Genomic DNA, 144179 nt, shown 5'->3' with positions numbered 1-144179 from the left:
CTCAGCACTTTGGCAGGCCAAATAGAGGAATTGCTTGAGGCCAGGAGTTCAAGACCAGCCCAGAGAACATAGCAAGACCTTGTCTCTACAAAAAAATTAAAACTTAGCTGGGCATGGTGGCATATGCCTGTAGTCCTGGCTACTCAGGAAGCTGAGGTGAGAAGATCACTCGAGTCCAGGAATTTGAGAGTTCAAGGTTATAGTGAGCTGTGATTGCACTGCTGCATTCCAGCCTGGGTGACAGAGGGAGACCCTGTCTTTAAGAAAAAACAAAAACAAGCAAATAAACCCGTGTGTATAGATATATACATATATATAAATTTGATAGAATTCAATATCCATTTATGATTAAAAATAAAACTCTTAGCAAATAAGTAATATAGAAAAACCTTCTAAATCTAACTTCTATTTTTTTTAAAAAAAACCTATAGAAAACATCTTACTAAATTCTGAAACATAAAAGTATTCCTTGTAAAATCAAGAATAAGACAAGTATGCCTACTATTGCTATTTCTATTCAACTTTGTTCTAGATGTTCTGGAAAAAAATTAAGATAAGAAATAAAATAATAAGTATTGAAAAGAAAGAAATAAACTGTCATTTTTCATAGATGATATACTTTTCTAAGTAGAAAAGCAAAATAATCTAAAGATTATTAGACTGAAGAGAATTTAGCAATGTCTGACATCAAATCAATATGCGAAAGTCAATTGCACTTCTATATATTACCACTTCTTCAGTTTAAAAAATGCATTTAAAAAAGGATATAGTTGGTACTAGCAATAAACATACAAAATATCTGGGAATAAATCTAGTAAAAGATATACAAAATCTTGAATAAAATTTTATTGAAAGACAATAAAGGAGACCTAAATAAACAGAGATATATACCATGTTCATGAACAGGAAGGCTCACTATCTCAAAGATGTCAGTTTTCTCCAAATTGACCTGTAGAGTCAATGTAATCCCAAACAAAATTCCCAATGTTCTTTTTGCTATGAAAAACTCAGTGTGGATTTGTTTCCTCATGATCAGATTCATATGTAAAACTTCAAAACAAGTTCCCACTGGCCAAAGTTGGGACAATTTGAACATCAATAAAAATAATGACAAATAGATTGACATACTTAAAAATGAATAAGTTTATTATACTACTAAAAAATACTTTACAGATTACCTTTGGAGAAGGCTAGAAAACTAACTCATTATTTTTACAACTGGTAAGTAGTGAGAAACACTCAAACATTTATCCTGACTTGCTATTTAAACTGCACTCAAGGAAATGAACTAACATAGTTGATAAAAGGAAGTTGTTTTTTTAAATAAAAGAATTCTGGCTAATAAATAAAAAATATAATTAGAATATTACCATTTTGCATTTCCTTAGAGAATGCCTAATTACAGGATTGGAACAGGAAAAGTACAAAATCAGCCCGGAACATCTTGTAATGCCAGAAAGTAAGGGTGTGCCCAAAGAATTATGGGGATTTCTCAAAAGGATGCAGGAGCCAGCTTAAAGAGACTCCCACTGGCCAAACTGGGGACATTTTGAGCTTAAAAATAAATAATGATAGTAAGAGATTATGACCCATTTAATAAAATAGAAAATCATAAATCCATGCTGATGTAAACTAAAGAATAAATTGAAAACTTGATGAGGAATGAGATATTTGCATCATTTCGAAGTATCTATAAAAATCACAAAGGAGAAAAGAGTAACTTTACAGTGAAAAGACTGGTAGACATCACCTAAATCATCAGTTATGGGACCAATTAAAAATCACACACCACCTGATAAAAAGCAATGAGAAAAAACACAGTATCACTTCCATGATATTCCTACTGAAGATGCATAGTATTCACATACTATGCAAAGATGCACAATTATAGACCTTGCAAAGATGTACAATCATGAGAAAACATCAGCAAATTCAAACTGAGGGATAGACTACAAAATAACTTCAAAAATTTCGAGGAAAGTTGAGTAACATTTCCAGGCTGAAGGATACTGAAGGAACAAGACAACTAAAATACAATATGGTGAGTGCATCTGAACTAGGTCCTTTGACAATAAAAGCCGTTGTTGAGATGAGTGGCAAGACTTGAATGGGATCTAAGGAGTAGATGATAGTAATGAGTCCATGTTAATCTCCTGGGTTTGATGGTTGTATTATAATTATAGAGAAGACGGTCCTTGTTTGTAGGAAGCATTAAAGATTTGGGGAGGTTGGGCATGGTAGCTCACTCATATAATCCCAGCACTTTGGGAGGCTGAGGCAGGAGGATTGCTTGAGGCCAGAAGTTTGAGACCAGCCTAGGCAATATAGTAAGACCACATCTCTACAAAAAAAAAAAAGAGAGAGAGAGAGAGATTTGGGGAGTGATGGGGAACAAGGTCTGCAACTCACTTCTCAAAAGATTCAGAAGAAGAAAAGCTCTTTGTAATGCACTTGCAACTTTTCTGTAAGTTTGTGATTGTTACAAAATTTAAAAAAATAAACTTAAGAGTCACAACGACAATGTCTGGATTTTATTCTGAATACTTATTCAAGCAAATGAATTATATTTTAATTGACAATACTTATTTAAGCAAAAATTTTTAATTGACAAAAATTATGTATATTTATGCTCTACAACATGATGTTTTGATCTATGTATACATTGTGGGATGGTTAAATCAAGCTATTTAACATATGCATTACTTCACATACTTATTTTTTGTTGTGAGTACATTTAAAATCTACTCTCTTAGCAATTTGCAATGTACAATGTATCATTACTAACAATGGTCACCACGGTGTACCATAGATCTTAGAAACTCTTCCTATTGCCTAAATGAAATTCTGTGTCCTTGGACCAACATTTTCCCAATCTTGCAAACAAATTATTATTTTTTTTAAAGACAACCAAGGGAATTTGACATATTTGGATATCCGATTATATTAGAAAATATTTGATTGTTTAAAGTATAAGAGAGTCTTTATCTTTTGGCGAGGCTTCCTGAAGTATTTATAGATGAAATTATATGATGTCTGGCATCTGCATCAAAACAATTTGGGGCTGGGAATGTAGATGGACGCAGCTATGAACTCATCATTGTTGAAGTTGGGTGATGGGTTCATGATACCATTTACTCTACTTTTGTGTATGTTTGAAATTTCCTTAATTTAAAAAAAAAAATTCCAAAGCAAATTTAATAAAAAGCTAATATAGTAAATGTGTGGCAAACATGTAGTAAATGTGTGGCAAACATGTAGTAAATGTGTGGGCAGCAGATACACAATGCCTACTGTGTTCTTTCCTTTATCTTTACTGTATCTGTTTATTTTCTTTAAAATATCCTGTGTTTTAAACATGTGGTGCCCATGTGATCCAAAAGGCAGTGTGATACAGTGCTAGTGGGTACAATCTCTCTGGAGGGTAATTTATTACTGGAAGCAGCATTAGTTTAAAAAACTGAACCATTGGAATCAACACCAATGTACCTCAATAAGGGATTGGTTGACTATATTTGAGTACTTCTCTAAAATGGGATACTGTGCAGGCTTTTTTTTTTTTTTTTTTTTAATGAGGCTGTTCTATTTTTCCACCATGAAAATATATTTAGACCTATTTCTAAGTGAAAAAGTTAATGTCAGAACAGTACATGAGGAATGATTCTGTCATAATGTGTATATAAATACATTATATGTGTGTGCGTGTGTGTTGGTCTATCCACTGAAAATTTTTTATAAGAATATATACCAGGTCGGGCGCAGTGGTTCACATCTGTAATCCCAGCACTTTGGGGGGCCAAGGTGGGTGGATCACCTGAGGTCAAGAATTTGAGACCAGCCTGGCCAATGTCGTGAAACCCCATCTCTACTAAAAATACAAAAAGTTAGCCAGGCATTTTGGTGGGCACCTGTAATCCCAGCTAATCAGGAGGCTGAGGCAAGAGAATCGCTTGAACCCGGGAGGCGGAGGTTGCAGTGAGCTGAGATTGCACCATTGCACTCCAGCCTGGATGACAAGAGCCAAACTCTGTCTCAAAAAAAAAAAAAAAAAGAAAAGAATATATACCGAACTATCAAGCTCTCACTTTCTCTGTTATACAAATCTTAAAGTAAATTATTCAAATTGATAGTAATATTAGAATTATTTTATTTTAAGACAACTTTTATATAAATAACAGCGTTAAGAATTTTTAAAGGAACCATTAAAAGATACAAAAACTATAACAGAAGAAAAACAAGATGCAAATAGTGAGTTTTGCTACACCAGACATCAAGACTTACTGAAACTAAGTACAGTAAAATAACTAAACCTCTAGCAATTAAGACTGTGAGGTGTTGATACAGGGACAGATATAAGACAGAGATGGCACTGCTGGTCAATAAAGATGCTGAGATAGTTACTTATCTCTCTCAAAATAAAAACCTGATCTCATACCCCACACAAAAATAAATTGCAGTTGAATTAAAAAATGCTTGAGAAAAGTAATATTTTGAATTTTTAGAAAAATACAGGGGCTTCTCTTTTGACCTTCGGATAAAAATTGATTTTTAAAAGCAGACAACAAAAGCACAGGGTATAAAGAAAAACGGTGGACAAATTTGATAACATTAAGATGAAGAACCTGTGTTGATCAAAAGACACCATAAGCCTGGGCAGCAAAGTGAGACATCTCTACAAAAAAACTGCATACAATTAGCCAGCACAGTAACATGCACCTGTGGACCTAGCTACTTGGGAGACAGAGGCGAGAGGATCACTTGAGCCCGGGAGATCAAGGTTGCAGTGAGCTATGATCGTGCCACTGCACTCCAGCCTGGGTGGCAGGGAGACACCTTGTCTCTTAAAAAACAACCAACCAACCAACCATAAAGAATATGAAAAGCAAGCCCCAAACTAGGAAACATATTTGTAACACACATATTTGCAACAAACTCATTACCCAGTAAGCCAACCTTTCTATAGATATATCTATATAAACTAATTCTCAAAAATCAATAAGAGAGAGACAATCAACCCAACACCTTCATCAAACGGCCATCCTGTCCTCCATACACACTCCCGCCACGTGGCCCTCGGCACCTCAGAAGGCCCTTCCTCTGGGACTGCTGCAACTGGGAGAAAGCTCTTCCCCTCACAGAGCTGAGGACTGAGCCCTGGCCCCTGTGCCTCTCCCACAAGTTCCAGGTTGTCTTTTTGCCTAAGGAGGCTGAGGGACTCCCAGGCAGACCCCAGCTGTATAGATGGCCTGAGGCTGCCATAACAAAGTACCCCACACTGGGAGGATGAAAACGAAACAATTTGTCCTTCCCTCTTTGTATAGGGACACCAGTCATCTTGGCTGAGGCCCTTCCTAATGACCTCATTTTAACTCGATTACATCTGCAAAGAACTTACTTCCAAATAGGGTTACTTTCACAGGTATGTCGGGGGTGATAAGACTCAACATACCTTTTCGGGGAACACAATTCAATCCACAACAGCAGCCTCATTTCTGACTTCCCAATCAAGTCCTGGGACACTAGGAACTGGGTTTACCACAACCCAAGGGAAGAACGGGAGCTCTGTGCGCAAGCGACCTCCGGCTCATTTCACCACCCACCAGCTTCCAAGTGGGCCCTACCAATGCCAGCATGATGCCAAGTGCGGCCTTAAAGCCACCTGTGTAAAATGAAGTCCTCGGTCTACCATTCCCTGGTTCTGAAACCTTGCACAGATCATGCTTGCCCCGAGTCTCAGTTTCTTCATCTGTAAAGTCGGAAGTGATAATAGATGCCTCAAAGGCTTATGGTGAGGGTCAAATGAGATGGTGTCTTTGGAAGAGACTGGTGTGTACCAGGCACACAGTTGGCTCTCAGGAAATATTAGTCTTCTCTTCCCCAGTGTCCAAGAGCTCCTCAGGAAGAGAGGAAACCCAGCCATGCCTCCCAGTGGCGTGTAAGCCCGTCAAGGGAAGAGCTGTGTCATATGCTTCTTAATCCTTCCATGTATGGTCCCTGCAGCTGTCCCATCCGCATCACAATGTCTGAGGTGCATGACCCCTGGGAAAGGGCAGCCTGACACCAAGGGAAAGCCAGTCCCCACTGGGAAAGCAGTGGGAGTCTCCACGCTCATATCAGGAAGCAAAGTCTTGACCCCAAGAAAGGAACTAAAAGGACAAAAACCGGACTTCTCAGTGGGCAACCAGCCATGTTCTTGTTCCCCTTCCCCCTCTTCGGAGTCTGGCCCCATTGAGATTTGGGGATGTTTATTTTTTGTGTGTGGGAAAACAGAGTGGGATAAAATATTTCCTTGTGTCTGGAAAGTTATTTTGAGCCAGGCCAGCCGGGCAATGCTCGGGTGATGGGTGCTCGCTGACCCGGGCTGGGCCCTGGCCTTCCGGCCTGTTCCCTCCCAGGACCCAGAGTCCTGGCAGCAGACCGCCTACAGAGTCTGGATTCCAATCCCGGCCTAGTGACTCATCCTGGAGTGGTCTTGGGGAAGCCTGCGGTGTTCCCTGGACCTCTCTCCCGAAGGGGAGACTGAGGCCTGTGCTGCCCCTCCTGGGGATTTTACAGGGAATCCAGATCGTGGTGAGAACGTGCTGTAGAGATACTTCTAGTGTAGACAAACGACAGGGCTGCCACACAGCCTGTCCAGCTCAAGGTCCCACGAGGGGAAGGAGCCTCACTGGAAGTCCCTCTGACCCCCCTCTCCACTCAACGGCCACATAGTCCTCCTGAAGAGTTCATTTGATCCTGTCTCAAACTCGCCTGGTCCTTTAACCTGCTTCCCGCTGTCCCAGAAAGAAGTCAAACTCCACCCCTGATCTGTAGGCCCTCTCCAAACTGGACGCTCCCTGCCCCCAGCCTCCTCTTTCTTTGTGCTGGGAAACCAGGCTGGCCTCTGTCCCCTCCTCACACTGCTGACTTGTCCCTCAGGAGTCTCCCGGGCTGCACCATATTTCATCCCCACAATGACGGCTCAATGCAAGTGCACCTCACAGGGACAAGGGCTGGCCGGAAGCGATGCTTGAGAATGTGCCTGTCACACAATAGGACCTTAATAAATGTTGGCTCCTTCCTTCCTTACCAACACACACCCTCTTTTCTTTACAAAATCCTGATGGCATACAAATGTCCTCCAGCAGCTACTGAGGTTGGGCGGGCATGGCAGGAGGGGCAGGAAAGCCACTAAGTCAGCAAGACCCCTGGGATGAGAGACCTCCTAGGAGCCCTGCTCTCTAATCCTCCAGTGGTCTGAGCTCTTCACATCTTCAATAGGGATGGGGTTCTGTCTCCCACTAAGGGCTCGGAGAAGGGCAGGTCCCAGGGGGAGGGAGGAGGAGCTGGAGACTTCTTGATTCTGAAGGTGAGGCAGGTGCAGATGAAGCGGAGGGTCGCGAGGAAGGGAGGAAGTGCTCCCATCTAGGAGTTTCAGGACAGCCCCGTGGGGGCTGGGATGACGGGAAGGAGGTATCCAGAGCCCTGGAAGTTTAGGAATGTCTGACCTGAAAGCCCATATGGCTCCTCCAGGCCCTAGCTCTTAAATGTGGCCCCAGGGCCAGCAGCATCAGACCCTGGAAGCTGGTTAGAAATGCGGACTCTCAGGCCCCACCCCAGACCTGCTGAATCAGAATCTGGATTAACAAGGGCCCAGTGCTACATGAGTACATCTAAGTCTGAGAAGCACTGTCTTGGCAATTCCTCCGTTTTACAAGAAGCCAAGGCTCTGAGAAGAGAGACCTACCCAGGGTCCGACACTGAGTCAGTGAGAACTGAGCCTGGAGGCCCGGATTCCTGGCCTGACCCTATTACCAACCCGAGGTATCATCTGCCTCAGTTTCCCCTGTAGGTCTTTGAGATGGGTTGAGGTAGGCAATATAATCAGGTGATGCAATCAATCACATTTATTTTCTCACAGCTGCCTAGTGAAACAAGAGACATCATCCACAGTCTACAGATGGGGAAACATGCCTATCAGGCAGTGGCTTTCCCAACTTTGCCGGCTTCAGCTACTTTGCATTGCCATGCACAGCTCAGGTGACTCGAAATCTGCCCCCTCAATCCAGCCTTCCTGTCTAATGGTTCTTTCAGCTCCTGTCACTTTTCAGGGGCCCTGGCTCGGCTGACAGCCAGCGAGCATGTCTGCTGCTAATGCTTGGATGCCCACATTCCTGGACTGTGACTGGGAGCAGCACACCCAGAGCTCAGGCTGGGGGCACCCAGAGAGGTTCCGCTTGGCTGCATGCCCTGGGGCCTGGCTGTCTGGGGAGTGTCAGGAAGGCTGTCTCTAGAGGCTGATATGGTGGGGCTGGATAGGGTGTAGACTCAGCCAGGCCCCGAGGGAAGGCCTACCCTTGCATACTGGCGCAGGAAGGATGAGCAGGCAGGAATGAGCCAGGGATCAGTGGCTTCCCAGGGAAGAGCTGTCTGAAAGACCTCAAGCTAGAACATCAGACCTGGCTAGATTTTTGTCCAAATTCTGTTACTTATTAGCTGTGACTGGGGACAAGTCACCCATCATCTCTGACCCTCAGTTTCTTTATCTGTAAAGTACTTAACACAGTTCTGGCACATACCTCGGGAGCCTCTAGTGTAACCCTTATGGAAGCTGAGACACTCCTGGTTCAGTCTCAGAGTTGCATCGTGTTTAAGAAGTACCCATACACGGAAAAGGCCAGGAAGACACCATTCTTTGCTTGATTCTCTCAAAGAGAAAAATGAATCTAAATATGCAGTCCAGGCTGGGTGCAGTGTCTCTCACCTATAATCCCAGCACTTTGGGAGCTGAAGTGGACAGATCACTCCTGAGGTCAGGAGTTCAAGATCAGCTTGGCCATCATGGTGAAACCCTGTCTTTACCAAAACTTAGCCAGGTGTGACGGTGGGTGCCTGTAATCCCAGCTACTTGGGAGGCTGAGGCAGGAGAATCACTTGAACCCAGGAGGCAGAGGTTGCAGTGAGCTGAGATCACGCCACTGCACTCCAGCCTGGACAACAGAGCAAGACTCTATCTCAAAATAATAATAATAATAAATAAATAAAATACATATGCAGTCCATGCAGCAGAGTCCACTTTCTCCTCCTGTTCACTTCTATCCTAGGCCTGGTTTGGCTCCTTTCTTCTCAGACTCCCTGAAAACCCCACCCCCAAGCTATTCAGTAACTTATCATCTCCCCTACTCTGCTCCTCTCACTTCCAATACTTTATCCTGTGGATCCACTTGGCCTCTCATCCAGCAATAGAGAAATCAAAGGGGAAGACTGCAGGGTCCCTCATAGGACTGGCTGGGGGAGAACTAGCCTGTGTTAGTGACCTGTGTCTCATTCCAGTTACCGATATTATTTATAGGTGTGACAGGACAAGACTTATTAACATATGAGAATTCAAGTCTTCTCCTAACTAACCCCTACCAACTTGCACATCTCTGCCCTATTTCTTCTCTCCCTTTCCCATCCTTGCCATTTATGGAGGGCCTTACAATGCCAGATAGGATCTTTTTGGGAATAAAGAATTGAGGATTGAGTTGGTGAGCAGAGAGGAACCAGATCAGAGGGCAATAGGGAGGGAGAAGGACTTGGCAAAAGAGGTGAAGCCTGTTTGCTTTCTTAAGAATACAGGAGGGGCCAGGCATGGTGGCTCATGCCTGTAATCCCAGCACTTTGAGAGGCCGAGGCAGGCAGATCATGTGAGGTCAGAAGTTTGAGACCAGCCTGGCCAACATGGCGAAACCCTGTCTCTACTAAAAATACAAAAACTAGCTGGGCGTGGTGGCAGGTGCCTATAATCCCAGCTACTCAGGAGGCTGAGGCAGGAGAGTCACTTGAACCTGGGAGGCAGAGGTTGCAGTGAGCCAAGATCACACCACCGCACTCCAGCCTGGGTGACAGAGCAAGACTCCATCTCAAAAAAGATAATAATACAGGAGGGAGAGTCAGGCATGGTGGCACACATCTGTAGTCTTAGCTACTCTGGAGGCTGAAGCCGGAGGATTGCTTGAGCCCAGGAGTTGAAGACCAGCCTGGGCAAAATAGTGAGATCCCCATCTCTTAAAAAAATAATAAAATAAAATAAAAATAAATGAAAGAATGCAGGAGGAAGGTTTTACTACACCCAAGATATAGAAAGCTAAAAAAAAAAAAAAAACCATTGCTCCCATCCCAGCAAGAAAAAGCCAGATAAACTACGAATCATAACTTTTCTTGAATCCATCAGAGATCTGAGGTCAGAGGACAACCACATACCCTGAATTCCAGAGGAGGACAGGCACCTCCAAGGAGAGATGAGATCCAGGGATTGGGTCACCTGTGACAGAGCATAGGAAGAGGCACTGACCACCATACAGCTAGAGAATAAAATAGCTTGAAATTTAACAAAGGCTAAAAGCCAAGTGTTGGCTAGTTTGGCAGTCTAGAGCCCCAGAGGAAAATTTTAGTGTACTCTCAGGCCCTTTTCATTGGGCTTCCATCAGGTACTGATGAGCAAGACTGGGGAAAGGCTGAGCGACTGTAGAGAGCAGCTTTGGGTAGTGCACATGTGCAGGGAGAGTTCAGAGATGACTACAGCAAAGATACACTGCCCTGTCTTCCTGCCCAAACCCTGCTCTCATATGGAAAAAACCCGCAACATACGAGGGGAGAGGTAGCAAACCCTGTTACCCTCAAGGGCATGGACACAGGCAAGATTCCACTGCTGATAGGTGAAGGATAGAAGAAAAGGAAACTGTTCCAGGCCCAGAATCCTAACAAATGCCACTAGAGACTTCTTACGAATGGAAGAGGGCCGGAAACCCTATCCAGTACAGACTGCACAGATATGAGGCAAACTGTGGCTTCCACTGGGATGAGGGGCAGGAATCCTGAGCAAACCTCCCTCTTCCCACCGAGGCCCAAGGACACAGGGCCTGCCTAACACTGAGACTGGGACATAGCAAAGAGAACGCCTCCCTGTCCCCACGATGAGCCTGGAAAGCATTTGTAACAAGCAAGATCAGTCTGCTAACTGGGAGAAGAGCAAGAATGTGGAGAGGAAGCCCCTATGTGGTACAGGAGTACAGAGATGGCTGAAGCCTGAGATCACTGAGAAAAATCCTTCAGCATCCCAGTTCCAGTCCTAAACCTGAGGCAATTCTAGAAGAATTCGCAGACTGTAACACACTGAAGATAACCCTACTAACAACAAAACCCAAACCCAACTCAACTCCTGACTAGATTGACTCAATTCCACACACCAATGAGCTGACAGAACAGGAGACATGCCTTTTTCCAGGTGTAATAACTGTTTATCTCAGTGTCTACTGCTCGACAATGTCTGACATTCAATCAAAAATAAAAACACGCCAAAAAAAAGGCAAGAAACAAACAACCCATTGTCCAGAGACAAGGTAATCAATAAATCCAGATGCAGACATGATCCACATGTTGGAACTATCATAAGAGAACTTTAAACCAAATAGGAGTAATATGTTACAGAATCTAATAGAAAAAGTGGACAATATAATCACTGTACTGGAGATGAAAAATTCCTTCTGTGGCTTGTCAGAAGACTCAAAACAACTGAGGAATGAGTCAATGGACTTGAAGATGGGTCAGTAGATATTACCCAACCTAAAAGAAAACAAGAGTAAAAACAAAATAAAACAACAACAACAATAAAACAGAACAGAGAATGCACGAGCTGTGAGACAATATTTAACAGTCTAAATAAGTGGAATTGGATCTCAAGAAGGAGGAGAAAGAGAATGGGACACAAGACATATTAAGTAGATAATGGCTAGGAATTTTCCAAAAATAATGAAAAACATACACAGCAAACCACAGATCCAAGAAGCTAAGAGAACCGCAAGAAGAATAAATAACCAAACAAAAGCAAAAACCAACCAGAAAATTGAGATATTTCATCCTCAGAAACAAAATAGATAAACAAAAGAGAGAAGAGCTTGAAGACCCCCGAGGAAAAAAAAGAAGGTACATTGCTTAGAGAGGAACAAAGATCAGAGCTATAGAAGAATTCTCATAAGTAATTACATAAACCAGAAGACAGTTAGGTGACATCTTCAAAGTACTGAAAGAGAAAACAATAACAAGAACTGTTACCCAAAAATGTATTTCCAGTAAAAGCTATCTTTCCAAAGCGAAGGCAAAATGAAGACTTTTTCAGATAAACAAAAGCTGAGAGACATCATTGCCAGAAGACCTGAGCTGCAAGAAGTGTCAGGAGTTCAGGGAGAAAGAATACTACACTAGACAAAATTTAGATATACACAAAAAAATGAGTAGCTCTAGAAATTTTTTTTAATGAAGGTAAGTGGAAAGATTTTTTTTTTTTACTTCAAATTACTCCAAAAGAAAATTGATTGTCTAAAGCAAAAATAGTAACATTGTATTTTGCGGTTTGTAGTTTATATAGAGGTAAAATGTGGACAACAATAACAGAAAAAAATGGTCAGGAGGAATTGAAAGTATATTGTTGTTGTAAAATGTTTGCACCTATGTGAAGGCATGTAATATTATGCACGTATATTATTTGAAAGTAGACTGTGACAAAGATGCATATTTTAAACCCTAGGAACCTCCCCCTGCCACCAATTTAAAAATTGGTATGAGTAACAAGACAATACTGGAGTGAAAATGGAATTTAAGAAATACTGCATCCAAATGCAGGCAGAAGAAAGAAAAGTGCAACAAAGAAAAGATGGAACAAACCGAAAAATACTAGCAAAGTGGTTGATTTAAATTCAGCCCTATTAATAATTACATGAAATGTAGATAGTCTAAACACATCAGTTAAAAAAGACTGTCAGATTAGAGAAAAAAGCAAGACACACTACTTGTCATCTACAAGAAACCCATTTTAATGTAAAGATATAGACAGGTTAAAAGTAAACAAATGGGGCTCGCACCTGTAATCTCAGCACTTTGGGAGGCTAAGGTGGGCAGATCACTTGAGGTCAGGTGTTCAAGCCCAGCCTGGCCAACATGGTGAAACCGCATCTCTACTAAACCAGTGCCTGTAATCCCAGCCACTCGGGAGGCTGAGGCAGGAGAATCGCTTGAACCTGGGACATGGATGTTGCAGTGAGCCGGGATCATGTCACTGCACTCCAGCCTGGGTGACAGAGTGAGACTTCGTCTCAAAAAAAAAAAAAGTAAATGAATGGGCTGGACAGGGTGGCACACTCACACCTGTAATCCCAGCACTTTGGGAGGATGAGCTAGAAGGGTTGCTTGAGCCCAGGAGTTTAAGACCAGCTTGAGAAACGTGGTGAAACCCTGTCTCTACTAAAACAATACGGGCATGATGACGCATGCTGGTAGTCCCAGCTAGTCAGGAGGCTGAGATGGGAGGATCATCTGAGCCTGGGGAGGTTGAGGCTGCAGTGAGCTATGATTACGCCACTGCACTCCAACCTGGGTGACAGAGTGAGACCCTGTCTCAAAAAAAAAAAAAAAAAAAAAAAGGGAAAAGAATGGGAAATAATATACTATTAAAACATTAGTCAAAAGAAAGCTGAATCCTGAATCAAAGACCAGAGAAAGAAAATTCAAAAAAAGAAGAAAAAATTAAAAGAAGACAGCTGAAGTGGCCATATTAATGTCAAACTAGACTTTGATCAAAGCAGTAACAAAAATCACAATGATAGTAACCATCTGTGTAAACCTCACAAACATAATGTTGAGCAAAAGAAGCCAGGCACAAGTAAATACATATTGTATGATTTCTTTTTTATAAGGTACAAAAGCAGGCAAAACTACTTAGGTTGTTAGAGGACATCATAGTAGTTACCATTTGGCAGGTCATAGTAATGACTGAAAAGGAGCTTTCAGGGTGCTGATAATGTTATCTTTCTTGATCTGAGTGCTGATAACATGGATGTGTTCAGTTTGGAAAGTTCATCGGGTCAGCATTTTTCTATGTGAAAACTTCTGCAGTATATTATACTGTGAGAGAAAGTTTTTTTAAAAGACAGTGTTAAAATACACAATAACGATAGCATGCAATTTAGGAGTGGGAAAAAAATGTGTTTGAAGATCCTTTTATTGCTCAAGAGGAGGGTAAAGATATTCACTACATTAGATTTTGGTAAATTAAGGATGATCTTTTAATTTCTAAGGAAAACACTAAGAAGATTAAAACAGAGTGTATGTCTTTCAAAGCAGTAGAGGGAAAGACTGAATGATAGCAAATAAGTCAATGAAGGGGAGAAAGGGGAGAAAAATAAATAAAACAGATGGAAAAAAGAGAAAGCACAAAATAAGTGATAGATACAAATCCAGTATGTCTGTATTTAAATTAAATGTAAATAGAGCAAATGCTCTAGTTCAAAGGCAAGTTTTTTGTTCATCAAAAAGCCTTATAAAGAGAAAAGCAAACCATAAAGTAAGGGAAAATATTTGTGATACATACCATCAGAAAAAACCTATACCCAGAATGCATAAAGAAGTGCTAAGAAATAATAAGAAAAAGATAAGAAATAGGCAAAATCTTGAACAGACACTTCATGAAAAGACAAATCAGTTGGCCAGTAAATCCAGAAAAATAAATTCAACCTTAATAATAATTAGAAAAAGGGAAATTAAAAATACAATTACCCTCAAAATTATTTGTTATTAGGGGAATGCAAATCAAAACCACCATGAGATTCCACTTATTAGAGTGGCTGAAATACAAAAACCTGAGAATAACAAATACCAGTGAGGACGCAGAGGAACAGGACCTCTCATTCATTGCTGGTGGGAATGCAAAATAGTATAGTATAGCTACTTTAAAGACACTTTGGCAGTTTTTTATAAAGGTAAACATAGATTTACCATACAACCCAGGTATTTATTAAAATGAACTGAATTTATAGGTATTTATACACCCCAGGTATTTATTCAAGTGAACTGAAAAGTTAACTAAACACAAAATCCTGCACGTGAATGTTTATAGCAGCTTTATTCATTATTGCCCCAAACAGAAAACAACCAAGATGGCCTGCTCCTTCAATAGGTGAATGGATAAACGGTGTGTATCAGTCAGGGTTCTCCAGAGAAACCAGAGGATCTACATCCTATTGGCTCTGTCTATCTGTTGAACTAGGAAAGGAATTGGCTCACATGACTGTAGGGGCTGGCAAGTCTGAAATTTGTAGGGCAGGACAACAGGCTGGAAATTCAGGAAGGAGCTGATACTATGGTCTGGAGGCCAAATTTCTTCCTCTCTGGGAAATCTGTTTTTGTTCTTAAGGCCTTCAACTGATTAGATGAGGTTACCCACATGATCAAAGGTAATCACCTTTAAAGTGAACCGAGTATAGATGTTAATCACATCTACAAAATACCTTCACAGAGACACCTAAATTAGTGTTTGATTGAATAACTGGGCATATAGCCTAGCCAAGCTGACACATAAAATTAACCGTCACACTGTGGTACAATGGAATACTATGCAGTGATAAAGATGAACTAACTATTAATTCACAGAAAAATTATCAATGAATCTGAAATGCATTTTGCTAAGTGAAAGAAGCCAGACTTCGGAGGCCATATATTGTATGATTTCATATATATGAAAATTCTGGAAAAAGAAAAACTAGAGAGATAAAATATATGCAACCATGTGGTTTTTCATCTCTGGAAAAAGAAAAACTAAAGGGATGAATATGCAGTCGGTGCTTGCCAGGGGTTTGGGGAAGGGGAGTTGACTACAAAATTTAGGAAACTTCTTGGGTGATAGAATTAATCTGTATGGTTCTGGATGATACATGATACAATAAAATGCAATGGTCAAAACCTTAGGAATTTACAGCACAAAAAGTGAACTTTAATGAATGTAAAAATATTTTTTTGATACAGGGTCTCACTCTGCTGCCCAGGCTGGAGTACAGTGGTGCAATTACACTACAGCCTCCACCTCCTGGACTCAGATGATCCTCCCACCTCAGCCTTCCAAGTAGCTGGGACTACAGGTATGCACCACCACGCTGGCTAATTTTTGTATTTTCTGTAGAGACAGTGTTTCATCATGTTGCCCAGGCTGTTCTCAAACTCCTGAGCTCAAGAGATCTGCCCACCTCCACTTTCCAAAGTGCTGGGATTACAGGCATGAACCACCATGCCTGGCCCAATGTTCATATATTTTAAAAATCAATCAACCAGGAAGTCAGGGGCTCCTAGGATGGATTCAGACTGTGACAAAAGAATCTAACTGTGTTACAAATGTATAATATAACATTTGAAGGGGATAGAGAAGAAAGGAGCAGGCCTAAGTAACTTTGAAAAAACAGTGTTTGGCCAGAAACTGTAAGGCTAAACACAAAGGAATTGTATATAGGCACTGTATTCTAGTTGGTAAAGTTATTTCTCACAGGGATATGGCTTAACAATTCTGAAGCTACTGCGCATGTATACTGAGGTTGAACAAATAAATAAATGGATGCTGGATGATTGGAGCTAGATTTATCACTGTTGGGGAAAGAAGTTACATATGCACGAGAGGGGAAGGCTAGAGCGAACAGTGTAATATTGGATACAGCAAGACATATCAGTATGGCTAACTTAATATAGATACAGAAGGATAGATACAGAAATAATTATAGATATATATGTGTATCTATGGATTTGATGTGCATATTTATTTCCTAGCAGTTTCCACTAAGAGGGCCTAGGATCAACAACAGCCCAGCAGCAGTGAGCACACTCAAGACTCAGATCTTGGTTTTTAACACCATTCTCCAATAAAAAGAACGAGGGCTACTTGGGGAAATGGCTGGTTCTAGAGCTGGGGCAGAAAAAAATACAAGATAAACCTTGAGAATATTATAGATGTAGAAAATAAGGAAGTGCCAAAGATATAGGAGCCAATCTGAAAGAGTCTCCAATGGTCCAAGCTGGAACAATTTGAGCAACAAAATAAATAATGTAGTGTTATATTATAACCCAAAGTACAAAATAAATATTCCTAAGTCACATTAATATAAATAAGTGATAGAGTAAATAAATGGAGAGAAGAGACAAATCTCCCATACAGAAGAACTGCAAATATTTTACATAGATATTTCCCTCCCCCAGAAGGTGGGGCATAATCTTTTTCCACATCAAGTGTGGAGTACGTTTAGTAAGTTTCTTCCAAAGAGTAGAGTGTGGAAAGGATGGAGGGAGAGTAACTTCACAGTGGAAAAACCTGGCAAGCACTAGCTTGGCCAGATGATGAAGATTAACACCATCATTGATAAGTCGTGTGGATAGTATGTCCCCTTGATATGATATGATGAGAAGAGAACTTCACTTCTGTGGTTTTCTTCCCCTAAACCCATTACCCAAGTCTAACCACAAGGAAAATGTCAGACAACCCAAATTGAGAGACAACCTTCAAAATACTTGACAAGTATTCCCCAAAACTGTCAAGGTCATGAAAAACTAGAAAAGACTGAGAAACTGTCACAGACAAGAGAAGATTAAGGAGACATGATGACTAAATGGAATGTGGCTTAGTGGGTGGGTTCCTGGACTAGAAGAAAGAACATTCATGGAAAAATTAGTAAAGTCCAAATAAAGGGTGCAGTTTGGTTAATAGTAATGTACCAAAGTTGCTTTCTCGGTTGTGACAAATATATCATAATAATGTAAAGATTTTAACAATAGGAGAAACTGGCTGAGGCATATACAGGACTTCCCATACCATTCTGGCAATTTTTCTCTAAATTTAAAACTATGCTAAAATTTCACATTTTTTTTTGAAAATATGGTTACCTATATATCATATTGCAAACATTATGTAGTGTAAAATTATCTATTGTTAACCAAGGTGGGGAGCACACAGTGCTAATGGGACTGTAAATTAATCAATTACTTAAGAAAATTATTTGGTATTATCTAGTAAAGCTGAATGACTCAGCAATTCATATATATACACACACATATATTCATGCAAGTTTATATATAAATACATATGTACATGTATGTCAACTAATTTTGATGAAGTTGGTTTGACTTCATCAAAATTAAGAAACATATATATATTACATATTATATATCATACTATATATATATAATGCTGAGCCTGGAGAAACTTACATATGTACAAAATATTTTTAGCATCATTTTCATAATAGTCAAAAAAACCTAGAAACCATCCACCTACAGTAGTAGACTGGAAAATAAATTGTGGTGTATCTACTCAACAGAATACTACACAACAGCAGTGATAAACAGCTGCATCCATCAACACAAAAGTATCTTGTGAACATAGTATTAAGAGGAAAAAAAGCAAATCATGGAAGAATGTATTCATTATATCTCCATTTATATAAAGTTTAAAAACTGAATAAGATATTATCTAGGTGTACAGAAGTAGATGATAAACTATTTTTTGAAGCAAGGGATGATTATAACAAAAATCAAGAGAGTTGTTTTGTCTTAGAAGACAGGAGGAATGTCATCAGGGAGTGCTCACTGCAACCCCCACCTCTAGGGTTCAAGCAGTTGTCCTGCCTCGGCCTCCTGAGTAGCTGAGACTACAGGCATGCCCCACCATGCCTGGCTAATTTTTGTATTTTTAGTGGAGATGGGGTTCACCATATTGGCCAGGCTGGTCTCAAACTCCTGACCTCAGGAGATCTGCCCGTCTTGGCCTCCCAAAGTGCTGGGATTACAGATGTGAGTCACTGTGCCCAGCCTAATGTCCTGTTTCTTAACTTGGGTGGTGGTTACATGGATGTTTGATTTATAGTCGTTCTTTAAAGTGCACATATATGTTTTATGCATTCTTCTGTATATATTAATTTCTAAATTTAAAAAATTATTAAATAAGAGTGCAGAAGCATCCATTCCTACCAACCGAGCCTCTTTCTAAGCATTTTATTTAGCCTGCTGACCTTCAGAGAGCAGCCAGCCCTGCCCTCCTCCAGTCCCACTGCTGCTGGAGGTAATGTTGGTTTCATTTAGGCATGACTTTCACCCACTCTTGCTACCTTCATCCCTAGCTCCCTGCTGCTACTATTTCTACCCTCAATGCATACCTCTGGTAATTCTCTCTGGCCTGGATGGCTCTGTTTTAGTCACCAATCACGTGCCAGGAAATGTTCTATGAACTGTGGATACAGCAAGGGAAAGAAAAGAAACCCGGTCTTCAGCAAGTTTACATCATGATGATGATGATGACGATGACAAGGATTGCCATCCTTATGTTTTGTGTCATTGTAGCTTTGAATTGCATTTCTCGGATGGTTAATGATGGTACACATTTTCGTTTTCTTTTTCTTTTTTTTTTTTTAGTATACTTTAAGTTCTAGGGTACATGTGCACAATGTGCAGGTTTGTTACATATGTATACATGTGCCGTGTTAGTTTGCTGCACCCATTAACTCGTCATTTACATTAGATATTTCTTCTAATGTTATCCCTCCCCCATCCCCCTACCCCCTGACAGGCCCCACTGTGTGATGTCCCCCCACCCTGTGTCCAGGTGTTCTCATTGTTCAATTCCCACCTATGAGTAAGAACATGCAGTGTTTGGTTTTCTGTCCTTGCGATAGCTTGCTCAGAATGATGGTTTCCAGCTTCATCCATGTTGCTACAAAGGACACGAACTCATGCTTTTTAATGGCTGCATAGTATTCCATGGTGTATGTGTACCACATTTTCTTAATCCAATCTATCATTGATGGACATTTGGGTTGTTTCCAAGGCTTTGCTATTGTGAATAGTGCCGCAGTAAACATATGTGTGCATGTGTCTTTACAGTAGCATGATTTATAATCCTTTGGGTATATACCCAGTAATGGAATCTCTGGGTCAAATGGTATTTCTAGTTCTAGATCCTTGAGGAATCACCACACTGTCTTCCACAATGGTTGAACTAGTTGATGCTCCCACCAACAGTGTAAAAGTGTTCCTGTTTCTCCACATCCTCTCCAGCACCTGTTGTGTCCTGACATTTTAATGATCACCATTCTAACTGGTGTGAGATGGTATCTCATTGTAGTTTCAATTTGCATTTCTCTGATGACCAGTGATGATGAGCATTTTTTCATGTGTCTATTGGCTGCATAAATATCTTCTTTTGAAAAGTATATGTTCATATCCTTTGACCACTTTTTGATGGGGTTGATTTTTTTCTTGTAAATTTGTTTAAGTTCTTTGTAGATTCTGGATATTAGCTCTTTGTTAGATGGGTAGATTGCAAAATTTTTCTCCCATTCTGTAGGTTGCCTGTTCACTCTGATGGTAGTTTCTTTTGCTGTGCAGAAGCTCTTTAGTTTAATTAGATCCCATTTGTCTATTTTGGCTTTTGTTGCCATTGCTTTTGGCATTTTAGTCATGAAGTCCTTGCCCATGCCTATGTCCTGAGTGGTATTGCCTAGGTTTTCTTCTAGGGTTTTTATGGTTTTAGGTCTAACATTTAAGTCTTTAATCCATCTTGAATTAATTTTTGTATAAGGTGTAAGGAAGGGATCCATTTTCAGCTTTCTACATATGGCTAGCCAATTTTCCTAGCACCATTTATTAAATAGGGAATCCTTTCCCCATTTCTTGTTTTTGTCAGGTTTGTCAAAGATTAGATGGTTGTAGATGTGTGGTGTTATTTCTGAAGCCTCTGTTCTGTTCCATTTGTCTATATCTCTGTTTTGGTGCCAGTACCATGCTGTTTTGGTTACTGTAGCCTTGTAGTATAGTTTGAAGTCAGGTAGCATGATGCCTCCAGCTTTGTTCTTTTTCCTTAGGATGGTCTTGGCAATGCAGGCTCTTTTTTTGGTTCCATATGAACTTTACTTTTTTCCAATTCTGTGAAGAAAGTCATTGGTAGCTTGATGGGGATGGCATTGAATCTATAAATTACCTTGGGCACTGTGGCCATTTTCACGATATTGATTCTTCCTATCCATGAGCAGGGAATGTTCTTCCATTTGTTTGTGTCCTCTTTTATTTCATTGAACAGTGGTTTGTAGTTCTTGAAAAGGTCCTTCACATCCCTTATCCCTTGTAAGTTGGATTCCTAGGTATTTTATTCTGTTTGTAGCAATTGTGAATGGGAGCTCAATCATGATTTGGCTGTCTGTTATTGGTGTATAGGAATGCTTGTGATTTTTGCACATTGATTTTGTATCCTGAGACTTTGCTGAAGTTGCTTATCAGCTTAAGGAGATTTTGGGCTGAGACGATGGGGTTTTCTAAATATACAATCATGTCATCTGCAAACAGGGACAATCTGACTTCCTCTTTTCCTAATTGAATATCCTTTATTTCTTTCTCTTGCCTGATTGCCCTGGCGCGTGCTCAGAAATGTTACATCTCTGTCACATTTTGATAACTCTCCCAATGTTTCATACTTTTTCATTATTATTATATGTGGTATGTTAATCTGTGAACAGTGATCTTTGATACTACCACTGTAATTGTTTTAGATTGCCACAGGGCACACCCATAGGACAGCTAATTTAATCAGTAAATGTATGTGTTCTGACTGCTCCACCAACTGGCCATTTCCCTATCTCTCTCCTTCTCCTCCAGCCTCTTTGTTCCCAGAGACACAACAATATTGAAGTTAGGCCAATTAATAACTTCAGTGACCTCTAAGTGTTCAAGTGAAAGGAGGAGTTGCACATCTTTCAATTTAAGTCAAAAGCTATAAATGATTAAGCTTAGTGAGGAAAGCATGCTGAAAGCTGATACAGGCTGAAAGCTAGGCCTCTTGCACCAGTTAGCCAAGTAGTGACTGCAAAGGAAAAGTTCTGGAAGGAAATTAAACATGCTACTCCAGTGAACACACAAATAATAAGAAAGCAAAACAACCTCATTGCTAATGTGGAGAAAGTTTCAGCAGTCTGGATAAAAGATCAAACCAGCCACAACATTCCTTCATCCAAAACCTAATCCAGATCAAGGCCTAACTCTCTTCAATTCAATGAAGGTTGAGAGAGGTAAGGAAGCTACAGAAGAAAAGTTTGAAGCTAGCAGAGGCTGGTTCATGAGGTTTAAGGAATGAAGCCATCTATGGGACATAAAAGTACAAGGTGAAGGAGCAAGTGCCGTTGGAGAAGCTGCAGCAAGTTATCCAGTATATCTGGCTAAGATCGCTGTTGAAGGTGGCTACACTAAACACCAGATTTTCAGTGTAGACAAAACAGCCTTCTGTCAGAAGAGGATGTAATTTAGGACTTTCATAGCTAAGAAAGATAAGTCAATATGTGGCTTCAAAGCTTCAAAGGACAGGCTGACTCTCTTGTTAGGGACTAATGCAGTTGCTGATTTTAAGTTGAAGCCAATGCCCATTTGCAATTCTGAAAACTCTAAGGCTCTTAATAATGATGCTAAATCTACTCTACCTGTGCTCTATCGATGGAATAACAAAGTCTGGATGACAGCACATCTGTTTACAGCATGGCTCACTGAATGTTTCAAGCCACTATTGATACCTACTGCTGAGAAAAAAAAGATTTCTTTCAAAATATTACTGTTCATCAACAACGCACCTAGTCACCCAAGAGCTCTGATGACCATGTACAAGACTGTTTTCATGCCTGCTAACGCACCATCCATTCTACAGTCCATAAAGCAAGCAGTAATTTCAACTTTCAAGTCTTATTATTTAAGAAATACATTTTGTAAGGGTATATTAGCTACCACAGATAGTGAATCCTCTGATGGATCTGGGCAAAGTCAATTAAAAACCTTCCTGAAAGAATCACTATTCTAGATGCCATTTAGAACATTCATGATCCACGGGAGGAGGTCAAAATTCAACATTAACATGAGTTTGGAAGGATTGGGTTCCAGTCCTCATGGATGACTTTGAGGAGTTCATGACTTCAGTGGAAGAAGTCCACTTCAGTAAATGAAGTCTAGAGATTTCATCTCTAGAAATTTGATCTGAGTCTTTAATATCTTCCATGTCTCCACTTAACTTTTGAACATATATAATGTAGCTATAACAAATGTGTTAATGTTCTTGTCTGCTAGTTTTTACATCTGTGTCAATCTGGGTCCAGTTTTGATTGATTTGCAAGCCTGTTAATTTTTTATCTGATGATAGCAATTGTGAATATTACCTTGCTCAGTGTTGGACATTTTTGTATTCCTATATTCTTGAACTTTGTTCTGAGATGCAGTTAAGTTACTTGGAAACAGTTTGATCATTTTGGTATTTCTTTTAAGATTTGTTAGGAAGGACTAGAGCAGCAGTTAGTCCAGGGCTTACTATTACCCACTACTGAGGCAAAACCCTCCTGAGTACTGTACTCAGTGTCTTGTGAAGCATGAGGTTTTCCAGACTGACCGGTGGGAACAGGCACTATTCCGGCCCTGTGTGAGTGCTAGCTATGATTTCCTCCAGTTCCGGTGATGCTTCCCTTAGCTTTGGATATTTCTTCACAAGCATGCGTGGATCACTGTAAATCTCAGGAGTTCTCTCTCTGTGAAGCTCTCTCCTTTACTACTTTTCCCTGGACATTCTAACTACCTTGGTCTCTCTGGACTCTTAGTCCAGTTTTCTCAATTTACGGAGCCCACCAGGCTCTACCTGGGTTCTCTTCCCTATGCTATGGCCTAGAAACTCCCTCTTGTGCTAGGGCAATCATAGACTTCTTCACCCTGTTTCTTTCCCATCTTCTGGCTGCTGTTGCTTGAGGCCCAGTGTCTTGACAACCACGGTGTCATATAGTGTTGTTGTTGTTGTTATTGCTATGGCTGTTTCAGGCACATGAGAAAATCCAGTCACTATTGCTCCATGTTGGCTAGAATCAGAAGACCATGGCCTGAGGGGTCATCTCGGGGCCTGTTTCTAGGTTGACATATTCTAGGAGAGAGGGAGACAGAGGAGGAGAAAAGTGAGACAAGAGGAAGCGAGAGAGAGAAGGAAAGATGATGCCACAGAGAAGGGAAATAGTATCAAGAGGGAAACCTTGAGAAGGCTGTAAGGATGCGATCCAGGCCCCTCATGGAGGGTCTGACCTCACCAGGAACTGGAATACTTCTCCACTGTGACGAGAGGAAAATCAGGCATATGGGTTTAGATGTAAGTCAGTAGAAAGAGTGGTTGGGAGAAGTGTCTTAATTTGGGTTCCTCCAGCAGACCCTAAGACAAGGAGTTGAGTGCAAGTCATTCCTTTAGGAAGGGATCCCAAAGGAAGGGATCCCAGGAACTATTATGGCAGTGGGGAAGTGAGACATTATCAAGCAAGTCACCACAGTAACTGAGGCTTGATGTGGGGGAAAACGCCACAGAGTTATCCTTACTTAGAAGAGCTTGATTATTTTACATCAGTTTCCATTAGCCCTTGGTTGACTGAGGGGCATTAATTTCCCAACACTTCAATGCCTTGTACAGGGCAAAGCAGCCCCAGTGGCCAGAGAAAGCAGATGCTGGCAGATCAAGTCCAACCAGCCTGCCGCCAAATGAGAAGGGGTGACGGTGGGGCAGCAACAGCATCTCAGCACGTGCTGCAGGGACCGCTGCTGCTGGTGACACAGTATTTCACCCATACAGTATGATGCCAGGGCTTCATTGGTACTGGGAGATGGAGCAGAGAGGAAATGTCAGTCTCTGCAAAAGGGTATCCCAAGTGAGACTACATGGGCCCCATGTGCTACAGCTGTTGCTAATCAGCTTTTCCTTTTAACACAGGCACGCACATCTGTGCACACACACAATTCTTTTCCCCACAGCACTGACAGTCCACAAGGCTATATATGGCACAGAGCACAGATAGGAGGGGAGGCAGCAGAAAGGGGTGAGAAGTGCACTAGACATGGAGCCATGAGCTCTGCCTCCATCTCCTGGGAACCATGTGATGTCAGGAATTGGTGTCTCAGTTGGTAAAAGGGTGCTAACTTACCTCCTAGGACAATTGGGAGAATGAAGAGAAATAGGTGACCATTTTATAAACTTTAGAAGAATTATTACCACCAGAGTCCACCTGGTATGTGTAAGAAGCCCCAGAGAAAGATAAGCTTCCCAGCAAAATCCACTCAAGATCACAAGAAAACCTTCGGGAGGTCAACTTGATACAGAAAGATTTGATATGGAAAAGGTGGTCTGTGGTCTGGCCGTACCAGCATCGCCCAGGATCTTGTTAAAAATGCAGAACTCAGATCCCAGCCTGCAGAGGAATCTGAGTCTACTGGATCGGAACCTGTATTTTAACAAGATCCCCAGGGGACTCTGGTGCACTTGAAGCCTGGGACTCACTGGCCCTGTGCTTGGGGTCTGGGCCTGCCTCTTTCCCTGACTTATCCCTCTGATTTCTGGGGCAGCTCAGCTCCCTCCACCATATAGTTAGGGCTGTGGTCCAGATCCACTCCAGGGAGAGGCCAGCAAAGCTCTGTATTCTCATTGCTGAGCTGAAAAATTATTATAACTATGATCATCATCATGATTCTGAAGAAACAAGAGATGGTAGAATCATACTGAGGAAAGCATGATAATACATTTCTGAAATTTACCTTCGAAAATAGTTAAAATTAACAACAACAATAACAACAACAATAATGTCCTGTTGCTTAATTTATTTGAACTGCAGCAATCCGGAAAAGTCGTCAATGCACAATGACTCATTCCCTGAGGGTTCTGAATAAGATTCTAAAATCACCACCCATGGTTTTCCTGCACTTTGAAGTGACAGAACAAATGACAGCCGAGATGGGCACTGTCTCCTGAGTCCAGAATGGATGACACACACGTGCCTCACAACAATAACATCCTCATCTAAAAACAGCCTGAAAGGAGGTTATTTCTGGGCTTTACTTGTTAGTAAGCATTTGTGCACCTGTGGGCAGAGACCTAAGACCGAGATAGTTTGGGTTTTTTTTTTTTTGTAGAGTCAATCAACAAACTTGTTGTTGCCTTTTCCATGCCAAGCCCTGTTCTAAGGACATGAGATGAATTCAACCCTCAGAGGAAAACCCTCACAGAGCAAAAATTGGGATAACAAATGAGAAAAGCCATAAATGAGAGAGAGGTGAGGAGGCTAAAGGAGAAAGACTCTGGAGAAGTGTCCCAAGAGGTGAGCACGGAGATGATGGGTGAGAGGGGGATTTGGTCGAAAGTCAGAGGGAAGGGAACTGCATGAAGAGGGAACAGCCGGCACAAGGTCCGAAGGTGGAAGCAGCTTGCAGGGTTCTGGCAGAACAACAATGTAATGCTCTGGAAGAAAAATTCAAGACAAGTAGCCTTTTGGATTACATAACAACCTATGGGAAACTCCACAACCCCTGACAATGCTTTGTTGGCATCTGGGAGTGTAACAGCCTCTAGGTGACTGCTCTGAGCTCAAGGCCCCCCAGTCATCCCCCAACCCAAGCTCAGTGTCCCTCCCCACCGTTGATGCTTTGCCTGTCTCATTCTTCCCTACCTTTTCCCACGTGATTACCCATCTTCCAGCCTCAGCTCTGGAATTGCCTTTTTCTTGATGCTTCCACCTCACTGAAAAAACTGACCCTTCCTCTTCTCAGCATGAATGGGCTGCCATGGACCGGGAGTAACAAGCAGAGAGAGTAAGTTGAAAGGAAAGGGGTTGATCTTGGTTTGGGACAACTTGAGGCTGACATACTTTCAGAAAATCCAGTCAGGGATGTCCCAAGGAAGTACGTTTTGGCTCAAAGAAGAGAGCAATTGCAGATGTGTATTTGAGAGTCATCAGAAAATTGAAGCAAATGTATACCTACCTGCTTCTTCCTCTTCTAATAGATGAACCCAGCACCTCTACTAGATTCTGTCCCCTCCCATTATTCAAGGACAGTGCACCAGCAATTCTCCCCGCTCCTGCATCACAAACTTTCTCCTCTCCATTGGATCAATCCCATCAGGAATCCCAGTTTCTTACATTAAACAAACAATTCTTAATCCCACTTGCCTTTCCAGCAACTGCTCCATTTCTCTGCTCCTCTGTACAGTGACTCATGAAATTATTTGTACTCTTGGTCTCCAATTCTCTCCTCCCATTCTCCTCCAACTCCACCAAAACTGCTTTTCCCAAGATTGCCAATGACTTCCACATGGCAAGCTCCATGAGTCCTCATGTTACTCGACTAGCAGCAGAAACACTTTCTTTACATATTTCCGAGACACCACAATCTCCAACTTTACCTTCCATCCTCTGGCTACTTCTGCTCAGTCTTTTCTGGTTCTGCCTCATCTTCCTGACCCCCATGTCCTTACCACCCCAAGGCTCAGTCCTGAGACCTCTTTTCTGTCTACTTGACCTCTCTTCTTGATATCCAGTGGCATCTTGAATTTAATATATCTAAAACTGAGACCTTGATATTCTACTCTTCAAATTAGATCTTCCCACAGTTTTTCTCATCTAAGTTAATAGGCATTCTCTTCTTCCAAGGTGCTCAGAACAAAAACCTTGGCATTAATAGTAATGTCAGCAAAATGGCAGGGTAGGCAACTTCACAGAAATATCAAAAAACAAGCAGAAACTGTCAGAACCAACTTTGTCAGAACTCCAGAAAACAGCCAAAGGTTTACAGCAACAACTGAACACTGAATCAAGAAGAGGGCAACTCCTGACTGTAGGGTGATTACCAGGGACTGGGGCAGGCAGGAATAAGGAGTTATTGTTTAAAGAAGTTTGAGTTGATTACAAAGTTCCAGAGATGGATAGTGGTGATGGTTGCACCACAAAATGAATGTGCTTCATGTCACTGAACTATACACTTATTAATAAAAATAACTAAAATGGCAAATTTTATGTTATATATATTTTACCACAATAAAAAAATATGATACAGGCAAGCTGTGTAGCATTACTACTCCTTGCCCTAGTCCCGGCTTGGCAGCAGTCTTAAAGACGGCAGCCCACATTCTATTGTGGATCCTGGTCCCTCTTTCTAGAAGGGGCAGAGGAGACACCATTCTCAATTTACTGTGTAGGTCTGCTCTAATCTATCTCAGGGCTATTTGAAGGACTGATGCAAGATACAGTCTGCTTTGCTTAATGCAGAATGTACCCAGGCCAGAAAAGTAGCAGACAGTACTCTATAAACATTACAAGACTCACAAAAAAAAAAAAAAGTGCAGATGCCTGAAGCAAAAGATTAGATTTTGGCTGCAACATATAATAGACTGCCAAAAGCCTAGAAGAAAAAGCCAAGGAGAGTGTTTCTTTGGGAAATTAGGGGACTCCAAAGCACCCTTGTATATGGAGGAATTTAGAAAGCTTCGTCAAAGACCGCAAACTTTCACTACAGGTTGGTCCGTAGGTTCAGTGGAAGTCTGCATAAGTGTTGAAGGAGAGCCAGAGAACAGAAGCAACCTGAAAAGACTAAGAGAGGTGTTTTTGTTTAGGTCCTGTCATTCAAAGAAATCTGTAAAAACACTAGTTAGACACAAGCTAAGAAAGAGCAACTTCAGTGACCAGTGACCACACATGAAAAGGAATACAATCTATGAAAAAATAAGTAGAAAAAGTCACTAGACAGATGGACTACTACAGCCTTCAACCAAATAATCAACCAACGAAACAAACTAAAAGCCCAGAAAAACCTGGAGGAGAGTTAAAAGACACTTATTTACATAATTTAAAAGATGAATGAATAAAAAATTATAAATCTGTTATTGGTTACATATGCATAAAGATATAATTCATGACAACATAAAAGGGGGACAAAGATACACTGGAGCAGAATTTTTTGTATGCTATTGAAGTTAAGTTGGTTTCAATTCAACTAGTTTGCTATAAATTCATGACGTTCAATATAACCCCCATGGTAACCACAAAGAAAATACCTAAATATCTTAAAAATAGCCACAAAAGAAATGAGAACAGAATCAAAACATTTCATTACAAAAAAACAAACACAAAATTGACCAACACAGAGGTTAGGAGAAAAATTTTTTAAAGAAAGAAATAAAAATAGATTAATTTTAAATATCAACACAAAAGACAGTAATGAAGGAAATGCAGGATTTTAAAAGGTAAAAGACGTATGAAAATCAAATATCAAATTGTAGAAGTCTTTCTTTATCCAATAGTATATTAAATGTAAATGGATTAAAGCCTCCAATCCAAAACAAGAGATGGCAGAATGGATTAAAAAACCATGATCCGGCCGGGCGCGGTGGCTCAAGCCTGTAATCCCAGCACTTTGGGAGGCCGAGACGGGCGGATCACGAGGTCAGGAGATCAAGACCATCCTGGCTAACACGGTGAAACCCCGTCTCTACTAAAAATACAAAAAACTAGCCGGGCGAGGTGGCGGGCGCCTGTAGTCCCAGCTACTCGGGAGGCTGAGGCAGGAGAATGGCGTAAACCCAGGAGGCGGAGCTTGCAGTGAGCTGAGATCCGGCCACTGCACTCCAGCCTGGGCGACAGAGCGAGACTCCGCCTCAAAAAAAAAAATAAAAAAATAAAAAACCATGATCCAATATGCTGCCCACAAAAGACATTAATAAAAACAAAGAAAAGGGGCCAGGCGCGGTGGCTTATGTCTGTAATCCCAGCACTTTGGGAGGCCGAGGCGGGAAGATCATGAGGTCAGGAGCTTGAGACCAGCCTAGCCAACATAGTGAAACCCCATCTCTACTAAAAATACAAAAACAATTAGCCAGGTGTGGTGGTGGGCGCCTGTAATCCCAGCTACTTGGGAGACTATGGCAGGAGAATCGCTTGAACCTGGAAGGCAGGGGTTGCAATGAGCCAAGATCACACCACTGCACTCTAGCCTGGGTGACAGTGCGAGACTCCGTCTCAAAAAAATAAATAATTAAAAATAAAGAAAAAATCCACATTGTTTCAACTGATGCAAAAAAAAAAAAAAAAAAGCATTTGACAAAATTCAACTCCCTTTTATGATGACACTCAGAAAACTAGAAATGCTTCCAGTTTTCACCTTCTGTCCTACTCCTCCCTTCCTCCCCATTCACTCTAATCCTATCTCATTCTTCCGTCTTTGAACACGCGAGGCACATTCCTTGGGGCCTTTGCACTTGTTCTGTCACCTGAAACACCTTCTGCAGACATCAGCCCGGCTAGCTCTCTCACTTCCATTTTGTTGTTGTTGTTGTTGCCTTCTCAGTAAGGCCTTCCTTGTCTAACCTATCTAAATTTTCACACGCATCTTGGAATTTCATGTTCTTCTTCCCTACTGTTTTATTATCACCAAGATACTATGCATTTTAAACTTATATATCGCCTGCTTAGAATGTAAGCTACATAGGGCAGGTACTTTTTTAGTATTTTGTTCACTGCTGTATCCCTAGTGGCTAGAACACTGCCTGAGACACATGCACTCAATAAATATTCAATGACTTAATTAACCCATACATAGGTGGAAGTTGAAGCTATAGCATAGATGAAAGTCCCAGGAAGACTGTGCTTAGTGAGAGGGGATGTGGGTTAAGTACAAACCCTGGTGAATACCACCATGCAAGAAAATAGCAGCTGATCCTGTGGGGGACTAAATAGGAACAGTATTGGGTTGAATGAGAGAGTGAATCTTATCAAGATTATTTATGATTTCACTAAACCCTTTTCTAACTTGAACATTAAGCCTGAGATTTAATTCAACAGCATAAGAGAAAAAGAACTAAGAAAGCTCAGTGTCTATGATTTTAGGATGAAAAAAACTTTCTTAGAATGACTCCCTAAAATAATACATCTCGAGGACTGACAGGCACATTGTGTGGGACTACAAAGGAACCCACACACTGAGTGATGGTGGACACTTGGAATTCCCATCAGGTATCATATAAAGTACTTGGTAACTTCAAAAAATAAAATGTGATTTCTTACACCAAAAGAGGATCATTATGCACTGCAAATAATTCATAGCAGGTAACCAATGGTAAGTGCAAAGTAAGCATGTGTTTCTCTCCAAATGCTAGAAGAACCCAGGAGTGGGGTGGGTTGAGTTCTCATTGAAGAGATCTGGGCAGTCTAAATGAAGGAGGTGGAATTCAAGCTGGACTTTGACAAATGGGTGAGACTTTCAAATGCAGAGCATATTGTGTATGTGGTGGGGGAGGTAGGCAGTAGGTCAGGGTAGTAAAATGGGAATATGAATCTAGAAAATGATGCTTTAAGAGCCTTAAATGCTAGATTCGTACCATTGTATTAGGGAACCATTGAAGATGTTTGAGAAAAGGACATAAGGAGATAAGACTGTTATCAAAAAAGAAATGTCAAATACATTTTTCTGATCTAATCAAGCAAGACTCCAAATATTTTGTAAGTGTATTAATTCATTTTGCCAGCTCCAGTGACTTAAACTTCTTGATGACTTCCTATTGTTCAAGAACAAAGACAAACACACCTTTATCACAACCTGCAAGATTCATATAGTTTGGTTATCACCATCTGCTCCCACCATGCTGCCCTTGCTGCTCATGCTGCAGCCACACTGGCCTGCTTGAAATTTCCCTCCCACCATGCCTCTTGCACTACAGGACTTCTGCATCTGCTGTCCTATCTGTCTTCACAACTTATCTCCCTCCTCTTTGTCTAGTAACATCCTAATTCCTCTGGTTCCTTCTGATCACAGCTTGAGCATTCCTTCCTGAGAGAAACTCTCCCTAACCTCTCCATTGATATGCTATCACAACACTATGCATTTCTCCATCACAGCTCTTAACATTTAATACATCTAGTTTTAATTCTTGATTAACATGTCTCCTTCACTAGACTGGATGTTCCATGACAATACAGGCTTTTCCCACCTAGCTGACAACTGTATCCCCAATGTCTGTACACAGAAAGAGCTCATTAACTACCTGTTGCAAGACAGAGAAAGAAAAGTCAGGACACCAGACAGAACCACTTGGAGAGAAGATTGCTTATCTATCAGTTTTAAGTAACCAGATAACGTAGTAATATTTCATTCTGTCCTCTGCTGTTTTATGCCTTTTAGAGCTGATCCAAGCTCACAGGGCTTGTCTGGTTTAAAAACAAAAAAAAAAGCACGTATATGTTTTCAGTTACAGTGCGTATGTGATGTGTGAGCATGGAAGAGGGAAGAAGGCAGAGCAAGACTTTTCACAATTACAAATCTGATCCTGTGTTTCAATTCTTCTTTTTCAATATATAGGTCAAGTCTTGCTTACTTAAAGCTTACGAACCTGCAAGCAGAGGCAGCAGATTTTTTTTTCAATATCCTTTCTGGGAAAGGTCTTGCTTATACAGTGCTTTTTTTCACTCCACTTCCTCATACATGGGATTTATGACACATAATTAAACTAAAAAAAAAAAAGGCCTGAATTGAGCACCTCTGTGTAAAGGCACCCAAGGCTTATTAGTAGACATGTTAATAGTCCAACACCGAGTTCCTCCATCCTTTCAATGGCCAATCCTGCTTGGTAGCAAAAACACTTCCTTCTAGAGAAGGTAGTAATTCATGACTCAGCATGATGTCATCAGCATTTAATCTGAGTTTTAGTACATCATTTAACTTCTTTGAACCCTCAGTTTTCTATTTATAAAGTGGGAGTGGTGTAATTACTGGACTCAAAAATACTGAGCACCTGACTCTCACTGGCATTTTTACATGTACTGTTTCATCTTTTCTTCATAATAATCCCATGGGGTTAGAAATATTCACTTTTATTATGGAGAAACTGACTTGGAGAGGAAATGTGACTTGCTAAAATTCACATGATCAATACACAGAAGAGCCTAAGGGTCAAATCCAGACTACCTGACTACTATTTCCTTTGTACTAAGTCTCCTACCTCAGCAGGCTATTGTGAGAACCTCACAAAGAAATGTAATTAAAAGCAAGTTTTCAATTATGAAGCTGTACTGTTTTAATACTACTAAGTAATTTGTTACACCAGAGAGGAAGAACTAGAACCCAACCCAGGATTTTAAGGGTGATAAACATTACTTTTCTCCTAAGACTAGTAGTATTTCCTGTACTTCAAAAATTCTCAATTTAAAATGAGAAAAAAGAAAATAATTGGAAAATGGGCAAGGAAGCTGAATAGGCATTTCTCCAAAGATATATGAACGGCCAGCATGCACATGAAGATGCTCATTATTAGCCAGCAGAGGAATGGAAATTAGAACCACAATGGGGTACCACTTTACAATTCATATATGAGGATGACTATAATAAAAAGACAAATAGCAGCAAGTGTTGGCAAGGATGTGGAGAAACTGAAACTCTCATAGACTGCTGATATGCAGTCCCTGTGGAAAAGAGTCTGGCGCCTGCACAGAAGGTTAAACAGTCACTGTATGACCCAGCAATTTCACTCCTAGGTATATACCCATAAGAACTGAAAATACATAAAACTTGTACACTAATGTTCATAGCAGCATTATTCATAATAGCCCAAAAGTGTAAACAATGCAAATATCCATCAACTGATAAATGGATAAACAAAATGTGATATATGTCACACAATGGAATGGCCAGAAAAAGAAATGTAGTACTGACACATTCTACAACATGGATGAACCTTGAAAATATGCTAAGTGAAAGAAGTCACAAAAGACCACATAGTATATAATCTCATTTATATGAAATGTCCACATTTCTTACGGCACATCCATAAGAGGCAGAAAGTAGATGAGTGGTCACCCAGGGCTGGAGTGATGGTGGTGGTGGTTTCAGTTCAGGATTTCTTTTGTGATTAATGAAAATGTTCTCAAATTGATTGCGGTAATCGGTTGCCCAACTCTGTGAATATACTAAAACCATTAAACAGTATACTTTAAATGGGTGAGTTTATGGCATGTGGATATTTCAATGAAGCCCCCTTTTGTTTTTAATCCTCTAAGTTCACCATAAACTGCATCTGCAATACCAGGCACTTATTAAAGTTTACTTTAAACCAAATGGATTTTTCTTATCACTGCCTAATAGTTGTTAGGATTCTAAAAATTCTGTAGCATTTGCATTGTAATTTGTTAACATTCTTCAAAGAGATGACTTTAAATTACTTTTAAATTATGTACTTAAATATGGAATACTAATAGATACAATGCTAAGACTTTCAGTAAAGGGATGTCTGAAAATCCATATATGGCATCATCATCTATCCACTTACTAAAAAAATCTAAGTATTATTCTTATTTTCTCCTATCTTCATTCCTCGTATCCATTTCATCAGCAGGAAGCCCTGTTTATAAACTTCATAAGGATAGGATTTCCTGTTTGTTCACTATGGTATCCCCAGTGCACAGAATGCTGTCATACAGAAGATGCTCAATTAATATTTGTTGAATAAATAAATGAATGCATGCTCTATTTCGAATTAGCACCTTTAAAAGAAAAATTTCAAATCTCACTTGATAATTTCTTAGTATTTGTAATTTTTTTTTTAAATGTAGAAGATGGCAGTTTTATTTGTCATTCCAATTGCAGAAACATATGAAGGCTAAATTCTCAAGGGACACAGGTATGCTATGCTGCCAAAATATGTAGAACATAACTTTATTCAAGTTTGCTCTTGTTACTTGATCCATGAATATTTAAAAGATACTTTATTTTATAAAAACTTACATCTGTAAGTAATGGATTGACCATAACAGAGGGCTTAACCTGGAATACATGGATAGGCTTAGAGGCCCATGAGCCCCTAAAATTGTATGCAAAGTCTAACATGTATTTAACATGTTGCATGTGTATCTTTTTGGTGAGAGTTCATAGTTTACCAAAGAAGTCTATGACCCAAGAAAGGTTAAAAAATTACTTAACTAGAAACAGTCACAAAGGTTTTTAAACATGAATTTGTACAATAAAATAATATCCAACAGCTCCATCTATGGGTAAATCATTATCACCTAGCAGAACTAGTGACAACCACCAGAGATCAGTGCATCTTATGAATGCTTGTGTTTAAATCTTGAGTGTCACTCTAGTGGGAATTTATTAACTACAGTATCACAGCTTTTTTCCCCCCAGATGTAGATGCAAAAATTAGGAGACTGTTGATGAATTCTACTTACAGTACTTCAGCACCAAAAAAACTGGGCAGTTATGCTGATAAATGTATGTACAATTCAACATTTGTCAGTCTTAAAATGCTTATTTATAGTGAAATCTATATAAAACCGTTAAAAACTTTTCTATTTACATTTTAAAAAATGAAAAGTATAGTTTCCTTTGCCACAACTTGTCAAAACTCTTACCCTCCCACCCCCTTACCCCTTTCACTCTACTTGTGACAGACAGTGATCACAAGACCAAAACATATTGCTTCAACAAACTGTGTCCTAAAAAGGTAGAATGCTTAAAAACATTACATTTAGAACTGTAAATGAACTTTTTACACATTTCAAAGGGGCTTAAACAAAAGTATGTAAAAGTTATTTTCAAAGTCTCAGTCCAATGTGAATGTGCAATTTCAACGTTAAGAAAGCATCATATGAATGAAGAATTTGTTTTCTTAACATGACCGAACATTTCCTTTAGGTCTGAAAATGTTTCTTTTCCTCTGCTTCACAATGAAACATTTCTTAGTACGTTTTCTTAAAGGAAGAGGGAAAGTGGGGACAGACGACAGTGGAAAGCGTAGGCAATCCTGGTTTACAAGAAATTTGTCAGAAGGAGTACGGCCTGCTTTGAAATGTTTACACTTAAATAAATAGAAGGCAAGTGTGCTGCTTAGAGCACAAAGGAACAATACAATAAATTAGCACACAACTGATGAGAATGCACAAGCCACCCAAAAAGTACTTCCCACTGGTTAGGGATCTGATTTCTACCATCCAAGAAGGATTCTTTAGTGCCAGTATTATTCTAGGTGTTTATAAACTAATTATGAACTGAGCAAATGTAAAATTTTAACCAATTCAACACTTCCAGGGATTTGCAAAAACATACAAGTTTTTAAAAAACTTTTCGTGACACATCATTTCAAAATACAACTATTCACATACTCCTTTTAGATGGTATTTTGCTCAGTAGAAACCAGTTGAGAAACATTCACAGGAAGTCTCCTTCCACTGCAAGACAAAACTTTTTCACCGGCCATGATCCAACAGAGAAAGAAGACCAGGTCTTAAGTCACTGTAAATGTGCAGCTTTTTTTTTTCTTTTTCATTTTTTTTTTTAAAAAGTACATTCCCCTGTGAGTTTTATCTTGTTTTAAAATGCTGCTCCTGCAGCAATATCTTGTTGAAACACTGCTGCTTTAGGGTCCACAGCCTAAGTACAGGCAAAGTGCTCTTTTTAGTCATCAAAATACAAGGGTTTCCCTGGACACTTGGTAACCAAGCAGGTTTTAAAGTGCACTATTGTGTCCAAACACTAGGACCGTTCAGCAGAGCTCTGAGAAGGGCTGGGTTCAGTTCCATCCTCTGTGCTACTGTCTATGTCCTGCTCCATTGCTGTCTCCTCATCATCCAGCTGTTGACTGGTGAAGTTGTTTAGCTCAAGAAGCCCACTGGGCTCCACCACCACATTGGAGCTGGAGTGACAAGGAATAGCATACTGAGGAATGGCCTGGAAGAGAAGACACAGGAGAATCTTCATGGTAAGAAAAGGTAACAGAATAACTTCCGCAACAACACCAAGAAAAAAAAAAAAGAAAACTGACATTTATTGGACAACTGCACAACTACTACATGCCAGGCACTGTGCAAGGTGCTTTCACACATCATATTCTACTTAATCCCTGTGACAACACTATAATGACATTATTATTCCCATTTACAAATGAGGAAACTGAGAGGGTAGGTGACTTAACCAAAGTCACACAGTTGGTTAATGCCAAGATTCAAATCCAAATCTTGTACAACTGAAAGCAATCTTTGCACTCCTTTATGGTGCCTCTTCTAACAAGGAGGCTGAAATCTATTGCCTAATTCAAGAGGAGAACTTTGAATGAAGCTTTCATTTGATTATTAAGCAAATGCAAATGTAGCCTAATTTTTCCCTTTATTATCTGCAAGACGAGTACCAGCAGAACACTTGCTGTAGGCCTCTGTGTAAGTAGATGTCATAGGTATACTGCCTTGTCAGATTCTTTTTCCTCCATATTAGACATCCTTTAAAAAGGTTATCAGTTCATGTCATACTCTTGTTTAAAACTCTAAAATTGTTTCCTATTGTACTCGCTATACAACCAAACACCTTACCATGGCTACCAGTTTCATGCCAAACTCACTTGTACCTTAGTGCTTTTGTGCTAGTCCTTCCCCTCTTCCTGGAATATTCTTCCTCTAAATCATGGCATGGTTGGCTCTGCAACTTGGTTCAAATGCTTGGAAAAGCTTTCCTTCCATGACCACCAACCCAAAAGTAGTGGGTTCATCCCACCCCCATATCTATTACATTCTGTCACATTTTTGTTCATTGCATTTATCTTCTGTTAAATTGTTTCTTACTCTTAAAATGTAAGCTCCAGTAGAACGTGGACAGAGCACAGATCTTGACTATCTTACTCATTGCTAGATGCCCAGAGCTTTGAACAAGGCCTGGCACACAGCAGAGGCTCAATAAACATTTGATGAATAAATATACATTTTTAACATTAAAATCCCCAGAGCAAAGTTGAATATCAGCACTTTGCAAATATACCTGACCAAAATAACCCTTTACTGGGGAAAGATATAAATTACACTATCAAGAAAATAATGCAAGATGCCTACGCATTGATTCTGGAGTCACAAAGTTCTGTTTGTTTGTTTCTGCTCCTTTCTTCCACATATCTGACAATTGTGTAAGACTATTAGACAAGGTCAAGAGGCCTGGATTTTAAGTTCAGCTCTGTCTCTGGCTTGCTGTGGGCCTCTGAGTAAGTCACTCTACTTCTTTGAGCCCTACATTCATCTTGTGTAAAATAAGATATTTGGAGGATACACTGTGAAGATCCTTGCAGTTCTAAAAGTCTATGAATTCCACATATATAGACTTCTTTATAATAGAAGATACATCTTGTTTACTTCCCTATTCTCAGCACTTAGCACTGTGCCTGGAACACAGTAGTTAAATATACATGTGGAATAAACAAATAAATGAATGAACCAATGAATAAAATACATACTGTCCACAAAGAGCAATGCTTTTCATTCAAAGTATTTAATATCAAACACATTGAATTTTTATAGAGCATTCTTCTAGAATCAAAGCACTTTACAGGACTCAGCAAATCAATACTTCAGATCAAAGCTAAACATAACTAATAAGACCTGAAAATGCTCTAACAATATATTAATGATGAGTATAATAATAGGAGCTATTTTTATTGAGCATTGCTCTACACAGACACTTGACCAGGTGCTTTATATATATTTTCTCACTTAATCCTAAAACAACCCTGTGAAGTAGATGTTAATGTTTCCACTTCATAGGTAAAGAAACAGAGATATACAGGTTAGTTCAGTTGCCCAAACCCACAGTACTGTTACATAATAGGTACAGGTAGAAATCACATCTAGGGATCTCTGACTCCAAACGTTTGGTTGTTAATCACTCTGCTATCCTTACCTCTGACATAGCACACCTGGCACATGGGACATGCTAAAAGCTGGCTGTGAATTCTGTAAAGAACCTATCCATTAACTATCATCCTTGATACATGAAGTAAATTACATTTTCACTCCTGTTTATAAAGTGCAGAAAAATAATTCCCAAATAAGCTGTTCAAAATGATTTTTAATTTAGTGAGTATAGGAATCTAAGCCCCCAGCAGGCATGATAATTTTGGTAAAAACAGTAATAGTTACCATCTGTTAGACAACTACCATGAGCCACGTACTGTGCTAGGTGCTTGATTTTGTGTAATCCTTGTATCAATCCTGTAAAGTAGGCATTACTGATTCCCATTTTACTGATGAGAAATCCAAGGCAAAATGACGTTAAGTAGCCTTGCCCAAAATCATACAATGAATGGCAAAGCCAGAAAACCATTCCTTTTCCACCACACCTTACTTCTTCAGGGGAAAATACAAAAAATCACAAATCCTTTTGTTAGGAAATATTTACTTCATTTACATTTCTTTTTACAAAGGGAAACACAAATTATTGTAATAATTCAATGGCCATCTCTACTTGCCTTTAAGCACTTCCTCCATACTTAATTCTATCTTAACTGGTTTAACATTGGTCAGTTTGCATTCTCCCATAGCTTGGGACCATGGCAAAGAGAAAGTTTACCATAATGAATTGATGGTAAATCCTAGTCTACTTACATTTCAATAAATCCAAATTCTCAATTAACTAAAATGTGCTATTCTGATACCTTCCAAGTTCTACATCTGTTTAGCAAAGAATGACAAACGTCAAGAAAACAACCTGATACCTTGCAAGGAGAGAGGGAGATAAAACACAATTTCTAAGGGGTAGCCTGGACTCAGTGATTCTTTAGTCTTGATCTATTATGCATGACAAGAGATGATTTTTAGAATCAAGGAAATGTGAGATACCATCTATTATCAATGAATAATTCTATTGTGTTAATTAGCCTGTATTTACCAAGACATGAGAGTAACCAAACAAGATTTTTTAATAACAATGATTGAATTAAACAGTAAAGTTCATGGTTAGTCCCAAATTAAATATAAACATTATTTAGAAATATCCCCTTAGAACATGTCTCTCCAGACACTGCAGTTGAGGTTTGATTGTCCTGAGTCATAAATTTGGATCAAGAACAAGAACTGTTTTTCCAAGAAAAGGGTCCCCCAAATTAACCAGCAATAGAAGTGCAATCCAGTTACATTCCAGAATTTTTTGGGCAAAAATTGAGGATTACAAAATTTGAACCCAGGAACTTCCTATCTTCCGGGTTGACTTAATGAGTGAACACATTGGCAACTATAGCTTGTATCTTACAAAATCAAACTGACACATGGGCCCTTTATTGCCTTTACAGTGTGCTGGGTGACAATGTCCATCAATTTTCTGATTCTCTTCCAGAAAATAAATAAATTTGTATTTTTGTAATAGGTGTTAAACCAAATTTGTCAAACACCATCTCAAAGATAATATCTATGTTTTCTTGCTGTCTTGGCTTAACTCTTCCTGTGACAAGTCAAAAGCATATCAAACAAACCCACAACCCCCAAGATGCCCAAGATTTCTCATTTTCCTTCCAGTTCTTACCTGGATGATAATTTCTGCTGGACTCTCTTCAGCTTTCTTTTGGCCTACATTCTGAATACGCATGAACTGGCCTGTCGCAGGCACTGCTGGTGCATCAATTTTCCTTGTCGTTAGGGAAGAGCCAACAGTGGATGGACTTGAACAGGACTCTCTACATTTCTGTTGCTGGGGAGTGGAATTCGCCATCCCTGCCACCACCATGTGGGTGGAGGGTAATGATCCTGCTTCACCAGTGAGCATGCTAGTGGCAAGAGCCTTCTTTGGGGGATCCACTATCATATGTTCTACATTTGTATCAATCTGAGCTTCCATCAAAGACATTTTCAAAATGTCAGACACTGCTGTCTTCTCAGAGGCCTGAATGGGAGATATGCTTGTAACTGGTGATGTCAGCTTAGGCACAGAACTGCCACCAGTTATCTTTGTAACTGTGGGAGGCTGGCGCCCCTCAAAAGTTATCTTTGTAACAGAGGATCCTTGGGTTATAATTGGCTGCTCCACCTGAAAATAAATTGGGGTTGTGTGTGTTACAGCTACATCTCTTTGAGAAAATCTAATCAAACACCCCAGACAATATGGCAAAAGAAACATTTCTGCGCTATACTAGGAAGACAGTTTTGAAGCTTGCTGTTTTAAAAAAAGAGGGCTGGATAGGAAGAATCTGGTTATTTTTATAAAACCTAGAGAAAGAGGAGGGGTTGAAAGAACTTTTGTTCAGCCAGCCAAGGTTTATAGCAGTAAAGAAAAAAATAGTCTCAGCAGCCTAGTTTTCCTTTGGGATTTACAGCCCTAAACAGTACACCTTCAACCTGGCTCAAATTATTTCATATAATCTTCTGCTTTTTAAAATAGAAAGATTTTTCCAATCTTTTGCTTCAAAATACATGTATACAAACATATCCTATGTACATATATTTATAATATATACATACATATACATCACTCCAGCGCCACTGGTTTTGCTAATGTAATTTTGCTTTCAATTATCCACCAATAATTCCTCTGTAATCTAGAAGATAAATCTAAAAAATAAATTTAACTAGATGGCTATGATATAAGCTACAAAAAAAGATGTTCAAGGAAGTTCTTTTAAAAACTGCAGTTTACTCAGCATTATTACCACAGAAATCAGAGTTTACAGGCATGGAAATAAATATTTTATACCAAAAAATAAAAATAATTTAGGGATATCGCTTCTATGCACTGTTGGTCAATGCTGAAGTGATTTCAATAAAAACTGCCTGGAAAATCAAGTTCTGAGTGCTATGCTTTTTTTTCTTCCTACATATTAATGCGTGCATTTCTTCCCTAATGTCAACCTTCTGATGGGGCAAAGTAATACCAGCGTAATGAGGCTTTTGGGTTTCCTCTTGCCAGGAGAAAGCACTGATATCATGATAGGGTCGTGATGTTCTCATTTTTTTTTTTCCGTGAACAGAGAAGTTTAACTTTGCATGCTATCAATATTCCGTTACCTGGCTTGCCGTCTGTTTCTCTGACGAAGCTGGGAGCGACATTTGGCTCTGGGGGGTTTGGGGTTGCACGTAGATTTTTGGTTGGTTCGGAGCCTGCTGCAGTTTAGGGAGCTGCTGCGTGGTTTTCACTGCAAGCACCTGTACTACAGTTTGCGGGGGCTGTGCCATTAAGGTAGGAAGCTGCCTGTCTTTGGCCACCATGGGATGCTGTGTGTGCTGTACATCTGGCTTGGGCTGTGCTTGTTCTTGCTGGAGAGGGGTGACTTTTTGATGCCTGATGGAAAGCTGGGGCATTTGCGGGAGTTTGTGCTGGAGCTGGTCTGCCTGCAGGTGGATGGTCTGCTTCTGTTTAGTCTGGAAGCACTGCAGAGTTTTCACTTGCAGCTGAGTCTGTTCCAGCGGGGGCTGGCTAAGTTTCTGCTGTTTAGCTGACTGTGACTGAGTCAGGGCAGATCGGTAAAACAGACCTGTCTGAGGGTCTAAAGTGTCCATCTCTTCAACCTCGCCCTCCTCAGTTCCAAGTTCCTCGCTGTGTTTGGTAAAAGCAGTGTGACTGCTTAATGCCTAAGTAAAAAAGGCACAAAGTAAGAATGAAATAAGAAAAACATCTACATTGCTACATTTTCCTCTTAACTGAAAAAGACTTATGAGATTCACTCAAAAATTTTCAGAAGAACCTAGAAAGGCCAAGAAACCTCAAGGAGCTTTCGACTGAAACTTGCAATTTCAACTCTCAGACATAGTACTTTGAAAACTGGTCTACTTACTACTATCAGAAAAGTCTTAGAGGGTCCAGAACTTACAGATTAGAAGAATAAGATGGCCCTGCAAGCACAGCCTAACATGGAAAAAGAAGAGAAAGGCTCCCTGGCTCAGGAAACAGCCGTGTGGCCTATTCATGATGTTAACCTCTCTAAAAGCGGCAACCAAGCTGTGAGGTCCGGAGAAAAGCTAAGGTTTAGAGAAGCCCACCGTGGCTGTATGTAGGTCCAATGCTGTCTGGAAAGTCAGGGAGATTGTCTGAGACCCAAGCCTGTCCCAGTCCCCACAGAGAGCCCCCTGGCATGGAGATCATTCTTCAGGCTTCACCAAGGTCTGCATGAAGCACCTCTCGACTAGCATTCCTTGCCCCTTTCCTCAGATCCCAGAGCCCTGGCTCCTAGGAGGGAAGGAGACTGAGGAGGGGACAAGATCATTTCTGTCAGTAGAAGGGTAGGGTGCCCAGTGTCAGTGCTAAGTGTTGTGAGGAGGCATCATCTTGAGTGACATGGTTAGGGCCAGCCTGTCAGACCTCTCTAGGTGTCTGGAGAAAGGTCAATGTCAGAAGCTGCCAGGTGAGGGCCGGACTCCAGGCTGAGACCTGCCGCCCAACAATACCTCCAGCCAGTTGGCTTCCCTCAGTGACATAGCAAGATCCACCCTATCCCCATCCTCCCTACTGCCTTATCATATGCTACACTTAAATCCTAAACCACAAAATTTTGAGATTCAATTGTGACTCTCCCCTATATCATAATGACTTTGCACACACAGGCTTTCAATTCAACATTCTTTGTTGCCTTTCTTTCAAGTAGTTTGCCTACAGTTAGATTCATCATCATGTGAGTGATGGTGACTTATGCGACTACTAATGATAAGTCATGCTTTAATCTGATATCAATAATATAACTATTTAACAGAGGCAGTTCACTTTGGGTTTAAATCCTGGCTCTGCCACCTGGAGCAAGTTTCTTACTTTCTTACTGAAGAGAGCATAAGTTTCCTCACTTGTAAAAGAGGGATAATCCACCCGCCTTGCAAGATCATAGTAAGAATCAAACAAGTTAATATACTTAAAGCTCAAAGCACAGTATCTGACACAAATTCAACCTATCAACATATTTTTCCTTTTCCCCATTACCCTTAATACCAGATGTCCTGTTTTACATTAGATTTATATTCTCAACTTTCTGTTGCATCTCTTCCTCTGTAATTGATCACGTATAGTTAAAAAAAAAAAAGTATTTATTTTCCTATTTATTCATAATGTTACTATGAGGATTCATTATAAAATCAAAAACAAAACAAAACAAAAACACAAACCCAGCAGCAAACAGCTAAACAAGCCAAATGTTATTTCATTTGAAAATCTTATTTACCTCGATGATACATTCTTCCACAGTAAAATACACAAAAACAGTGACCAATTCTGATGTCATTAGATTCATCTAGATATTCTCACCTTTTTGAAATGGTAAAAATTCACGGATTTAAGAATACTGTTTCAGAATTATTTTCTGATGTTAAGACTCTTAATTAATTTCTTTTACTCATTTCTTAGAAAAGAATTACGCAAACACTCTACATTTCAATTATTTCTCCTCCTAAAATACAAGATGACACTGAATCTTATTTCAAGCATGGGGAGTTACAGAAGATAGGAAGAAAAAGAAGAGATACAACCTGCTGCATAATGTGGGTGATTGCTCCAGGGGAAGATGCTGGGATGGACTTCACCACCACCGAAGTCTGTGTTGCGGTCTGTGACTGAGCCACATGCTGGAGCAGGGTCCGCTGGGGCTGGGAAGGCTGTTGGGGCTGGGAGCGATGGCTGACTGAAAATAGAGGAGGTGATGATATTTCTCCAGAAATCACCACAGCATCTGTAACCAGTAGTCATTTTAAACAAATGTCTGTGAGCTTGTATCACAGAAACAAAGTGTAGTATTGTGAACTAGGAGGCAGAAGACCACAGTCTGCCCATCTATGAGCTGTGTGACTCTAAGAAAGTCTCTTATCTTCTCTGAGACTGTTTCCTCATCTGCAAAATGGGAATAACAGAGCTATTATAAGGATGAGATGAGAAATGTATATGGAAGCACTGTGAAAAGTCTTATCACAAAGGAGGAACAAACCCCTTAAAGCTGCATCCTCCTGTGAGCTGTACTCACTTTCTCCAATGACTTTCATCCCATTAAGGTAACAAAGCAGTAATCAATTTCTGTAATCCCAAAATAATATCTTTAAGGAAAGTAAGGCAATACAAGTTCTTTAATCTCTTGGTCTCAGTTCTACATGCAATAAAAACATTAGTAGCATTCACTCCTTTGTATTAAGTGATTCTGTCTCACAACCTTACAGTTCCTAAAAATCTAAAGGTCTGGGTGATACTGCAGAAAATAAACTGAATCAAGAATCACACTTGGATCCTGTTCTGTTCTACCACCAAAGAGCCAAGTGAATTTGAAGAGGTCACTCATCCTCTATTAGCCTCTAAAACTTGAGGTTTTGTTTTGTTTGATTGATTTTCTTTTAATGGGATAATAAAAGCTTGCTGTTTCTATCTAAAAGAGGACCAAATGAAGTAACACATTGAAAAATTGTCCTTAAACTATAAAGTACTAAACAAATATAAAGAGTTAACAAAAGAATAGAAAAATCTGTTCTATCATCTCAAATTTAGCTCACCTGGCACAAATGGATAAGCAAGCAGCATAGAAAACATCCCTGCTTCTTATTCTATTGCTACAAAGGTCCCATGAAGTAACCACTCTATCAAATTTTACCAGCTTCAGCTTCAAATTTTTATTCATTTATTTATTTATTTTTGAGACTCAGTCTTGCTCTGTTACTCAGGCTGGAGTGCAATAGCACAATCTCTGTTCACTGCAACCTCCACCTCCCAGTTTCAAGCTATTTTCATGCCTCCAGCCTCCTGAGTAGCTGGGACTACACGTGTGCACCACCACACCAGGCTAATTTTTGTACTTTTTAGTAGAGTCAGGGTTTTGCCATTACGGCCAGGCTGGTCTTGAAATCCTGGCCTCAAGTGATCCGCCCACCTCGGCCTCCCAAAGTGCTGAGATTACAGGCATGAGCCACTATACTCGGCCTCAACTTCAACTTTTTACACAGTCCACAGAGCTTTAAAAATGCATATGATTACTGGGAAACTAACCCTTTGAATTAGAAACAGATAAAAATATATCTGTAAATTAGCTAAGGATTTTAGGATTATTGAAACTCAATAATCCAAGATTCTAATATTCATATACCCTGATCTATAATTTCAAATAGCACTTATTTCCTGTTTAGAAAAGTCATAGTGGGGTGTTCAAGAGTAAGATGATCACTATGGAAATCAATGTAAAAATGCCATTTATGTATTATAAGGACTAACTTTGAAACTATCCAGTGAAATATAAATAGGCTTTATTTATTTTTTATGACACATTCTATCCATATTCACAAATGCAGTGTTTCTATTGTTGCTATACATATATCTACATGTGATTTGAGAGTATAAGCAGCAATACCAGTATTCTTTTATAAATGTACTGTTCTATCTTACAGTATTTCACAGTATGCTTTGTATGCACATGTTAAATTATGTGAGTTAACAAAATCTTCCACATGTACTCAACAGAACCAAAAAAAAGATAGTCAAGATAGTCAAGGTTTACATTAAAACAACAATGACTGAAGTAATTTACAATATGACTGAGTAGAAAAAACAAATTATAATATTAAAATTAAGCAAATTAATAGTATTTAAATGAAAGCATCAGAAATGAATGACATGTGAAAATAAATATTTCAGATGAAATTATCAGATTATATGGAACACTTCTACCACCCATACTAATCTTCATAATTATTACATTAAGCATTTTTTTATTAAGAAGTGAAATGGATTTTAAAAAGATCAACTAAGTCTATTTAAAAATAATTCTCCTTCAACTATAAATTACTTTACGGTAATTCTCCAGAGTTCAGGAAAGTTAGAGAGAACTAGTACCCACTGCAGAATGATACAAAGGGCAGGTCAAGCAGAGCAGCTGGCTTTTAATTCAAACAAATGCTCAATATGGCTGTGGATATCATGGGTGGAGATTATGGAAGAAGGTCACAGAATAAACACTTGGAAAATAGCTGAAGTGACCTTAACTGGGCCATATAAACACCATAAAACAGTCATTTTTATTATTTTAAAGAACTCTTTTCCACTGTCAAAATGCTCATTTCTGAGAAAGAATTCCACTATTCTACAAAAGAAAAATCTCTTTTCCTTTCACTAAGTGGAGCTTACCTTTCCTCTACCAGATGAGAGTAGAGCGCATCCATTTAAGTGGTTCCCCCCAAAACAATCATCTTTTACCTTCAGTGATACTACAAATGGATGCACACCACTTACCTAGAAGGGGAAAAGCAACCTCTGTCCCCTCATCAGTGCGTTCTGAAAGGATAAGTAAGGGAAGAAATCATAGGTCTTTTCATCCGTTCACCATGCAATAATCTAGTCTACCCCCAGAGGTTAACATTAAGTTCCCCAGAATACTGGCCTCTGCTTTAATTAGCTTTCTGCTAAATAACTCTAGATGGCTTTCCATATCTTACCTGGATTTTCCCCTTTGGCAATTTTAATCCATTAGTCTTAATAATATTATCTCCTAAAATGATGCCAAAGAATTCCTTTTCTTTTTGGTATTTATGTCCTTCAAATATCTGTAACTTTATGTTCTCCTTTAATCACTGCTAAAGAAAACTTAAGATAGGAGTCCTCTACATATTGCCTCATAAGTCATCTCTCTTAAACCCTTTAATTATTCACATTACTACTCCCTGAACTATTTCAAATTTCAAGGTAATAAAGTGTTCAAAAGAGAAAGCAGTATTCCAGGTGTGGTCTAATCAGAATAGGACAGAAATAATATATCTTGTTTTATTTCTCTATATATGCCATCTAAAAATCTCAGTGTTTTTCTGCCAGACCACATTTTAAACAAATACCTAATCTGCTTTCCACCAGAACTTGTAAGTATTTACATGGATTTAAGGGTTTTTTGGCTAGTTTTTGTTTTTATTTTGAGACAGAGTCTCCCTCTGACACCCAGGCTGGAGTGCAGTGGCACAGTCTCAGCTCACTGCAACCTCCGCCTCCTGGATTCAAGGGATTCTCGTGCCTCAGCCTCCCGAGCAGCTGGGACTACAGGCGAGCGCCACCACGCCCAGCTCATTTTTGTAGTTTTAGTAGAGACGGGGTTTCGCTATGTTGGCCAGGCTAGTCTCAAACTCCTGACCTCAAGCAATCTGCCTGCATAGGCCTCCCAAAATGCTGGGATTACAGGCGTGAGTCACCACACCTGGCTAAGGTTTTCTACTTTTTGAAAAATATTAAAAGGACTGGATTTTACTTCTTCTTTCCCCCTTGACTCACCTTCCCACAAAACTAAAAAATCTAGATGCATAAAAATACTTATTCGAGGCCAGGCGCAGTGGCTCATGCCTGTAATTCTAGCACTTTGGGAGGCCAAGGTGGACGGATCCCTTGAGTCCAGGAATTCAAGACCAGCCCAGGCAACGTGGCAAGACTCCATCTCTACTAAAAATACAAAAAATTAGCCAGGCATAGTGGCACACACCTGTAGTCCCAGCTACTCAGGAGGCTGAGGCAGGAGGATCACCTGAGCCCAGGAAGTTGAGGCTGCAGTGAGTCATGACTGCGCCACTGCACTCCAGCCTGAGCGATGGGAGTTAGACCTTGTCTCAAAAAACAAACAAACAAACAAACAAACAAAAAGCAAAACTCATTCTTAGACAAAAGATACTTTATCGTCTCCCTACAACTGTTGCTGTATATTCACAGTTGTTATTTATGGCTGACTTATAGTTTTATATTACCTACAAACTTTGTAACATCCTATTTTTTTTCCTAGTCATTAAAAACAGGGTAAATCCCAAGGATGTTGTGAATTTGCTCTGAAAACAAACAGGAAAAAAGCTAAAAATATAAAGAATATATTCTCCCCCAAACAATCATCCCATGAAATCCAGAAAGGTAGTTCTCCTACCTTAATACTATGTTTTAAGAGGACACCTACCAGTAGTGATGTATTCAGCTACTAGTTCTGACTCTACCACAGCAATTGATGGACTCTCAGGAGAATGTCTCTTTTCCTGGGTCATCTGAATAGGCACTGCCATTTGACTCAGGTCAATAGTGGGTTGTCTTGGTTTAGATTCCAATTTTTCCTTTACTGCATAAAAAAGTCAGGGGAAAAGTTAACTTTTATTACAAACAAGTACCAAAACCAGAGTTGTCCACAGGAATAATGAACCAGACCTCTGGGGTGCCACACTTGCAGTGACTAAGTAGACAGTGAATTGAAAAGAAAAAAGCAGATTGCTATGTATGGCTGTTTAGTGCACAACTTGCATAACCATACTCAGCAGCCTAGTAAGAAGGATTCACATACAATAACACAAAAATCATCTCTTTTTTATCTCTAAGCCAAACAACTGAATTTTTCTCTTGTACATACTCCTTAAGGTATTTCCTATACCCTTCCTCAAGGTATTCCCTGTGGCCTTGAGTTCATCAACCTAAAAACAAAGGGTGAATAAGCAGTACATAATATGATTTGCTCTAGGACATATCTACCCAGAATAGCACAACACAATGACCAGTTTAATTTGCGCTATTAAAAATTCAAGATATCTCCAAATGAATGTTACAATATCTTCAACAACTCCTAAAGAATACAAATTTTCATGGTTAGAAAAAAATGGCTTCTCTGTTTCTACAAAAATGTCTGATACAACAGTCTGGAATCAGAATGATTTCCATGAATAGATTCACTTTCTATATACCTTGTTATCAACTTTTCTACAAAATCTATGTGTTCAAAGTCCCCACCTCTATAAGGCATTAACAGAAATGGCTGAGTATGTCAACGACAAAGAACTGAAGAAATCCCTAAGGTCAAAAATAACACTGACAGGATGAACCAAAGACTTACATTAAATGCTAGTAATCTTTGGATCAAACAAGGTGGAAGTTACAATAAACGGTAACCAGTAACTAAGTCCACTGAATGTTCACACCCACTGAGTACATAACCTGACAAAAATCGAAACAATTAAACAAAATAAGTAAAACAACAACAACAAAAATACAAAAGTCACCCTACGAGTAGAGAGGACATTGAACTAGGAACCAAAAGATGAGTCTCACTCTGCCACTAATCAGCTGGATAACCTCTCTAGATCTCAGTTTAGTTATCCATAAAATGAAAGAGTTGGATGACATAATTGCTAAGGTCATTTAAATACTCTGAAAATCTTTGACCTATTATAGTAGAAAAGTCAGTACAACTTCCACAGGTTTGTTCTAGAGTTTATCAAAGATATTTAGTAATTAGAAATACTGATAGGATCTTGTTATATGAGGACAACTTGGCATGACAGCTCAAGTGGCTAACCTATACTATTCAAAGAAATAAGTCTGAAGATAAAATTAAAACAAATCAGAATGTTAGCAAGGGCCACTAAAGGTGTTTTGTGCTTTACCAATATCAAGGAGGATGGCAAAGCCCTTCAATCTGCCTCCTGCTACTCTTAAATGCAAGTGGCAACTGTACTGTATCTAGCCTTGTGCTTAGAAGTGATAGAACTACTCCTTTCTAGTGCTAAGAAATAATAGGACTCTCCATTTTAAGCAAGAGACAAAGAAGACAGAGCTGTCAATTTTTTTTCTCCTTTCTATAGATAGTCCATTTGTACTTCAATATTCCTGTGCACATCTTATTGAACAAGTAAACCAGACTGTACCAATGATTATAGACAAGTCCAGAGGGGGGAAATGTGCTCAAATAATAGCAATAATAATAATAATAATAAATAATAGTAATAATCATAACAGTGGTAGTATTTTAGCACAACCCGTCTCTAGAGAAAACATGCTTCATTCAGTTGAGCATGTGAATTCATACCTGTTGTCTGTTGGAGTTCTAACAGAGCTTTGATTGTTGAAGTAGCTGATTGTGATTCACTGGATACATCCTGATAAATTATGGTAGGGCTAGTCTCCATTGCAATCTCATGTTCTGACCAATCCTGACGCCGGGAAGCAATTACATGAACTACAGGCTGGGAATCTGTTTTATATTAGTTAAAAAAAAACAAACCCTATAAACAAAGTTTCTCTTAAAAAAAAAAACAATTTTTTTTTGTCTGTTTGTTTATCTTTCTATTTATTGTAAATTACATGCTTTATCTCCCCAAGAAGACTATAAGCCCCTAGAGGGCATAATGTCTTTCACTTCTGAATTCACTCATTCATTCACTCATTCATTGATTCCACAAACTGGACACTTATGTGCCAGAATCTAGATATGGCATTGAAGATATAAAGGAGCTCACAGAATAATCAGAGGATGCTCAAGAAGCACATAGTCTGGTTGGGGAGACAGACATGTAAAAAGACAAATTACAATTCAATGTGATAATTGCTATTATAAATAGGTATGCATATGTGTAGGTGAGTGCGTGTTTGTGTACAGTAAGAACAAAATGCTGTAGGAGTCTTACTTTCTCCAATGCACCTGAAAATATGTGTTGTATTACAGCCTGAGCATTCTGTCAACACTTACTGGATGGCTGAATTACTGAAGGAAATCCTGTTCACTGCCAGCAAGAAAAGACAGATGACCTAGAACCAGCATGATACAACAGGACAAGTGTAACATCTGGAGCTCAAAGTCGTGGGTTATAGCCCCAACTATATCAATTATTAGCAAGTTGATTCTTTGGGTCTTAGTTTCACTATTTCTAAAATGGGAATAAAGTTACCTCTCTTCCTCATAGGATTTCTGAGTATGCAATGAAATGATACATGGAAATGAGCTTTATAAACTATGAAGGCCAGTAGAAATGTTATTATTGTTTCTTTGTAGCTTGTAAGTTCTCAATTCTAAGACCGTTTGTTAGTTTCAAAATAAGTTATAGCTCTAATCCAAGGCTTATTATATTCATGCTATACAGGTACACATATAAATACTACATGTGCATCAAATCAAGCAACAAGTTATTTTTTCAGTTTTCCACCTATAAAATAAGCAAGTTAGACTAGACTATTACGAACTTCCTAAACTCCTTTGTCCAAGACACCATAGAGGAAATTGTGGAGGATATAAAGGCATGATTCCTTCTTCTAAATTCAGATTATAATGGAGGAAACATCAAATAAAGATATATGGCTTTGTAGCTTCGGGCAAATATCAAACGATTAGGCAAACAAGACAAATAGAAAGTAAGAGGCTGCTTTGAATTGGGATGGTCAGTGAAAGCATCACAGAAGAATGAAAAGAATTCAAGTAGCTCCCAAAACAAGAATAAATATAATAAACATTTAACCCTCTATGAACCTTATATTTTTTAAAGCCACAAAGTTGTTGAAAAATGTTGGGGCAAGGGGAACAACTCTTCCAACAAAACAGCCTTCCTGAAAAAAACAAAATCAATATACAATAGACCTAGAATTTTTAATTACCATGAACAAACTACATTTTTCTCCCCAAAACTCCAGGTAGAATATACGCCACACTAAAGACAAATAATTTTCCATTAAACTTCCCCAAAAATACAGAAGACTGGACGCTATCCTGCAATATCAAATGCCATGTGAAGCACAGAGCAGCTTTTATTTATTCATTTTAAGTAGATATGTAGAATTTAAACTTAAGAGAATTGATTACATTATGAAATCATTCCTTTTATATAACTTAAGCTCTCAAACTTAAGAAAATTTCATAATGATATAGGCAAAGAATGACTTTGCAACCCAACCCTACAAGACACACTGAATATCCACAAAAAGGCAGGGATTGTGTTTATAGAAATAAGGTAGAAAGAGATAGGAAAAAGGGAAAACAAATTTCCATAGGAGAGCATCTATCAAAGACCATTATCCCAAACAACATCACCTTGTAGGTACTAGAGAGATTGCTACATCTCTGTCTATACTTAGAAAGAGCAGCTGACCATCATAAGTATCACTGTAGCAACCCTGTGACACAAGATGAGTGTGTGAACCTACTTGAAAACCCGTCTTTAAATGATTCTCTCTCCTACTTTTGGCTTATGCTTAGACCTAAATGAATCTACTGTCTATCAAGTCATGGAATGCAATGACTAGGAAATCAGGGGCTTGATCTCACCAGTAACACGTGCTTATGCAGTGTGCACTCATCTAGACTTCCTGCGTCTCTTGCAGATGGTAGCCTTCTGTCCCTCAGATGTCTTTCTGAACTGAACAAGTATTTATTGGATACCTACTACATATTAGATACTAGAGATATACACTTTAGCATTATACTCAAAGGCAGACTCAGACATCTCTGTGGAAGAATATCTCCTATGTCTCTATTATAAATGGCCTATATCATGCTTTCATAGAATCTTAAGACTTCTCCATTAGAAGTGATCTTAAAGTTTGTCTAATGCTGCCATCAATCTTATACTAAAATCTTCACAGTGTTCCCATGGGTCTGAGAACTCTAGCACCAAAGTACTCACTACTTTCTAAGACAGTTTCCTTACAACTCTGCACAGTTATGACAATCAGAAAGTTTTTTCATATTGAGTAGAAACAGGTCTTGTTGTGACTTCTACTTAGCACTTCTATTGTCTGTTCCTGTATCCACAAAGACCAATTCTTTTCCTTCTTCCACATCACAATCCTGAAGATAACTGACAAAAGCTCCTATGTTCCCACCAATCCAACCCATCCCCATCTTCTCTTCTTCATGATAAATATCCTGTTTCCACCAACTATTGCTCATACAAAGTGATTCCAAATACCTTACACACCTAAATCATTGCTTCTAAATTAAACCTAAGATATCTATATCCCTTTTACGATGTAATATATACCTTCCCTCTGAAGCACTGTCATAAAGCTCAAGGACTTCACAGTATTTAACTGCCTAGACAGCAAGGCCCAAAATGTTCCAGAGAACATTTGTTCCTCAAGATGTTCTGCAAAAAAGGGTTCCATGGTCAAAAAAGTTGGGGAAAATTTTATATTGTATCTTCCACTCTTCATCTTTCATATACATATTAGCATATAATTGCTCTGAAAAGTTCTGCAATAAGTATGTTTCTGCTCAACCTAGATTTATTCCCCACCCTCACCTTGACCTACTGAGATCATGAAACTTAAGAAAGAAATCATTCTAGAAACTGACTTATGACTTACTCAAAGCAACGTCTTTACAAGATACATTTTTATACTTAACTCATGCCTTATTCCATCATAAATCTCTGCCCTTGGTTTTGTCTCATTTTCTTCCACTTCACTTAATATAATCTTGTATTTTAATCCACCTTAAAACCTTTTGGAAACAAAGTATAATATAAATAATCTTTAATACTTGTTTAAAAAAAATCTGGAACACATTCCCAAATACGTTCTAGGCTACCCCATTCCCAAATGAGAAAGGGGAAAAAGCCTATTTAGGAAAAAAAGCACAGGAACAATATGACGCATGATCTGATCTTCAGTAAGTGACCAAGGCAAGGATGGCCTTAATCCATTAGGTTTGGTCACCTAGTTATCTATCCATATCTAGGTGTATACTACTTACTACTTAACAGGCCCACTCACAAGGTTAGGGGGAGCTCCAGAAAAAAAAATTTGGACTCAGGCAACAAAAATGAGTTTATAAAGTGCAGCTTAACCCAATGCCACAATTATTATGGTAGATGCTCTGCTACTTTTTCATTCGGTGAAATTTTTACTGAGTATCTTCTCAGTCCTAACTGAACTCTTTGATAAATACCAGATATGTATGAAGATGAATATGATCCTTAGGCTTGAGAAGCTAGTAGCTTACTTGAAAAGAAAACAATTATAATACACAAACAAACAAAACATACAAAATGAAATGGTCAATGTTAAAAGAGCTGATGCACAAAGCAATATTGGAAGCTTAACATAGAAGAATGAATCCTCGCAGGGTGATCAAGGAAAGTCTCAAAATAGGGTGATGATATTCTAGCCTATAAGGAGACAGTTGAGGAATAAAAATTTCTCTTCCTTCGGGGTGGAGGACAGTAGGTGAAGTTCAGAAACCACAAGTGGAATCAAGGCATTCTCTTGGCATACGTTGTCCTTATTCCAGGACTTGTGTAGCAGAAGTCACCAGAAAAAGGACCTGAAGTCAAGAAAAGATTGATTTTTCCTTAGAGTAGAATGCCAACTATTAAATGTGCAAAGAATAATGAACTTAGGAAAATCATCTACGGATGCTAAAACTACTGGATAAGTGTTTGATGAGGAACACGATATTTATATCATGGACCTTCCTACAAATTACTATTAATCTCAAAGGGAAACATGTTAACTTCATAGTGGAGAAAACCAGACGACATCATCTTAACCAAGTGATCAGTGTGAACGTCATCTATGCTGGGACAAGCTGGCATCATGTTTCTCCTGATAAAACTGAGGATATAACATCCTATCTGTGGAATTCCCGATGAATCTAATCATGAGGAAACATCAGACAAAACCAAACTGAAGAATATTCTACAAAGTAACTGATCTACACTCTTCAAATAGCAAAGTCAAGAAATACAAAGAAAGGCTGAGGACCTATTCCAGGTTAAAGAGAATTAAAAAACCATGACAGTTAAATGCAGCTAAATGCAGTGTATCTACCTGAATTTTATTGAGTACAGGTGAAAACCATAAAGAATATTATTAGCTAATTAACAATATTTGAATATGGATTGTAAATTAGATAATATTACTATAACATTAAATTTCTTGACTTTGATAATTGTATCTTAGTCATAAAAAGAAGAATCCTTAAGAAATATAGGCCTACAAATTTAAGTAAATATAAGAAACATGATAGCTCAACTTACTCTCACATGGTTAAGAAATTTTAAAAATATACACACACACAGCAGAAGGAGGGCAGAGAATCAACAACAAAGTAAATGTGGCAAAATGTAAATAAGTAGTGAGTCTAGGTAAAGAGTATACACAGGAGTTCTTTTTACTATTCTTGCAACTGTTCTGTAATTTTGAAATTATATCAAAAGAAAAGGTCACTTTAAAAAGAAAAAAGTGGCTAAAAACTACAAAAGCAACAATGTAACAGAAAAATAAACTGCTATATAGTACTTACATTCCTAATAAGTAGGAATATTCTCACATACTTTGAAAATCAGCATGACCTGAGACTAACCAACATCTTAATCCCTTTCTCTTTAAATCAAAGCATATATATTCCCAGACCTAGTCTTTGTAAGAATGTAGTAAGCAGCTATACAAGGCGATAAGGGGAGGGGAAAACAGATTATAAAAATCTGCTTTACAGTCAACTATGCCTATTCTAAATTGTGAAACTTTCTGTTATAGAATATTTTAAAAAGTAATATACAATGAAAGATATATTAGGTTGGTGCAAAAGTAATTGCAGTTTTGCCATTAAAAGTAATGGCAACTGCTTTTGCACCAACCTAATAGAAGAAATAAAAACAGAAGACACAAACTTATGTCCCATTCTTAGAATAAAAACTGAAGATTCGGTCGGGCACAGTGGCTCACGCCTATAATCCCAGCACTTTGGGAGGCCAAGGTGGGTGGATTACTTGAGGTCAGGAGTTCAAGACCAGCCTGGCCAACATGATGAAACCCCATTGCTACTAAAAATACAAAAAATCAGCTAGGCATGGTGGCACGTGCCTGTAATACCGGCTACTCAGGAGGCTGAGGCAGGAGAACCGCTTGAACCCAGGAGACGGAGGTTCCAGTGAGCTGAGATCGCACCACTGCACTCTAGTCTGGGCAACAAGAGTGAAACTCCATCTCAAAAAAAAAAAAAAAAAAAAAAAAAAAACCCTAAAGATTCAACTAATGAAATAGCATGTTTGGGAAGTACTAATTGGTTCACAGATCTCTTAGGAAAGGACTAACAATTTCAAAGGATAACCTGGGATTATGTATATACAAACTTCTATTGTTCATGTCCCCTTTTTGCACCAACTCATACCAAACATTTTATCTGCCCTCTTTGAAAATATATCTTGAGTGCAAAAAAGGCCAGTATTGCTCAAGAAACTGCATACCAAAAGAAATGATTGGAGAATAAGTATCAATGAAGTGTAACCAGCAGATAATTGACTCATAGTCAATACAGAATGATAAAGTCCATCTTAGCAAACAGATTCAGAAAATATTACTATCACTGATAATATGCTGAAGGAAACTATCCACTCTCTATAATGAGGGCAATATTATGTTTGTTAAAATCAACATTTTCATTTATTTTTAATTGATGAATTTTCAAAGAACATTTTGAATGCTTTCTTATCCTGTCCTCTCCTCACTGGAGTGTCAACTTTCAGTCTTTGGCATTTTTTTATTTGTTACTAATAAAATTCTTATACTAGAGCTGTATGTGTATTTTTTAAATCCTCTATTCTAGATCTAGATTTTATACTCCTAGAGGGCAAGAACTATATTGTACTCCTCTGTAGGGTCTAGCATAATGCTTAGTATGTAGTATAAACTAATCAATAATTGTCAAATTGAATTAATGGACTAATCAGCAATGTGAACCATGTAAAACTAATCTGGGAAGACTCCACCAAAGAGTTAAAATACTAGTGTTTGCACAATCTGAAGACTGTGTATAAGAAAAGTGAAGTTGCTAAGAAAGCACTCCAGAGAGAATAATGGGGAGGCAGAGAGAGGGAATGGAGAGAGTGTGGAAAGAACAAGGGAAGATAAACAGCTTTGCTTAGATGCATCAGAGTACATAAGCACAAACATAAATGTATCACCCAACAATAAGAACAATTAAGATAACTGAGAGACATGAGTACTAGATTTGTAGAAGGTCTCAAAGCTTATGATCATGAGCTTACTTCAAGAGATTTCCTAGAAAAGTAACATAATTCAAACAGCACTGAGGACAAAGAGTTTCCTGCTGTAGAATCTAGCTTCATAGTTCCTTCCGTATAATTAGGACAACCATATGATTATCTGGGATACTTTTCAGAGTGAAAGGGAGTACTTTAATAATTGTGCCAGAACAACATAAACTAGGACTTGTCTCATGCAAATAGGAATGTATAGTCACCCTACTTACAGCCCATTTACAGTCTACCTCTGACCACCTTGATTCTTTCTCAGGGTATAGCAACAACCATTTCAAAATATATATTCACTTCTTTGCATGCTTTTTCTCCTACTTACCCAAACCAGAGAGGAAGAATATGAAAATTACCGTCTGGGAATCATAACTCTATCCAGTTTAATATTACCTACCTGACAAGATTCATCATCTAAAGTTAATTATTTGATGAACACATTCCATGCAGGAAAGAATGGTAACCTTTACCAAAAATAAAATTTCAGCTCACCGATTTAACATCAAACAACAACAACAAAAATAAAGCCAAAAGAATCGACAGAGCATACAAATTTGTTGTGAAATGCGTAGAAGCAACCTCTAAAACCTCTATTTTAGAACTCAGGCACTATGTCAGTAGTACTTATATAAATCAGAAGTAAAATAGATCTTACCTTGGGAACTCTGGGAGGACTCTGTAGAAGAGGAACTACTATCTGTATAATTCTGTGGTTCTTCTTTTCCTTCCTGAATAGATGAATTACCAGCCTCTGCTACCCTGGATGCTTGCTGTAATGTTTCTGTTACTAGTTGTCTTGTTTGTTCACTAACGACTGTCGCTTGAAAAGTCACTGGTTTGGGTTTAATAAGAACCTAGGAGAAAAGCAGAAATATACTGAGATAAAATTTTAGAACACGATTTAAAAATGCTAAACTTCTAGGTCATAAACTGATATTTTCCTGGTATGGAAAATATTCTGTAAATTATGCTTTTTAGGCACAGTATTGTTCATCAAAGAGTAATTCAATCTACAGACAAATTACAGTGTAAGCCATATACAGTGTTTTAAAGTGGTACATGCCAGACTGCAATAGCCATAATTCTGACAAGAACCTTTGTGCCTGTTTTCCTATGACTTCAGAAGTCATTTTAAAATCTGTAGACTATATAGTAAAATGATATCCACAAGCTGAGGATGGCAGAACAAAAAGACACAAGGAGTCTAGATTCCCAGTGGAATGTTTGTGCTGCAATATCAGTCCAGGACTTCCTCCCTCTGAACTTTTATTAATATAATAAAAATAAAACCCTAATCTATTTGAGCCAGTGTTCTTCAAGTTTTTTTTTATTTCTTTTTTCTTCATTAGAAACTAAATCAAATTCCTAATTGACACACCTGCAAAAAGTAAAACTTGCTTGGGACCTAAACTAATCTTTGAAGAAACCCCAGATGAATACTGATTTGACAACTATCAGAAGCAACATGGAACATGTGTTAGATCAACTCCTGGTAAAAGTAAAAAACACTGAAACAAGTGAAATGGGAGAAAATTTTCAAACTGGGCCATTCTACTTCAAAATCTGAACTCCAGGAGTTAACTTCAATTGGAGCTACGGAATAAAAACTATTAACTCATCACAATTATTTTTGTTTCTACCATATATAAGATTCTAAAATTTCTCAGACTCTATTAAGTTACCCATTTCCAAGAGTTAAGAAGGAAAACATGGTTTATATCATACTCTAGATGATGAAGCAAATGAAATTATTACAATTGAACTCCATAGGCAATTTGGACTTGTCACAAAAGCTTATATATATATATTTAAGATATGTAAAGTATTTGGCTATAATTCTGAGGAAACAGATTCTAAAAGTAAATTAGTAGTTTATAGGTAAATTCATACCTCTTATACAAATTCTAGGATGGCATTTCTCAACCAAAACTAATACTGCTTCCCTCGATATTCTCAGAAAAGCAAAATACCTACAAAATAAACAGTAGCCTAGCAACATATGATTAGATCCTGAGCCTCAAATTCCAAGGCAAATTTTCAGAAAAGTTCCCTTATCTTCTATTCGTTGAAAAATAAATACATCTCTAGCTTATCTATTGTTCAAGGGGTCAAGCAAAGCTAATTTTATAAGTAAATAAAATGCTTTTGAAGGCCATGGTAGCTTATAAAAAGTAAATATTTTTCTTTGAGTGATTCTGAATGACTATGATCCTCCCTCAACCACCCCCCTCAAATCACAAAATACACCTTCAGCAAATTGTATTCCCAGGTAATTATTTCTCCATAATCTTTGCTGATAGCACGACATAAACATTTAGATATCTTAAAGAAAGTACTGAAAAGATAAATGAAGTTTTGACGATACGTGAATAATTAACACATTCAAACGTAACTTTTAACAATCTGATTTCTTAAAGATTGCTGATCTTTTCCTTCAAATTTCTACCCAGGAATTTTAGGAATTGAAAATATTTAAGAGCCAAGAAAAATCATCATATCTTACAGCATACCTGTGTTTTCCCTTGCTGCCCATAAACAATTTTTGTTGGGATGATTTTAGCTGCTGGTTGAACTGTGGAACCTATTCCTTTTGGCTGCGTTACAATCATTTTGGTGATGGGTCTTGTAGCAGTGAGGATAGCTGGCTTTGCTCCTGTTGGCACTGTCTGAATAGTCTTTTCTCCCTAAATTGAAGTCAATGATTACATAAGAGATTTATATGCATATAAATGATAAGTCCTCTCACTGAAAAATCAGTAAGGTTTTACCAGGATGATGAAAAAGGGGCTATAGATTATGAAACAAAGTATAACGTTTCCAGGAAATCAAAAATCCTAGACTTGGTCGAAATGATCTAGAAAGTCATCTGACCAACTTTCTACCCAAAGAAGGAATTAATTATTCTCTGATGAGTGAATTTTTAAAAATTACCACATGCAAAAGTACTTATTACACTGTCCCATTCATGGAATACAAATAATAGTCAGAAAATTCTAGAAGAAGGTATAGTACACTGTTAATGCTTGTCTCTAAGAATTGGGATTATAAGTCTTATCCCCCAAATACATATTTATTTTCTAATATATTTGAAATAAATATTTGTGTAATTAGAAAATTACTGTGCAATATACCAGTAGCTAAATGTACACACATAAAATAAATCCCCTAAGTTCTACATATATGAAATTATAAGGATATATATTAGAATGTCTACATGAAAAACTATGGGCAAGCAAAATCAGCAGAAGTATTAACATTCTTTCTAAGGTTATATATTGGAAAAATTTGATGAACATATGCCATGAGGAAAGAATGTTATATATTGTTAATAATATATAAGGTTATATGTAGGAAAAAAAGATGGGAAAACTCAGTGCTTCCTATGTTTTACTATTCATATATTACTAATATCCTTTTAGTCTATTAACTAGATAGCTTATATCCATTAACTTTTCATCATTTTCTATGCTTTCATCTACTTTATTCTTAAGTACCATTTTCTGGTCACTCATGAAATCAACATCTTTTTACATGAACTTAACTAAATTAAGTTCAAATACAGGGACTTTACTAAATTATTAAAATTTTTAAAATTAAAATCCATAAACTTAAGATGGAAATGAAAAGATCTGAGAATGTGCACCTCATCAGTTTTCCTTAATTTTTAGCCAGCATCATCTAAATATGTGCCTATCTAAACTTAGCAGCCAGTAAACACAAAGCACCCAGGTGAGCTGGCTAAAAAGCAATCACTGTGAATTAGAGCTAAATATAATTACAAAAATCACAAGTTTAACTATCTGTTGTAATTATTTAAGGGAAACATGAAGCATCTGCCAATGGTGTTATTACTTATTTCAACACATGCATACTCTTCACAGCGCCATCTCTGGAAAGAGCTCTAGTTCATTTGCCAAGAGCCACTAGTTTGCAAGTGAGCATACCTATCTATTAAATAGCTCAATGGACCCTGTCCGAGTATGATGAGCCATTCAAGCCAAACAAAACCAACTAGCGGCCTGTTTTTCAAAAAAGCTCTTCTGATGTGTGTTGTGGGCATGCACAGGTGAGCAAGTGGTGAGTAGAGGTGAATGTGCCTATTTGGTCTTTGGCAGGGGTGGCAGGGGCAGAGTCTTGCTCTGTCACCCAGGCTGAAGTACAGTGGCAAGATCTTGGCTCACTGCAACCTCTGCCTCCCGGGCTCAAGTGATCCTTCACCTCAGCCTCCCAAGTAGCTGGGATAACAGGCATGCACCTCCATGCTAATTTTTGTAATTTTGTAAAGATGGGGTTTCACCATGTTGCTCAGGCTGGTCTCAAACTCCTGGGCTCAAGTGATCCACCTGCCTTGGCCTCCCAAATTGCTGGAATTACAGGCATAAGCCTCCACACCCAGCCCAGAAAATGGTCTTATATGTTGATTTGCTTGTTTCACTAGCACTGCCTGTGTCAAACAGTTGTTATCAGAGATATCTAACAGCTATGAATCATACATGACTCTCAGATCTTTGTGACCACAGGGCCTAGAATACAAAGCAGCCCCTCTTACATATCAAGTTCTTTGAAACTGCAAACCACATTACAAAGGGTTCTGAAAAACTGAATTCTAATCCTGCTTTACTTTTGGCTTACTATGTAAATTCAGGCTAGGAACAATCTGTTTTCCCACACATTGAAAAAATCTAATGCTGGACCCCTACCAATGAAGCTTTTATGAGATCTACTTAAGTGAAGTATAGCATTCCATGTTCTAGTGAAGTCAGACAAGGTAGGGACACTAACAAGCCAAAACAGTTAAGTACCAAGAATAACAAGAAGAAGAAGAAAATCAATGATTGAGGATGTCTTATGTGCCAGGCCCTATTCTAAGCACTTTCACAATAGCTACCAGTTACTAAACAACCTCCTTGGTAAATATCATCAACCCCAATGTACAAATGAGGAAATTAAGAATGAGAGAGGTTGAACATGTCACCCAAGGTCAAACAACTACAATATAAAGAAACAAAGCCCTGGTTTGTCAAACTCCAAACCTTCTACCAACTGCCTTCAGAACTATAAATAAATCTGTTATTTCTTTGATTTTTTTTTTTTTTTTTTTTTTGAGGCAAGGTCTCATTCTGTTGCCCAGTCTGGAGTGCAGTGGCATGATCATGGCTCATAGCAGCCTCAAACTCCTGGGCTCAAGTGATCCTCCTACCTTAGCCTCCCAAGTAGCTGGGACTACAGGTGCATGCTACTACACCTGGTTAATTTTTTAAATAAATTTTTGTAGAGGTGGGGGTCTTGCTTTGTTGCCAAGGCTGGTCTTCAATTCCTGGGCGAAAGCGATTCTCCCACCTCAGCCTCCCAACCAGCTGGGATTACAGGCATGTGCCACCACATCCAGCCTGATTTCATTTTTTAATAGCTCAAAGAGGTAAAAATGAAAAAAAAAAAAAAATGAAAGTAACAAATTCCTACCAATTAGTCTTAATCCCACATATTTCTCTTTGCCCACCCTAAGCCAAATACTAGGTCAGTATCTATTGACCATAAGCTGGAATAAAACAGTGCTCCAACAGAAATCCCCCTACAGTTAAGCCAATGGAATTCTCTTTTTGGACAAAGCTAAGCATCTAAATCATGGTCACAAGCAACTTAGCTATCAGCAAGTATGAGCAACATGCTTTAGAAATTACTGTGAAAAATGGTATCAGTTGGTGGTGCTTTAACAGTTATTATATCACAGCAGTAGTAAATCAAGCCATTCTGGCTATTGCGGGGTTCTCAAGTCCTTGTGCAAATATTTATATAGCTGGTCTTTAAACCCTCTGTGAATTGCTAAATCTGCAGTTGAAGCTCTTACTTACTCCAGCATTTAGCAACGTTGTGACAACATTTTTGCCCGGGAGGCCTTGAATGGTCGTTCCTTTTCCTGTAGTCTTTTGCACAACAATCACATTGGGCTTGGAAGTCATTGGGATTGTAGTGATTTTGGTAGTTGTTCCTTAGAAAAGGGGGAAGAAAAGGAGGCCTGAGTTAAGGACTAGAGACACTTGGTTATTTCTATTTATATTATACACAATTAGTACATATAGTAAATGTCATTCCTAGATGACATGAAAGCTGTCATGACGATGAAAATGAAGGCTTGGAATAGTAAGTTATAAGTCATACCAGAATGAAAGAATATTAAGAATTGACTCTTAAAGCAGTCATCTTTTTAGAATCTGAGAACCTATACACAAAACTCAGAATCAAAAAACATCAGTTTCACCATCAATATTCTTTGACTAGTTAAAAGAAACAAATCAGAATCTCTATTCTATGACATATATTTCCCCCAGACCCAGTATTATATCTGTGACTGAAGTGATGGGAAAACCCTTCAAAAAAGAACATGAAGTAAATACTTAAATTTACATAATACTAGGTTCTAGAAAAAATTTATGAAAAGAAATAAGCCATTATTTTTCTGTGATTAAAAAAGACAAAGTAGGCCAGGCATGGTTGGCTCACGCTCATAATGCCAGCACTTTGAGAGGCCGAGATGGGCGGATCACCAGAGGTCAGGAGTTCAAGATCAGCCTGTCCAACCTGGTGAAACTCTGTCTCTACTAAAAATAAAAATAAAAAACTAGCTGGGGGTGGTGGTGGGCACCTGTAATCCCAGCTACTTGGAAGGCTGAGGCAGAAGAATTGCTTGAACCTGGGAGGTGGAGGTTGCAGTGAGCCCAGATCGTGCCACTGCACTCCATCCTGGGCTACAGAGTGAGACTCAATCTCAAAACAAACAAACAAAAAAGACAAAGTAAACGATATACAAAACAAGTCACAGATTCACTGTATGCTTCTGTAATCTGCAGCACTCTGCAGAGTGTGAGGATAAAACTCTAATTTACATATATAAACTTATATTGTCAATTATTAAAATCTATCTAATAGGTCTATACCTACTGATCCAAACATATTATTACTTTGCCCTCTCCCACACATCCTTCCATAATTGGCTTCTCTTCTACCTATCAAATCTACCTTCCAACCTTCAGATGTAAATTCTGGTGCAAATCTTTGATTTATTCCTTGTCGTCTTCTCTTTTTCAAAAAATTTTATTTTTATTTTTATTTTTTTAAGGCAAGGTCTTGCTCTGTCACCCAGACGGGAGTTGAATGAAGCAACCACAGCTCATTGCAGCCTTGACCTTCCGAGCTCAGGTGGTCCTCCCACCTTACTCTTTGATTTTTTGTAGAGACGTGGTCTCACTATGTTGCCCTGGCTGATCTCAAACTCTTAGGCTCAAGTGATCCTCCTGCCTCAGCTTCACAAAGTGTTGGGACCATAGGTGTGAGCCACTGTGCCTGGACTCTTTTTTTTTTTTTTTTTAAGAGAGACGGGGTCTCACTCTGTTACCCAGGCTGGAGTGCAGTGGCATGATCATATCTACTGCAGGCTTCAACTCTCGGGCTCACACAATCCTCCCATCTCCGCCTCTTAGGTACCTAGGACTTCAGGTATGTGCCATCATGCCTGGCTAATTTCTGTATTTTTTGGTAGAGATGGGGTCTTACTACATTGCCCAGGTTGGTCTTGAACTCCTGGCCTCAAGTGATCCTCCTGTTTCAGCCTCCCAAATTGTTGGAATTACAGGCATGAGCCAGCAGGCTTGGCCTATTTCCCCATCTTAACTCCCTATACCTCTCAACAAGATGAAAGCCCCTTAATCTCCACACTGTACCTTTTTATGATTCCTCAGTGCTTAGGACAGTGGATGACAATTACATTCTTAAAAAACTAAATTTATCATGCCAAGAACCTGGAACATGTCAACTGGTTAAACTCCCTAATTTCCCGTTTCGTCCCCAGTTCTAACTTTCCCTCATGTTTCAAAATCCTATTAATACATAATCTGTCCCTTAATCTACCATCTTAATCTAATTAGCATGTACTCCAGAGTACACACCATAAACTTTAATCTAACAAGTAACTTCTTCATTATGGCTTCCCGTTACCTACCACACAAAGCCCAAACTCCTCTGCCTAGCTTTCCAGGCTTTGTCAGACCTTAATTTTTAGAATTAACTAACGTACACCTCTCCTTTAATGTGCTGGTTTCCACATTGGTCTTTGAGTATACAAATTCCAATGCTACTTTTGCTCCTGTAATTTCCTCTGCTTATGAAAAGAGGCATGTCGAGTTCTTCTTCTACAGGCCTATATATCATCTATCAAATGACTAAGCACAGAATTATTACTTAATAAAAACATGAGTAATATGTCTTCAAAAAATAAACACAATTTTATTATTTTCCACTGGAAAACCTTAATATTCCTTACTTAAATTTTTTAAACAAAGTTACACTAAGAATAAGAATATTCTAGCTATATGTTAATTTTGGCAATACTGCTACAAAAAATGTCTTTATAATATACTTGCCATTATATAATGTTTCATTAGTCCAAGGTAACATGCTCTGAGGTTACATAAAAGAGCATTTTAACCTATGAACTAGCTTCACAACTTTTTCCATTTATTTGTAGTCTCTAAATAGTCAGCTGTTAAGAATTTCAAAAACCAAGCTGCCCATGATTCACTTATACTAACTTTAACTCTTAATTAACTTTAATCCCTCACATGTGATTAACTCTATAGACCTTTTTGACACGGTTTCATACAGACCTCTTTTGACATGATTTACTATGTTTTTGACTTTATGCTAAAGTACAAGGGCCACTTTTTGACAAAACTTGCTTAACAAATGAATTATATTTTTACCTACTAAAATGTCTAATCCCTTCCATTACAGAAGTTTTTCAATTTATATGATAGTTGCAAACCAAGTCCACAAGCTTAACAAAATGTGGTGGGCGGGGTGGCAAATGCCAGAAAATAGAAGAAAAAGGAATAGCATAAGGAAAAGCAAGTCTAACATTATATTAAAATAGAATATAATTTATAATTGATACAATGATCAATTATAAATGTCTGAAATTCCAGTGAACATGTTTCTATATTAGGGGATACCTACATTATATTGAAGAAGTATCATTCATTACAAAAAAGTCACCTTCTGTGCTTTCACAGTAGACTGCCGTTCCCATGTTACAAAAGAATTATACAAGTTCACTTGCTTAGCATTCTTTAGGGCAGATAATAAAACTCATGCATATATTCCTCTGTATCACAACACATAGCAGAGTATCTGGCTTGTAGCGTATCAGAAGGACCCACTTATATAGTCTTCACTTATAAAACAATCGAGATATAATGGGTGCAAATAACTGTAAATCTCATTTGGATAATAATCAACTATGATATTGATGCATTTCAGGCATTCTTATTTTTAAAAAAGATTCCTGTAAAAGTTTGGGCATTATAATAGGTAGGCTTAAAGAAGAACACAAATTTATTGGCTCAGATTTTACTATTCTATTTACAGATTCTAAAATTACCTGATAATCTTGGTCTCTTAGGTGAGGTTTTATGTTGCTTTGCTCAAAGAATGAACGAATGAAAAAGTGCAAAAATAACAGCTTCTTTCCTGGACACCGTACTAAAGATCAGTAGAATTAAAGTTTTGCTATTGTCACAGGTTCTCATAATGTCCCCAGAACCAAGGTAGTGAGTTCAACTCTGAAGAATCCAATATAATTATTCATCTAACCCTCAACAAAGCTCACAAAAAAAGTACAAATCTGATAATCTAATATATAAACATGTAAATAAATATTTGATTCTATAAAATATGAATTGGCCAGGCGCAGTGACTGACGCCTATAATACCAGCACTTTGGGAGCCCGAGGCAGGTGGATCACTGGAGGTCAGGAGTTTGAGATCATCCTGGCCAACACGGTGAAACCCTGTCTCTGCTAAAAATACAAAAATTAGCCGAGCGTGGTGGCAGGCGCCTGTAATCCCAGCTACTCAGGAGGCTAAGGCAGGAGAATTGCTTGAACCCGGGAGGCAGGGGTTGCAGTGAGCAGAGATCACACCACTACATACATTCCAACCTAGGTGACAGAGCAGGATTCCGTCTCAAAAAAAAAAAAAAAAAGATATGAATCAACTCTAAAGATAGTCATGGATTCCATTTAACTGTTTGTTCTAATAAAAAGAACAAAGTGATGTTTCTAGAAAGTACTCTGGAAGCATTAAATTGCATCCTAGGATATTTATACAGAGGAAGTAAGAATTCCACAAAATAATTTATGTATAATAATGTTCATCATAGAATTATTTATAATGCCACACACACACACCCACGCACACACACACAAGACAGCCTGTAAGCAACCTAAAACTTGCTACAATAAGAAAATGGTTAATATGAGGAGGGGTGTCAAAATACATTTACTAGCATGGGAAAATAACATTACTATAGGAAACAAGGATAAAATCTGACTATATTGGATCCCAATTTAAAAAAAATATATACACACACACACATTTATACAAATAAATAAATAGAAAAATGAATAAAAAGAAATATACCTAAATTTTAACACAGTCCTATGGATAGTAAAAATCATAGGTTTTTAATTTTCCTTGAACCTTGCTGTAGTTTCCAAATTCCCCCACAATGAGAGGGAAAGTGTCTTTTTTTAAGTCTTCTATTCTTATAGCTAGATGTGTGAGTGTATTTTAAGAAAAGAGCCAGACACAGTGGCTCATGCCTGTAATCCCAGCACCTTGGGAGGCCAAGGTGGGCAAATCGCTTGAGCTCAGGAGTCTGAGACCAGTCAGGGTGACATGCAAAACCCTGTCTCTAGAAAAAATACAAAAATTAGCCAAGCATGGTGGTGTGGGCCTGTAGTCTTAGCTACCTGGGAGGCTGAGGTATCAGGATTGCTTGAGCCCAGGAGGCTGACGCTGTAATGAGCCAATCACACCACTGCACCCTGGCCCGGGCAACACAGTGAGACTTTGTCTTAAAAAAAAAAAAAAAAAAAACAAAAAAAACAAAAAGGAAAGTACTTCTTTTTTGTTTGGGGGAGATGGGACCCTAGAAAAAGCACCTGCTCATGGATGAAGACAGAAAACTGTGTAAATTCATTCAACCAGGCTTATCAATAAACAGGCAATGAAATGCTTACAATAAACAGTTTACTATAAACAGGCAATGAAAGATTTTAAAACTAACCTATAATCCCAGTATCATAGATCAACAATAATATTATAAAATAAGAAAACTGTCTTTATAGAGAACAGTGAGATGTAACACAGGATCAGTTTAGAGCAACCAGAAGAAGAGAAGTTCTTTGGAATAAAAGTGTCAGTGAAGCAGAGATAGAGACGTAATGAGCACCATGCAATGAATAAAGTTGTTTAAACTGTATGCCAAGTATATCCTGTAATGCTGGAAAAGTCTCTACTCATGTACACTCATGCACTTGAAGTAGCAACTAACCATGAATGGTTTTATAATTCAATAGAAAGATGGATAACACGTTATACCTGTATAAGATACATAAATTTCAAATGACATCTCTGCTTTTAGGAAAATGTGCTTGCTTGTATTGCTCTAACCAGGTACAAAGCAGCTACATTATGAATTAGGTCTGAAAATAGAGGACTTGTGACATATAAACATTCCTTCAAGCTATATGAAACTACAAATTCACGTATAAGTACAGAAAAATCCTTAAGGTCATAAAAAACTACCTACCAATGAAATACATGATCCCTTTTTCACAAATGTTTGAGTAAGTGCTTTATACTATGTAAAGATACTGTCAAGTAATACATTATAATTTAAGTTTTAACTGTTATTTAAAATATCCTCTTAAAACCTGGAGTACGATGATTCTTTCCCTACCGGTTTCACTCTCCTCAGTCTGGCAAACATTGGATTTTCTCACTTACATTTAAAAGTAGAGCCAAAATTAACAGCTTTAAATATAGCACTTTATGCCAATACCATGCTCTACTTTGCTTTTTTATTTTTTAACTCCCTGAGTTATCAGCAACATCAAATTACTGCCAGGAACTTCAATCCCTTGACTTTAAAATGTTAGAACAACTCACCTGGGGCATACAAAATATGACTCGTCTACAAAAATGTTAGACAATTAAAGTCTACAGTCTTGCTTAATCAGAGATTATTTACATCATTTTAATTAAAAATAATAATCGATGAAAACAGATGCCATGTTAACATTCCACATTAGGGTTCACAACCCAAGAACTGCAGAGATTAATGAGCCAATAAAAACCAGGTATGGTTTCCATATACCAATAAATAGGCAGACGGTTGGCTTTCACTATTAAAGTAAAATATTTCTGAAAAGCAAAGTTAATATAAATGGCAAAAAGTAAATAAACTATTCAAATATTTTTATTTTTAATAAACTAAAGTGACATTAGTAATTGAAATTATGAGATATGTTCCCAAAAACATATTTAGAACAAATAATAATTCTTCCACTTTCTAACTCTAATTGGTCTTGGACAGGTCAATTTGCTCTCTCTAAACCCAAATCTATCTTCCTTTGTAAATTTAGCACAACAGCAACCACCTCAGAGTTGTTTTGGGGTCTGAATGGGTTGACAAATAGGAGAATACTTTGCAAATGAAAAATCTCTATGCATATATAAACTATAATCTTTCCACTCTGACTAAAAGCAACTAAAGGTTCTTTCCATTTTAAAACTATCAAAAGCTTTATATGTGAATATTGAATATTAAAACTAAAAACTATATTTAATCATGAAACATAAGGACTAAAACAAAGCTTTAGATTTCTAAGCAAAACACTGAGATCAAATACAATCCTTCAATGAAACAAGTTCTTTATTTTTCTCTCAATGAAGGCCACCTATACCTTTAACATATTTCAGATATACCTACCAGAAACTATATTACTGCTAATTATCTTGCCCCCCAAGGTAGCTAATGATTTGGGTACTACTGTAATGATGCTACCACTCGTAGTTTTCACATAGGTTGCAGCTCCAGGGGTTGCCGCCATCCGACCAATGGATGGGCTCACTGTTGGCCGAGTATAGGTTGCTTGTGTGCCTATAGAAAGGGAAAAGCCAAAAGAAAAAGTTGTCATTGCTTATAGAACAACGATAACTAATACAGTTTAACTGTAATTCAATATAATCTATATTGCTATAACTTGAAAATGGAATTTCAAGGTGTCAAGACATTAATTTATAATTTTACAGCCAGTTTTCAACACATATAGCAAGTACTACAGCCAAGTCAATTTAATTTTACACATAAAATTTTGTGATGTGTTGCATCAAATTACTAACCCAAGAAAAAGTAGAGTTAACTCTGTTCCCTTCTTCCACTACCCTTCTTCTACTAGTTTTATGCCAAAAGAAACGAATTTAATCATCTTTCCTGCCAGAGTATTTTGGATATTTCTGTCATAGATTTTAAGGTCTCTGCATCTGTTTTATGCTGTCTTAGTGCCAAACCCAATGTTGGCATTGAGCAAATAAGGCAGTATTGTTTGTCTAAAATTTTACAAACTTTCATTGCTTTGTAATCTGCTACCCTCTAAATACACATCCATCTTTTAAAGGGTTGGTTATTCTATCATTTTAGTAAAGATTAAAGTTAAAGCTGCCTAGAGTTGCCAGGAATGTTTCTCTTTAGCCTAAAATTTTCTCTATTTACATATTTCCTCAACTTTAGACCTGTTAGACTATTTTTCTTCATGTGTCTCAAAAGATTTTATATCCTTCCCCACTATTTCTAACACTTTTTTCTTTTCTCCAAACAGGAATTAAAAGCTAACTACATGAGTCTGTTGTAGTTTCTCACAAATCCAGTAACTCAGAAAGGCTATTCCTAAATTAAGCATCAATGCCTTAGGGAGAATGAAAAAAAAAAAAAATGACTAAGATAACATCATCTTCACTTGAAGAAATTTCTTTCATTATATGATAATCAAATTCATGGACCACTTTGATAGCCATTTTCAACACTCACCTCCTCCCCCGCAAAAAATGGTTTTACCAAGTTATTTACCTTTGAAAAATACAACCATTACCCAAAAAGGGAGAACGGGAAGAACAACAAGGAGAATTAGTTTAGATTGGTTATAAGCATACATCTGAATGGAAAAAAAAAACAAACCTCACAAAACTAGTGCAAAGTAAATATGCTATATGGATACATAGTTTTAATTTGGCAAATTACATCTGGAAAAAATTCAAATTAAGTTTTTGTTTAAAAAAAGAAACACTTGGCCGGGCGCGGTGGCTCACGCCTGTAATCCCAGCACTTTGGGAGGCCGAGGCGGGCGGATCACAAGGTCAGGAGATCGAGACCACGGTGAAACCTCATCTCTACTAAAAATACAAAAAATTAGCCGGGCGCGGTTGTGGGCGCCTGTAGTCCCAGCTACTTGGGAGGCTGAGGCAGGAGAATGGCGGGAACCCGGGAGGCGGAGCTTGCAGTGAGCTGAGATCCGGCCACTGCACTCCAGCCTGGGCGACAGAGCGAGACTCCGTCTCAAAAAAAAAAAAAAAAAAAGAAACACTTATTATAACACAGACACATAAACATAGACAATTTATTATTTTTCACTACTTTTCCATAACATGAGGAATCACATATGCATAACACTGTTATCTATTTAGAAAAGTTTAGGGGAAGTATGATAAAGTTAATACTAAAGAATAATAGTGTTTAAAAGCACAGGCTTTACATAGAGACAGAAAGCAGAATGGTGATGCCAGGGATTGGAGAAAGTGGGGAAATGAAGCATTATTGTTGAATGAGTACAAGAGTTTCAGTTTCGGAAGATGAAAATGTTTTGTAGATAGATGGTGCTGATGGTTATACAACAATGTGAATGTACTTAATGCCAATGAACTATATATTTGAAAATGGTAAATTTCATGTTATATATATTTTACTGCAATTTAAAAAACAAAAGCAAGCACAGGTTTTGGAGTTAAACTGGTTCAAACCCTAGTTCTGCCTATTTTTGGCTATGTTACCTTAGGCAAGTTGCTGAAAATGGAGATGATAAAGCCTAAAGGAGACTAAGTGCAATGTTTGTAAAGACCTTTACACACTGGCCAATAAATGACAGCTTATAAGCTTGAGACAGGTATCATTTTACACTATTTAAATTCTGTCATCTAAATACTAGCCATCCTCAAAACGTTTGGTTAAAGAGCCATACATTTAAAATAACAGTAATGGCTAATTATAATATTAATAGTGACAACTATTGAGCACTATGCTGGGGACTTTCTACATACCTGATTTCATTTAGTACTTATAATAACCTTATGGTATAGGGATTATTATCCCATTTCAATAAACAGGAGAAAAAACAAAAACGAATAAACAAAGAAAAATATTTAGAGGGATTAAGTAATCTGCTCAAGGCCACATTTTAGATAGTGTTACTATCCAAAATGTTCAACACTCACTTCCTCCAGCATATGCTGGTTGCTTGCCTATCAGAGCACAATGCCATTCTGTGCTTCCCTCAGTCTCAGCAATGCTTAGTAAACCGTAACGTAACATATACGCTTCTCAACTTCATCAGAGTGAAATCCTTGTGGGTTGGGTCAATTTCATTCAACAAATCCTGACTGAGCACCTACTTACAGACTAGCTCTGTATATATGGTAAATAAAATGGAGATGGTCCCTTACCCTCATAGAGCTTATGGTTCAATAAAAGGAACAACATTAAACAAACCAACATTCAACTAGATAGGTAAGAAATTATGGGAAGTGCTATAAACGAAAAGAACAAAGGATCATCAGAAAGAATAACAAAAGAAAGTTAACATCAGGGTGGTAGGGGTGTAAGAATCAAGAAAGGCCTCTTTGAAAAACTGTCTCATAAATCTCTGTATCCCAAGTGTCAAGTATATTGCTGGCATAGAGAAACAATTTGATGAATGTATGATGAATAAATGAACTGATGCTCAAGAGAACTTACCAGTAGGAGTGGTTACCAGTTTAGTTGTCATAATTGCACCATTACTGCTAACCACCATAATAGGAGAATTGCTACTGGTGGGTAGAGTTGCTGTCACCGGTTTGGGTAAGATTTTACTTGGTTGAACCTGTTGTGTGATGATTTTAACACCTTTGAAAGAAGAAAGATAAATCTCAGCACAAATTATTTTTAAATACATGTCCCTTATACCAACCCAAGAGGGCAGCAGTCACACACATTTACTCAGTCTTGCCTAAGGAGAAGTTTTTTTTAATACTGATGAAACTAAACTTTTATTCCTCAAATTCCTATCTTTCTTAGTTTATTTCTCATTTCAGAAATGCAACTAAAACACTTACATTAACAAAGTTCATAAAGAAAAACAAATATTTTGTCTATGATTGTATTATATAAGAGCTTTCAAACCAAATTATCCACTGGACTTGAACTTTACAGGCAAATAATCCTTTCCATACCAATACTTAGGATGGAAGGACTAGTGTAAGAGGTCAAAAACAAAAGGTAATGTGCTTTTATGTATCCCCAACTTCGCCAAAATATTTGTACAACTCCTTAAACTTACATAAAAGCTGTTGAAAAATATAAAGACAAAGAACATTTTTGTTTGAAATTTTTAATTGCCTTCTTTTAAAATAATTTTTAATAGCTTACTTTGTCAAATACAGGATACAAAAAAAGATACATTATTTTTCTACCTATACAAAAAATGTGTGGACAAGAACTTGAAGGTGATAGGCAAAAATAAAATTAAAGTGCTACGGTGGTGATTTTTTTTTTTTTAATTTTCTAAATTTTTCATTATGCCATAATTGTTACATTGACTTTCCAAACATAAACATTCCTTTAACCTTTTTTTCATTTAGAAAAAAAAAAGTGTAGCTTGCTGCCAGCATTCATTTAATTTTATATAAACACACTCTCTGAGGCTGAAACAAATCTGAGTGATTTTCAATATGAAAATAAAATATAAAAACTGTTTTTGAGAACTATGTTAACATCACACATAGGAATGCTAGCTTCTAGGATTTGACATTTTCTGCAACTGAGAATTACTATATTTTGTAAATGGAAATACCACTACTAAAAACAGAATGCTATAAATAGAATAATGTCTTTTGTTTCCAAAGTCAATATAACAGAGCAATGCAAAAATAATAATCAAAGCAAGATATTTCGTGGCAAAGTTATCTTGGAGTAAATGCTACAGCTGCAAGCGCCACCAGCAAGTATTCTTGGGGTAAATGAGAAAGGGGTTAAAAGAAAATTTCCTATGCCAACTATAAAGTTAAATTGGTAGCTAATGAAGGAAATTTTTGGTAACACTCTTTCCCCACTACTATCTTCACTGAAATAATTCATGAGTTAAAATATGTTATTATAGACAACTAAAAATTATATTACTTTTTGAGATGGTGATTTAGGTTAAGACATTAGGAAGCAACCAGATCTATTTATTTAATAGCATTAAATAATTTTACATTTCTTGTAGCCAACAAAGTTGTTACAATTATGACATCTAAGTATATAATTAGACAAGTTACATAATCTCTGTGACTCAGTCTCCTCCTCCATAAAATAATGATTCTATTAGTATATACCTCATAGGGCTGTTGTTAAGATTAAATAAATCACACCTGTAAAGTGCATAATGAACAGAAAAATTCAGTAAATAATTATTATGGAAAATTTAAAAATCTGATTATAATAAATCTTAAGCACTGAGGTTTGTGGGGGGAATAATTTCTAGTATTTATTTCATTAGTGAATTACAGTAATTATTATTATTATTATTTGGAGATGGAGTCTCACTCTGTCCCCAGGCGGGAGTACAGTGGTGCAATCTCAGCTCACTGCAACCTCCACCTCTGGGTTTAAGTGATTCTCCTGCCTCAGCCTCCCGAGTAGCTGGGATTACAGGCGCCCGCCACCACGCCCGGCTAATTGTTTTGTATTTTTAGTAGAGACAGGGTTTCACCATGTTGGCTAGGCTGGTTTTAAACTCCTGACCTCAAGTGGCCTACTGGCCTTGGTCTCCCAAAGGGATTACAGGCGTGAGCCACCAGACCCGGCCAGAATTAAGTAATTCTTAAAGCACATATAAAAAGAAGCTTCTAAAGAAATAACCACACAGAGAAAAAAATTAAGATAATCATAAAATGACTTTGCTCAATTATATGCAAATAAGTTTAAAATCTGAATTAAATAGGTAATTTTCTAGGAAAGTATTACTTATCAATATTGACCCCAGAAAAGAGAAAAAACGTAGACAAATTTCCACAGATAAAAATTTCAGGAGCTGTGCCCCCTTGCCAAAAAGTAGCAGGCCCAGATAGTTGCATTGCAGAATTCTACAGTCCTTTTAAAGGAAGTAATTCCAATGTACTTAAAGTCATTCCAAATACTGATATCTGGCATGGCGGCATGAGCTCCGCTGGCCCCCTAACCCAGTGAAACTGGTAAAAATTATAAAACAACCACCATTGAAAGGCTCCAGAAATGGTGCCAAGGGCAAATAGTAAATGCAAAAAACATCTACTCAAGAAAAACTCAAAAAATTCATTGAGAAAGGCAAGATCTGTGGTATTTAAACCAAGACCATTTCCTCCTTCCCTACTACTAGCTCAGCAAGGGGGACATTCCATTCCAGATGGCCGCAGTGAAGAACTCAGGGTTCCTTCTCTGCCAGCTGCCAGTTGAAAGGTTTTCTTCTCAGGAAAAACCAGACTTCAGATTATATCATCCTGCCCTCAGCTACCCACTGCTAAGGCTAAGTTCTGGGCAAGAGAAGTACGGATGTGAGAGCTCTCTTATTCTGCCCAGCCCCCAGTTTGGGGACAAGGCTCTATCTTGGGCACAGTACCACTGAGTATATTAAAGTACTGATAGCTCTTGCTCTGGCTTGTAAAGCAGTGACTCCACCACCAAGCAAGGCAAGCTATGAGGACCTCAGGCTGCTCCCCAACCCCTCACTCCCACTCAGTGAACACTCAGTGCCTAAAGCAGGGGTCTGTGAGAGAAGTCTGCCACTTACCCCACCCCAGATTCCAGAGTCCTGGCTCAGAGACTTTGCTAAAGGATAGAAATAATTCATAAAACAGATAGCTCCTAATCTCTTCCCAAAGGAACTAACTCCATTTATATCAGAGCATGGAGAAGTTCAAGACCAAGGGCATTCTCAAGAACAGTGAAGGAAGTGGTGCAAGGCAACCAGAAAGAGATTCACGGATGTCATGAACATATAGTCTAGACTGCAGACAGTTTATAGGGAAGAAGCAGATAATATAAAAGCTGGGAAGAGCTTTCGTGAGGTTAGAAGAAATATCAAAAATGAACCCCAGAAACTATTCCTTCAAAGGAGTCAAAATTTGGATTACAGAGTAATGCATGCTCCAAAGCTTTCTGAAAACAACAGAGCAATCAGCCAGCAGTTAATAGAGTTTAACAGCTGGGTGTGGTCAAGGAAAGAACAGAAAAAAGCCAAACTAACACCACTGTCATCCCAAAGTGACTGTAAGTATACCCAGAGCAGTGCCTCCTTGAGGAGTAATATCAGATGCTTAAATGAAGGAGCACAGGTTGGAGAGGGAATAAAAAGACTTCACTAAAATAACTGATCCCATCACTAAACAAATAACTAGGCAAATAACAATAACAAATCCCAGGTGAGGGGAGACCAGTACCCAGGTACTGCATGGTCATCCCTCAGTATCCATGGAAGATTACTTCCAGGACCCTGCTGATACTCAAATCTGTGGATGTTCCAGTCCTTTATAAAAAATGGTGTAGTATTTGTGAAACCTATGCACACCCTCCTGCATACTTTAAATCATCTCTAGATTACTTACAATACCTAATACAATATAAAAGCTATGTAGCTGTTATACTATATTGTTTCTGTATTTGCATTATTTTTTACTGTTGTATTATTATTTTTGTTGTCTTTTTCCTAAATATTTTTGATCCATGGTTGCTTGAATCTGAAGATGTAGAAGTTACAGATACAGAGGGCTGTATGTATATTATCTAAAATGTACAATTTCTAACAAAGACATAAGGAGGTAGGTAAAGAAACAGGAAATATTACCCATGCCTTAGAAAAAACAAACAATAGAAACTATATGAGCAACCAGATGTCTGACTTAACTGAAAAATACTTTGAAAGAGCCATTACAAATATGTTCACAGAACTAAAGAAAAACATGATTATAGAAGTAAAAATGGCTATGAGGACAATATTACATCAAATAAAGATCAATAAAGAGATAGAAATTATTTTTTAAAAAGAGCCAAACAGAAAATCTGGAGGTTAAAAGTAAAGTCACTGAACTAAAAAATGCACTAGAGGGGTTCACATGTAGATCTGAACTGGCAGAAGAAAGAATTCACAAATCTGAAAAACGATCAATAGAGGTTTATGTGAGCTAAAGAACAAAGAGAAGAAAGAATGAAGAAAAATTAACAGAGCTTCAGAGAAATGTGGGACATTAAATACACCAACATACATATAATGGAAGTACCAGAGGTGGGAAGAGAGAAAAAAAGAAATATTCAAAGAAATAACAGCTGAAAACTTTCCAAATGTATTGAAAAGCAGTAATATACATGTTTAAGAAGCTCAACAAATTACAAATAAGATAAACACAAAGATCATAAACAGATATATGTCAGTAAAAATGCTGAAATTCAAAGACAAAAAGAAAATCTTACATAGCAAGAGAAAAACAACATACCACTTACAAGGGAATTGCAATAAAGTTATGTAAGAGCTGACTTCCCAGAGGAAACAATGAAGCCAGCAGGCAGTTGGATAACACATTTGAAGTGAAAAAACAAAAACAAAAAAACCCCACCAACGAAGAATCCTATATTCAGCAAAGCTAGCTTTCAAAAATGAAGAAAGACTTTACCAAATAAACAAATCTGTGAGAATGTGTTGCTAGCAGACCCACCTTACATGAGACACTAAAAGAAATTCTATGAATAGAAAGAATAAGGAAAAAGACAGTGATGTCTGCTCTTGACACTTCAATATTATACCAGAGGTTCAAGTCAGAGAAAATGGGCAAAAGAAAGAAAGAAAAAAAGCATCCAGATCGAAACAGAAGAAACTCTACCCCATTAAAAGATGACATGATCCTTTATATTATTTAAAAAAAAAAAAAGCATCCAGATTGAAACAGAAGAAACTCTACTCCATTTACAGATGACATGATCCTTTATACTATTAAAAAAAAAAAAAAAGCATCCAGATTGAAAAAGAAGAAACTCTACCCCTATTTGCAGATGACATGACCCTTTATTTAAAAAACAACAACAACAACAACAACAACAACAACAACAAGGAATCCACTAAAAGATATTAGAACTAACAAATGAGACATGAGTTTGGAGAGGCTGCAGAATACAAAGTCAACACACAAAAATCTATAAATTAGCAATATATAATCTAAAAAGTTAAATTAACAATTGCATTCATAATAGCACCAAAAGAACAAAATAGGAGTAAATTTAACAAAAGAAATACAAAATGTATACTCTGAAAACTACAAAACATTGAAAGAAATTAAAGATCTAAATAGGAAAGCATACCAGGCTCACAGATCAGAAGATTTAACATTGTTAAGATGACAATACTCCTCAAATTAATCTATAGATTCAATGCAACCTATATCAGAATCTCAGTTGACTTCTTCCTAGAAATTGACAAGCTAACTCCAAAATTCATATGGAATTTCAAGAGACTCAGGATAACCAAAACAATCTTTAAAAAAAAAGAATTAAAAATCATAGGCGGGAGCCCCAGCACGGTGGCTCCTGCCTGTAATTCCAGCACTTTGAGGGGCTGAGGCAGGTGGACCACCTGAGGTCAGGAGTTCGAGACCAGACTGGCCAACATGGTGAAACCGTCTCTACTAAAAATACAAAAATTAGCTGGCCATGGTGGTACGCGGCTGTAATCCTAGCTACTCAGGAGGCTGTGGCAGAATCGCTTGTACCCGAGAGGCAGAGGTTGCGGTGAGCCAAGATCGCACCGCTGCACTCTAGCCTGGGTGACAGAGCGAGACTCAGTCTCAAAAAAAAAAAGGAAGAAGGAGAGGACTCAAATGCTTCCTGATTTCAAAATTTACTACAAACCAATGGTAATCAAAACAGTATGGTACTGGCATAAGACATGTAGATCAATGGAACAAAATTGAAAGGCCAGAAATAAAACCATACAACTGCTTTTTGACAAAGATGCCAAGATCATTCAATGGGGGAAAAATAGTCCTTTAAAAAAATTCTGTTGGGACAAATGAAGAGATATGTGCAAAGGAATGAAGTGAGAGAGACCCTTACATCACACATATACAAAATTAACTCAAATGAATCAAACATTTACACTTAGAGGTAAAACTACCAAACTCTTAGGAAAAAACTTAGGGTAAATCTCTAACATGCTGGATTTGGCAAAGGATTCTTGGATATAACAATAAAAGCATGAGCAGCAAAAAGGAAATAGAAAAGTTAGATATCAAAAATTGCAGTATTTAATTTAATTTATTTATTTGAGACGGAGTCTTGCTCTGTCACCCAGGCTAGAGTGTAGTGGCGCAGTCTTGGCTCAGTGCAACTTCTGCCTCCTGGGTTCAAGCAATTCTTCTGCCTCAGTCTTCTGAGTAGCTGGGATTACAGGTGCACATCACCACGCCTGGCTAATTTTTTTATTTGTAGAGATGGGTTTTCACCATGTTGGCCAGGCTGGTCTCAAACTCCTGACCTCAAGTGATCCACCTACCTTGACCTCCCAAAGTGCTGGGATTACAGGCGGGAGCCACTGAGCCCAGCTAACTGCTGTGTTTTAAAAGATACCATCAAGAAAGTAAAAAGACAATTCAGACAATGAGAAATAATACTTGCAAATTCCATATCTGAAGCAACTGTACCATTTTACATTCCCACCAGCAGATATAAACTGTACCATTTTACATTCCCACCACTAGAAATAAAACCATACATGTACATGTAAAATGGTATAGATATATATATTGCTCAATGGTAAATAGACACATAACCCAATTTTAAAATGGGCAAAGGATCTGAATAGCCATTTTTTCAGGGAAAATATATAAAAGATCCAGTAAGCACATGAAAACATGCTAAACATCATTAGTTATCAGGTAAGTACACATCAAAACCACAGTGAAATATACTTTACACAAAGCAGACTACCTAGAATCAGTGTAAGAGAATAACAAGTGCTGGCATGGATGTAGAGAAACCAGAACCCTCATACACTGCTGGTGGGAATGTAAAATGGTACCATTGCTTTGGAACACGTCAGTTTATCAAACAATTAAACACAGAATTAACATATGATCCTGAGATTCCACTCCTAGGTATATACACAAGAGAACTGAATACCAAAAAACTTGCATACAAATATTTTTAGCAGTATTATTCATAACAGCCAATAGGTGAAACAATCCAAATGCATATCAAAGGACAAACAGAAAAACAAAATGTGAATTTTAATTCGCCACAAAAAGGAATGAAGTACTGATACATGCTACAAGATGGATGAACCTTAAAAAGATTACATTAAGTTCAAGAAGCCAGTTACAAAAGACCATATATGATTTCTTTGATATCAAAGTTCAAAGTACGGAAATCTGCAGACAGAAAATAATCAGTGGTTACTCGGGGTTGGGGGCAGGAAACTGAATGAATGGGTGCAAGGAGTAGTAGATCATCTTATGGGGTTTCCTTTTGAAGTGAAGTGTTCTAAAATCAATTGTTATCATGGCTGAACATATCTGTGAATATATTAAATAACATTACATTGTACATTTTAAATGTGTTCATTGAATGCTTAGTCAATTATATTTCGATAAAGTTCTTTAAGAAAAAAAAATTCCAGGTTGAGCACAGTGGCTCACACCTATAATCCCAATACTTTGGTAGGCCAAGGCAGGAGAATCACTTGAGGCCAGGTGTTTAAGACCAGTCTGGGCAACATGGCAAGACCCCAACTCTACAAAAAAATTTTTTTAAATTAGCCAGGTATGGTGGCATATGCTTGTAGTCTCACCTGAGGCTAAGGTGGCAGAATTGCCTGATGTACTTAAGCCTGGGCAACAGAGTGAGACCTTGTCTCTAAATAAATAAATAAAATTTAAACAAAAAATATTCCAGGGCATTAAAAAAAAAAAAACTTTCAAAATTCTTTCTTGGAAATACACATAATGCTCAAAGAAAAACCTGGCAAACACTGCACACAAAAAAGAAAATTACAGACTCAAATCACATTTGGTTATCAATATATTGTATTGTATAACTTCATACCAGTTTAAATTTCAAAAGACTTAAATACAAAAATTATAAACTGTGATGGAAAATCTGGAAGCATTAAAGACCACAATGATAAATTCAACTACATATAAACAAATAGTGTTTTGCACAGAAAGCCCCATAAAGTCAAACGACAAACAAATAAACTGGAAAAAAATCTGCAAATTATGAAATGCACAGAATGCCAATTATCCTGACAGTATGAGAATTCCCAGAAATTGATCCAATAGGAAAGTGGACAATGGATACAGATAGCACACAAAAAGTGAATTACAAAGGGCACTAAAACATATAGTTTCTCAAACACACTCTCAGTAAGATAAATGAAAAATAAAAAAAATACTAACATCCCCTCGCCACCATCACACTGGCAAAAATCCAACTGCTTGAAAATATACCGGAGGGAAGGTGGCACTGTGAGGAAACTGGGACTCATGTACATTACTGGTAGGAAAATAAATCAAAAATCCCGATAAGATGAAAACTTGGCAATAACTATCAAAACTGACATAGCAATCATACTTCTGGAAATTTATCCTACAGATACACTTACACACACAAAATGACATTATATAGGCTTGTTCACTGCATTTTGTTTGAATTTTAAAAAAAGAAAGACTGGAAACAACCTTACAGGGGATTCATTACATAAATTACGATTCAGGTATACTTTGTAGAGTTTACAGGTTCAGTTCCAGACCACTGAAATAAAGCAAATATCTCAACAGAGGAAGTCACACGAAAGTTTTGGTTTCCCAGTGCATATAAAAGTTATATTTATACTATACTGTAGTCTATTATGTGTGCAATTGTATTATGTCTAAAAAAAGTACATACCTTAATTTAAAATACTTCATTGCTAAAAAATGCTAATGATCATCTGAGCCTTCAGAGAGGCATAATCTTTTTGCTGCTGGAGGGTCTTGTCTCAATATTGATGGCTGTTGACTGGTCAGGTTGGTGGATACTGAAGGTTGGGGTGGTTGCAGCATTTTCTTAAAGTAAGACAACAGTGAAATTGGCTGCATGGATTGATTTTTCCTTCTGTAAAAGATTTCTTTGTAGCATGGAATGCTGTTTTACAACATTTTACCCACAGTAGAACTTCTTTGAAAATGGAAGTCAATCCTTTAAACTTGCCATTGCTTTATCAACTAAGTTTATATAGTACTCTAAATTGTTTGTTGTCATTTCAACAACATCCACAGGACAGGGCACTATTAATTCATTAGAAGATTCCATCTCAAGAAACCACATTCGTTGCTCATCCATGAGAAGCAACTCCTCATCTAGTCAAGTTTTATTATAAGACAGTTATTTCTCCCACTGAAGACCTGAACCACTCAAAGTCATCCATAGAGGTTGGAATCCACTTCCTCCAAGTTCCTATTAATGTTGATATTTTGACTTCCTCCCATGAATCAAAAATGTTCTGAATGCATCTAGGACAGTGAATCCTTTCCAGAAGATTGACTTTGCCCAAATCCATTAGAGAAATCATTATGGCAGCTGCAGCCTTACAAAATGCTTTTTTTTTTTTTTTTTTTTTTAAGACAGAGTCAGCCAGGCTGGAATGCAGTGACACAATCATAGTTCACTGCAGTCTCATCCTCCTGGCTCAAGCAATCCTCCCACCTCAGCCTCCGAAGTAGCTGAGACTACAGGCATGAGCCACAGCATGCCTGGCTAATTTTTAGAAAAAATTTTTTTGTAGAGACAGGGTCTCACCATGTTGCCCAGACTGGTCTCAAACTCCTGGGCTCAAACAATCCACCTGCCTCAGCCTCCCAAAGTGCTGGGGCTGCAGGCATAAGCCACCACACCCAGCCAAAAATTTATTTCTTAAGACCTGAAAGTTGAAATTATTCCTTGTTTCATGCGCTGCACAATGGATGTTATGTTAGCAGGCATGAAAATAATAGTAATCTTGTACATCTCCATCAGGGCTCTTGGGTGACTAGGTGCATTGTCAGTGGGTAGTAACATTTTGATAGGAATCTTTTTGTTTTTTCCTGAGCAGTAGGTCTCAATAGTGGGCTTAAAACATTCAGTAAACCATGCTGTAAACAGATGTGGTGTCATCAGGCTTTTTTGTTTCATTTATAGAGCACAGGCAGAGTAGATTTAGCATCCTTTTTAAGGACCCCCCTAGCATTTTGCGAACGGTAAATGAACATCAGCTTCAACTTAAACTCAGCAACTGCATTAGTCCTTAACAAGAGAGTCGGCCTGCTCTTTGAAGCTTTGAAGCCAGGCATTGACTTCTTTATCTATGAAAGCCCTAGATGGCATCTTCTTCCACTAAAAGGCTATTTTGTCTACATTGAAAATCTGGTGTTTAGTGTAGCCACCTTCATCAACCATCTTAGGTAGATCTACTGGATAACTTGCTGCAGCTTCTCCATCAGCACTCGCTGTTTCATTTTGCACTTTCACATTCTGTAGACGGTTTCTTTCCTTAAATCTCATGAACCAACCTCTGCTAGCTTCCAACTTTTCTTCTGCAGATTCCTCATTCTTCTGGCCTTCATAGAAATGAAGTTTATTAACTGGCCTAATTTCAATATCGTTGTGTCTTTGGAAACAAGCAGGCCCAAGGAGAGGGAGAGAGATGGGGGAATGTCCAGTTCATGAAGCAGTCAGAGTGCACACACAACATTTATTGATTAAGTACATCATCTTACACGAGCATGGTTTGTGGTGGCCCACAACAATTATAATAGTAACATCAAAGATCACTGATCACCGATTAAAGTAACAGATATAATAATAATTTTAAAAAACTTTGAGTTATTGTGAGAATCATCAAAATGTGACACAGACATAACGTGAGCACACGTTGTTGGAAAAATGGTGCCTACAGACTTACTCAACATGGGGTTTCCACAAACGTTCAATTTGTAAAAAACACTTTGGGAGGCCAAGGAGGGCAGATCACCTGAGGTCAGGAGTTTGAGACCAGCCTGGCCAACATGATGAAACCCTGTCTCAACTAAAAATACAAAAATAAGCCAGGTGTGTTGGTGGGTGCCTATAATCCCAGCTACTCGGGAGGCTGAGGCGAGAAGAATTGCTTGAACCCATGAGGTAGAGGCTGCAGTGAACCAAGATTGCACCACTGCACTCAACCCTGGGTAACAGAGCGAGACTCCATCTCAAAAAACCAAAAAACAAAAACAAACAGACAAACAAACAAAAAAACCCCGCTAGTACTGGGAAGCACAATAAAGCAAAGTGTAATAAAACAAGGTATACCTGTATCACTGTAGAATGAAGAAGCAATTTAATTTTATGTATGGATTATATTAAAAAGATCTCTAAGATACATTGTTAAAGGTCGGGGGCGGAAAAGCAAGGTGCATGTGTTATGCTTTACAAGTGTGTAAGGGAGGGGAGGTATAAGAATCCATATTTAACTTTTCTTGTGTATGTGGAGACTCTGACAATATATAAGAAACTAAGCTTTTCTTAATGGCAAGGGAGAACTAGACAGAGGACAAGGATAGAGGACAAGTTATTCACTCTTAACTTTTTATACTGGTCAGTTTTTAATGAATGCTTTCTCTATTCAAAAAAATAAATATAGACCAGGTGCAGTGGCTCATGCCTATAATCTCAGTGATTTGGGATGCTGAGATGGGAGAATTGCTTTAGCTCGAGAGTTCAAGGTTACAGTCATTATGCTACTGCATTTCAGCCTGGGTGACAGAGCAAGACCCTGTCTCTAACAAAAAAATCAATAAACTGGCCGGGTTTGGTGGCTTATGCCTGTAATCCTAGATCTTTGGGAGGCCAAGGCAGGAGGATTGCTTGAAGCCAGGATTCAAGATCACCCTGGACTATAAAGCAAGACCCTATCTCTACAAAAATAGTAAAATTAGCTGAGTGTGGTGGAATACGCTTGTAGTCCCAGCTACTCTGAAGGTTGGGACAAGAGGATTGCTTGAGCCTAGAAGTTCAAGGCTGCAGTGAGCCATGATCACACCATTGCACTCTACCATGGGTGACAGAGTAAGACCTTGCCTAAAATTAATTAATATAGTATAATGTAATAAGTCATTCACAAATTACAATGCCACTGATACAGACCTTAGAAACTGGTACCTTGCAGAAATAGGAAGTATTATATTAAGTAATTAATATAATTACTTATAATCTATTAGATATGGTGAAATCTCCCTTTTTTACTAGAAAAATAAAATTATTTCAAATATAGAGTAATTTGCAGTGTAAAGGTCAAATGTGATAGGCAACACAAGTATTTTTTTGTATTGTTTTGGGTTTGGTTTTTTGTTTTTTTTTTTGAGATAGGCTCTCACTCTGTTGCCCAGGCTGGAGTACAGTGGTGTAGTCATAGCTCACTGCAACCTCAAACTTCTGGGCTCAAGCAATCCTCCTGCTCCCTCCCAAGTAGCTAGGATTACAGGCGCATGCCACCATGCCTGGCTAATTTTTAAATTTTTTGTAGACACCAAAAATGGTCTCTATAAAAGAGGTCTTGTTATGTTGCCCAGGCTGGTCTCAAACTCCTGGCCTCACATGGCCAACACATGTATATTGTAATACCATAAGCAAACGCTAAGAAAACAGAACAAAACAATATACTTGAAAATAATATATATAAGTCAAGATGAAACCCTAAAAATTCTTCAAGTAAACTACAAATAGGCAAGAAAAAAGACACAAGAAATGAAACAAACAAAATAATAAAATGACGCATGTAACCACTACCATATCAAAATTACCTTAAATGTAAATGATCTAAATAATATCATTTAAAAGTTAAAGATTGGGGCTGGGTGCAGTGGCTCATGCCTGTAATCCCAGCACTTTGGGAGGCCGAGGTGGGCAGATCACGAGGTCAGGAGATCAAGACCATCCTGGATAACACAGTGAAACCCCGTCTCTACTAAAAATACAAAAAATTAGCTGGGTGTGGTGGCAGGCGCCTGTAGTCCCAGCTACTCGGGAGGCTGAGGCAGGAGAATCGCTTGAATCCGGGAGCCTGAGGTTGTAGTGAGCTGAGATCGCGCCCCTGCATTCCAGCCTGGGCGACAGAGCAAGACTCCGTCTCAAAAAACAAAAAAAAGTTATAAGATTGGTTGACCGGATGCAGTGGCTCACACCTGTCATCTCAGCACTTTGGAAGGCTGATGTGGGCAGATCACTTGAGATCAGCATTTGAGACCAGCCTGGCCAGCATGGTGAAACCCTGTCTCTACTAAAAATACAAAAGTTACCTGCGTGTAGTGCAGTGCACCCGTAATCCCAGCTACCTGGGAGACTGAGGCAGGAGACTTGCTTAAACCCAGAAGGCGGAAGTTGCAGTGAGCCAAGATTGCACCACTGCACTCCAGCCTGGGTGATAAAGCGAGACTCCATCTCAAAAACAAAAACAGAAAGTTACTGGCAAAGTTGATATGAAAATATATAACTACACTGTATGCTGTCTACAAGAAACTCACTTCAAATACAACAATATAAGTAGGTTGAAAGTAACAGGATGGGAAAAAAAATACACCATGTGAACATGAATAAAAAGAAAACAGGAGTGGCTACATTAATTACAGATAAAGTATACTTTACGAGGCAATAGAACTCACTCTGCTCCAATCAATATAGTTATCTATTACATGCACTAAATATACTAATGCTGGCTAGTTACCATCATTTAGTTTATATGGCAGACTTTACAAGTTAAATTGGAATTAAATTTTAAGAACGGAAATTTTTTTAAATCAGCCTTTATATTTAAAAAAATAGCGAATTAATTGGAGAAAAAAAGGAACACTACATAATGAGACAGGATCAACATACCAGGAAGACATAATGTTTCTAAATATATAGGTATCAAACAATAGATACATCAAAATATAATACATGTAGCAAAAACTGAGAGAGCTGTTTTTGCAGTACAAGAATCCAACAATTAGTTGGGGACTTTAATACCCCACTCCCATCAACTGATAGAACTATTACGCAGAAAATTCAGCATAGATATAGGAGAACTGAACAACATAATCAACCAACAGAATCTAGTTAATATAAATATATAGAATACTCCACCCAACATCAGCAGCATAGATATTTTACAAGCACCATGGACCAACCACCAAAGTAGAACATATTCTGGGTGAAAAAACAAACCTCAATAAACATAAAAGAATTTAAATGATACAGAGTGTGTTTTCAGACCATAATGAAATCAAACTCGAAATCAATAGCAAAACAAACAAACAAACAAACCCAGAAAAATCTCCATTAGAAATTAAGCAACACAATTCTAAATAATCCATGGGTCAAAGAAGAAGTCTTACACAAAAAAATGAATAAAAATGAAAACAGCACATATTAAAATATGTGGAATGCAACTAACACAGTGCTGAGAGAAATTTGTGACAAATATCTTTACATAGATGGAATTAAATGCTAAGTAATTAGTAAAGACAGTATGTCTTGAATCAATAATTTAAGTTCACACCTCAAGAAATTAGAAGAGCAAAATAAACCCAAAGAAAGTAGGTCAGAAATAATAAAGATAACAAAATTAAAAACAGAAAAGCAAAGGAAAAATCAATGAAACAAAAATCTAATTCTTAAAAAATTCAATAAATTTTTGAATGCAATAAATAGCAAGTCTGACAAAGAAAGAGAAGATACAAACCACTAATATCAGAAATGAAAAAGGACATTAATATTGATCCTGTAGCCATTAAAAGAATAATAAGGAACTACTACAAACAAATTTACAATAAAAAATTTGACAACTTAGAAGAAATGGATCAATTCCTCAAAACCACAAACTATCAAAACCGAGATGAAACAGATAATCTGAAAAGTCCCATAACTAATAAAGAAATGGAAATCATCAATTAAAACCTTCTAAAAACAGAACTCTCCGGGCCCAGATGGCTTCACTGAAGAATTCTACTGAACATTTAAAGAATTAACATCAATCTTACACAGTCTTTTCCAAAAAACAGAAAGGAAATAAATACTTCCAAACTCATTTTATGAGGCCAGTATTACCCTGACCAGAATCAGACAAAAGCAGTATAAAATAAGGACACTATGGCCGGGCACAGTGGCTCACGCCTGTAATCTCAGCACTTTGGGAGGCTGAGGCAGGTGGATCACCTAAGGTCGGCAGTTTGAGACCAGCCTGACCAATATGGAGAAACTCCGTTTCTACTAAAAATACAAAATTAGCTGGGTGTGGTGGCACATGCCTGTAATCCCAGCTACTCAGGAGGCTGAGGCAGAAGAATAGCTTGAATCCAAGAGATGGAGGTTGTGGTGAGCCAAGATCGCGCCATTGCACTCCAGCCTGGGCAATAAGAGCGAAACTCTGTCTCAAAAAACAAAACAAAACAAAAGTAATAAGAATACTACAGACCAAAATGTCTCATGAATAGTGAGACAAATTGAACCCAGCAATGTATTTAAAAAATTATATATCATGACCAAGTGGGATTTATTTCAAATACGCAAGGCTGGTTTAACAGAAAATCAATCAATATAATCCAGCATATCAATAGACTAAACAAGAAAAAACTTAACTGAACAGAAAAAGCACTTGACAAAATCTAACACTCACTCATAATAAAAACTCCCCAAAAACTAGTAGTAGAAGTGCACTCTGTCAACCGGATAAAGAGCATCTATAAAAAGCCTACAGCTGGTATCATACTTAATGGTGAAAGACTGAATGTTTTCTCCTTAAGATTAGGAACAAAGCAAGGATGTCCACTTCCCTCACTCTTTTTCATTCAGCATAGTATTGGAAGTTCTTGTCAATAAAATAAAACAAGAAAAAGAAATAAACAGTATATTGATTGGAAAAGAAGAAATAAAACTGTCCCTATTTACAGATGACACAGTTGTGTACACAGAAAATCCCAAGAAATCTATGTAAATACTTTGAGAACTAACAAGTGAGTTCAGCAAGGTCAAAGGATACAAGATCAACACTATTTTTATATACTAACAAAAAACATGTAGAAATTGAAATTAAAATCATAATACCAATTATAATCACGCCAAGAAAATGAAATGCTTAGGTACAAATCTAACAAAACATACACAGAATCTGTATGCTGAAAGCTGTAAAACATTGTTGAAAAAGTCAAAGACCTAAATAAATGAAGAGACATACCGTGTTCATGGACTGATAGACTCAAAAAACTGGTGAATAAAGAAGAATTACCATATCTTATAAACATTTTCCAGTTACCTGACTCCTGTTTGATTTGGATGGTAGGTTTAATACCAGGTGGCAAAGGAGACTGCTGAGGCTGTTGCTGATGAGATACTGGAGAAGGTTGGGCCACTTGTTGCTGTGTCTGCTGTTGCACTTGATATAACTGCTGCTTAGGAGACTGTTGATGTTGTTTAGGAAACTGCGCAAGAATCTGAGTTGGAGCACTCACTAAGCTTTTGGGGGAAGGAAGTCTGGTTGATGCCATTTTGATTGCTGATGTAGATACACCTGTAGAAAAGGAGTAAGGGAAAAGAGAATTTGATAGGAAAGCAAAATTAAAGTTACTTCTGGTTATCATAGTAGATAATAGTTTAAAGACTAGGGAAATCAACAAAAAGTACAATTTATTGAGCACCTAGTAAGTGTCAGATAAAATGTGTGGCACCTTACATATATGATATCTAGTCCTCAAACTCTGCAAGGGAAGTAACCATTGTTCTCAGATTTTAAAAACGAACTGATTTTCCCTTGGTGAAGAGTGAGAATGAAAGAAACAAATTATCAGACAGGATGTTCCCAGACCTGTCTCTTAACAGATTTTCTATTAGAAAATGTAGGTTCTCAATGTGAATAATATAAGAAAAAAGCAATTTTATTAATTTTTCCATCTTATTTATATGTTATATATTTTCAAATATTATTTTTCAGGTACTAATCAGTCAATTTAAACATAGTATCCATGAAATAACTCACATTCATCTTTTGAACAAGATAAACTCATTTCCTTTTCTCTGAGAATGGTAAAGAGGAAAAAAAATTTTAAATAAAAACAGAAAAAGTCATTTCTTAAGAACTCTGAATCATTAAATAATCACACGAAAAGTTGTAAATGGGCATACTCAACATATCCACAGCAAAAAGATTCTGATGATATGAGGTTCTTTTCAGTGGGATTCTAATATTAGCAAGCACACATAGGTAAGGAGTACTAGTAACTCACTAAAGATGTATGAGTTTCAGATATTCTTCCCTCTCCCAGTTTTTTCATCTGTAATTTTTCTGAATTCATCAACTATCTAAAAGGACTATTATCCATTAATAAGTTAATATTCCGAACTGAGAGAACCTGGAATATAACTCATCATATTAACTTTTTAAGCATGCTGAAACGATAAAAAGAAACTAACAGCCTAATTCTCAAGTATTTAGGATGTTTTTCACACCTTCCTCTACCACATCCCCACCATGACACATACACTGTCTTACAGAAAAGGTTTTAAATAATATCACGTTCATATGTACAATGTCTCTAGAGAATGATAAAGATGGAGGATGAAACTTGAGAAGTCACTATGACTCTCTAGACCTCAGCATCCTCATTTGTTGAATTTTTCCTTGCCCTGTGTCTCTAAGAGCTGTTGCGCAGATCAAGATCAATCACAGACTGAGGGACACTTTGAAAGGAGACAAGAAGGCCAGGCATGGCAGCATGTACCTGTAGTCCCAGCTACTGAGGAGGCTGAGGTGGGAGGATACCTTGAGCATAGGAGTTACAGACTGCAGTGAGCCATGATCATGCCACTATACTCCAGCTTACGAGCCAGAGTGAGACCCCCATCTCTTAAAAAAAAAAAAAAAAAAAAAAAAGAAGAACTCAGCTGGGCTGAGGTAGGAGTATGCAGATGTCAGAACCTGAGAGGAATGAGGACAGCATCTGCATAGGAGAGGAGGCAACAGCAGCAATGATGTGAGATTGGTTACATATCAGGAAACTGATAAATAAGTATATTCAAGAGAATAGAAGTTAGGTTTTTCACTATCAAAGAGAGAGAGGAAACAAATTAACATGCAATGTTTGATTGAAATTGGATGTATCACTATGAACTCAGCTTTTAATATATGAAAATACAGATGTACATGTGTTCACACACACACACACACACACACACCCAGCAATGAGCATATCCAGCACCCATCTCTTAGCTTCTAATTATTACTTTCTACTATAAGAAACCAAGACTTCTTGAAAAAATGACTGATTCCAAGGCTGGAGTAGGAAAAGTATAAGATGAACCTGGTAAACCTAAAAGACATGTTTTCCCCTCTTTTGTAATTTCTTTAAAAGAAAATCACCTGTTTGAAGCAAAAAAATTAAGGCAATGTGAAGTTTATAAATATATATAGAATTAAAGTGTATGACAACCATAGCACAAGGAAGGGAGAGAGGAAATAGAAGTAGTCTTTTAAGATTCTAACACAATACATGAAATGGTATATTATTTCAAGGTAGACTGTTATACATTGAAAATGCATACTGTAAGCTCTAAAGCTGGATTCTCAACAAATAGTAATTTTTCTGCCTCTCCTCATCCCACAGGATATCTGACAATCACTGGAGACATTTTTTATTTTCATAACAGAGGTGAGGGGGCATATGCTACCGGCACCTAGTGGGTAGAGGTCAGGTCTATAATGCACAGGTCAGCCTCAAGAACAAAAAATTATCTGGTCCAAAATGTCAACAATATGGAGGTTGAAAACCCTTCTCTAGAGCAACTTTTTTTTTTTTAAGTGTAGCTACTGAGTGGAGGAAATAAAATGGAATCCTTAAAAAAAAATCAATAAATCTAAAAGAAGACTGGAAAAGAGAGGAAAAGGAACAAGGAACATGACAAATAAAAACAATTGTCAAGATGACAGACTTAGCTGGGCGCAGTGGCTCACGCCTGTAATCCCAGCACTTTGGGAGGCCGAGGCGGGCGGATCACGAGGTCAGGAGATCGAGACCATCCTCCTGGCTAACACAGTGAAACCCCGTCTCTACTGAAAAATACAAAACATTAGCCGGGCGTGGTGGCGGCACCTGTAATCCCAGCTACTCGAAAGGCTGAGGCAGGAGAATGGCGTGATCCCGGGAGGCGGAGCTTGCAGTGAGCTGAGATCACACCATTGCACTCCAGCCTGGGCGACAGAGCGAGACTCCGTCTCAAAAAAAAAAAAAAAAAAAAAAAAAAAGATGACAGACTTAAACTCAATCCTACTGATAATTAACATTAAATGTAAATGGACTACACCTTCCAATTAAAGGTCAGAGATTATCAGACTGGAAAAAAAGACCTAACTATACAATGTTCATAAGAGATATATTTTAAATACAAAGGCACAGATGGGTTAAGAATACAATAATGAAAAAAAGATACATCAAGTAGGCCGGGCACGGTGGCTCACGCCTTTAATACCAGCACTTTCGGAGGCCGAGGTGGACGGATCACCAGAGGTCAGGAGTTTGAGAACAGCCTGGCCAACACGGTGAAACCCCCACTCTACTAAAAATACAAAAATTAGCCAGGCGTGGTGGTGCACGCCCATAATCCCAGCTACTCAGGAGGCTGAGGCAGGAGAATTGCTGGAACCTAGGAGGCGGAGGTTGCAGTGAGCCAAAATCACGCCACTGCACTCCAGCCTGGGTGATAGACCAAGACTCCGTCTCAAAAAAAAAAAAAAAAAAAAAAGATACATCAGGCAAACAGTAATCATAAGAAAGCTGGAGTGGCTATATTAACATCAGAAAAGGCGGACATGGAAACACTGGTGATAACATCAAGGGTTACCAGAGATAAAGAGGAATGGTTCATAATGAAAAGGGGGTTAATTCATCAAGAAGACACAATAATCCTAAGTGTATGTGTATAAAAACTGACAGAATTAAAGAGAGAAATGTACAAAGCCACAAATATAGCTAGAGATTTTTACACTTCTCTTTCAGTAACTGACATAACAAGTAGACCAAAAAAAAAAAAAGTGAAAACAAGAAGAATCTGATCAAGTCCATCAACGAAGTAACATGGACATGCACAGAACCTGTCATGAAATGACAATGTTCTAAAACCATTTACTAAATAATCGAATGCAGCATACACTCTTGGTTGCCTGTCTAATTTCCTTTCTCCTCTTTTCTAATAGAACCTGTTTTCTTTCCTGAAGAATCCACAAGGCATTGGCATATACTTTCAGAGGGCTGGCCCTAAGCCAGTCATACAGGCAATTCCTAATTGATCTAAGCTAGTCATGGTGGCCCCATTACTTTTGCAAAGAACTAGTTTAGGTAGGACATATGACACAGTTTTGGCCAGCATACCATAAAGAGAATCTCATGGAAGACTTCTGGGAAAGATTTTTTCTTTCCTAAGATAGACCCACAGAAGGCGATTGTCTCTTTTTTCTCTCACATTGTCACAGCTGGATGTAGTACCTGAAATGTACTCAACTTGCCCAGGATGAGAATTACCCAAGAAAAAAGCCAATATACCAAGAAAAGCAAAGAGAAAGGTGAAAATAAATTCCTTGATGGCTCAAAACTTGAGCCTCCCTTCTGGACTTCTGGTTTTGTGAGATAATAAATTTTATTGTGAAAAACCAATCACTCGATCAATGCAGATTTATGTAAAGATATTCATTCAATCACATCATATTTTGCAAGTAAGTTTAGATATTAACAATCCATATAAGAATCTCCAGATCTAGCTAAAAAATAAAAAAGCATAAATAATCCATGGACTCTGTAACAATAACTTTATTAAACTTTTTGTTTTTGTTTTTGAGACAGTCTTGTTTTAATGCCCAGGCTAGAGTGCAGTGGCACAATCATAGCTCAATGCAGCCTCCAAATCCTGGGCTCAAGCAGTCCTCCTGACTCAGGCTTCCTGAGTAGCTAGGACTACAGGTGCATACCACCACGCCTGGCTAATTTTTGTATTTTTTGTAGAGATGAGGTCATGCTACGTTGCCCAGGCTGATGTTGAACTCCTAGCTTCAAACAACCCTCCCTCTTTGGCCTCCCAAAGTGCTGGGATTACAGGCATGAACCAATGTACCCAGCCTAAATTTATGAAACATTTAAATGCACAAAAAAAAATGGGCTACTGTGAATATCACTGAAACAAAGATATTAATGTTTGTTTCTCCATGTTTGGAAGAACTGTGGTTCAGGCTACACTGGTAATTTTGAATAAATATGAAATACTCAGAGTTTTTAACATGAGCCCTAGAGAAATATGAAGTCCAAAGAACATTTTTGAAAAAGCCATGTAAGTGAAGGGGAAAGATAATGCATAAATGTTAAAAACATTACCTGTGTTTTGTGTTATACCCATAGATATTAAAGAAAAAAATCAGGTGTAAAATGATATAAAGTTTGAGTATCACTTATCCAAAATGTTTGGGACGAGAAGTGTTTCATATTTTGAATCTTTTCCAGATTTGGGAATATCTCCATAGGCATAACAAGGTATCTCGGGAATGTGACCCAAGTCGAAACATGAAAATCATTTATATTTCACATAAACCTTATACACAGCCTGAAGATAAACTTTATAAAATATTTTAAATAATTTTGTGCAAGGTTTGTATACACTGAACCACCAGAAAGCAAAGGTGTCACTATCTTGGGCACCCATGTGGACAATCTGTGGTTGTTAGGTATCATCACCATTCCTGACTCTAAACTTGTATACTACTGATAAGCAATCATTTTCTTACACTTATTTACATGTAAGTATCTAACAGTAAAAAAATATTACATACTACTGATACAGTTAAAAAATAATTATGTTCAGGGTAACCTAGCAGCACAGTAGTATCACCGGAACACAGTATTATCACCGGAATCAGCTGTTAAACAAGAGCAAGAACAAATGAAGACAGGCTTTCAGTCTACATCTGATGTTGTGTTTTGATTAAAAGGCTACTATATCCTGTTTCTATTTCTGTGTTTGTTTTTAGGTAATAAGAAGCATCAGAAGCAGATGAGAGACCAGGAGACTCTGTTGCCCAGGCTGCAGTGCAGTGGTGCGATCTCTGCTCACTGCAAGCTCCGCCTCCTGGGTTCACGCCATTCTCCTGCCTCAGCCTCCTAAGTAGCTGGGACTACAGGCACCCACCACCATGCCCAGCTAATTTTTTGTACTTTGTTTAGTAGAGTTGGGGTTTCACCACGTTAGCCAGGATGGTCTCCATCTCCTGGACAAATGATCCGCCTGCCTCGCCTCCCAAAGTGCTGGGATTACAGGCTTGAGCCACCGCACCCAGCCTCATCTGTCTCATTAACAACAGTTTTTGCTTTAGAATTTTTTCTCTGATTGTATAAACTGACATGATTTCTTACTCTGTTATAAATGAACACTGCTCTAGTCCTTCAGTAAGATCATCACACATTTTCACCATCTCATGTATAGGCCTTTTTTCTGCAGTGTTAATGTCATCTTCATCATCACTATTATGACCACCTTGATTCAGATCCATTTTGGCTATTTCACTATCAGTCAACTGGAGTAAGTGGAGCCTCATTATGATGTTAAAAACTTCTTAAATATCCACTTCAGCCACCTTCCAGACAGACTCTGAAGGTATATTTTTTTTGCAAGTATTAGGAGGAGAGGTCAGACATCATTTTTTTTCTAATCTGACATACAAGATCCTTCAAAGTCACTACTTTGATCATAATCACTAAACATAGTCCCAGGTCAGAGGTTGTGCCAGGCATGCACAACTGTGTTTTTAGATACTATGTTCCAAGCACTGGCAACAGCATATATGGTATCCTTCAATTTAAACTCTTGTTGAAAATCTTCCACATTCATGCCTCTGTTCACTGCTGTTATGTTAGCATGCTGTTCAAGAAAGCATTTTTTTTTATTACTATATTTTAAGTTCTGGGACAGATGTGCAGAACATGCAGGTTTGTCACATAGGTATACACACGCCATGGTGCTTTGCTGCACCCAACAACCTGTCATCTACATTAGTTATTTCTCCTAATGCTATGCCTCCCCTTTCCCCCTACCCCCAATAGGCCCCAGTGTTGTGATGTTCCCCTCCCTGTGTCCATGTGTTCTCATTGCTCAACTCCACTTATGAGTGAGAACATGTAGTGTTTGGTTTTCTGCTCCTGTGTTAGTTTGCTGAGAATGATGGCTTCCAGCTTCATCCATGTTCCTGCAAAGGACATGAAATCATCATCTTTTATGGCTGCATAGTATTCCATGGTGTATATGTGCCACACTTTTTTTATCCAGTCTACCACTGATGGGCATTTGGTGTGGTTCCAAGTCTTTGCTACTGTGAACAGGGCTGCAATAAACATACATGTGCATGCGTCTTTATAGAGGAATGATGTATAATCCTTTGGGTATATGCCCGGTAATGGGATTGCTGAGTCAAATGGTATTTCTGGTTCTAGATCCTTGAGGAATCGCCACACCGTCTTCCACAATCATTGAACTAATTTACACTCCCACCAACAGTATAAAGTGTTCCGATTTCTCCACATTGACTTCCTCTCTTCCTATTTGAATACCCTTTGTTGAATACCCTTTATTTCTTTCTCTTGCCTGATTGCCCTAGCCAGAACTTCCAATACGATATTGACTAGGAGTGGTGAGAGAAGGCATTCTTGTCCTGTGACGATTTTCAAAGGGAGTGCTTCCAGCTTTTGCCCATTCAGTATGATATTGGCTGTGGGTTTGTCATAAATAGCTCTTATTTTGAGATACGTTCCATCAATATCTAGTTTATTGAGAGCTTTTAGCATGAAGGGGTGTTGAATTTTATCAAAGGCCTTTTCTGTATCTATTGAGATAAGCATGTGGTTTTTGTCATTGGTTCTGTCTATGTGATGGATTATGTGTATTGATTTGCATATGTTGAACCAGCCTTGCATCCCAGGGATAAAGCCAGTTTGTGGTTGATAAGCTTTTTGATGTGCTGTTGGATTCAGTTTCCCAGTATTTTATTGAGGATTTTTTCATTGATATTCATCAGGGATATTGGCCTGAAATTTTCTTTTTGTTGTGTCTCTGCTGGGTTTTGGTATCAGAATGATGCTGGCCTCATAAAATGAGTTACAAAGGAGTCTCTCTTTTTCTATTGTTTGGAATAGCTTCAGAAGGAATGGTACCTGCTCCTCTTTGTACCTCTGGTAGAATTTGGCTGCGAATCTGTCTGGTCCTGGGCTTTTTTTGGTTGGTAGGCTATTAATTACTGCCTTAGTTTCACAACTTGTTATTGGTCTATTCAGGGATTTGACTTCCTCCTGGTTTAGTCTTGGTAGGGAGTATGTGTCCAGGAATTTATCCACTTCTTCTAGGTTTTTTTTTTTTTTTTTTGAGACGGAGTTTTGCTCTTGTTACCCAGGCTGGAGTGCAATGGTGCAGTCTCCACAACCTCCACCTCCCAGGTTCAAGCAATTTTCCTGCCTCAGCCTCCCGAGTAGCAGGGATTACAGGCATGTGCCACCGTGCCTGCCTAATTTTTTGTATTTTTAGTAGAGACGGGGTTTCTCCATGTTGGTCAGGCTGGTCTCAAACTCCTGACCTCAGGTGATCCACCCGTCTTGGCCTCCCAAAATGCTGGGATTACAGGCATGAGCCACCGTGCTTGGCCTTCTTCTAGATTTTCAAGTTTATTTGCGTAGAGGTGTTTATAGTATTCTCTGATAGTAGCTTGTATTTCTGTGGGATCAGTGGTAATAACCTCTTTATCATTTTTTATTGTGTCTATTTGATTCTTCTCTCTTTTCTTCTTTATTAGTCTGGTTAGTTGTCTTTCTATCTTGTTAATCTTTTCAAAACAGCAGCTCCTGGATTCATTGATTTTTTCAAGGGTTTTTTGTGTCTCTATGTCCTTCAGTTCTCCTCTTAGTTATTTCTTGACTTCTGCTAGCTTTTGAATTTGTTTGCTCTTGCTTCTCTAGTTCTCTTAATTATGATGTTAGGGTGTCAATTTTAGATCTTTCCTGCTTTCTCCTGTGGACAGTTAGTGCTACAAATTTCCCTCTAAACACTGCTTTAGCTGTGTCCCAGAGATTCTGGTATGTTGTGTCTTTGTTCTTATTGGTTTCAAAGAACTTATTTATTTCTGCCTTAATTTTGTTATTTACCCAGTAGTCACTCAGGAGCAGTTCAGCAGAAACTGCACTCAGTTGTTCAGTTTCCATGTAGTTGTGCGGGTTTCAGTGAGTTTCTTAATCCTGAGTTATAATTTGATTGCACTGTGGTCTGAGAGACTGTTTGTTAACGATTTCTGTTCTTTTGCATTTGCTGAGAAGTGTTTTACTTCCAATTATGTGGTCAATTTTAAAATGAGTCTGATGTGATGCTGAGAAGAATGTATATTCTGTTGATTTGGGGTGGAGAATTCTGTAGATGTCTATTAGGTCCACTTGGTCCAAGGCTGAGTTCAAGTCCTGAATATCCTTGTTAATTTTCTGTCTCGTTGATCTGTCTAATATTGACAGTGGGGTGTTAAAGTCTCCCACTATTATTGTGTGGGAGTCTAAGTCTCTTTGTAGGTCTCTAAGATCTTGCTTTATGAATCTGGGTGCTCCTGTATTGGGTGCATATATATTTAGGATAGTTAGCTCTTCTTGTTGCATTGATCCCTTTACCATCATGTAATGTCCTTATTTGTCTTTTGTGATCTTTGTTGGTTTAAAATCTGTTTTATCAGAGACTAAGATTGTAATCCTTGCTTTTTTTTTGCTTTCCATTTGTTCGGTAACTATTCCTTCATCCCTTTATTTTGAGCCTATGTGTATCTTTCACGTGGGATGGGTCTCGGGAATACAGCACACCGATCAGTCTTGACTCTTTATCCAATTTACTAGTCTGTGTTTTTGGGGCATTTAGCCTGTTTACATTTAAGGTTAATATTGTTATGTGTGAATCTGATCCTGTCATTATGATGCCAGATGGTTATTTTGTCCGTTAGTTGATACAGTTTCTTCATAGTGTCAATGGTCTTTACAATTTGGTATGTTTTTCCAGTGGCTGGTACTGGTTTTTCCTTTCCATATTTGGTGCTTCCTTCAGGAGTTCTTGTAAGGTGGGCCTGGCGGTGACAAAATCTCTCAGCATTTGCTTGTCTGTGAAGGATTTTATTTCTCCTTCGCTTATGAAGCTTAGTTTAGCTGGATATGAAATTCTGGGTTGAAAATTCTTTTAAGAATATTCAATTTTGGCCCCCACTCTCTTCTGGCTTGTAGGGTTTCTGCAGAGAGATCCGCTGTTCGTCTGATGGGCTTCCCTTTGTGGGTAACCCTACCTTTCGCTCTGGCTGCCCTTAACATTTTTTCCTTCATTTCAACCTTGGTAAATCTGACGATTATGTGTCTTGGGGTTGCTCTTCTCGAGGAGTATCTTTGTGGTGTTCTCTGTATTTCCTGAATTTGAATGTTGGCCTGTCTTGCTAGGTTGGGGAAGTTCTCCTGGATAATACTCTTCAAGTGTTTTCCAACTTGGTTCCATTCTCCCCGTCACTTTCAGGTACACCAATCAAACGTAGGTTTGGTCTTTTCACATAGTCCCATATTTCTTGGAGGCTTTGTTCATTCATCTTTTTTCTCTAATCTTGTCTTCACGCTTCATTTCATTAAGTTGATCTTCAATCTCTGATATCCTTTCTCCTGCTTGATTGATTCGGCTATTGATACTTGTGTATGCTTCACAAAGTTCTCGTGCTGTGTTTTTCAGCTCCATCAGGTCATTTATGTTTTTCTCTAAACTGATTATTCTAATTAGAAATTCCCCTAACCTTTTTTCAAGGTTCTTAGCTTCCTCGCATTGGGTTAGAACATGCTCCTTTAGCTCGGAGAGGTTTGTTAATACCCACCTTCTGAAGCCTACTTCTGTCAATTCGTCAAACTCATTCTCCGTCCAGTTTTGTTCCTTTGCTGGTGAGGAGTTGTGATCCTTTGGAGGAGAAGAGGTGTTCTGGTTTTTGGAATTTTCAGCCTTTCTGTGCTGGTTTTTCCTCATCTTCATGGAATTATCTACCTTTCGTCTTTGATGTTGGTGACTTTTAGATGGGGTTTCTGTGTGGACGTCCTTTTTGTTGATGTTGATGCTATTCCTTTCTGTCTGTTAGTTTTCCTGCTAACATCCAGGCCCCTCTGCTGCAGGTCTGCTGGAGTTTGCTGGAGGTACACTCCAGACCCTGTTTGCCTGGGTATCACCAGCGGAGGCTGCAGAATAGCAAAGATCGCTGCCTGTTCCTTCCCCTGGAGGCTTTGTCCCAGAGGGGCACCTGCCAGATGCCAGCCAGAGCTCTCCTGTATGAGGTGTCTATCAACCCCTGCTGTGAGGTTTCTCCCAGTTAGGAGGCACGGAAGTCAGGGACCCACTTGAGGAGGCAGTGTTCTGCTGGGAGATCTGCTGCTCTCGAGTGTTCTGAGAGCTCGAGTGTTCTGCTGGGAGATCTGCTGCTCTCTTCAGACCTGGTAAGCAGGAACGTTTAAGTCTGCTGAAGCTGCGCCCACAGCTGCCCCTTCCCCAGGTGCTCTGTTCCAGGGAGATGGGAGTTTTACCCATAAGCCCCTGACTGAGGCTGCTGCCTTTCTTTCAGAGATGCCCTGTCCACAGAGGAGGAATCTAGAGAGGCAGTCTGGCTACAGAGGCTTTGACGAGCTGCAGTGGGCTCCGCCCAGTTCGAACTTCCCTGTGGCTTTCTTTACACTCTGAGGGGAAAAACCACCTACTCAAGCCTAAGTAATGGTGGTCACCCCTCCCCCCACCAAGCTCCAGCGACCCAGGTTGACTTCAGACTGCTGTGCTGGCAGTGAGAATTTCAAGCCAGTGGATCTTAGCTTGCTGGGCTCCATGGAATTGGGATCCGCTGAGCTAGACCACCTGGCTCCCTGGCTTCACAACCCTTTCCAGGGGAGTGAAGGATTCTGTCTCGCTGGTGTTCCAGGCACCACTGAGGTATGAAAAAACAAACAAACAAAAAAAACTCCTGGCTGGGCGTGGTGACTCACACCTGTAATCCCAGCACTTTGGGAGGCCGAGGTGGGTGGATCACGAGGTCAGGAGATCAAGACCATCCTGGCTAACATGATGAAACCCCATTTCTACTAAAAATACAAAAAATTAGCCGGGCATAGTGGCGGCTGCCTGTAGTCCCAGCTACTCCAGAGGCTGAGGGAGGAGAATGGCATAAACCCGGGAGGCGGAGCTTGCAGTGAGCCGAGATGGCACCACTGCGCACCAGTCTGGGCAACAGAGCAAGACTCCATCCAAAAAACAAAAAACAAACAAACAAACAAAAACTCCTAAAGCTAGCTTGGTGTCTGCCCAAACAGTTGCCCAGTTTTGTGCTTGAAACCCAGGGCCCTGGGTGGTGTAGGCACCCGAAGGAATCTCCTGGTCTATGGGTTGCAAAGACCACGGGAAAAGCATAGTATGTGGGCCTGAATGCACCGTCCCTCAGAGCAGGGTCCCTCACGGCTTCCCTTGGCTAGACGAGGGAGTTCCCCAACCCCTTGCGCTTCCTGGGTGAGGTAACACCCCACCTTGCTCTGGCTAACCCTCCATGGGCTACATCCACTGTCTAACCAATCCCAATGAGATGAGCCAGGTACCTCAGTTGGAAATGCAGAAATCATCTGCCTTCTGTGTTGATCTCGCTGGGAGCTACAGACCACAGCTGTTCCTATTCAGCTATCTTGCCAGCCACTCCCCCAAGAAAGCATTTTTATATAACTCTTCATTGGTCTAAGGCTACCTTGGCCGCATGGCTGAATTAATAAAGTCACACTGGGGGAAAGTACATGGCATAAACATTATTTTTGAGGAGAATTTCAACTGGAAGATGAGAACAGTCATCAATAAATAAAATCTTGCCATTGTTGCACAGTCCAGCTGCCCTGCAATGAACACAAGCTGCTGGTACAAGATGTTTGGAAACCAATCAGAAAAGATATCCCCAGTAATACATGCTTTTTTGTTACCATAATAACAGACTGGTAAGAAATTCACTCCTTAAAAACAGCAAGAATGCAAGCTTTTGCCCATCACAGCATTTATGAGTGCCTCCTACATTACCACATCCCATCCCAGTTATTCTGTCCTTGGCATCCTTAATACCTGTATTGGCTGTCTCATCAGCTGTAGTCAGTGTCTTTCTGGGGCATTAACACCAAAACAGTGACGTTTCATCAGCATTATTGACTTGTTCTGGCATAAGATAGTAATCAGCGGTGACGATGGCAAACTTGTCAATGAACTTCTTGCTGCTTCGTTATCAAAAAATGCTTTATCACTACAAAGTTTTAAAACTGTAATGCCGCATCTCTTCTTAAATTTCTGCAAATGGTCTGTTGAATATTCACAGCTTCCTTCAATTTTTAGTTAATCATGATAGATCTTTGCTTGTTTCATGATCAGTATTACCATTAAGTGACATGAGTTCACTACAATGCTGATGGATGCACTCTTTCAATACGCGATCGAGATCTTCATTTTTAGCTTTATGCAGCGTATTTCTATTTTTCATTAACTTCTGTTCATCATTTCAGCACAGAATTTCAATAGCTTATCCTTTTGTTTTTTCAGGTCATATATGGTAGTCATTCCAACACCATACTCTTCTGCAACACACTGCACACTTAACACCACTGTCCAATTTCTCCAACAGCTTGTCCTTCTGTGCTATATAAACTTAAGTGCTTCCTCGTTTCCTTGTCACTATTACCCCTCAGAGGTATGTGCAGGCCTTTTTGACATTTTTCAACATCTTTACACCACAGAACAGAAAATAAGCAAAAAAAAACATGGTAAGTGATGCACATAGGTCTTGGCCCCATGTGGAGCATTGCGGGGAACCTGTTATTGGCACATCCAGCCTGTATACACGCCATTTTATTACCCGCTGAGGGAGTGTTTGTGTCAGGGGAATCTGGGTGGGCAAGGAAAAGATATATTACTGCTACAGAAGGCAGAAGGAGTCTTTTTTCCCTTGGGAATGCTGAATAAGCTGTGTGGTGTGCACCTGTGTTTTGATTGCAATTTACCACATGAAGTCAGGTGTGGAATTGTCCACTTGTGGCATCAGTTGGCCCTCAGAAAGCTTCAGATTTTAGAGCATTTCAGATTTCAGATTTTCAGATTAGGAATGATGAAACTGTACTGGTTAAGCAGTATGCTACTCAATTTTTTTTAATCGCCAAAATTATTCCCTCCGCCCTATTTTTTTTTTAAACAAGAAGAATAAGGACTTAATAGTGGCCAGATACTAATGAAATATTCTGAAAGGGTATAGTTCAGGGGGATAAAATACAGCATTTAGTAAACTCTACAAAAAAATTCCAATTCTTCTATTTGGTAATCCTGCTCCTTCCTGAGTGCTGGTTCTAAGAAAAGGGAAGGCTCAATTAAATTCACAAAGATGTTAACTATAGTTAAATCTAGAATATCAAACCCTGGAAACACACTAGATACCCAACAATAAGGGAATAATTTAATAAATTATTATGTATTATATAATAAATTTAATAAATTATGCAATAATAAAAATATTAAACAGCTCTGAAAATAATTAGGATAATGCTAATGAAGCAACAATATATGAAGAAAGCATGTTACCAAATAGAATATGAACTTTTTATTCCAAATATGTAAAAAATATTATTCACAGCCAGGTGCGGTGGCTCACACCTATAATTCCAGCACTTCGGGAGGCTGAAGCGGGTGGCTTATGAGGTCAGGAGTGCAAGGCCAGCCTGACCAACATGGTGAAACCCCGTCTCTACTAAAAATACAAAAATTTGCTGGGCGTGGTGGCACACGCCTATAATCCCAGCTACTCAGGAGGCTGAGGCAGGAGAATCACTTGAACCTGGGAGGCAGAGATTGCAGTGAGCCGAGATTGCACCACTGCACTCCAGTGTGGGTGACAGCAAGACTCCGTCTCCAAAAAAAAAAAAAATTATTCACATGGGTAAAGGTAATAATACAGAAAAAGAAACTGCTATTGTGGTACAGTGGTGGGATTACTGGTAGCACTTTGTTCTCTACTGTTCTCCGAAACTGTCTGACCTACTAATATTGTTAGGTTTTAAATAACTTTTAAATGCTTTTAGATACTAAATGGGAACCATGTTGAACTGATAGGGTTGGGGGATTTCACAGGGAAGGTATTTTGTGAAACGGCAATGGAAAACAGAAACTGCATTCAGGGCCAGCCTAAAGAAAGTAAATAAAGTGCAGACAGCAGGAATATTAGTGGAAACAATGTAATTGGAAGTAACTTGTTAGGTTGAAAACGGGTCAAGGAGGGAAAATAAAAGGTCAGCAGAAGATTGTCACAGCACTGGTTAAATAATTCATGAAGTCCATAAAATAACATGAAAAGAACAAGATGAAAGCAAATTTTCTCACCAAAGTAAAATTTAAAAAAACAGTAGCAACAATTAATCTAAGAAACAGGCAGAATAAAAAGTGGAATCAATCTAAGAAGTAATAGCCCATTTGAGAATGGATTTGAGAGATAACAATAAAAGCTAATTACAGCTTCTAGTCTGTTAAGTACAAAATCTGGAGGAAAAAGGAAGATGAATCAACTATGAAGAAGCAGTCATCTAAGATATAAATTATTTCCTTCTATACACACAAACCACATTTCAGCTATTACCTCCTTCTATATTATCAGCACCAGACTTATAACCACCAAATTAAAAATTACTCCTTCCAAATATTAAAGTGCACAACAGTTTGTATAATATATTACGTTTATCTAAGAAAAAGGTAAAATATAATAAATACACATTTGCTTATATGTTAAAAAATGAAAGGAGAAATAAAAATTAAAAAGATTACCCATTATGGGGACAGAACAACTGTTGGAAGAAGAAGTCATAGATAAACAGACTTCTCAGAACATACTTGATTTTGTGGATTTGATTTTGGAACTACGTAAATATGTTATATAATTATAAATAAAATTTAGCAAAAATTTTCAAAATGACAATCCAAAAAAAAAAAAAAACCCAGAAACAAATTAAACTATAATGCTTGACTATAGAGAAAAGAATTATTTCAAGTGACTTTTAAATACAGTAATTTGACTGTATATCCTTACAATACCCTTAAAAATGAGATAACTACAATAAAAATTTATGTTCAATAATCATATTGGTTCTATTATTCTGAAACTATTATGTATTATACATTAAAGGTATAATTATATTAATCATTCAAAATCAGGATTTCCTAGTTCCTAAAGATTCTTCCTGAATCATCAGAAGAAAAAAGATACAAACATACAAATAGAAAAAGTTAAAACTCATAATTATAAATTGGAATTAGTAATATCAGCATGAACTGATGACATATTTCCTCTCAAACAAAAAAGAACTCTAGCTCTGTCCACCAATAAAATGTAGAAACAATGACCAATGCAGTACTGATGAACACCCCCACAATGCCCAGATTGTGGTATCTAAACACCATTTTTCACTAAGAAACCAGGACTCCCTGAAAAAATGTCTAATTTCAAGTCTAGGGGAGAAAATGTACAAGATGAACCTGGAACATCTCAACATACCATGAAACAAGGACACTATTAAAGACTAATGTAGTCGTGTCAAAAGAATTTAGAAATCAACTTAAAGAGACTCCCACTGCAAAGGATGGAACAATGTGAGCACCGGAAGGAAGATCTGCAATGTATTGATAGACACCAAAAATCTTAATAATATGGGGAGTTAAAATCTTATTGGCCGATGAACCAATTCATCTGAAAATATACAAATGAAGAGAAATAATCAGGCATGTATCCTGCTTCTCCCACATGAGTTGTACCTTAGGGTAAGCAATAATAATAAAGGAAAGTTCTTCTTTAAGAATTCTAGCTAATAAATGAAAATAAAGATAAAATGCATTTTGCAATAACCAATAAAATAATAGATCTAGGCAAATATTATTAATAGCTATTAAAACCATTTGGTAACACTTGTATCCTCTAGTCAATGTTAACATCACTAAAGGGAAAAAACAGACATTATGTGTCTCTTAAAATGATGCAACAAGAAGTATACACTACCACTTATAAAATGTTCATTCTTCCTGTTTCCAAAAACAATCATACTTGAATCTAATCAAGCTCCTAGATTTGGCTACCAGTTTTATGGAAATGCATTGAACAGGAGACTTTGTTAAACTACACTACACAAATGAAATCAGTAAAATCCAGACTGTGGGAAACTCTCAGGAAAAATTAGTTATTTCTTCAACAAGTAAGTTGCAAGGACAAAAGAGAGAGAAGACCACTAAGTTAAAAGAGACGTAACTACATCAATTAATGCAGTGTGGACCATCACTACACTTACAAACATGGAGTCATTTACCAAGTTACTGCTAAGACCCTTTCCCCTCTACCACCAGCTACCCCTACAAGCATAACCAGAGATACATCAGCTCTAAAACAATATGTCTGTAGTCCATAGTAGAAGCAGACACTGAATGCCCTCTTGCCTGATGTACCCACACAGGAGCTGCTACAGAAGCCCTGCAGGCAGAATCACAAATGCAGTCTATGTGTTACCACTTCCACCAATATTACCTTTCTTTAAAAAAAATAAAACTCCTTGATTTCTTAGTACTAATAACACCTAAATTAAATATGTCAAACAGAAACGAAATAATCACATCGTTTACTTGAGTATATTCAGAGTTTACTTTCACATCCTTCATTCTCTATTAACTTCCAGTGACTTTAAGAGAAATCTCTGAGATGTCACTTCCAGCTCCCCTATAATTACTTAAGACTCAAACAGATGTAGAATGCTAAGAAGCAAAGGAGAAAATGAAGAAAGTCCTAAGTTCCTAAAAGATTCAGTGGCTACCTGGAGAAAATTCAGAATGAAAAACAGAAGCCTGGAATATTCATTTTGCTTGAAGATATTTTATTAGTAACCAAGAGAAATATCTCTTACCTCAAATAGTAACATCTATCTTGGAAAAACAGTAATCTTTCTAATACAGTAAAACCAGCAAAGTGTTTGATGAGTATTGGCAGAGAGAAACAACTATCAATAGATGATAATTCCTATTAGGGTTGATACACGCATCAGTCAGGTGAGGAGTCAGGTGGCCTTTCCTTCTCTCAACCCTCAAATGATAAAACAGTGAATTCGGAACATGTTTGTAACCAATTTTAAACAAATTTTGTATATAAAAATTTTGTATATAAAAATTTTTGTATATAAAAATGTATTGTAAAAATTTTAAACAAATTTTCTGTATAAAAATTATTTTTATATTTAGGCCAGGCATGAGGATGCACACCTGTAATCCCAGCACTTTGGTAGGCTGAAGTGGGGGGGATCTCTAGAGGCCAGGAGTTCAAGACCAGCCTGGGCAACATGGCAAAACACCGCCTCTAGTAGAAATACAAAAATTAGCCAGGCTTGGGAGCACACACCTGTAGTCTCAGCTACTGGGGTGGCTGAGGCAGGAGAATTGCTTGAACCCGGGAGGCGGAGGTTGCAGTGAGCCAAGATCACGCCACTACACTCTAGCCTGGGTGACAGAGGGAGACTCTATCTCAAAAAATAAATATTTCTGTATTTAACAGGACTATATTCTCATTCACTGCTGTATAAATAGAAATGTTGGAATTTTTTTTTAATTCCAACAAAAGGAAATTTGAAGACTGCTACTTCTTGTCATTGATTGAGACATTAAATGGGTATCAGAACCAGAAAATGACAGATGCTCCCATATCCTACTATATAACAGCTGCAGAGTGAAGAAACAGTGACTGCATCATATCTATGTAATCTCTTCCTTGCTTACAGTTACATAAAACACACAACACATCATTAAAGCAATCAAGACACTATTTTCCTACTCGAGTGCTTGCATTCACGCCTAGTTCATAAACTAGAATATTTCCAAGCCCCAATCTGTCTTGAGTTATATATTATTCACATAAAACTCAATGAAAATTAATACCAAGTACCCTTCTATATTGCTTCTAAGCTCCATTTAATAGACTATAAATATGGGTATGAATTCTACATAATATATGCTTCCCTCTGATCACTCTCTTAAGATCTACCAACACTGAAAAAAGGAAGTTTCTGACGATATGCTATTTGTCTTTCATATGGGAGGAACACAAAGGTATTAGGAAACTAAGCTAAAATGGAACTGAGATTTCCACATTTCCTTTTCTTTGCCTTTTTTTTTTTTGAGACAGGGTCTTGCTCTGTCACCAGGGCTGGAGCGCAGTGCAGCAATCTCAGCTCACTACAATCTCTGCCTCCCGGGTTCAAATGATTCTCCCACCTCAGCCTCCCGAGTAGCTGGGATTACAGGTGTGCACTACCATGCCTGGCTAATTTTTGTATTTTTTTAGTAGAGACAGGGTTTCATCATGTTGGCCAGGCTGTTCTTGAACTCCTGACCTCAAGTGATTTGCCTGCCTCCGCTTCCCAAAGTGCTGGGATTACAGGCGTGAGCCACTGCGCCCGGTCTCCTCTGCTATTAAGCAGCAATTGCCCTTGAGTTTAGGTCTCAGTTGCTCTTCAGTTAATATTTCCATCATCTATCCATACAGAAAAATTTAGGAGACTAGCAGAGCGCAGTGGCTGGTGCCTGTAAAACCAGCACTTTGGGAGGCTGAGGTGGGTGGATTGCCTGAACTCAGGAGTTCCAGACCAGCCTGGGCAACATGGCAAGACTCCGTCTCTACCAAAAATACAAAAAAAATAGTGGGGTATGGTGGTGTGTGCCTGTGGTCCCAGCTACTCAGAAGGCTGAGGTGGGAGGATCACTTAGGCCCGGCAGGTGGAGGTTGCAGTGAGCCAAGATTGCTCCACTGCACTTCAGCCTGGGTGACAGAGCAAGACCCTGTCTCAACAAAAAAAAAGAAAGAAAAATGTAAGAAAAAGAAAAGAAAAATGTAGGAAACTGAAGAAAAGGCAAATGGCATATCCTTGAAACCGTCTTCTTCCTCCTACTACTTATCATTTACTTTGAAGAGGTTGTGTACTTGATGCTTCCTCTGAAGAACCTATGGTAATATAATTTCAAATTTCTCATTTAAAAATTTCATTATATTAAATATATTTGTATAGCCCTTTGAAATTTATTGTGACAAGATTTAACCTACATTTTGTAAACGTTAGCAGCCCAGGCCATTAGGTACTGTGCAAAACAACTTGGGGCAAGCATATTAATATAAGAAAATGGAATCACCTACCATCTTGACATTCTCAAACTGGGGTACATGGGGTGGTGATCTTGGGTCTACGAGTAGGGACCTTCATATCCAAAGCAGAAAAACACATCTACCAAGTTTTCTTCAAAATTCCATATAGCAACTGTGACAGAATTAAATTGTGAAACAGCACTCACCTTGTGCTACTGTTGACATGACCACAGATGGTGTAGAGGATACCACAGCTGTTACTGCAACTGTATTAGGAATAGGTGATGGTGTAGAACTGCTGCTGCCACTGCTGCTATTACTGACCAGAGAGGACTGTGAAGCAGTTATAACAACTGGAGGCTTCTGGGTTGTAGAAGCAATGACTGACGTTGGTACAAGCTTAGTGACTGCTGCATAGTTATGGGATTTGGAGAGAATGTTGGGCACGAAGGTTGAGCTTGGTGATGTGGTGACTATAATAACCTAAGGAATAAAAAATAAGTTATTTTTATGTACCTACTATACTACGAATGTATCTACGCTCACAGTTAACTACATACAATTCAAAAATAGCTTATGAAAAACGAAGAAGCAATTCAACAGAGAAGAATATACAACTAAAAATATATTAAAAATTTCCTTTACTAGTAATCATCAAAATGTACTTAAAAGCAACAATTTTACAAATCAAATATTTTAAAAGATAACATCAACGCTGTATAAGATACAGCAAAATAGACAATTCAGCATATTACTTAGGGAGTATAAACTGACACACTTTTTCTAGAAAGTAATTTAAACATTCATTCGTTTATAAATATTTATTGAGCGCCTACTATGTGCCAGGCATGGTCCTAGACGCTGGAGAATAGAAGAATGAACAAAAGAAACAAAGTTCATACCTTCAAGTAGCTTACATTTTAGTAGTGGGAGAGAAATAAACAGAAAACTAAGTATATGTCACGTAGAGACAAATGGAAGAGACGAAAAAAGTATGGTAGGAGAATAAAGAATGATGGGAGCACTGTATGATTTTTTAAGTAATGTATTCAATAAAGACCTCTCAGTAAGGTAACATATGAGCAGAAACCAGAAGGAAGTAGGGATATGAACCATGGTGCTACCCAGAAGACCATCCATCGGCACAGTGAGCAGCAAATACAAAGGCCCTAAAGCAGAAGCAAGCTTGGTATGTTCAAGAAACTTCAAAGATCTAGTGAACGGGATAGAAATGTATAGGGTACAAAGTAGTAGTAGACAACTGCAGAGAAGTAATGGAGGACTAAACCATGTAAGAGCATGTTGACAGTATATACCCTTTATGTGATGTGATGAAAAAGGTACTTTCTCTCTGAGGTCTTCTGTCCAAAAGCCCATAATCATAGTCTAATCATGAGAAGAACATTAGACAAATTCTAATAGTTGGGGTATCTACAAGATACTTGACCAGTACTCCTCAAAATTGTCAAGGTCATCAAAAAAAAGGAAAGTCTGAGAAACTTTCACAGTAAAGAGGAATCAAGAGGAGCCTAAGGAGAAACGACAACTAAATATAATATGGTATCCTGGAACAGAAAAAGACAATAGGTAAAAAACAAGGAAATATGAATAAACCATGGACTTAATTTTAACATCAATGCATTAATACTATTCATTAGCTATAACAATGTATCACACCAATGTAAAATGTTCAGAATAAAGGAGACTTCTCAGGAAGTGGGTAAAAAACAAAACGAAACAAAGAGAACAAGAAAACTAGGTGCAGAGTATATGAGAACTCTCTGTACTATCTTCTCAATTTTTCTGTAAATCTACAACTGTTTTAAAAAATAAAGTCCATTTTTAAAAAAATCATTACCTATTAGGTAAAAAGTACAGTAGGGCAATGAAGGTAGAAACAGGGAGACAAATTAAGAAGCTCCTGTAACAAACCAGGCAGGGATGATGGTGACCAAAGTATCTGTGGCGGAAGGAGGTAAAAAGTGAACAGATTCTGAATACACTGCAAAGGTAAAGCCAACAGTATTTGCTTGTATGTTGAAATGAAGAATGGAGAAAAAGAGAGGCAGGAAAGAGATGTCAAGGTTTTGCCAGTATAACTGGAAAACTGTACATGATTTAGTGACAAATCATTCCAGACAGAGAGAATAGTATGAAGGAAAGGACCTAATGTCAGAAGTAGCTTGATAAATTTAAAAACAGAAAGGAAGGCACTGTAGCAAAAAGCACACAGGGCAAAGAGGAATTGGAAAAGCAAGCAAAGGCTACATTCAATGCAGAATTTAGATTTTTATACTAAGTATAATAGAAAGCCACAGGAAGATTTTAAGTAGGAAGAAAAACAAAATTTGAAGTACGTTTTAAAAGATCACTCTAGCTGCTACATGATAAGAGGCAAGAGGGGAAACAGTGAGACCAGTTAAACTATTGCATCAGACCAAGCAAAAATGATAGAGGCTGCTTGCGCTGGACTGTTAGTAGTAGAAATAAAGAGAAGAGATCAGAGTCAGATTATTTTGAAAAGTAGAGAGAATAGGATTTGTTGATGAATGGAAATGGCAGGGTTAAGGAAAAAAACAGAATCAGGAATAGCTCCTAGGGCTAGTATGTATCGGCTTATTTAAATCTCCCAACAATTCTAGGACACATGTACTATTATTATCCCCATTTTACAAATGAGAACACAAAAATTATTTAGAAGTCTGTAGTATCACATTTTTATTCTGGGGTGGTACAGTAAAACCCAAAACAGAGCAGATTATCTCCTTCCTCTTTAAATGACATTATTTGTACCTACCTAGAAAAGAAAAACTGTTTTGAAAAATCTAAAGAATTTAAGGGAAAATTCTTTTTCATTTTTATATCACTTCTAAAGAAGGCCGGAAGTTAGTTAGTCAAAATTTACTAAATATGTCTGTACTCAGGACCTACATCTCAAAGAAGCGCTGACCATAACATTATTATTATACACTTTGGGTGTTACAGAGAATTACAAAATGTAAGTACTTATCCAGTGTTACAGAGAATTACAAGATATAAGTACTTGTCCATTACTTTAAGGAGTTTGTTAGTTAATTATTTGAGGCATCAAGAAAGATACATAAGATCAGCAAACACCTATACAGGTTGACCAGCATATTTATAGATAGACTTGATCAGCAAACACCTATCTAGCATTATTAGAAAACAACAATCAACCATGATACCAACTGAGAAATAGACCAATATGGTAAAAAGACCACAAGTTTAGGAGTCAAATGAACCTGAACTTAGATCCTGCCTCTGCCACTTAAAAATGGCAGGCCCCTGGACATGTTGGAATCTCTGCACTCTGATTTTCATCTATATAATGGGGATAATAATACCTACCTTGCAAAGTCATTACAAGGATTAAACGATATAATAATGTTAAGCATCTGACATAGTGCTAGGCACATAGCAGGTGGTCAATATTTGGCAGTCAACAAATGGAACTTAGTAGTTTATTACTACTACTTAATAAATGTGAAAAGGATATCAGTAAAGGCATTATACATCAAATCAATCTGAAAATGTATTTCAATATACTTTGTTTCACTTAAAAATTCTCTTATTTTTTCCCCAAATTCTGATACCTCTGAGAATCCAAAGAATTCACAGCTGCTGCCACAGCCAAACCATTAGAGTAGCAATGGCAATTAGGGTTCACTTTTGCCAGTTCTGAACTAATTGTAGTAGCCTCCTGGAGTACAATGCTTATAAGGACTCTGAGGCACAGATAAGAATTCACCAACGCTTAGCAGGAAAGTATGCCACAGTTAATTAGCAATGTCTGTCATGGGCAAGGGCAAGGGAAGCATTCACACTTGTACCAAATATTTGCAATTTCAGAATTAGAGTATACATGTAGGCTTTAACATTAAGACAAAACTTCACCAAAATGAATCTACAGTCTTTAAGAGCATATTTTAGGTTACAGATACAAATGATAAAATCTATTTTGAGATTTCAGTCTGCAAGATGATTTCTGATCTGAAAAGAAGTTATCCTTCATTAGAGATCCACCTTGGAGGAAACCTACTTGCACTTTAAAGTTACTCATTACAATAGGGGGAAGTATAGGGGTTTAAAACCAAGTGAACCAAACAGTGTTTATTCAGGCCATAATTCAAATTACTGACCTTCTAGCACTCACAAAAACTCCTTAAGAGTGCTGGGACTTGCACCCTAAGGACAAAATGAAAAATATCAATCAAGCACATGAAGGCATAAAGCTAAATTCCGCTGCTTTGATATATAAGTGCTGTATCAATGTTATATTTAAAATGAAGGCACCACATTAACACAGGTGGAAATGTGTCTACCCTGAAAATATATTACCTATTTGAATTTGAATAAAGTCCACAAATTCATAAATAATTATACTTAATATAAAAATCACTTCACCTACAATAATTCCTAAGTTGCCTCATACAGGATTTGTGACAAATCCAAGGTGAATGCAATAATGGCGACAGCCTTGGATAGATTTCAGAAAAATCCAATTACCCAAGCAAGAGGAAAACATAAAACTCCAAGAACATTTATTAGTCCTACCCATATCGGCTTGTCCATAAAATGATAAAAGTAATGGCATTGAGTACACATGAAGTAAAAGAGTACAGTTTTACATCTGGAACATAGTAGGTGCTCAATAAATATTTGTGGAATGAATGAGTCTTATTTTTAATGTAATTTGTTTTAAACATTTGTTTTTTTAACCACAGTAAGACAAATCTAAGGTTCTGAACCTGAACTCTCATGGTATGGCTCATATATAACTTGGGAGATAAATAAGCCCTCTTATAAATATCACAAGTCTGAAAACCTCAACTATCCATTCTCAATTGAAAATTCAGAAGAAAAAAAATAAAAATAAATATATGGTAAAGTCCATGAACTTAAAAAAAGTTCACAAACTTCACTGAGCCCTCATCTACTACACGTATTTTTAGCTTAGTCTAACAAAGAAGATGGAAAAGTTAATAGTATTAGGTGACATTTACTGCGCATTCACTGTATGTACTATGTTAAGTATTTTTCTTTTTCTTTTTTTCTTTTTTTGAGATGGAGTTTCACTCCTGTTTCCCAGGCTGGAGTGCGATGACATGATCTCGGCTTACTGCAACCTCTGTCTCCCGAGTTAAAGCAATTCTCCTGCCTCAGCCTCCCGAGTAGCTGAGATTACAGGCATGCGCCCCCATGCCCAGCTAATTTTGTATTTTTAGTAGGAACGGAGTTTCTCCATGTTGATCAGGCTGGTCTTGAACTCCCACCCTCAGGTGATCCGTCTGCCTCGGCCTCCCAAAGTGCTGGGATTACAGGTGTAAGCCACCACACCTGGCCTATGATCATCTTTATTTTATAAAGAAACAGGCTCAAGGGCGGTTGCTAAGCCAGTATTGGAACCAGATACATCTATTCGTTCATTAATTAATTTACTCATTCAACAAACATTAATTAGCACTTACTACATGCCAGGTACTATTCTAAATACTAGGAAATAAATTGAAGAATAAGACAAAGTCTCTACCCTTAGCAGCTTATAGTCCCTGGGAGAAATAGAAGATAAACAACTTTGCAATATAATATCAACTAGTTATAAGTATAATGAATAACAATAAAACAGAGTACGGGAATAGAAGGATATGGATGGGAGGTAGGTAGTCTTTTAGCTATTGCTTTGCTTTACTATTTCTCAAATACCAAATTAAAAGGGTAGACAAGAAGTGGGGAAGAGAGAAGAATTACTGAGAAAATGAGATCCAGCAACAAAGGCAGTAAAAACATTTAAGTAAGCAGACTTAAAAATTCAGGGTAGAGCAGAATGATGCCACCTAATACAGGGCCAGCTTAGAAAGCAATAACTATAATAGCATATAAAAAGTGACATTCAGAAAGATTGTCTTGGAGTCATCAAATAAAAATGTAAAAATTATCTTCAGTATAAAACTTAAGAAGTCATCAAAAATAGTTAATTTCTATATATGAAGGGATATGCTTCAATGAAGTGATGAATTCATTTATTTGGAACAGCTATTAATCAACAGTGTAAATAAACAAAACTCTATATTACATAAAATACCTGCAAGGGAAGGAACCAACAATTGTTGAATACATACCTTATGTTGCTCTTTAAATATCCAATCTCATTTAATCCTTGCAATAACGTCTTAAGATGACATCATTCTCATCTCATAAATGAGTGAACAGATTTAGAAAGACTAATTTATTTAGGTCATACTAGAAGAGCTAGGGTTCCAACCCAGGACTCCTGACTCTAAACATTTTTGTTTGATTCTAATACCATACCATAATCCCTCATCTTCAGACTGAAAATAGAATTACATCCCACAGATCAGCTCATTATCATTTCCAGTTACTAAGAAAATAATGATAATTTTTAATATATTATATAATGACATCTTTGCAGGAAACTCGAGGAGGTTCTTTAAGGGGAAGTTATCACAAGAATAAAGATTCAAAGGTTGAAAGACCACACAATTTACTTAAACTCCTTCCCCAAAATCCCTCTAAAATAGCATAAAGGGATTGTTTTTTAAAAAGGGAAAAGGCACATAAACCTGTAAGGTCAAAACAAAAAGGAGACAACAGCTATAAAGTTTGGAAACTGAAAAACAGACAAATAGGAACGGATTAAGCATATCCAAGAAAGTAAAAACCTAACGTAGTAAACAATAACAAAAAATAAGGCAACCTGCATTTGTGAGCCCCAGAAAGACTCAGGAATTGAGAACACCAGATACTTCTTAAGTGGGGATAAACGTGCAACTAAAGAGAGGAAAATTAGTTGAAAATCTATTTAAGAACCATTTACATCCCTAGTTATTCTCTCCCATCCTAAGGAAGGCTAAGAATTTAGTGTCATGTGGGAGACTGACAAAGAAATCTAATGACATCAGGCACATCTGAGAGGCCAGGTACTATGCTAAAAACAGAGGAGTTAAGTGAAGTATATATATCATGAATGGTGAGCCCACCCAGCCCTTTCCCTCCATTTAACCCCCAAACAAAACACTGCCACCCAGACTTATATTACTCAAGGTAGGAAACTGGGATATTTCTGAGCAATCTACCAGTCCAAACAAAAGCCCTAAAGACAGTGACAAATGGTGGAGGTAAAGGGGTAGTGGATGTTCCTGAACAAAATAAAATAGTCCAGTTGGGTCAATTTACAATGAAAGTCACCAGTCAGCATGTCCCACCCATACACACAGAGCTTTCTGTCACCTTTTTAGTGCCTATTTTCATTCGTAAGCAGACAGCCAGACACTTAAGAAAACTAAATAAAAGAGATCAAAACAAATAGATAAAAGGAACTTACAGAGAGAACATGAAAGAAGAAAACATTTAAAAAATTGTCATGAATCTCATTAGGTAAGAGAATACAATGCTTCTATGAAAGAGCAGGATGCTTTTTTTTTTTAAAGGAACTTTCAGAGAAAAAGAGTTACTAGAAATTTAAAGTATGAGAGCAAAAATGAAAAATTATATAAATGTAGTGAAAAATAAAATTAAACGATAAAGAAAATAAAAATACTGAGCATTTACTACGTGCAAGGCTCTAACTATTTTTCATGTATTATTTCATGTATTTACACCCAGAAGTCCTATAAAATAATTACATTGTTTTCTCTGTTTTATAGATGAGAAAACTCAGGTAGAGAGTTTAGTTTTCCCACAGTCACATAGCTACTAAGTGGCAAAAGCTGGGATCTGAATCCAGGAAGTCCAATTCCAAAATATAGGCTTTTAACCATTATATGAGAATAGGAAAACAATGCAAACAAATGGAAAATGGAAACAAGAAAGATAAATGGATCAATGCAGTCAGTTCAATAGGCAAGTAACAGGTGATCCAAAAAGAGAAAACAGAGACAAACCAAATAAATAACTCAAGAAATGTATCAGAATTGAAGGACATAAATATTCAGAATAAAAGGGCCCGCTGAGCATACAACCTAATGGATGAAATAAAGACCCACACCAAGGAACATTACCTTGAAATTTCAGAATTCCGAAAGTTATTGAAAGTTTGTAAAGAGAAAAACAGGATCTGAAATTAGAATGGCACTGGACTTCCCAAAATCAATAATGGAAGCTGGAAGCCAACAGAGCAACAACACCTTCAAAAATTGACAGGGAAAATGACCTCCAACCTAGAATACTTTTCCTAGTCAAACCATAAAAAAAGTGGGAAGGTAGAATAAAGAAATTTGCAGTCTACCATGCAAGGCCCCCCAAAATTTACTTTCCATCCACCCATATATCAGGTAGCTACTGGAGGATATGCTCTAGCAAAATGAGCAATGAAACTAATAAAGAAGATCAGAATGATGGTTAAGGAGAGATCCCAGAAACACATTATGGTCCATCCAGATCAGTGTGGGAAGACAGAGGGGTCTAATAACATGAAACTGACAAAATACTAATGACTTCAACATATTTAGAGAAGAATTTAAGAATGAATTAATAATAGCATACAAAGAATTTAAAAAGAAGATAACAAAAGTTATTCACTTAATTATATCCTTCCTTTCTTCTATAAAACACCTGACAACTTTACTACTTTGGCAAATTAAAATCTGAGTTCCTACAGGGAAGGTCATACAAATAAAGGTTAAGATTGTTTTTCTATTTAAATTTTTTTCCAAATAGGATTACAATGATAAAATAGAGCACAATTCTTAGAAGAGATCGGCTAGCTGTGTCATATTAGGCAAGTCATTTAACATCGCAAAGCCTCATCTGCAAAAGTGAAATAATAATACCTATCCCAAAGCCTTATCTGGAGAATTAAACAAAGTAAAAGATGTGAACATCCCCAGCATAATGCCAAGCACATAGTAAGCACTCAGTGCATGTTTATTAAATCTGAATCATACTGTCTGAAAGAAACAATTGGCAGGCAGAGACTCCCTCCACCACATACCTTCTGTGTTGTTGTGTTTGTTGTCTGTGTTGACGGTTTAGTGAAGGTTATTTTCACAGGAGACATGTGGGGTGGTAAGGAGTTGGCAATGCTCTGCATGATGTTGCTCATCTTGGGACTACCACTCACAGGCACAGTGATCGTCTTTGAGACTGGAACAACGGCCTTTGGAACTTCCTTTAGAACAACAGGAGAGGAGCTGGAAGAGTTTGTTCGCCTTCGTTTTCTGGGTTTTTCATCTTCATCTGAACAGCTTACACCTGAAGGGCAACGACAATACTGCTATATGTATACCAAACTAATCTTGCATTTTACACTTTATTTTTAAAATCTTTGTATCGTCCTTGACCTCTCTCCGTCTTAAGCCATTAGCCAATAAGTTCTATCAATCCTCCCTCAGAAAAGTGGTCTTTGAATGCCTTCCCTCCTTTTCTTTAAGACAAAGTCTTACTCTGTCGCCCAGGCTGGAGTGCAGTAGCGTGATCTCAGCTCACTGCAACCTCTGCTTCCCATGTACAAGCGATTCTCCTGCCTCAGCCTTCCAAGTAGCTGGGATTACATGCACCCGCCACCATGGTCAGCTAATTTTTATATTTTCAGTAGAGACAGGGTTTCACTATGTTGGCCCAGGCTGGTCTTGAACTCCTGACTTCAGGTGATCCGCCCTCCTCAGCCTCCCAAAGTGCTGAGATTACAGGTGTGAGCCACCATACCCGGCCTTCCTTCCTTTCTTTAAACCTATGGCCACGTCAGGCCTTCTTATCTCCTGCCTGTATCTTGGCAACAATCACCTAAAAGATGTCCATGCTTCCAGTCTGTCCACTTCTATCTACCCTCAATCCTACGACTAGCTACAAAATTTCACATCTAATCATTCCTATGCACTGCCTAAAATCCTTTAGTAGTTTTTATCTCCCTACAAGATGAGGCACAAAATCATTACCATATCATTCAAGACTCCTTATCTTTCCAAGAACACAATACCTGTTACATCCAACCCCATGTACCCCTATAATCTTGGGATTCTGAACTGCTCACCATTCCCCAAAGCCACCTTAACCACATTCTATCCAACTCTGAGTATCCATATACTATTGTTCCTTGGGGAATACCACCTACCATCAATGACCTCTTCTTCATTCTGCAATCATCATCCTACAAGCCATCTCCTTAGTGAAGCTTTCCTTTATTCCTCTAAGCAAAGCTAATCCACCTCTCCCCTAAGCTGTACCACTTACCAGATGGCAATGTGATTGTCTACATATCTCCTATTAGTAAGGGGCTCCCAGAGGGTAATGACTAAGTCTTATTGGTTTGTTTTCCCAGTATAGTGCCTTGCACATACAAAGTTAGGCAAATAAATGATTATATCCCAAACTAATGTTGTTGGTATGACTTCTGAGCATAAAGCAATAATCTTCCAGTTACTTAAAACTATATATTATGTGAAATAGTTTCTTCATGTTTGAGATGCACTTTCAGTATTTTACTTATTTATTTATTTAAGAGATGGAGTCTCACACTGTTGCCCAGGCTGGAGTGCAATGATGTGATCTCAGCTCACCACAACCTCCGTCTCCCAGATTCAAGTGATTCTCCAGCCTCAGCCTCCCAAGTAGCTGGGATTACAGGCACCCGCCACCACACCTGGCTAATTCTTTTGTATTTTTAGTAGAGATGAGGTTTCACCATGTTTGCAAGACTGGTCTCAAACTCCTGACCTCAGGTGATCCGCTCGCCCTGGCCTCCCAAAGTGCTGGGATTATAGGCACGAGCCACCATGCCTGGCCTAGTATTTTCTTTTCTTTTCTTTTATTATTATTTTTTTAAGATGGAGGCTCATTCTGTTGCACAGCCTAGAGTATATGGCACGATCTCAGCTCACTGCAACCTCTGCCTCCCAGGTTCAAGCGATTCTCCTGCCTCAGCCTCCCAAATAGCTGGGATTACAGGTGCCTGCCACCACACCCGACTAGTTTCTGTATTTTTAGTAGAGACAGAGTTTCACCATGTTGGCCAGGTTGGTCTCGAATGCCTGACCTCAAGTGATCCACCCACCTCAGCCTCCCAAAGTGCTGGGATTACAGGCGTGAGCCACTGCGCCCGGCTCCAACCTAGTGCTTTAAAAATGACCAAAAAGTAGGTCTCTACAGTTATTTTAAAAGACCACCTTGGCTAAATCCGCAGAAATCAGATATAAATTTAATTATAGTCCTAGATTCTGCATTTTTTCTTTAGGAACTAAAGCCTCAACTGTTTTTTTAGACTTTTTAAAAATCAAATGAGAAACATAAAACATAGCAACTTAACATAGGAAATCTCTACAGAGCAGACATAAACAATTATGTAGCATGACTCATGAAATTAGTAATAAAATATAACCCTTACCTCTTCAATTTTTTAACTCTTAATTTAAACAGGGCCGACAAAGACCTAGAATAATTCCTGCCTAAAACAGCAAACTTTACCTCTAAGTTACAAAGAAATCAAGTTTATAACTATATTGAGAAAAGTGAAAAATCAAATAATAATGACCTCCAGTTGATAGGAAAAACAAAGCAAAAAATAAAAAATTTAAAAAGATTCTGGCTTCCTCAGTTTCTGTCTCTCACTTCCTCTCCTACCATGGGATCTCTCTGCATACACCTGCTCTCTTTCCACTTTCTGCCATGAGTTGAAGCAGCATAAGATCCTCACCCAAACTTGGACTTTCCAACCAGCAGAGTAGTGAGCCAAATCAACCACTTTTCTTTTTTTCGAGACAGAGTCTTGCTCTGTCGCCCAGGCTGCGGTGCAGTGCTCACTGCAACCTCTGCCTTCCAGGTTCAAGTGATTTTCCTGTCTCAGCCTCCCGAGTAGCTCGGCCTACAGGCATGTGTCACCATGGCTGGCTTTTTTTTTTTTTTTTTTTTTTTTTTTTTTTTAGTAGGGTTTCACCAGGTTGGCCAGGCTGGTCTTGAACTCCTGACCTCAGATGATTTGCCCGCCCTGGCCTCCCAAAGTGCTAGGACTATAGGCGTGAGCCACTGTGCCTGGCCCGTTTTCTTTACAAATTAAAAATAAATAAATATAAAGCAACATTGTCATAACCGAAATTAAAAACAAAAAAATGAAAAAAAAAACGAGCACGACACCAAACTGCTTCATAGGGTAGAATCAAGGAATTAAAAACTAAAAACGAAAGAAACTTCAAAAATTACAGTCAATTAGAAATAAAGATGGGTTCTCTAAAATGTTTCACTGAATCTAACAGTTGGTTAATACATTCCATAAAATAATCTAAGAAAATACTAAAAAGATTAAAATTATAGGAGAAATATTGAATAAATCACATAAGCACATGCCTTCAGTTTCTATTCACAACATTTCTATTTCATGACAATCAAAAAGTGAATTCTTAAGGATAGCACAGTTCAAAGGCAGATTACCCACAGGGAACAAAAATGAAGTCACTTCTCAAACCCCAGAACTGATTAAAAAAGCAATATATACCTAGTCATATGTAAAGAAAGGAATTATTTAAAATCTTCAAAAACTAACCCTGCTAACAGCTAGTGGACCAATGATTTAATCCAGGAAGGCAGGTCTAATCAGAGCCTAGACTGCAGCATTTAGCCAAGACGGCCCTGATAACACTGAGAATATCACTTACTTTTGACATAAACAGTACTTCCACTTGGCAAGACAACTACATTGGAGGCAGGACTGGCAGGTCTTGGAGACTTAACCGTTGCTATGCTGCCACTTGGAACAGGGGTAGAGGTTGGGGTTGACGTGGTACTTGTGTAGGAATAGCAAACCACTACTGAAGGAACGATAAAAAAGTTTGCTGTTAACTTTCACCAAAACTGTCCAGGCATACAAAAAAAGTATTTTTATTGCAGGCCAATTTTAACATTTTCATGTGATCAGAAGTCAGAGGCCAGTACTAGGTATTAGGTCCACAGATTAAAAGGCATTAATAACCTTTCCTGAAAATTATCACTTAAATAGATTTTTCCCAAGTATTTAACAGCTTATCAACAGGTGGCATTGCTGATGGAGAAAAACGCAGTTACAAAGAAATAAAGTTTAAAATTATACTAAGAAAAATGAAAATAATTTTCACTCATGGCAGGAGTTGGACAACAGGCACTTACTTGTATTCCCTTTTAATACTAATAGCAGCACCGATGACATGGGTGGATAATTTTTCCCTAACCTTAGCAATTTCCAGCGTGGCCACTAAGGAAGAATCAAGGTAACATTCTTTTCTACAAATCAACTCACTAGTCATTGCCATCCAAGCAGCACAACAACTCAACTAAAATAATGACAACATCATATTTCAACCTATCATTCAATGAAGGGATACAGCTAAACAACAGTAAGAATAGGTTATAGGCATCATTTATTGAGTACCACACACTAAATCCTTTCCATACATCTTCACTAATTCTCACAATATCGCATTCTCATTTTAAAGATGAGGAACCCAAGGCTCACAGAAGCTCAAATTTGCTGGAGGTCATACAGCTAAGAAATGACAAATTAAGATTCAAACATGGATTTGACTAGTGGAAACTCTATATTCTTTCCACTCTACCTGAGGGTCGGTAGATGGAGGAACTCAATGGAGGCCAAGTTTATACACTGTCTTCCTCCAAATATACCTTTTCTCACCCTAAAACAGAGCCTGTCATGCATAAAAAAGAGTGTCTTACTCTGTTCCATGGCCATTGCTAGGCAAGCAAAGACAATTCCCCAGAGTAACCTGACAAATGCATTGTTTTTAGGGTCATTGTCATGCAACATCAAACTAAACTACTTGAGTCAATCCAAATATGTTCTATCAAATTTAATATTACTCTTGGTGGTCTCTAGAGAACTGGAGGATTTTTAAAGCATGTGTCAATTACTAGATAAATAATGATAAGAAAGCCCTTCTGCCAGGGAATGGATTCAGCACATTCATTAACCAGAACAAAGAAGTAGCATATATCACTGACTCCAGAAAATGAAAACGGAGCTTTATTTTCTAAAGCTATCAGTTCAGAATCATTTTTTAGCAGCTAAATGACTTCTGTTACCTTATTTATTTTCTAATGTCATCCATTAAGGTCTTCTATTCATTTTTAACAAGACACACTGATATCAAAAATCCATTCCGAGGTTTCTGCAATTTTGATGATCATACCTTCCACAAAAGGGAGACTTAAATTTTGTCTAAGACTAAAAATCTGGCAGTCTAATTTCAGAATTAGAGTTTCCTACTATGTTTCATAACCTTTAAACACTTGAATATAAGTAGATGAAAAATAAGACAACTTTTCTTGAAATTGTATTGCAGATTCTAAGAAAAGTACTCTCTAACACAGGCATATTTTTCTACTCACCTTCCTTGCTTCCTGTTTCTGCAGGCACTGGAAGAGATGCGTTGTGCTGGATAGCTGCATTAGCAACAGCATTAGCTGTTACAGTAAAGGCGGTTTGGGGAACGAGCCGGGGCATCAGTGGTACCAATCGACGACCTTCAATGGACCATTCTGAAGAGCTATTAGGTCCAGACATACTAAACAAAAAAGAAAGCGCTGCTACAAGGGTTTTCAATCACTAAAAACAAATCAAACATATATGCTCAAATATATATAACTTTTTAAATTATAAAAAGTGCCCTGAGGGAATAGGAGAGGCTTTATTTTAAGCAAGCAAGATCAAAATTATGAATAATTACAATTCAAGGAATGTCACACACTTAGGTTCTTACACAGTTTATTCTATAATCTGAATCTTATCATGAACATAAATGAAACTACAAAAAATCTTCCTATGCCTTCTAAATAAATATTGGCTTTGGTTTCATTAACTTAAATCTGCTATCACTAATGAAAACTAGTATTTCAACTAATATTTAGAACTTAATTTTATAATTAACACCAAGAAAGTAATAAGCACTTATAATTTTAAAAGTCAGGTTTTCCTTAATTAAGGACGGAATTCACTGAACCTTTTGAAAATTATCTAACTGCCTGCATGGCCAGAGGTTCTAAGGCTTTCAAACAAGGGAAACTGAGGCAGTAAACGAGGGAGCCTAAGTAGAAAAGAATGGAAGAGTACTGTATATATAACCATATGTGTCACTGACAATGTATTGTTATCCTTCTTGTTAAAAATAGACTAGATCTAAGGACACTAGAAGAAACGCGCCATTATTTTTATGTATTTATACCACTCTTCACTCTAAGAAGGAATTAAGACAATTGAACTCTCTCTCTAAGCAAACACCACTCTCAGTTTATCTACCCTAAATTCCTTGAACAAATTTCATCCCAAGAATTCAACCAGAGGTTGGAATAGCAAAAGGTAGTTGTATCATTTCTCTTAAATTGGCTCCATGAAAGACCCTGACTAATGATTAGTGCTGAAGTTTAAAATTCACTCAGAAATAATCAATCTCTTCACTAAATCAGAAATATTTCTGCATTTGAAACCATAGGTTCTTCAAACTAACTTAGAGTTTAAGACTCTGTATGTCCACGCATTCTCAGATTTAGATAAGAGTATAAAAGCCCTTGTTAGTGGGCAGTGGAATAATGATAATGATAATAATGGTAGTAATGATGATAGTTATCATTAAGCACTTATGTCAAGGATTGTTCTAAACATATTACATGTATTAACTCTTCAATCCTATGAATTTGGTAGTATTATTACCTTCATTTTATAGATGAGGAAACTGAGTCAGAGACATCAAATAACTTGCCTAAGGTCTTACAACTAATAAATGTCTCCTTCGACCAGCATAATCATACTACTGAAATTATTTGACAGATAAGTCGAAAGTATAAAATTTTTCAAATGGGTTTTGCCTTTGATGTATACCAATTGGATACTGCTGTTGAATTACTACCAACTTTCATTGAATGGAATAAATCACTTTTACAATTTAAGGATTTAAGTTCAGTTCAGAAAGGAATTTCTAAGAGCTGATGAATCCAGTTGGCTTACTGTGGAAAATGTGTAAATTCCCTTATGGTTTAACACAGTCCTACCTAAGACAAAAGAAAGGGGAATTCCTAAAACTTCAGTAACACTCACAAATTTGTTATTATATAATCCCCAAGTTGATGCTAGTTTTGAAACAAAGAATGGTACAAACAAGAAAGAGACACAAAAGCTAATTGTTAGAGGAAAAAATTCTAAAAGCTATTCAGCATATTCTTGGCTTACTTTTATTTTGCTATCAGTTTATTAGAATATCACAATAAGCTTGCTTGGTGAGAGTTTACCACACAAATTAAGTGACATCTACACTTACCTGGTGTATTGTTTAAGTGGTGGCAGAAATTATGGAAGATTAATAATTTGAAGCACATGAACGTATGCTACTGAAAAGACAAAACTTGCAGTGCAAAAGACACCACTGCAACTTTTAGAAAGATCTATAAATCTTCCAAATTTCTACTCATGCAAACATGCTCAAACTTTGAGTGAAAAATTAAGTATCATGTTAGAATTAGATCAGAAATTCCTATTTGCTTAGTAATGAAGATATAAGTGTAAATATGCATTAGTTACACAAGTTATCTAAACTAGATTTTATAGAGTAAACATCTTCCTGGAGGGCTTCACTGAGATACCTTAGTGTGAGTATAAGAATGTCTCTCTATTTATACTAAGTATGACAGGGGAAACCTTGCCCCAGTCCCTTTTCTGAGAAATCTAAGATTATACTAATGAAACTACCTTGGCCCACATATCCTTTGGTGTACAAGGCACCAGTAAGAAATCCTCATCCTCACACTGAAACTGATGCAGTATCCTGTGAATGTTTGAGTGATGGGGAAAGGATTAAGAGAGCAGAAATTCCAGATAGCCACTTTCTCCTCAATCTAGAGACAACATGGGCAAGAGTGGTCCAATTAAAAAATCCGAAGCTCCTTGACATCCAAGGCGTTAATACTGTAACATTCTGACGTAATTAAAAACTGAATTAAGAGTGTCAAACTACTTAATAAGTGGCCTGGTGCCAAACAATAAACACGTGTTATGTTTCAAGCCACAAGAAAGGCTTTTCTTTGATCCCAGATATGCCACTCCTTTTGTTTCCGCCTCCTTTGTGCTCAATCTTCTCAGCTTTCTCATCACCTTTCAACCACATTCCTTCTGACCTAAACTCCTATTTTGAGTGGGGGGAGGGGAGGGGAGGAGAAAGAGAATGTAGTCAGTTCAGATGCATTCCTTTAGTTGTTTTTCTAGGCTTGGAGTATGAAGCCCTCCTATAGATAATATTTGGAACTAGGCTCTGTTGCTACTTCTGAGGGGAAGAGGGCAGAGGAGACGAAAAGAATGAGACATCTATTCCTTCCTCATCAATCCCCACTCACTGACCCCTTGAGCTCAACAAGTAAAACATCTGATCCAACTAAAACAATAATATATTAAAACAAGAATACAGAAAAACCTAAGAAGCTCAGAATTATACACTGAAGTAAACTCTTTCCAAAAAAATGAAATTTATGTATTAAAGAAATCATAAAGGAGAGAAAAAAGAGGAAACACAGGCAGATAAAAGCCAACTCTCAATTATCCATGCTAATGGAGAGAGGAGGGAAAGGGAGAGGTCAAACAGATTAAAGAAACTCAAATATTATCCAAAAATATTTTGGCAAATACTTGTAAATTCTTCCACCAAACCTTTTCCAGGACAACTAACAAGTAGTAAAATGACTAATTAAAATTTTCACCTCCTCTCCCTTCCCACCCTCTGACTAGAAGTACTCCCAAGCAGCAAAATGGCTAAAGGGTGGGCAGTATTAGGAGGGGGAGGAGGGGAAGAGAAGGAAAGCAAGGGGCATGGTTAATTCATAAATGGAATAATGTGCCCCTGAATAATTGAGAGCTTCAATTTGGAAATAAATACAAGAAAAAGCCTGAAATAATAATAACCTATTTGCATACCTGTAACTTGGTCTTTCACCCAAATATAAGGATAAATTCATTCTTTAAAGGGGAAAAAAGGAAAAGGAGACTAAATAAATGTTATCCTTTAAGTATGAAACTGATGCATCAACTTACAACTAGTTGCCCCACAATACCGTTCCAATGCTTCTACAATACTAATTTGTTTCTAAGTGCCTCTGAATGCAAGCTAAGGTTTACTACTTTATTCTCTAGCACATACATTTCCTATTACCAGTTCTCAAATTAGAATCTAGGCTCAGTTACCATTACTTCTAGAACACCCCAAGTCAAAATCTTGGAGCAAATTAAAGAAGGAACACATTAATTAATATTTGAGTGTTTCAACCATGTTAGCCTAGCAACTAGATTACTAAATGTCTCTAATGGAAAATTCCCAAATTTCTACAGCACATACCTACCACTGAAGAATCTCAAAATTCCAGAATAAACAGCTCAACCTTCAAACTATGCTGTTGAAAAGGCAGCACCCCATTTTATGTTAAGTAAAATGAGGGACAGTGAAGCACAAGATGAATCTCTTGGGGGTCAATTCAAATATTGCCAATTGGTTTAAATACAATGTTTAAGTTCTCACATTATGGAAATGCACTGAATTTTTCCCTTTAGTTTCATTTAACATTAAAATATAAAAATAAAAAATAAATGAATTATACTATAACATTTTATGAAATGTTTTATCATCTTGTATAAACATTTAAAGGCTAATTTCTGATCCTTTGTACTCTTTAGGAGGCACTGTCTCCATACGTACTCAATTACGGCTTGATCCCTGCCCTCAATCCTCTACCACCCTCCACCCCTCCTCTTAAATAGTTATAATGATCAGAAAACAATTTGGTAAGAATCTTTAATCATTTTATTTTTCTTTTGGCTTTTTAAAAATAAATTAAGAGATGTTATATTCATATTTCTTAAAGACAGAATACAAATTTCACATTTTTTTCTGAATCTCAAAATACATGAAATAATGAGTCAGATATCAAAAAAGTTACAACGCCTGTTTATAAGGTAATAACTTATCAAATACCATTACAAAGAACCTCTAAAGGGCTTTCAATTTTAAGGGACACAATACTTTGTTATTGAACTTGGTCTCAAGTAAATGAATCATCCGCTAAATTATGGTGATTTTTAGTTGGACAGAGATTACATTGTAACAGGATTTGACCTGAGTAATTAAAGCTTGCCTAACCAAATGCAAAAAAAATAACCAACTGAATAAACAGTTAATATCACTTTTACTGCTATGATCAGGATCCCTGAGTATAGAGATACTGTTACTTAAAAGACTCAGGAATCTGCTACACAATAGGAAGACTGTTTCAAAACTGTGTTACACTATGTCATAAAAAAATCAGGGATGGTATGACTAATGGCTTACTTATGTGCAATTGTTGTTAACCGTTCATCGTTTACTGCTCTCCGAACTTCAGCACGGTGGCGTTCTGTTGAGATGCTATGAAGAAAAATAGCCATTATAGAACTCTGCCAAGCAGGCAGCTCTTTTCCATACTTTCATTAATGTTTAAGTCAACATTTCTGGGGGAAGAAGGGAGACAAGATTGCTTTGTGAAAAGATACAGACAGGAGTATCTTCAAACGCTTTAACATCTTAGAAAAGGATTCATACTACTTATGTGTAACTGCAGAAATAATTAGTTGCAAATTACAAATCAGGAAGACAAATTCAGCCTGATATCAAGGTATTACTTCCAAATTTCAGAAATGTCAGACCATGGATAAGATTAGCAGAGCTTCCTGCTATCTAAACATGCAAACAGACGCTGAATGGCTTCCTAATTGTGACTGCTGAGAAGAGGATTTTGTCACTTACAAGAAAGTTTTCTAAGGTCTTTTCTAAAGCTTAAGAGTCTATAATTTAACGTTTAATGAATATAATAGACATGAGAGTGGCAAGATAATCTGTTTCCTGTGGCTATATGCTATACAACTTAACACCAGGGTAATATTTCTTTATTACTCAATACTTTAGCTGCATATCTTCTACATTACATTATGTTACCAATGGTAAAATGTGCTTATATTAATCCTGATTAAACACATGTAAAGTTAATAATAGGAAACAACTTTTTAAAAGGTTACATCCATTCCATTCATAAATACTCAATAAAATGAATACCGCTCTTCAAATTGTATTCCATACTACTTAAGCTAAACCTCTAACATGGACCAAAACACTTAAGAGGCTAGAAAACAGAATTTATGAGAAATATAAACAACAAACAAATACAACTTGTTAACTATGAAAACAATAAAACTGAGAATTTGGTTTAATAACATCCCTATATTAATGTTAAGTAACAGGAGGAGCCTCTTCCATATTTTCACTTTAAAAACACTATGTTTAAGGCAATGACCACATAATCACTACCCATTTATGTAAATTAAGGCATCTTCCTCACATCACCTCTTCCCTCCAGCAAATGCCACTCTAGATCATCATATCCAGTTACTGCTCTTCTTTCTTTCACCTATGTCAAAAGCACCTCCCTTTCCCAGGTGGGCCAAAAGTAAGAAAACCTGCCTTCAACTCTTTCTGAAGAGTTTGCACGCTCTTCATTCTGGATTATATTCATTCTGGATTACACAATAAATGGTAAGTTATATAATTTTCTGTAACAGAGCACACAACTGGGATGGAGTCTCTTACCACCAACAATTTGAACACCTCTCTTCTTCAACTTAATTTGACAGTTACTTAATTTGAGAGTGATAAGTAATAAAATCCCTCAAAATGAAATTTCTAGAGTCACGTCTCACAAACGTTTATGATAATTTACCTAAGAACTTTTGATAGTTCTCCAAGAAGATCTTTCTTTTCCTTGGTGAGATCCCCCTGTGCCCGAAGTGCACTGATAACTCCAGCATATGCCTCCAATTCTAGAAGAAGAAAATTATTTGATCAAGATAGGCCTTTAATATTTTAATACTGTGGCTATGTATAGTGAAACTTCAGAGAAAAAAACTAAAAATAATCAAATACAAATACTGTTTTAAATTCCTTTCAAAAATTTTATCTAATAACATTAAAATGTGATTTTATAATTTTACATCATTTTGTTTTTCACTGCCTCACAGAAGTCATGTATATAAAATGTTTAGGCAGAAATATCTAACAGTAGATATTTTGTTTCACACACTGTCACTGAAAAACATATAGCACAAATGATACCAACAACTGGGAATAGGCACCAAGTGACGTAATAAGGCTAAGAAGTTTTCAGCATTACTAAAAGGGATCTTCATTAATCAACTCTTAAAATAATTCCTCAGGCTTGCCTAAGAATTCAAACTATATTCTACCTCCCTCCTGTGTAGTTGAAAGTACTGTAAATACTATGCAATGGAAAAAATATTGGAACAAAATATCTGGCTCCAGCACTGCCACTTATTAGTTGTGTGACACTCAGCAAGTCTTTTCTCATCTCTAAACCTGTTTCCTTACCTAGAAGGGACTTTGTAGGTCCCCTCCAGAAGTAAGATCCTCCGCATCTATAAAAACTATCATCAAAATGACTAATTGGGAAACATAAACACGAAATGCTCTTGCAGCAACTAGGACATAATATACTGAATCCTAATACCAGACATCTTCATTTCACTCTTTCCACAGAAATAACCATTAAGAAATAAAACTGTCAAGCCGGGCGCAGTGGCTCATGCCTGTAATCCCAGTACTTTGGGAAGCTGAGGCAGGTGGATCACCTGAGGTCGGGCATTTGAGACCACACTGACCAACATGGAGAAACTCCGTCTCTACTAAAAATACAAACTTAGCTGTGGTGGCAGGTGCCTGTCATCCTGGCTACTTGGGAAGCTGAGACAGGAGAATCGCTTGAACCCAGAGGCAGAGGTGGCGCCACTGCACTCCAGCATGGGTGACAGAGAGAGAGTTCGTCTCAAAAAAAAAAAAAAAAAAAAAGAAAGAAAACTGTCAGTCTCCAGGACTGGTTAAAATATAAAATCAAAAGTCCCCAACGGCCTCCAATAAACTATACATGCCTCTCAATGTCGCCCTTGCGTACTACCCTTGTGTAGTACCCTCCCACATTGACTCTAGTCTTGGCATATTACTTGCTTTGGCCAAGGGAACAACAGCAAACATGATGCAAACAGAAGCTTGCTAAGTACTTGCATACAAGGCCTTGCCCTTCAGGAACCTTGAGATCACCAAGCTGTGAAGACGCCCAGAATGAGAAGCCAAATGAAGAGAGAGGCCAGCTACCTCAGCCTAGTCCCCATATAAGCTACCACTGAATACCTGAAAGAACTCAGACAAGGCCAGCAACCCACAGAATGGCAAGAAATAATAAAACAGTTGTTGTTTTAAACCGTTAACTATGAAACAGATATATCTGAGCAAACCAGAACGGTGGGAAATAAATGTCCAAACTAGAGTTGTTTTCATAGTCAAGTTATCATGAGTATTTGTTATTTGTAAATACCTCACACACAAGAGAAACTCAAAAAACGTGAGCCCACAGACTAAGTGCTACACCAAAAATAAACTAATAGTCTCATTCAGTTGATATTATTCACAGTTCTGTCAAAAATAAGCTTTATATAGAAGACTGGGCTGGGCTGCCTACCTTAAATATTTTTACATAAAATAGAAATGTCTGGCCAGGGCCAAGCATGGTGGCTCACACCTGTAATCCCAGCACTTTTGGGAGGCCCCGGTGGGCAGAACGCTTCAGTCCAAGAGTTCAAGACCAGTCTGGGCAACATGGCAAAACCCTGGCTGTACAAAAAAAATACAAAAAATTAGCTGGGTGTGGTGGTGCACACCTGTAGTCCCAGCTACTTAGGAGGCTGACGTGGGAGGATCACTTGAGCCCAGGAAGTCAAGGATACAGTAAGCTGTGATCATGCCATTGCACTCCAGCCTGGGTAACTGAGCGAGATCCTGTTTCAAAAAACAAAATAAAGCAAAACAAAAATCTGGCCAGGCACCATGGCTCACATCTGTAATCCCAACTCTTTGGGAGGCCGAGGCAGGAGGATTGTTTGAGCTCCGGAGTTCAAGACCAGCCTGGGCAACATGGCAAGACCCCATCCCTACAAAAAAATTAAAAATTAGCTGGGGTGGTAGTGCACACCTATGGTCCCAGCTACTCAGGAGGCTGAGGTAGGAGGATCACTTGAGCCTGGGAGGTTGAGGATGTGGTGAGCCATGTTCACGCCACTGTACTTCAGTCTGCGTGACACAGTAAGACCCTGTCTCAGGAAAAAAAAAAAAAAAAAAAGGAATGTCTGGTCCAACCAAATGACCCTAAGTTTAAACATCCTGCATGTTCAACCTGTGTTGGATACTATGTAGACATTTCAATGTGGCGGTCACTCTTGAAGGACAAAGCACTGCTGCTCAGAGTAGTGAAGGAAATACTTAGTTTCAGGAAACATATTTCAGCTTTTATCAGACTCAGAATAGAGTCCAGAAAAAGCACTAGGGATAACCAAGAATGCAGTATACTCTAAATGTTTATGCCCTCCCCAATTTATGAAATATTTTATTCAACAGATTAGTATTGAGTCCTATTATATACACCAAATGGTGTGCTAATCCTGCCCTCAGGGAGTTAACTCTAGAATAGAGAGCTACAGTGAAACAAGTCATCAGGCAATTATGATACAATTTACATACAATGGTAAAAGTACAGAGGAGAAATACATCATCTAGTGTAGAAGCAGAAGCTTTAATCAGAAAGAGAATTGTGCGCCAGGCAGGCAGGGTTAAAAAAAAAAAAAAAAAAAAGCAAATGTACGAAAGAAATAGAGTAAAAGAACAGACAATGTTTCACATTATTCCATAACTTCCAGTAACAGTAACTATGTTTGAGAGTTTTACACTAAGGGCAGTAAAAATATGTCTGTATTTGGATAGTCACTAGCTCAAACCAAACTACTAACTGAACATTACTGCTACAAGGTACCATGGAGAATATTTCTAGGAACAAAATAAAATCCCTATCCTTAAGGTGACTAAAATCCAGCAAGGCACCTAAGAAATATATCCAAATAACTATTTTAAAGATTTTAGTTCACACATGTAAGAGAACAGAGAACGGTAAAAATGGAAAAGTAGTTTGTGGTCAGACTGAGAAAGCCTCTATTTCCAGTCTAAAATGTTTTTATTTGATAGGATTCAGTAATTGATTGATTGTGGGAAGTAACAGCAGAAGGAAGTCAGATTCTGCAGCTTGCAAAATGTTTAGGAGAACAGCAATGCTATAAAAAGAAATGAAGAGGTCAAAGTGAGGGAACAGTTTGAGAAAAATGAAAAAGAAGTTCACACTTGTGACTTGTGGAATTTATGATGATCAAGACAGTACTTCAGAAAAAATAAAATTAACTAAAGAAATACGACAAATATTTCTGACATTTCAAGTCTCATTTCAAGTCTAAGAAGTCATGTACAAAAATCAAGAGATGGCAACCTCACATACACAAAACTGGGACTCTGAACACAGTTACCACAGATATAGGATCTACATCACTTCCTCCTCTTCACAAGAAATTCACTCATTGTAAAGAACCCTACTAGCTTCCCAACCTCCTTCACATTTATTGATGTCCATTTTGATGGGTATCCTTAGATCCTTACATACCTCAAATTTAGCTGAATTTCTGTAATTATTTTTCATGCCATTCTATTGCAAACACAAAAGTAGAATAAAATAATAAATACATATGAACATTCCAAAAACGAAAGATTTGCCAAACCATTTATATAAAGTCCTCAATTTGGTCCATTAAATCAGCCATTCAAATACACTATAGTCCATAAAGTCCCATGTTGGAGCTACAGCTCAGGAATGATCACAAAAATAGGCAAGGGGAGAGGCAAGAAAGAGAGAAGGAAGCATTTATCTAGCACTGACACATTCAGTATATATAAAGAAATTCTCTATCCCAATTTCTCTATATGTATGTAAAATCTAAGTATTTAACATCTTATATTAAAATGATTTATAACTATTTTTTAAAGGATACAGCTAATTTTTAAAAACTGTATGTACCTTTTCTAAACTTTGGACCTAGAGTTAGCATTTGAAGACGATTAAAAGGTTTCATTGTTATGATAATAAGCCAACGGGTGGGGAGGAAGTCTTTGGCTAATCACTATCAAAGCTCACCCCCCAAAGTGAGGGGTCAGTGAAGATTATATTACCATACAAGATGACTGTTTTCTTTTGTATAGAAGCAGTTCTGCAGCAACATTACCCATACAGCTCTGACTAAAATTAGGAATAAATTTAGACTTAAAGGTTACCATATTTAAACATAACCTCTCAATTCAAACCCCCCCAAACCCAGAAATCCCAATCTAATCTACTGTCTTTGTGATATGTTCTGCAATTTCAGCTATTAAATAAATATGAATCCAACTTTATAATCAGCAACTAACAAGTTATATTAATTGTATGTAAGTGTGTAGAAAACTATCTTCAGATTAGCACTAAAAGTTTGGATATAAGGTTAAAAAAAAAAAAGATTGACATCCCACACCCTCTCCAAAAACACTCTTAGACTTGCTTTAAAAGATGCTGTTGGCCGGGCGCGGTGGCTCAAGCCTGTAATCCCAGCACTTTGGGAGGCCGAGACTGGTGGATCGCAAGGTCAGGAGATCAAGACTATCCTGGCTAACACGGTGAAACCCCGTCTCTACTAAAAAATACAAAAAATTAGCCGGGCGAGGTGGCAGGAGCCTGTAGTCCCAGCTACTCGGGAGGCTGAGGCAGGAGAATGGCGTAAACCCGGGAGGCCGAGCTTGCAGTAAGCTGAGATCCGGCCACTGCACTTCAGCCTGGACGACAAAGCGAGACTCCGTCTCAAAAAAAAAAAAAAAAAAAAAAGACGCTGTTAAAAAGTGATTTGAAATCCTCACAGTGGCCTTGGGTGGAATAAAAAGGACAGACAGGGCCAGAGCCGCTATGATTCTATCTGATTTACAAAGAAAAATTCCCAACAAAGATTTACTATGATGGGCCCTTTATGTATACTGTTAACACATGTAACAAACTAATGAGGCAGACAGTGTTATCCTTTTTTTTTTTTTAAACAAAAATATCAACAAATTTAGGAAGAATAAATAACTTGTCCTTGGTCACATGGGTCATTCGTAATAATACCAAGACCCTAGGTCTGTCTAAATTCAAGACCTATACTTTTCCTTTAAAATCACAGCTATCTAAATAATGCATATCCACTGCCAAAACATTTAATCTCCTTTTTCAAATTATTTTTTCAATTATTTCATTTATTGTGCTAGCCAGAAACTACAGTGGTAAATAAGACAAGGTCCTCACAGTCTGAGGCAGCATTTCTCAACCAAAGATCCTCATCTGAACCACAGAACACAAAATGATTTGAGTAATAACTCTTTTTCTCAATTTTCCCAAGGAAAGCAATAATTAATAGCATTCTAGATGCACAGGACGAAGTTAGTTCTTTACATACAATGGATACCTTAGCATTAGGGCTTAATTCTTTCCCTCAATACTGGTTAAGAAAGGCTGCTGTAGGTGAAAAGAAGCACTAAATAATAAATTACAAACATAAAATGTTTTATTATTGATAGTAAAATATAATTTGAAAAAGTGAGCATAGCTTACATCAATTTAGAATTCAGAAATAGTATATAATTGACACATACAATCATGAAGGTTAAGAGTATGTTAAAGTGAGACTGAAAGCATATTCCCTCGTTCAAATACTGACTGGATGTCTATCACCATTACCTTGGCTTCTAAGCTTCATCTGTAAAATGGAGACAAAACAAACAAACAAAAAACACCTACCTTTCAGGCTTTCAAACGACAAAGTTAATTCTTAAAATATTTAAATTAGATGTTGTATAAAAAAGACTCAGAATAGCCAAGTAGCCCTCAATAAATCTTAGCTACTAGTATTATTACAATTCACACACCTACTATTTACAAAGCACTATGTTAGGCACTGAGGGAAACAACAATGAGTAAGATGGGAACTGTATCTCCAAAGAATTTCTGATGTAGCGTGAGATATGACATCCATGCCAACAGCCATGACCCAGGCAGAAAGGGAAAAGTATCATAGAGAGGTAAAAAAACAAACAATGAACGTCATACCCAATTTTCGAAGAATCCTTTTGCATTCATCCCTGCTGAGATCCAAAAGGGTTGGCCACACAACAGGCATTGCTGCTTCTGTTTGGTAGCCCCAAAGAGCTTGTCCTCCCTACCAGAACAAAATTTTAAAAAGTCAAATTACCAAAGTACCAAAGTACCAAAGTACATTCAAGGGGCCACTCACCTGGAGATCCAGCCACAGGCTAAGAAGTAAACCAAAAAGACATTAATATTTTACAAGGCTTTCTCACCACCACACTTTCCAACTTCTGACAAATCAAGAATTAAACCATTTGAACTATCACAGTGGAACGAACACAGGCTTTAGAGCCAGACACCTCTAGGTTTCTAGTCCCAACTTTTCAACTTACTGGTTGAGCCTAAGCTTTACACATCTATAAAACAGAGGTAATACCACCCAGTTTGTTATGCGTATTAAAGAACACTATATGTAAAGTTCTTTCATAGTGGCTGGCATTTAATTTAATAAATAGGTGGTACTACCAACCTTGGGCAAGTTGACTCCTGTCAGCTTCCTCACTTACGAATTACATGAGATAAAATTTGTGAAGCTCCTAGCAAGTTAAAGAAACGTACTAAATAACTCTCTCCTCAAGTCTTAACAATGGAATATGAATCTTGATCCTGTAGTTATTGAAAACCATTTACCAAAAGTTTAGCTGCCAGGAACTTACTTAGAACTGGGAATTTTCTAGTGTAAAACACAAAACTACACGGCGCTGGGGACTCGCGCAATACTTGCTTAGCACAGAGTACAGCCGCTGTAAAGTATTTGTTAAATGGGTAAGTGAATGGTTGACGCGACTGAGTAAAACGAATGAATGAATGAATGAATGAGCCCACTGTCTAGCCTAGAAGTCAGACACAGAACCGAAATAACTGCTATATCCCGTCCCAGGCGCTGGGGCTGCTAACTCCAACTCTGTGTCCAGAGGTGAGCCCCCTCCCCCTACTTCCCATAGTCCTCTCAGCTCAGAACCAACCCAAGGCAAGGAGAACTGGACTGCGCGCCCCAGCCGGCAGTATGACATAAAGAAAAGGGGTGGGGAGGAGGAAGAAGGGGCAGAGCCAAAGGAATCCGCTCCCTCCACAAGCCAGTCCCCGCCTCCCGACAGGATCTTGGAGGCGGTCGGAGGCTGCTAGAACCGAGCACCACGTCACGGCATCCCGGCGCGTCCCAGCCAGGGGACCCCACAGCGGGGACGCAACGCATCGGAAACCCGGGCAGTAGTTGCCGGAGCCCGCTCGGGGAATCGGGATCTTGTAGGATCCTTCCCCACTCAAGTGTCAAGGAGGCAAGCCCGCCCCGCCCCCTCTCCAAACACGCACTCCCTCGCAGCACCACAACAAGAGCAGCCCGCCCAGGCTCCTCACCCGGGCCTCTCGGCGCCGGTTCCAATGTCAAGCCCACGACCCAAGCCCCTCGGGGCCAGTAGCTGTTGTCAGGGGTCCCGGCTGGCACCCACGCCTCACTCCCTCCCCAGCGGAGAGGACAACGGAGAGAGAGTAAGCCACCGGACAGCCAGCCAGACGACCTGGACTCACCGGGAGTCTCCCAGAGCTAGACCCCCGGAGTCCCAGCACCAGGCCTGCCAGAGTCCCCCTGAGTCCACCTCGGGGAGCCCCACGATCCCGTTAGGAAACAACGGAGGATGGGGCTGGGAGCCCCAAGCCGGGCTCCGAATGCTTGGCCCGGCGCTCCTCTACCCTGGCTGGTCTGCCAGCTCTTTCCAGGACCCTGCCTGAGAGTCACCCACCTGCCCGGCCTTTCGGGGCTCATCTAAAAGGCTCCTCCGCCAAGACTAGGGGACACCAGGAATTGGGTTTGTTTGCGGTGCCTCTGAAGGGGCAAGATGGCGACAGGTAACAGGGCGCAGGCGCAGCCGCGCGCGGCCAGTCGGGAGGTGTAGTTCGCCTTTCCCGCCTTTCGGAGGACAAACACCAAAAGGCTTCCATTCATCTTGTCCTTCTTTTCCTCCGCGTTATGAAAGAAAAGGACAGACATCGCGGAGGGTGCTGGGAGTTGTGGTCCGAATACAAACTCCAACCTCTTTCGCTTCGGGTTTGCTGTCGTACGCGCAAGGAAGGCCGGGATTGTAGTTCCCTTGGCTTCTCCTACATACCCTCCTGTCTCTGGCTTCGCGCGCCTCTCCTGGGCTGCCTTCTCCCAGCCAATCGGCTGCCCTCTCTGCTACGTGTGGCGTCACACGTAGCGGCCAAGATGGCGCTAGCGGGTGTAGCAGGGGTTTTGCTGCGACCTTTACTGTAGCGAGGTTAGGGATGATGGGAGAGCAGCTTTGTTCCTGAAGTGCCGTCGAGGATTAGGATCGAGTTTCTTCGATAGTGAGGGCAATTATTAGCGGCCTCTAGACCCCCAGACGGCATCTTGAGGAGAGAGAATCCACGCTACGAGAACTAACATAGTGGACATCGCAGTTGTCCGTAGCCGATTTGCGGGTTACGGAGTTGCAAGTAGAGAAGAGGAAATCCGAACGTTCTCGAGTTCGGTTTCCTCCACGTATGAAATGGGAATGGTAGTGATATCCCGTGCTATCTCTGTCAAGGGCAAGAAGGAGAAGGAATTTATTTGAGGCCCTACGACGTGGTAGGTTCACCCTCTACCTTTGTTCTTATTTTATTTGTGGAAAAGGTCTTGTCGTTCCTATTTTACAGGTGAGAAAGAGGGCCCAACATAGAGTTATTTGCGGCCATAAAACCGAAGCCAGTTGCCTGATAGTGAAGATTCAATGAAATCTTGTGATTGACTTCCCTCTTTAAATTTTTTACTTTGGGTAACATCGGATCCGGTAGAAACTCTTCAGAAAGAGTTTTTAATATGCATTCTACAATTTCCAGACATAGTTTCCTTCTTGAAAAATTGGGTTAATACTACCCTATAGGGATCTTGTGAAGCACCACATAAACGTTGTAAGTTGTGAACCACTATACAAACGTATGAGACTCTTCATGTTCTTGAGTGGAACTGTAGGTTAGGAAGAGAAGGTAAATAACAGCATTTAAGTTTTCTACTACTATTTGCCCATTAGCTAAAAATACTCTCCGAAGTCTAGGAAAATCACTGTTGTTGAAACCCAACCTACACCTTCAGAAAATCGTAAAGTGGAACATATTAATCACCAGGCCCTTCCTCCACTGTCTCCCTGATCTTCCTATGCATCCAGCTGCTTAAGAACTCTTGGAAAGATAGTAAGTGAAATCTTCATAGAGGATTTTTGCACTTTCATTTGAGCCTCGCAACATTTCAGTGCGACATGTACGATTAAGGTGTTTCATACTATGAATGAGAAAAACAGATGTTCCAGGAACTCCCTAGATTTCACAGAGCTAGGAATTGGAAGGGAGCTAGGCTTTGTAATCCCAGGTCTTCTGACCTCCAGGTGTCCTTTCCTCTACAATGAATGTCTACTCCTCTACAGTGGAGTAGAAATTGAAAGACAAGGGGCTTAAAAAACTGACCCTGACTTTAAGAAGTAGCATATGAGTGATGAATTGTTATAGTCAATCCTTGTGCTTACTAAGTGCCACATACTGGTCTAAGCATTTTACATGTTAATTCAGTCCTTAGAACAACTTTACAAGGTGGAAACTTTAATTATCTCTAATTACAAAGGAGGCAACTAAGGCCTAGGAAAGAAGTAAAATAGCTTACCTAAAGTCACACATAAGTAAATGGTGGCTCACACCTGTAATCCCAGCACTTTGGGAGGCCGAGGCGAGTGGATTACTTGAGGTCAGGAGTTCAAGATCAGCCTGGCCAACATGGTGAAAGCCCACCTCTACTAAAAATACAAAAATTAGCTGGGCATGGTGGCATGTGCCTGTAATCCTAGCTACTCGGGAGACTGAGACAGGAGAATTGTTTGAACCAGGGAGGTGGAGGTTGCAGTGAGCCAAGATCACTCTACTGCATTCCAGCCTGGGCAACAGAGCAAGACTCTGTCTTAAAAAAGAAAAAAAAAAGGTAAAGCTGGGATTTAAACTTGATTAGGTTGGCTCTAGAGCCTATGCTCTAGACCAGTGGTTCTAAACTTTAATGTTCAAAAGGAACCACTTGAGGATCTTGTTAAAATGCAAATGTTGGTAGTATAGATAATAGGTAAGGCCTGGCTCCTATAGTCATAACAGGCCCCCAGGTGATGTTGATGGGGCTGGTCATTACATACTACAGTTCACATCTTCCCTTTTCTCCTAACCATATTTGTTTTGCAGCCAGAAACTACCTTTCCCATGCTGCCTGTGACTGCTTTCTAGTCCGAAATGTTCCCAACATGCTCTTCCCTAAGGATTAGACTCGAACTTTTTCCTCAAGAAGCTTATCCCGCCCCTGTCTTTCCCTCTAGGATAAGACAGACATCCCTGCTCCCCCACTGCTTACTGTACACCTTGTTACAGAGCTCAGAACACTGAATTATGGCCATTTATTTGAAAATCTTCCTGGCCGGGAGCAGTGGCTCATGCCTGTATTCCCAGTAGTTTGGGAGGCCGAGGTGGGTGGATCACTTGAGGTCAGGAGTTCAAGACCAGCTTGGCCAACATGGTGAAATCCCATCTATACTAAAAATAGAAAAAGTAGCTGGGCATGGTGGCATGCATCTGTAGTCCTAGCTACTCGGGAGGCTGAGGCAGGAAAATCACTTGAACTTAGGAGGTGGAGGTTGCAGTGAGCCAAGATTGTGCCACTGCACTCTAGCCTGGGTGACAGAGCAAGACCCTGTCTCAAAAAAAAAAAAAAGAAAAAGAAAATCTTCCTGACTGGACAACGAGCTCTTTGAGGAGAGGGACCAATCAGATCTGTGTACTATAGAGTCTAGCATATAATAAGAATAATAGCTAATATTTATATAGAGCCTTCTGTATTCCAGATCATGTTATACACATTAACTTGTTTAATCCCTGATAAAACCTTACAGATACAGTTTTATCCCCATTTTATGAATGAAGAAACTAAGGCATAGAGAGGTTAAATAGCTGGCCCAAGGTAACAAGCTTGTAAGTAACAGAGCCATGATTTTAAATAAAGGCACTTTCACTCCAGGAAATGTGTGGTAAATAAAATGAGAGCCACTCTACACTCAACCAAAGAAGAAAAACTAAGACTTACTATCCTATTAGACATGAGTATAACTACCTGTAGTCTGGCAAAATACATAGAAATCTGTTCCCCTGGCCAGGTGCAGTGCCTCACGCCTGTAATCCCAACACTTTGGGAGGCTGGAGCGGGCGGATCACCTGAGATCGAGAGTTCGAGACCAGCCTGACCAACATGGAGAAACCCCATCTGTACTAAAAGTACAAAATTAGCTGGGTGTGGTGGCACATGCCTGTAATCCCAGCTACTTGGGAGGCTGAGGCAGGAGAATAGCTTGAACCCAGGAGGTGGAGGTTGTGGTGAGCTGAGATCGTGCCATTGCACAACCTGGGCAACAAGAGCAAAACTCCATCTCAAAAAAATAAATAAAAATTTTTTTAAAAAAATCTGTTCCCCTTTGCTGGATTTACTTTCTTTCCTTTCTATCCTGGACCCCATTTTTATTTATTTCAAATTCAGTCTCAATCAGTACTTTCAAGTTTATTCAACCATCTCTGTCCTTCCGTCGACCCTGAAATAGTTCTCAACCTGTGATCAGTTTCCTATCTTTCCCCAAGTTTGATATAGCTGTTAGTCAACTCTTAGTGCATAAGAAGTATTATCCCAAACTTTAGTGACTTAAAACAAGAATAATTTCTTAAAGTTTTATACGTTTTTGCCGTTTGTATTGAAATCAAGAGTGGCTTAGCTGGGTGGTTCTGGCGTGGGTCTTCCAAGCAGTTGCAGCTATCTGACGGCTGACTGGGGCTGGAGGATCAGCTTCCAAGGTACCTCACATTGGTTGGAAAGTCAGCAAGGAAAAAGGCCTCAGTTTCTAACTATAGACCTCTCTATAAGGCTGCTTGAGCATCTTTGGGATATAATAACTGGCTTGCCCCAGAGCAAGTGATCCAAAAGAGTGTTACGGAAGCTGTAATGTTGCAGTATGTATGCAGAGAGATTTAGATATAAAATCAGATTTTATATGTTTGTATAAATGTGTATAAAACTCACATACTATGAAGGTGAATTTGTACAGCAGTAAAGCTAGAACAACTGGTGGGAATAAGTTGAAGTAATACTACGTAGCATTTATTACAGACTCATTATGAGAAGAACACCTTGCTTATCTTATTTAAACCTTATAACATTCCTATGTCTTAGTAATTATTGTTCCATTTTACAGTTGAGGAAACCAAGCCCTAGAGAAAAATCATTTGTCCAAATACAAATATCACCAGAAGACTCTTCCCCCAAACACACAGGTGTTAAGGAGGTCTGGTTATCTATGATTCCATAACCATTGCTGTGGCCTAAATTATCTGTTTTGCTCATGAATCTCCAATTTGGGTGGGACTTAGTGGGGACAGTTAATCTCTGTTCCTCTTGACATCAGCAAGGGAAATTTGAAGACTGAGGTCTGGGATCATATGAGGGCTCATTCATTCATAAGACCAGCAGTTGACATTGGCTGTTGTCTGGAATCAGTCACAGGCCCACCCAGGTTCAAGGAAAGGGGAAATAGATTTTATCTCTTGATAGAAGCATAGTAGCATCCTGGAACACCTATTACCATGCTCATTTTTAGAAATATCAACTGCCATAGTCTATCTTCTGTCCACAACAGTTCATATCCCTCCCACTTGCAAATGCACTCATTCCTACCACCCAAAGTCTTTCCATTTTGGCAACATGCTTAGGCTTGAGATCCAGGATCTTGTCGTCTAAATCAAGTCCAGATATGGGTTAGGTTTCTTAGGTGCAGTTGCTTTCAATGTAAAGACTCAGGAACTAAAGAGACAAGTTATCTTTTCCCCATGCATCCAGCGTACAATGGTGGGACAGGTATGGAAAAAACACTGTAGACCTTAATCAGAAAGGGGGAATAAAGGAGACATGCCAGGGCCACTGGTTCATAACAGTTCTGATGCTAGTTCCTTGATCAGGAATGATCTCTAGGAATGATTCTCCACAGCTCTTGACTCTACCCTCAAGCCTCTAGGTTCTGCTCTCAGAGGCGTTCTTTATTTTCCATAGAATATAGCCAGTGTTTGAGACCAAGTAATTATTTATTTATTGAGACAGAGTCTCACTCTGTTGCCCAGGCTGGAGTGCAGTGGCACGATCTCGGCTCACTGCAACCTCCGCCTTCCGGGTTCAAGCGATTCTGCTGCCTCAGCCTCCCAAGTACTTGGGACTACAGGTGTGCACTACCATGCTCGGCTAATTGTTGTAGTTTTAGTAGAGATGGGGTTTCACCATGTTGGCCAGGCTGATCTCCAACTCCTGACCTCGTGATCTTCCCACCTCAGCCTCCCAAAGTGCTGGGAGTACAGGCATGAGTCACCATGCCTGGCCATGTCATTATATCTTTTTTAGATGGATGAATATTAATTAATTAATTTATTTATTTATTTATTTTTATTTTCTTTT

The 144179-nt window shown here is 38.3% G+C and overlaps 1 protein-coding gene across 5 annotated transcripts; it reads right to left on the bottom strand.

The window, feature by feature from the left end:
• Window positions 1-33401: 33401 nt before the first annotated feature.
• Window positions 33402-138620, bottom strand: EMSY (EMSY, BRCA2 interacting transcriptional repressor). 5 transcript variants are annotated; one of them, XM_025357886.1, is made up of 22 exons: window positions 138415-138620; window positions 136637-136745; window positions 130307-130406; window positions 128887-128961; window positions 127482-127523; window positions 123917-124092; window positions 122194-122346; window positions 118542-118801; window positions 109777-110053; window positions 89618-89872; window positions 73033-73182; window positions 69958-70128; window positions 62981-63117; window positions 59639-59812; window positions 57784-57982; window positions 50174-50338; window positions 48284-48439; window positions 46597-46638; window positions 43866-44017; window positions 41424-41987; window positions 39949-40449; window positions 33402-36345 (listed from the first exon to the last, which is right to left on the bottom strand). In XM_025357886.1, exons 2-22 carry the CDS (start codon window positions 136704-136706, stop codon window positions 36151-36153), a joined length of 4014 nt encoding a protein of 1337 aa, XP_025213671.1. In that variant the 5' UTR covers window positions 136707-136745; window positions 138415-138620; the 3' UTR covers window positions 33402-36150. The 5 variants fall into 5 exon arrangements, with proteins under 5 accessions (XP_025213671.1, XP_025213673.1, XP_025213672.1 ...); XM_025357888.1 differs by lacking the exon at window positions 46597-46638 and having other exon boundaries at window positions 34227-36345; XM_025357887.1 differs by lacking the exon at window positions 127482-127523 and having other exon boundaries at window positions 34227-36345; window positions 138415-138518.
• Window positions 138621-144179: the final 5559 nt, after the last annotated feature.

The sequence above is a fragment of the Theropithecus gelada genome, chromosome 14 (genome assembly GCF_003255815.1).
Source record: "Theropithecus gelada isolate Dixy chromosome 14, Tgel_1.0, whole genome shotgun sequence".
Taxonomy (NCBI): domain Eukaryota; kingdom Metazoa; phylum Chordata; class Mammalia; order Primates; family Cercopithecidae; genus Theropithecus; species Theropithecus gelada.
Note: the sequence above shows the minus strand (reverse complement) of the source record. Positions and strands in the feature narration are given on the sequence as shown.

Bases quoted from the DNA above. Each gene is read 5' to 3' on its own strand.
- EMSY (XM_025357886.1), bottom strand. From the start codon at position 136,706: ATGCCTGTTGTGTGGCCAACCCTTTTGGATCTCAGCAGGGATGAATGC. The intron at 70,129-73,032 runs GTAAGTTCTCTT...CCCTTTCTATAG, and splicing joins ACTGGTAACCACTCCTACTG to GCACACAAGCAACCTATACT. The intron at 46,639-48,283 runs GTAGGTGTCCTC...TTATCCTTTCAG, and splicing joins AGCTGAATACATCACTACTG to AACGCACTGATGAGGGGACA.